Below are 144179 nucleotides of genomic sequence, written 5' to 3'. Positions count from 1 at the left end.
GCGAGGGGAGGGAGAGAGAGCGCGAGGGGGAGGGAGAGAGAGCGCGCGAGGGGGAGGGAGAGAGAGCGCGCGAGGGGGAGGGAGAGAGAGCGCGCGAGGGGGAGGGAGAGAGAGCGCGCGAGGGGGAGGGAGAGAGAGCGCGCGAGGGGGAGGGAGAGAGAGCGCGCGAGGGGGAGGGAGAGAGAGCGCGCGAGGGGGAGGGAGAGAGAGCGCGCGAGGGGGAGGGAGAGAGAGCGCGCGAGGGGGAGGGAGAGAGAGCGCGCGAGGGGGAGGGAGAGAGAGCGCGCGAGGGGGAGGGAGAGAGAGCGCGCGAGGGGGAGGGAGAGAGAGCGCGCGAGGGGGAGGGAGAGAGAGCGCGCGAGGGGGAGGGAGAGAGAGCGCGCGAGGGGGAGGGAGAGAGAGCGCGCGAGGGGGAGGGAGAGAGAGCGCGCGAGGGGGAGGGAGAGAGAGCGCGCGAGGGGGAGGGAGAGAGAGCGCGCGAGGGGGAGGGAGAGAGAGCGCGCGAGGGGGAAGGAGAGAGAGAGCGCGAGGGGGAAGGAGAGAGAGCGCGCGAGGGGGAGGGAGAGAGAGCGCGCGAGGGGGAGGGAGAGAGAGCGCGCGAGGGGGAGGAGAGAGAGCGCGCGAGGGGGAGGGAGAGAGAGCGTGCGAGGGGGAAGGAGAGAGAGAGCGCGAGGGGGAAGGAGAGAGAGAGCGCGAGGGGGAGAGAGAGCGCGAGGGGGAGAGAGAGAGAGAGCGCGAGGGAGGGAGAGAGAGCGAGCGCGCGGGGGAGAGAGCGCGAGAGATTCCAGCTTATTTCCACATTAAATAGGAGACCCTTACTCTTAAATGGGGCCCCCAGCTCTAGATTGTCCCATGAAAGGTAACAGTCTCCCAACATCTACCCTGTTAAATCTCCTTGGAATCTTCTCGTTCTTCTAAACTCTGATAAAGACTTGCCCACTTGCTCAAACATTCTCCACCAAACCCTTTGTAGTAATTGGGACCAGGTGGGTGTTGTTGACTGAGATTCTTGACTGTGGTTGTTAAGCCGGGCCAATCAGTAAGCCCTGGCTGGCCAATACAAACAGGGGATTCTGAATCTCCTCAGTTCAGGAACTGACTTCGAGCTGGCTGGTCACAGCTAGTGTACTGTGCATGCATAAATCAAGGATGACTTGGCGATGGGAATCCAGCCTTTGTGCAATTGTTTCACCCTCCATCCCAGGGTTTTGCATGGCTTATTAGATTTAGAATTTACTCACCAGTGAGATACCAATACCACCAGACTCTCATGATCCATACTAGGTGATTAGACAAATGAGAAACATAGACTCAAATCAGATCAAGCCATTTATGTTTCAAGGACTAGAACGTCAGGGCTCCAGTATTGCACAGCGAATTGGGTTGGAGGTTGAAAACTGCTAATCTAGATGGACTGAAGGCCTTCTCCTGTCTGAAAACTTCCTAACAGCAGGAGGAAAAAATGACTGAGTTAAGCTGCAATTCCCCCCATGTTCAAACAGTCACGTCAGGATTTGTGTAGAACTAGTGGAGCCTTGTCACTAAACTCTACAAAATACGTATGCTTTCAAAAAGGCAAAGTTACCTGATGTATCAATCTGCTTCCCCCACCCAGCCACATGACTCCCCTGGTTTTAACAAAAAAAATCAAAGACAAGTCTCACCTCCTAACTTAGCATTCACCATCACATATAAGTGTTCCTGTGGATAGACAGTCACATCTCTAGACACAGCATGTAAGCTAATGGTTGGATATTCCAAAGAAAATCCCATTCCAGACCCATCAAACCAAGACAGTCGGCTGAAAAATCAAAACAAAACAGGATTTTAAACAAGGGCAGATGTGTTAATACAACAGATTGACAGCTAAATTGCACAGAAAATGACAGCAAGCAAATGTTTCTGCGAAGAAAATCTAACTGTTCAAAGTTAGTGCCCAGTTTTACAGTGATTCGATAAGTTAACAAGTTTATAGCCAGCGGTTTTAGAAATAACTAAGACCATGAGAATGGAATCATCACAGAATCCCTACAGGGTCGAAACAGGCCTGTTGGCTCAACATGTCCACACCAACCCTCAGAGCATCCTACCCAAACGCATCCCCTATAACGCACCTAATAAACACTACAGGGTAATTTAGCATGGCCAATCCACCTAGCTTGCACATCTTTGGACCATGGGAGGAAACTCTCAGACACAGTGAGAATGTGCAAACTCCCAAGGGTGGAATTGAACCCAGGTCCCTGTTGCTGTGGGGCAACAGTGGTAAACACTGAGCTACCTTGCCACCCCAAAATACTGTTATTATTTTCCTAAAAGTAAAAACTATTCCCTCCAAGCTAATACATGCTACGGAAATGAATGTTTAATGCTATTAATCTTGGAGATCAGGTAATGTTCTGGGATGTGGGGGTGAATCCTGCCATAGCTCAGTTGATAACATTCTTGCCTATAAGCCAGAAGGTTCAGAATTCAAAATTCCACTCCAGGGCTTGAGCATAAAATCTAGCTTGATATTCCAGTACAATGCTGAAGGAGTGCTGCACTATCAGAGGTGTCACCTGCTAAAGGAGGTGTTAAAATTGAGACAAGCCTGTTCTCTCAGGTGGACATTATTTTGAAGAGGAGCAGGGACTGAATCCCAATGCCCTGGTCTCAATAACACAATAAATAAAAGTAAACAAAAATAAAATTATACAGAAAAATAGACTGCAGTGTGAAAACTGGCTGCTGTTTTCCACATTAACATATTTTCTATATTTTGCAAGACCACAGAAGGTGTTAAATAAGTACAAGTCCTTTCCATTAGTGATGCTCATTCTGTAACCCGCAATGTCTCATGTACCATTCCAAAAAGAAATGACAATACCTTACCAGAGGCGCAACAAAAACATAAAACTATGGCCACGGAGAAGGGCTTCACAACCAATGCCCCTCAAAGCACAGCATGAGAGAAAAGTTTTATCACTACTGAGATAGTAATATTCCCTTGCTAAGATCGTGGAACGGACACCTATGCCCCAAACCAGTTAATACTCATTGCACTGGGTCCTATTCCAAGTCATTCTTTAGTTCCTGAAACTGTGGATGCTTCATTAAACCTCTAATGGTTTAACAAGCTGTGGTCTTTAAAAACCCAAAGTGGAACATGTACCCTCCTTTTTTACTCAGTTGTCACCCCCAACTTTTCAATCCTGTTGGGTGCCCTGCAGGATAGCGGGCTAGCTGCTCCAAAGATAATGATAATGACCCTTTGACAGCAGTCCCTGGTGGCTCATTCAGTGTTCACGTTTTGTCATGAATGCTGGCACTTCAAGGACTTCACTTTCACACAAATAAAACTATTGATTCCGAGCCATTGATGCTAGGTTGCAGACACCATGGCTCCATCAGCAATGCAAAACCCCCAATCCCTGTAGTCGTCCGAAGTCTTTCTAGTTGAGGCATGAAAAGTTCAGAAAGGTTATGGAAGAGTTTTACCACACTGACGTCAAAACAGGATTATAATTACATACTTAGAATGGTTGAGAGGAGATTTGATAGCAATGTTTAAAACCATGGATTTGAATTAGGTTGAATAGGATCATAGAATAGAATCCCTACGGTGCAGAAATAGGCCATTCAGCACATTGATTCTGCACCAACACTCCAAACAGCATGTCACCCAAATTCTGCCTCCTATCTATGCCCATATTTACCATTATCCATCTGGATGACACATCCCTGAACACCATGGACAACTTAACATAGCCAATTCTTTGGCTTGGGGGGGACACTGGAGCATGCAGCAGTAACCCATGCAATCTCCACACAATCAGTTAGCCAAACTGAATAAAGCAAACTGTTTCCACCAGCTTAATAACCATAGGGCTCAGATCACTGGCAAACAGAAGAACCAGATGACAAGTGGAAAGGCTATTTCACGTGAGGAGTGGTTAGGATTTGGAACGTAGTGCTGAAGTGGGTAGTGGATATGACAGACTTCAAATACATTGGATAAATACCTGAAAGAGCGCTAATACTAGGAGCATGGGAAAAGAACAATGACACTAGCACGACTGCTTTTCAGAAGTGCAGGTGCAGTCATGATGAAGCCATATGACCTCCTTCTGTGTCGCACTGCTGTGACTGTACATCATTTTTGTGATTGTACAGAATTTTTTCTGTCCAGAATCACCAATGGAAAATTACAATCAGATTGCAGACAACTGTGGCCAGATAGATCCACCATCATCTTATGTGTAGCATGAAGCCATAAGCAGTGGGAACAGGAAGACGCCACTCAACCCCTAAAACCATTCAGTAGGATCCGAGGGACTTTGCTAAGGCTATGCTGACTGAACCGTTTCGATTGCTCGTGGTAAGCTTGTGAGTTACACAGAACAAGACAGCCCCGGTTTTAGCTCAAGTTTGGTAGATGAGGTAGCAACTGGACTAAATATCAAAGCAAAGTTCAGTCTAGGTTCCTGCACACTGCTATCCAGTTTGCCATAAAGTATAAATTTAATTTGCTAAAAAATGCCGTGCAATTCCAATTACAGAGGAAAATAAACATAACTGAAAACAATGGAGCACAAGTCAAAAGCAAGTTTTACACAAACAGCAACACACTGTCCAACCCTTTGCTTTTGGTCCCTCACTATTAAAAATCAATGTTTCACATCAGAACATTAGGTAGACAAGGGAATAGAGAAATTTTAAGCAAGGTGTTGAAACTAGTCAAAGGCAGGTTCAAACTAATAAAATGTTTTTGTTGAGCATTGAATGTGGTCCCCAAAATCCTGGATTAACAAAAAACAACTGAGCCGTGGAGCCATGGGTACATTCTTCTCTATCTTGTAAGTCATCAGCTAGGGCTCATTGGTAATGCATGCTCCAGTCAGACTGCTGTACGTTCAGACACACTTTAGAGATCAGAGCTCAAAAATCTCAGCTGACAGTCTCGTGGACTACTGAGAGTGCTGCATTGTCAGAGGTAGTACCTCCTGAATAAGACAGCACACTGAGGCCCCATCTGACCTCTCAAACAGTTTTCGGGAGCACAGCAGTACACCCCAGTATCCTGGCCAATTTATCCCTCTGTCAATATCAGTTAAAGCAAATTACCTGGGCTACAATCACATCAATACTTGAACACAAACTGGTTGTTGTATTTCCTACACAGTCCACCAAAGTAATCATGCTTCAAAAATACTTCATTAGCTACTAGGTCATTTCAGGAGATTATGAAAGGCAATGACATAAAGGTCGAATTTTCTTCTATTTTGACATAGGTCCCAGTTAAAGTCATTTTCTCTGAACACCTTAGAAGATCTGTTTGTGGAGTTTGATTCAAACCGGCATTTTGGCTGTTGTGTACATTCAGAGTAATCTCAAATTCCCATTGGAGAACTACCCAAAAGAAGCAAACAGCCCACTCAATTCAAAACTGATGGGAAGAAACTAGAGATAATGGGAACTGCAGATGCTGGAGATTCCAAGATAATAAAATGTGAGGCTGGATGAACACAGCAGGCCAAGCAGCATCTCAGGAGCACAAAAGCTGACGTTTCGGGCCTAGACCCTTCATCAGAGAGGAAGAAACTAGAGGGTGTTTTTGTTGGGAGAAGTAGGGATATTAAGCATTCGGGTGCTCAACTTACAGAAGGAGTTTATCTTACACATCACACTCTTTATAATTTATGGCAGAAGCAGGTAGCTATTAAGATACAAAGATAGACTGCTCGCCTCAATGGCATTTAACTTCACTTGTCCTTCTATATTTACCTATGGGTGCATGGGCCAATACAAGTTGGCTAAGAGGTCGAGATATTTTTGGCACAGTGGTCCTTCACAGACTTTGACATTAAGTAAGGCTGACAGCCAAACTGGCAGATTTGCAAATGACACATTTGTTGCTTCTGTATGATTCCCTGCCATTCAACACCAAATCAGGCATAATCAGCACAATGGGAACCAGAACAAACACTGAACTGACTCAGGAATATAAAGGGCTTACACATGTCTGCACATAACCTGCGTTTGATGGTGGTAATAGTTGTCTTGAATAAAATGTCTTTCATTCTTCAGTGTGAATATCCTTCACCTTAAGGAAGAGAAAAAATATACCAAAGCAAAAAGAGGAGCTTTTAGGTAGCAATTGCTTATTTAAAAGCAAAGCTAGCATTCACGTGCCACTAACTACATGCAACACAAAAGTTAAGAAATATTCCCACACATTCTGAGATAAAAGGCAAAGCTGTGGCTATGGGGTAGGTCCTGAGTATTGAGAAGTGAGGAAACAAAGGACAATGATGTTCACCAAAACTCAGTGATTTTAAACAGAATGGAATATGGTCAGTTACCAAATACCAGCTGAAAGATTAGAGATTAGGGTTACTGGAGAAGGAGCAAGGGCGTCAGACATACCTCCCTAAAGTGACACATGAGGGGCATCAACACTAACTCACTTCATGAAGCATAAAGTCTTGAACTCTGACAGATCCTGGCACGGATAGATTGAAGGGCCTTCTTCAGTGCTGCAAGCCTCTATATACATTGGTTTTTGGGCTCCATTTGTGGCCAATGCCACTAATAGGTGGAGAACTGTGCAAAGTTGCATAAAACTGGAGTGACATGGTACAATGTGGAATTGAGAGAGGTTAAGGTAATGGTGAAATATGGTGAAATTGCCTGTTAATTTGGATCTATACAACAGAGTAAGGGCCATGCCGTAATCTGCTACTCATTTGGAGACAAACTAGGCAGGGAGAGGAGTAACCAGACTGTAGGAAACTCGTGCAGATTACACTGCATCCTTGAACGACATTAGCATTCAAAGGAGCATCTTAACTTAAGTTCCATCAGCTGAGAACAGCATGAACCTCTGAACAGCAAAATGTAAACCGAGTTTCCAGGCCAAACAATAATCCATTTACCCTTTTACACAAGAGCTATTGTGAACAAACTGTACAGTCTGGACGGATTCCAAGAACAGGGCAGCCTCCCACTGCCCGGATTCTGTTTGAAAATAGGTCCAAAGGCCTTCGCCTCAGGCAAGAAACCACACTTATGCGTGCAGTGCATGTGCTGGGAGCTGGGATACAGGAGAACAGAGACTGTCTTCACAAGTTATTCATATAGAAACTCCCATTCAGATGACCCTGATCAAGCAGTAGGTTGCAACCCCTACACAAACTGAGCACAGTCGAGTGCCTTATCCATTAAGTAAAGAAACAGAGGATAAAAATGTATAGATAGCAGTTGTGCACAGGGTGTGAATATCAAGAGCAAGTTTTCAATTGGAATAATTGAAGCAGAGGACAGACGGGAAAATGTCTAGATTTTAAGGCCTGTCTTATTTCTAAAAAAAAGTCTTCGATTAAAATTGTCATTTGCATTTAAATTCCAAGCCAAATAAGAAAGCAGAGCTCACCAGAATATCACAAAAGTTAACAGGATTAAACAGAGGACAGATTGTAAAATATTACTTTTGTATTCTAGAATATGGAAATAAGGAGTGACCTGATGACAGATGGATACATTTCATGTAGCAAGGGAGTCTAGAACAAGGGGATATAATGTTCAAATTAGAACTGGACCATTCAAAGTAGTGTCAGGAATCACTTCTTCACAGGGGAGTGGAAATCTGGAACTGTGTCCCCTGTAAAACTGCTGAATCCAGGAGTCAGTTGAAAATTTCAAAACTGAAGAATTTGATCAGGCAATACAGTTAAGATTAAGTACAGCCATTTGTCAGACTAAATGGCCTCCCCCTGTTCTCATATATTAAAGCTGGCTGGAACAGAGTTTCTCCATGCAAAAGGCCATGGAGCTGAGGCACTAAAAATTGGGGTATCATGTCAGTACTGTAGGAAGGCAACAACTTCTTAATCTTTGCAATAATCTGGAAATAAAAACTGAATAATATATTGCATGAGGCACCTCTGACAATCACCCCAACATCTCCTTCTCTCTTCCTTCAGCAACCAACACTACTCACACCATTGCTACTGAACGTCTTCTATCCCACTTTGAATCACCGGTTGTAAACCCACCTACTACCCCTGTATTTTTTTTCCCCCACTCTCGGGTAATTTCCCCAGTTGCTACAAGGACGCCATTTTAACACCCTTTCCCAGAGGGCCACGTTTGAATTCCTTTGCCCAATGCAGTAAGAAATTTATCAAAGTCACAAATGACAACCTGTGTGACAATGACAAAGGTAAACCTTCCCTACTCATGCCGACTGCAGTCTTTGACGTGCTTAACCATAACTTCCCTCCTTTATTGCTTCTCTGGGTGGGACTGTTACCGGAGTCATTTTCTAACTATCAAAATGAGGCCTGCAAATCGCTTGCTGCTCTCATTTCTCTTCCTGCTCCCACATCTTTACACTCTGGTGACCCCAAGAATTACCTTTAGCCCCCTACCCCATTTATTTTCTACATGTTGCTCCTCAGAGATGTTGCCCAACGGCACAATGTTTGGATATCTGCAGGTAAACTTGCAACATCCCACTCATTCACCTCCTGATCTACTGTTAAAATTTTTGGACGGTTTATCTGACATTCAGATGAAATTTCTAATTAATATTGGGATGTTTGTTGTTTGTGTTCTCCACTCCAAACTCTGTTCCCTAGCTACTGTCCCCACTCTTCCCTCTCTTGGCAAAGGTCAGATATTGAACCAGTCTATTTCCAACTAAAATCTCTCATATATCCAAGGTGAACTTTCAATCTCAAATTCATGCTGTTTTTAATGATCACCACCTTTCATCTCTGTACCACTGCCTGACTTCATCCCTGTCTTAGTTCGTCAACCGTTGAAACTAATCTGTACCCATGTTACCTGAAGACTCAACTTTTCCACCCATTCCTGCAAGACAACTACATTCTGCCTTATTTACTAAGGTCACTCAAAACTCTGGTACTAGTGTAAACCTGTAGCAAATGCTGCTCATCTATCATCCACACTCATTGATTTCCAGTGGCTCCTGATCAAACAACATTTTCACTTCAGTCCCTCCACTCACTGGTCTCTCCCTTCCTCTCATCTCCAGCCCCAAAATCCACAGATTTCTGCATGCCTCTAATTCTGTACTTTTGTGCATTCCTAACTATGAGTACTACACCACTAGCAGCTGCCTGCAGCCATTCAGACCCCAAGTTCTGGAATTCACTCCCTACAAATTTTCAATGCACCACCATCCTTTAACACACTTCAAAGCTCTCTGACTCAGTTATTGGGAAGCTGACCAACTTCTTCACATTTTTGATAATGTTTTTGTGAAGTACCGCTCCCCCCTCAACCCCTAACCCTTTTCTTGTCTCTCTCGGTCTTTCTTCATAGGTGGTCCCTTAGGATCAAGGATGACTTCCTTGTTTGATGTTGTAGGTCCTGAGATAACTAAACAGTCCAATGTAAGATCTGCACATTCTGTTGCAGGCAGTACTTGAGGGAGAAGAGGCAGTGGGACGCTAAAATTTTCACACGCTCCTATTGCTGTTTGCATTTGGCTCCACCTGGAGAAGTTTAAGATTACTGGACCTTTGCAAGTTTTTCTTCTCCAGCCTTAGGCAAAAGATTCCTGAGAGTCAGTACTGATATTGCTTCAAGAATGTCCTTGAAGCATTTACTCCGTCTTTCTGGTAATAGCTTGACATCACAAAGCTGGGGGTAAAGGGGCCATTTCAGAAGTCTTGTGTCTCCTCTGTTCCTAATTGCAACCTCTTCTATCTTTCCCCTTTTCCCTCCCTCTCTCAAGTTCCTTTTCTTCTGCTTACTCCCACTTGGAAAACTTGCACACTCGCTCTCCTCAACAGCCCAATTCCCCATCTCTCTCCCACTCAGTCCACTCAAAAGTGCTTTGCGATCAATTTGATCCCAGTTTCCATCCATTATCCTTTACTCCCTCTGCTTTCTCCACCTTCTTCCCCAAGGCCCTTTAACTTTCCACTATTGCTTCAACATCCCATTTAAAATTTGTGCCCCTTCATCACTTTACTCCCATTCCCATACCCCATCTCCCACATTCCCCTCTACTTATCCTCACACCCCTTCCCACAATTGATCTTCCCTCCTTCCTCATTCCCTTTCCCACACCCTTCCCCTCCTCACACCTCCACTCCCCTCCAGCTCATAGCCTTGCCCCTCCATCCTAATTCCCCATTCCACTCCCCCTCACTTTCCCCTCTCCACGCTCCCACTTTCCATTCATTCTTTTCCCATACCCTTACTCTCCACCCCACATACCCAAATAAGCTCCCCCTGCTGCTCACACCCCCCTCTACCCCACATTCCCTCATCTCAACCTCCTCTCCCCTCTCCAGCACCCCCACAGCCCTTTCACCCCTCCTCCCATCTCCCCTCATAGTCCCGCCGTAGTATTTCGGGCCCCGGCTCCCGCTCTTACCTCTCGGCAATGTACAAGGTGCCTGTGCCCAGGCCCTTGCCGTCCAGCACCGCTGCGATCTCGGGCTGCTGCAGCCGCACCCCCTCAGCCGGGGGCGGGAAACACCTGAGGAAAACCATTAGGGCCAGCAGGCGGCGGAAACACGTTGAGCTGCGGGCGGGGGGCGAGGGGGTGCTGCCCAGCGCTCGGACTCTGCCTCTGCCGCTCACCCTGAACTCTCCATGCGGCTCCCGCTCACTCAGCCCCAGGCTCAGGCCCAAACCAGCCACCGGATGCCGTCACCCAGCAACCGGCACCTACTTCCGGCAGCTCACAGCGCCTCCCGCGGCCGGAAGGGGTAATACCACACATCACTCGATGCAGTATGAGATAACAAAGTGTGTAGCTGGATGAACACAGCAGGACCAGCAGCATCTCAGGAGCACAAAAGCTGATGTTTCGGGCCTAGACCCTTCATCAGAGAGGGGGATGGGGTGAGGGTTCTGGAATAAATAGGGAGAGAGGGGGAGGCGGACCGAAGATGGAGAGAAAAGAAGATAGGTGGAGAGGAGAGTATAGGTGGGGAGGTAGGGAGGGGATAGGTCAGTCCAGGGAAGACGGACAGGTCAAGGAGGTGGGATGAGGTTAGTAGGTAGCTGGGGGTGCGGCTTGAGGTGGGAGGAAGGGATGGGTGAGAGGAAGAACCGGTTAGGGAGGCAGAGACAGGTTGGACTGGTTTTGGGATGCAGTGGGTGGGGGGGAAGAGCTGGGCTGGTTGTGTGGTGCAGTGGGGGGAGGAGATGAACTGGGCTGGTTTTGGGATGCGGTGGGGGAAGGGGAGATTTTGAAGCTGGTGAAGTCCACATTGATACCATTGGGCTGCAGGGTTCCCAAGCGGAATATGAGTTGCTGTTCCTGCAACCTTCGGGTGGCATCATTGTGGCACTGCAGGAGGCCCATGATGGACATGTCATCTAAAGAATGGGAGGGGGAGTGGAAATGGTTTGCGACTGGGAGGTTCAGTTGTTTATTGCGAACCGAGCGGAGGTGTTCACCCTCACATCTGCCAATGTGGTATACTGCATCCACTGTACCCAGTGTGGCTACCTCTACATTGGGGAAACCAAGCGAAGGCTTGGGGACCGCTTTGCAGAACAACTCCACTCAATTCGCAATAAACAACTGCACCTCCCAGTCGTGAACCATTTCAACTCCCCCTCCCATTCTTTAGATGACATGTCCATCATGGACCTCCTGCAGTGCCACAAGGATGCCACCCGAAGGTTGCAGGAACAGCAACTCATATTCCGCCTGGGAACCCTGCAGACCAATGGTATCAATGTGCACTTCACCAGCTTCAAAATCTCCCCTTCCCCCACCGCATCCCAAAAACAGCCCAGTTCTTCCCCTCCCCCCACTGCACCACACAACCAGCCCAGCTCTTCCCCTCCCCCCACTGCATCCCAAAACCAGCCCAGCCTGTCTCTGCCTCCCTAACCTGTTCTTCCTCTCTCCCACCTCAAGCCGCACCTCCATCTCCTACCTACTAACCTCATCCCACCTCCTTGACCTGTCCGTCTTCCCTGGACTGACCTATCCCCTCCCTACCTCCCCACCTATACGCTCCTCTCCACCTATCTTCTTTACTCTCCATCTTCGATCCGCCTCCCCCTCGCTCCCTATTTATTCCAGAACCCTCACCCCATCCCCCTCTTGGATGAAGGGTCTAGGCCCGAAACGTCAGCTTTTGTGCTCCTGAGATGCTGCTTGGCCTGCTGTGTTCATCCAGACTCACATTTTATTATCTCGGATTCTCCAGCATCTGCAGCTCCCATTATCTCTGATACTATTGATGCAGTGACGTGTTACAGCGCCGCAAGCGGCCTGAGGCATCATTACAACACAGCACCATTGGTGCCGTGACCATCATACAACGCCGCCTATGGCTTGGAGGCATCATTACATCATATCCCCGTTGGCCCTCATAGGAACAGGATACTCAGGATCAGTTCTGGATTACTTGTGAGTTTAGTTCGCTCCTCAGCGTGCGATGCTTGTACCTATCATGTTATGCTAACCATTTCATTTGTCACCAGCACCACCTTATTTTTAATGTTTTTGCAATTATCACTCTGCCTTAATTAATTGGGATATACATCATCCCCTCCACTCTATTCAGCTGTTCACACTTTACTCACACCATCTGACACTTCTGATCACTTACAGAGACCAATGACACGCCACTCACACCATTTGTATGATCTTATGATCTCTCTGCCCATTGATGTCTCTGCTTATAAATTTTGTGTCTGTATATTGCCACGGAGTGCAGTGGAGGCCGGGACGTTAAATGTCTTCAAGGCAGAGATCGTTAAATTCTTGATCTCACAAGGAATCAAGGGCTACGGGGAGAGTGCAGGGAAGTGGAGTTGAAATGCCCAACAGCCATGATTACAATGGCGGAGTGGACTTAATGGGCCGAATGGCCTTACTTCCAATCCTATGTCTTATGGTCTTATACTTTTCATTCACTTCATCTGAAGAAGGGGCAGTGCTTCGAAAGCTTGTGATTTCAAATAATCCAGTTGGACTACAACTTGATGTTGTGTAACACTGACCTTATTGACTCAGTCCAACACCGGCACCTCCACACCCTTGGTGCAGTAACTGTCATACAGTACCACCGATAGCCACGGAGAGATCATTACATTACATCACCACTGACGCCATGACCATCATACAGCGCCTCCCATGCCCTGGATGGATCATTACAGGTCTTAAATCAATGTGGAACATATTGGAGAAACTCAGAGGTCACACCATCAATGAAAGAGAAACATAACAGCATAAGAAATAGGAGCAAGAGTAGGCCACCTGACTCCTCTAGACTACTCCACCATTCATGGTTGACTTTTTGGAGGACTCAGCTCCATTTTCCCACCTGCTCACCATAACCCTTAATTCCTTTACTGTTCAAAAATCTATCCTTGCCTTAAAAACATTCAACAAGGTTGGCATAATGGGTCGGTGGTTAGCACTGCTGCCTTACAGTGCCAGGGACTGGGTTTGATTCCAACCTCAGGTGACCGTCTGTATGGAGTTCACATTCTCCCTGTGTCTGTGTGGGTTTTCTCCAGAGGCTTTGGTTTCCTCCCACAGTTCAGCAATGTGCAAGTTAGGTGGATTGGCCATGCTAAGTTGCCCCATCGTGTCCAGGGGTGGCTAGGTTAGATGTGTTAGTAATGGGAAATAGGATAGGGGTTGGGTCAGTGCTCTTTAGAGTGTTGGTGTGGACTTAGTGAACCAAATACATTCTATGAGGTAGCTTCAACTATTTCATTGGGCAGAGAATTCCACAGATTCACAACCATTTGCGGGAAGAAGTTCGTCCTCAACTAAGTCCTGAACCTGCTCCCCCTTACTTTGAGGCTATGCCCACGGTTCTAGTATCACCTGCAGTGAAAACAACCTCGCTGCTTCTATCTTATCGATTCCCTTCATAATTTTATATCTTTCTATAAGATTCCCCTCATTCTTCTAAATTCCAATGAGTATTGTCTTAGCGTACTCAATCTCTTCTTATAAGCTGAAACTCTCAACTCTGGAACCAACCTCTGTACCCCCTCCAGTGCTAGTACATCCTCTCTCATGTAAGGAAACCAAAACTAGTCATAATACTCCCAGAGTGGTCTCACCAGCACCCTATACAGCTACAGCATAACCTCGCTCTTTTAAAATTCCTTCCCTCTAGCAGTAAAGGACAATATTCCATTTGCTGCCTTAATTAGCTGCTTCACCTGCAAACCAACCTTCTCTGATTCATGCACAAGGATGCCCATGTTCCTCTGCACAGCAAAGGCTGTACTTTTTCACCATTTAAATGATAGCCCCTTTTAACTGTTATTCCTACCAAAATAGATGACCTGACATTTACCAACATTGTACTCCATCTGCCAGACCCTTGCCCACTTACTTAACCTGTCTATATCCCTCTGCAGACGTTCACTGTCCTCTGCACACTTTGCTGTCCCACTCATCTAAGTGTCATCTGCGAACTTTGACACACCACACTTAATCCCCAACTCCAAATCATCTCTGAAAATTGTGAATGATTTTGGTCCCAACACTGATCCCTGAGGCACACCACTAGCCACTGATTGCCAACCAAAACTTCATGTTTTGAGTTGAATATGATTTTATTTTGATAGCAAATATGGCTGGAAAGTGGTAGATTTTATTGGCATTGACAAAATGGAAGGAGGAATGAATGAAATGGTGCAGATTTTCTGAGCATAATAGAATAGAACAAAATAGTAATTTATTGTTGCTTGTATTTCTACAAAAAAAATACAGTGAAATGTGTCTATGTCACCATTCTCTTCCAGTGAAGTTATATGGGTGGAACTCAGAAATAACAAGGGGATGGTCACCTTTGGGATTGAACAATAGGCCCCCCAATAGTTATAGAGTCATAGAAACATACAGCAGGGAAATAGACCCTTCGGTCTACGCAGACAAGTTTCCCAAACTAAACTAGTCCCACTTGCCTGCATTTGGCCCATATCCCTTCAAACCTTTTCTATTGATCAACTCATCCAAATGTCTTTTAAGTGTTGTAACTGTACCTCCCTCCACCACAATCTCTGGCAGTTCATTCCACACATGAACTATTCTCTGTGTAAAAAGCATTGTCCCTCATGTGCTTATAAACAGTAGTGAAGGAGATTTAAAGATGCAGAATAGGTGCTGTTACTAGTGTGATTAGTAGAATATAGATTACAAAAACAGGAATTGCTGGAGAAACTCAACAGGTCCAGCAGCATCTGTGGAGAGGAGGCAGAATTAACATTTCGGGTCCAGTGATCATTCTTCACAGCTCATTCTAGGGAGGAAAAGATTGGTTTTGTTATGAAAATCGTTTGGTTTGCTGAGAGCAAGCCCATTCAAATAGGTGGTGGTGAAAACAGAAGACAGCGGTCAATGAAGTTAATGTTAAATCCTCAAAACTATACAGCGCCTGAGTGGAAAACAAAGTGCTGTTCCTCCAGTTTACACCAAATTTAACTGAAGATCGCCACATGCGTAGAGATGGAAATATCAGAGCAAGCTGTTGTACCTCAATGAGAAGAAACTGAGAGGTCGGGGCTATTCTCACACACAGAGCAGAGATGTTCTGCAGACGGTCACCCAGTGTGCACTCGGCGCCTTTCAATGCAGAGGGGCCCACATTGTGAGCAGTGCATCCTGTGTTTGAAAGCTGTGCAAGTTCATCAATGTGTCCAATTTTGGGCCCCACACCTCAGGAAGGACAGACTAGCCCTGGAGCATGTCCAGCGGAGATTCACACAGATGATCCCCGGAATAGTAGGTTTAACATATGATGAACGGCTAAGGATCCTGGGATTGTACTCATTAGAGGTTAGAAGGTTGAGGGGAGATCTAATAGAAACTTACAAGATAATGTATGGTTTAGAATGGGTGGACGCTGGGAAGTTGTTCCCGTTAGGCGGGGAGACTAGGACCCGTGGGCACAGCCTTAGAATTAGAGGGGGTAAATTTAAAATGGAAATGAGACGACATTTCTTCAGCCAGAGAGTGGTGGGCTTGTGGAATTCATTGCCACAGAGTGCAGTGGAGGCCGGGACGTTGGATGCCTTCAAGGCCAAGATTGACAAATTCTTGATCTCACAAGGAATCAAGGGCTACGGGGAGAGTGCAGGAAGTGGTGTTGAAATGCCCATCAGCCATGATTTAAATGGCAGAGTGGACTTGATGGGCCGAATGGCCTTATTTCCACTCCTATGTCTTATGGTCTAATGCTTTACCTGGAAGGTGTTGTTCGAGCCTTGGACAATCAGGTGGGAAGAGGTGAAAGATCCGAGTATATCACAGCAGAATTAAACCATTCTGCCCATCAAGTAGCATACAAGAAGAAGAAGAGGAGCGTTTACAGTCGCGTGCACTCAGAAGAGTGCAGTGAAAAGTTTGTAATGTCACGTCTCGGCACCATCTTAAGTACCAGGTACCTAGGTACGGATACTTTAAATGTTTCACAGAATTGAAATAGTAAAAAAGAATTAGCATGGGAATACACAGTTTAAAAGTCCAGAATGAGAATAAGAAGTGTATATGAAGTATCATGTTATAGTCCTTTTGCAACACGAATCCGTGACTGTGGGGCTCCAGAACATGAGGCCATTCTGCCTTCATGCAATGGCCTCTGTCCGCGACTCACCCCGCAACCCACTTCCCGCTCCCTGCTCCAGGACCCGGCCTGCGCTCGCTCTGCTCCCCGCTCTGGGACTCGGCCCTGTACTCGCTCTGCTCCCTGCTCTGGGACTCAGTCCTGTACTCGCTCTGCTCCCCGCTCTGGGACTCAGTCCTGTACTCGCTCTGCTCCCCGCTCTGGGACTCGGCCCTGTACTCACTCTGCTCCCCGCTCTGGGACTCAGTCCTGTACTCGCTCTGCTCCCCGCTCTGGGACTCGGCCCTGTACTCACTCTGCTCCCCGCTCTGGGACTCGGCCCTGTACTCGCTCTGCTCCCCGCTCTGGGACTCAGTCCTGTACTCGCTCTGCTCCCTGCTCCAGGACCCGGCCTGTACTTGCTCTGCTCCCCGCTCTGGGACTCGGCCCTGTACTCACTCTGCTCCCCGCTCTGGGACTCAGTCCTGTACTCACTCTGCTCCCCGCTCTGGGACTCGGCCCTGTACTCGCTCTGCTCCCCGCTCTGGGACTCGGCCCTGTACTCACTCTGCTCCCCGCTCTGGGACTCAGTCCTGTACTCACTCTGCTCCCCGCTCTGTGTCTCGGCCCTGTACTCGCTCTGCTCCCCGCTCTGGGACTCAGTCCTGTACTCGCTCTGCTCCCCGCTCTGGGACTCAGTCCTGTACTCGCTCTGCTCCCTGCTCTGGGACTCGGCCCTGTACTCGCTCTGCTCCCCGCTCTGGGACTCGGCCCTGTACTCGCTCTGCTCCCCGCTCTGGGACTCGGCCCTGTACTCGCTCTGCTCCCTGCTCTGGGACTCGGCCCTGTACTCGCTCTGCTCCCTGCTCTGGGACTCAGCCCTGTACTCACTCTGCTCCCCGCTCTGGGACTCGGCCCTGTACTCGCTCTGCTCCCCGCTCTGGGACTCGGCCCTGTACTCGCTCTGCTCCCCGCTCTGGGACTCGGCCCTGTACTCGCTCTGCTCCCTGCTCTGGGACTCGGCCCTGTACTCGCTCTGCTCCCTGCTCTGGGACTCAGCCCTGTACTCACTCTGCTCCCCGCTCTGGGACTCGGCCCTGTACTCGCTCTGCTCCCTGCTCTGGGACTCGGCCCTGTACTCGCTCTGCTCCCTGCTCTGGGACTCGGCCCTGTACTCGCTCTGCTCCCTGCTCTGGGACTCGGCCCTGTACTCGCTCTGCTCCCTGCTCTGGGACTCGGCCCTGTACTCGCTCTGCTCCCCGCTCTGGGACCCGGCCTGTACTCGCTCTGCTCCCCGCTCTGTGTCTCGGCCCTGTACTCGCTCTGCTCCCCGCTCTGGGACCCGGCCTGTACTCGCTCTGCTCCCCGCTCTGTGTCTCGGCCCTGTACTCGCTCTGCTCCCCGCTCTGGGACTCGGCCCTGTACTCGCTCTGCTCCCCGCTCAGGAACTGACCCTGCACCCTACTCTGTGTCTCGGCCCTGTGCTCACTCTGCTCCCTGCTCTGGGACTCGATCCCTGTGCTCGCTCTAGTCCCTGCTGCGGGACTTGCTCTGCTCCCCGCTCTGGGACACGGCCCGCGCTCGCTCTGCTCCCCACTGTGGGAGTCGGCCCACACTTGCTGTGTTCCCCGCTCCGGGATTCAGCCCCCTGCTCACACCACGACCCCTCCGGGACTTACCCCGCACCCCACTCCGTGACCTGGCCTGCACTCGCTCTGCTCCCTGCTCCGGGACTCAGGCTCGTGTTCACCCTGCCACCCCGCTCCGGGACTCACTCTGCTCCCCACTCCGGGGCTCGGCCCCCTGCTCACACCACCATCCCCTCCGGGACTCGCTCTCCTCCGCGCTCCAGCCCCCCCATTCCGCGCACACTCTACTTCATGCTCCGGCCTGCGCTCGCTTAACTCCCTGGTCCGGGACTCAGCTCCATGTCCCCCTCCGGGACTCACTCTGCTCTCCGCTCCAGGACCCAGCCTGCGCTCGATCTGCTGCCTGCTCCAGGATCCGGCCTGGGCTCGCTCTGCTCCACTATCTGGGACCCGGCCTGCGCTCGCCCCATTCCCTGCTCCAGTCTCTAGTCATGACTTGCTCTGCTCCCTGCTCTGGGCTGACAATATGAATATGCTCAGTCAGTCAATCATGGCTGATATGTTTCTCAGCTCAATTCTCCTCCCTTCTCCCTGTAACCCATGATCCCTTTGCTGATCGTGAACACACAGTGACTGGAGGAAACATAAACTCTGCATCTACTCTATCCAGGCCTATGTAACTTTCAATGAGATTTCCAAAGAGATGAGGCCTGGGTGGGACTGGATCAACGGATGTGCCCTACAATAAGTGGGGTGGCACAGTGACTCCGTGGTTAGCACTACTTCCTCACAACGCCAGGTTCGATTCCAGTCTCGGGTGACTGCCTGTGAGAAGTTTGAACATCCTTCCCATCTCTGCATGGGTTTCCTCACACAGTGCAAAGATGTGCAGGTTAGGTGGATTATCCACAGGAAATGCAGGGTTACAGCGATAGGGCGGGGGTGGTTCTGGGTGGAATGCTCTTTGAAGAGGTTGTTTGGACTTGATGGGCTGAATGGCCTGCTTGCACACTGTAGGGATTCTATGATTCCATGAGTAGGAGATCTCCAGAGACGGCCCTGGAAACAATAATGATAGAGTCATGGTTCAGAGAGAGAGAGAGTAGAAGGAAGCATCTAAGAGCTGGCGTTGAGCTTCTGCAAGTTGGAGGTCTGCATGCTAAACACCAACAATACCATCCTTATCATAAAGTTTGATAACAAAGTGGGGCGTTAGACCTGAGAGGACAGAGTGCAGCAAATTCAGAGGGAAACAGGTTTGAGGGGTGCAGATACATTAAGGTGCTGATTTCACATCAACAGTGCTCTGAGGTAGGGTCACCACACCCGAAACGTTGACTCTGATTTTTTTTTCTGCACAAATGCTGCCAGACCTGCTGAGCTTTTCCAGCAACTTCTGGTTTCGAGCAGTTCTTGAAGCAGAGATCAAGTGAAGGTAAGAGTTGGTGGCAGAGTGGCAGGGCTGTGTGTGGGCTCTTGCGCTCCCTCTGCCTTTTTCTTTTCTTTCTTTTTTACTTCCGCGCTCTGTCTTTCACTTTTTCCTCTTCCGTTTTTCTTTCCTTGGGAGCCTTTTGCGTTGGGCTGCGTTGGGTTCGTCGGCGAAATCAGGACGGCGGCTCCTCCCAGTGGTCGGAGGTGGAAATGGACGAGGAGATGGCAGCAGCAGCTGGGACGCCCTCCTGCCTTTTGGGGCCGGCGTGGTCAAAGCAGCTCCTCCAGTGGTCAGAGGCAGCAACTGCGGCGGACGTTTCGAAATGGTGGCGCCGGCAAGATGGCAAGTCTCGGAGGAGGGTGGGCCGGAGCAGAACTCTTGGCGAGGAGGCAGGGACCTGGCCTGGCAGTGGAGCCGGTGGGGGCAGGGTGCATGGGGGTGGTGCGGGTGCAGTTTGCAGCAGACCCACGATGGGGGGAACTCCTGGCGTTGGCGAGATCGTAGCTGTGTGGTATGCCTGGAGCTGGGGAATCCTGGCATCATTGAGGTGGCGGGGGACCTGGGGAATCCTGGTTGTGGGGCAAGTGTGCGTTTAGCACGGAACCCAGCATCGGTGGCATTGGTGACATGAGCCCAGCAGCGAAGAGATGGTGATTGAAGTGTGCCAACTCCTAGATTGGAGGTGCCAGCACAGGCAGTGGAGGAGGGCTGGTGGCGCTGGTGAGCTAGCTCAGGCCTCAGAACTCTCTTTCATTTATATCTTCTACCGATTTTATTCTTAAATGGTGCCACATTGTGGATGGGAGGTATCGTAGTCTTCATTTGTTGGCGTCACCTTCATTGGATGAGTGTTCTGCCTTAAAAAGAAACAAAGATTGGCTTATCATCTCGTTTGATGTCATCTCTTATGTGACAGTAGATCAATGTATACATAATACGTTATCAATTGCAGAAGTACTGAAGATGAGATTGATGTTAGAGGGATGGATGGCAGCGTTGGTTTTGCATTGCACTCACTTGTCCTGAAGGTGACATTTTTCTTCGTCAATGCTGCCATTTCTTGGCGATAGGCTCTTTTCCACCTTTTTATGTTCGAGGCTATTTTCTTCATATGTGCTGGGATGCAGCTTGGAAGCTCGGAGACAGGTTTGGGATGTACTGTGAGTTCCCACACTCAGACTGCAGTGTGATGTTTTTGGTATCCAGGAAAACTTCATGTGAATCATACAGCTTCGATGGCCACACTGTCCTTGCCAGGTGTGTAGCGTCTTGCAAAAACCTTGGTGTTGGAGATTTTGTCTTGCTACTTGAAGTTGCAAATAAATCTCAGAGTGCAAAGATAGTATGAGTTTAAAACATAGTCTCCATTATCATCTATCTAGCTTCTCTTCTTCCCTGGCCTACTGTCAATAATCCCTGTTTCTGCCTAACATAGTGTGGAGCTGGATGAACACAGCAGACCAAGCAGCATCTCAGGAGCACAAAAGCTGATGTTTCAGGCCTAGACTGTTTCTGATGAAGGGTCTACGCCCAAAATGTCAGCTTTTGTGCTCCTGAGATGCTGCTTGGTCTGCTGTGTTCATCCAGGTCCACACTTTGTTATCTTGGATTCTCCAGCATCTGCTGTTCCCATTACTTTTGATCCCTATTTCTGCCTATCCTTCCTTTCCTCTCTGAGTTTCCTCTCTTCTTATCTACTTGCTCCTTTGCCCCTCGCCCTCCCATCAACAGCACAAATATCATCTTTGCTTGCCTCTTCTTGTGCAGAAGAAGACTCATGGTGTGTGAACTGACGCTGCCAGACCTGAGTTTCTCCAGCAATTTCTGTTTTTGTTTGTTTCAGATTTAATGCATCTGCAGTTCTTCGTTTTATTTTATCATGGAATGCTTCCAATTGCTTTATGCTGATAGATTCTTCAAATCTTGCACCCATAAGGAAATGATGAAAGAGCCGCTGTCTTTGATCTTCTTCTGAGACTAAGCGACCAGATATACTTTCCTATTCAGACTTTAAACTGGAATAGAAATTGAATACTGCGAGACAGCAAAACTGCCAGGAGAATTTTCCAATTGAAAATCGAGTAGTATGCATTTTTAGCTGTTAAAAAGAAAATGGTGCTTTGGAACAGTGAGGTTGTTATATTATTGAGACACAACTACAGCAAGAATTTTTGAGTTAAGGGAAAACTGCCGGATGACAGCCCTTGGATTGGTTCAGTTAGAGTTTGCTATAGACCTGTGAGTGCAAAGCAGCCAGAAACATCCAGTGCTAGCAAACAGACACATCTCTCTCTGTCTGAGTGAAAATATGGAAACATCCATAGACTTAACAAAATACAATTCCAATATAAGAAATTGCGAGATCTACCCGATCAGCTTTTGAATCCAAGAATGATGTCCACAAAATTCACCAAGGATCCTCAGGCATCATCTTCCAAGTCCTCAACCACTTTCATCTAGAAGGAAAAGTGCAGCAGATACATGGGAGTTCCCCTCCAAGCCACTCACCATCCTGACTTGAAAATATATCTCCGTTCCTTCACTATCGCTGGGTCAAAATCCTGGATTTCCCTGCCTAATTGTATTGTGGATAAACCCACAGCAGGAAAGCTGTAGCGGCTCAAGAAGACAGCTCACCCTCACCTTCTCAAGGGCAACTAGGGATGGGCAAGAAATGCTGGACCAGCCAGCGACAGCCACATCCCACAAATGAATAAATAAATTTTAAAAATGGCCATGACTTTGCATACAACAGTGAGTCATTATTGCTAGACAACTTAACCCACTCTTCTAGTATAGACATAGTATGTCCCTACAGCAAGTGATTAAGAAGGTTTATGGAATGTTGGACTTTTACGGCAAGGAGTTTGAAATGTAAAATTGTAGGTTTAACTGCACCCATGCAGGGTGTTTGTGAGACAACATCTGGAATACAGTGTGCAATTTGATTTTCTCATTTGAAACAAAAGTGCGAGATTTTTTTAACAGGTCAGTGAAGGTTTACTTGACTCAGTCCTGGATTGAGGGCCTGTGTTATGAAGAAAGGTTGAACAGGCTACACCTACATCTAGTTTAGAAGAACGAGTGGTGATCTTATTGAAACATACAGGTCACTCAATAGGATTGATGCTGGGAGCATCTTTGATCTCTGGGAGTAAAGAAGAGCACATATTTAAGAATGAAGTTTTCCTTTTAAGATAGAGGTGGAGAATATCTCCAGTTGCAAACAGCCTTTATCCTCCGGCCTTCTCTTTCCCAGAAAGTGATGAAGACCATACCATCGTATGGATTCAAGGCAGAGTCAAATAGATTTTTCTTGAAAAAGACTCATCTTGAAGTTGAAACTCCTAACACTGTTTTTCTTTCCAAAGATGCCTCCAGAACTGCTGAGTTTCTCCAGTGCTTTCTGTTTTTATTTTAGATAGCTTTTGTAGTCAAAGATTCAAGCTTTATGGGGGTGGTGGGTGAGTGGAGGCGGGGGGGGGGGGGTGCGGGTGGAGTGTTAGACAGAAAATGGAGTTAAGACCATAACTGAATTGGCCATCATCTAATTAACTGCGAAGCAGGCTTGAGGACTGATGGCCTGCTCCTGCTTCCAAGTCAAATGTTCCTCTGCTGTATATTTCTTTTTTTCCTGGTGTAACTGTATAGAATGCAATTACACCATTAAACATTTTAGAGGATAGGGAAATACATTGGAATGTTATCCTATAGGATCTCCTGTTGTCTGCAATGTTAATATTTAGTCAGGACACAGCACCTCCTGCAGGCAGGGATGTGTAATTGTTGAGACATGGCGTTCTCCGCACCACCCCCACCCCCCCCCCCCCCTCACCCCACCCACTGTTGGCTTGGCTGTGTAATTTTTGGGACTTTGCACCCTTTATCCAATGGCTCTGCTGAGCCCATGAACTGGTGAAAATAAAATGAAGGTGAGCAGGAGGCTACACTCCTCACAGCTAGAGCAGGCAAGTCTCTGTGATGGTGGGGCAGCTTCCATCACCATCTGACCTTTGGGTGATGTGGTGCCTCAGTGGTTAGCACTGCTGCCTCATTGGCACCAGGGACCCAGGTGCAGTTTCACCCTCGGGCGACTGTCTGTGTGGCGTTTGCACTTTCTCCCTGTGAATGCGTGGGTTTCTCACAGGTGCTCCAGTTTCATTCCACAGACCGAAGATGTACAGGTTAGGTGGATTAGCCATAGGAAACGCAGGGTTACAGGGATAGAATAGAGTGGAATTGATGGACTGAATGGTCTGCTTCTATGGACTCATAAAGTCATAGAGATGTACGGCATGTAAACAGACCCTTCAGTCCAACTCGTCCATGCCAACCAGATATCCCTGGTAAATCTAGTCCCATTTGGCCCAAATCCCTCTTATACTCTTCCTAATCATAGACCCATCCAGATGTCTTTTAAATGTTGTAATTGTACCAGCCTCCACCACTTCCTCTGCCATCTCAATCTGTATATACACTACCCTCTGTGTGAAAACATTGTCCCTTCAGTCCCTTTTAAATCTTTCCCCTCTCACCTTAAACCCACACTCTCCAGTTTTTGATCCACCACCCCAGGGAAAAGACCTTGTCTATTCACCCTATCCATGCCCCTCATGATTTTGTAAACTAAGAAGGTCACCCCTCAGCCTTCAACACTCCAGGGAAAATAGCCCCAGCCTATTCAGCCTCTCCCTATAGCTCAAACCCTCCAACCCTGGCAACATCCCTGTAAATCTTTTCTGCACCCTTTCAAATTTCACAGCATCCTTCCTCTAGCAGAGAGACCAGAATTGCACACAGTATTCCAAACATGGTCTACCCAATGTACTCTACAGCCGCAACATGTCCTCCCGACTCCTGAACTCAATGCATTGTCCATTAGAGGCAAGCATCCAAAACACCTTCCTCAAAATCTGTTCGACCTGCATCTCCACTTTCAAGGAACTATGAACCTGCACTCCAAGGTCTCTTTGTTCAGCAACACTCCTTACCATTAAGTGTAAAAGTCCTCTCCTGATTTGCCTTTCCAAAATGCAGCACCTCACATTTATCCAAATTAAACTCCACCTGCCACCCCATGGTCCGCTGGCCCACCTGATCAAAATCCTGTTGGACTCTGAGGTAACCTTCTTCACTGTCCACTACAGCTCCAATTTGGGTGTCATAAGCAAACATACCAACTATACCTCCTACATTCACATCCCAATCATTTATATAAATGACTAAAAGTAGTGGGATTTTTAAAATTCATTCACAGGATGAGGGTATCGCGTTATTACCCAAGGGCACTTAAGATTCAACCACATTACCAGACCAGGTAAGGAGGGCAGTTTCCTTCACTAAAGGACATGAGTGAACCAGATGGGTTTTTCCTGACAATTGACTTATAGTCATCAATTGGCTCTTAATTTCAGGTTTTTTAAAGTTAAATTCAAATTTCACTATCTGCCCAGATGGGATTTGAACCCAAACTCCCCAGAATATTTGGGATAACAAGGTGGTGAGGTGGATGAACACAGCAGGCAAAGCAGCATCTTAGGAGCAGGAAAGCTGATGTTTCGGGCCTAGACCCTTCATCAGAAATGGGGGAGAGGTGATTGAAGATGGATAGAGGAGAAGATAGGTGGAGAGGAGACAGACAGGTCAAAGAGGTGGGGATGGAGCCAGTAAAGGTGAGTGGGGGGGAGAGGTCAGTTCAGGGAGGACGGACAGGTCAAGAAGGCGGGATGAGGTTAGTAGGTAGGAAATGGGGGTGCAGCTTGAGGTGGGAGGAAGGGATAGGTGAGAGGAAGAACAGGTTAGGGAGGCGGGGACTGGTTGGGCTGGTTTTGGGATGCGGTCGGGGAAGGGGAGATTTTGAAACTGGTGAAGTCCACGTTGATACCATTGGGCTGCAGGGTTCCCAAGCGGAATATGAGTTGCAGTTCCTGCAACCTTCGGGTGGCATCATTGGGCACTGCAGTTCATCAGGAGGGCCACAATGATGCCACCCGAAGGTTGCAGGAACAGCAACTCATATTCCGCCTGGGAACCCTGCAGCCCAATGGTATCAATGTGGACTTCACCAGTTTCAAAATCTCCCCTTCCCCTACTGCATCCCTAAACCAGCCCAGTTCATCCCCTCCCCCCACTGCACCACACAACCAGCCCAGCTCTTCCCCCCCACCCACTGCATCCCAAAACCAGTCCAACCTGTCTCTGCCTCCCTAACCGGTTCTTCCTCTCACCCATCCCTTCCTCCCACCCCAAGCCACACCCCCAGCTACCTACTAACCTCATCCCACCTCCTTGACCTGTCCGTCTTCCCTGGACTGACCTATCCCCTCCCTACCTCCCCACCTATACTCTCTCCACCTATCTTCTTTACTCTCCATCTTCGGTCCGCCTCCCCCTCTCTCCCTATTTATTCCAGTTCCCTCCCCCCATCCCCCTCTTGGATGAAGGTTCTAGGCCCGAAACGTCAGCTTTTGTCCTCCTGAGATGCTGCTTGGCCTGCTGTGTTCATCCAGCCTCACATTTTATTATCTTGGAATCTCCAGCATCTGCAGTTCCCATTATCTCTCCCAGAGTATTACCTGAGTCTCTAGATTAACAATCCAGTAAACCTCCGGGATTACACCGCACAGACTACAGGGGGACCAATTAGGTTCGGCTGGAATCTGGCGTCCGGTCCTGACCAAGAAGTGCAATTGTCAATACACAGCGCCCCCTGGGGTATAGGAGGTGTAATTACTGGGACACAGTGTCCCCTGGGGTATAGGAGGTGTAATTACAAGGACACCGCTCACTGCAGTCTCGGAGGTGTAATTATTGGGACACACCGCCCCCTGCAGTGTGGGAAGTGTAATTATTTGGACACAGCACCCCCTGCAGTGTGGGAGGTGTAATTATTGGGACACACCGCCCCCTGCAGTGTGGGAAGTGTAATTATTTGGACACAGCACCCCCTGCAGTGTGGGAGGTGTAATTACTGGGACACAGCGCCCCCTGCAGTGTGGGAGGTGTAATTACTGGGACACAGCGCCCCCTGCAGTGTGGGAGGTGTAATTACTCGGACACAGCGCCCCCTGCAGTGTGGGAGGTATAATTACTGGGACACAGCGCCCCCTGCAGTGTGGGAGGTGTAATTACTGGGACACAGCGCCCCCTGCAGGGTGGGAGGTGTAATTACTGGGACACAGCGCCCCCTGCAGTGTGGGAGGTATAATTACTCGGACACAGCGCCCCCTGCAGTGTGGGAGGTATAATTACTGGGACACAGCGCCCCCTGCAGTGTGGGAGGTGTAATTACTGGGACACAGCGCCCCCTGCAGTGTGGGAGGTGTAATTACTGGGACACAGCGCCCCCTGCAGTGTGGGAGGTGTAATTACTGGGACACAGCGCCCCCTGCAGTGTGGGAGGTGTAATTACTGGGACACAGCGCCCCCTGCAGTGTGGGAGGTATAATTACTGGGACACAGCGCCCCCTGCAGTGTGGGAGGTGTAATTACTGGGACACAGCGCCCCCTGCAGTGTGGGAGGTGTAATTACTGGGACACAGCGCCCCCTGCAGTGTGGGAGGTGTAATTACTGGGACACAGCGCCCCCTGCAGTGTGGGAGGTGTAATTACTGGGACACAGCGCCCCCTGCAGTGTGGGAGGTGTGATATTTTGTCGGAGGGAGTTCGAGCGCGGTTTCTGAGAGGCGGCTGCGGTAGGAGCTGGTTCCTCAGTCAGAGACAGGACTGTTCCCCACCTCTATCAGTGTGTGTCGTACGGGCTGCCCGGGCCCGAGGTTGGTAACGGCGGCCTGCGATTTCCGGGGGCGGGTGCGGGGACTGTCTGACCGCCCCTACCTTCTCCCAGCACTGAACCGCCCGTCACTCTGTGATAAACTACCCCGTGGCCCACACCCGGTAAGTGACACGGCCTTCCACCGAGATTTACATTGATGTAGCGCCTCCTATGACTGTCATGACCCTTCAGCAACACTTGCATTGACATAGCGCCTCCCGCGACACCACCAGAACATTGCAGCAGGCTTTGTATTGATGTAGCGCCTTCACAGCGTTTCAGCAACACCCGTACAGATCTGGAGCCTTGCAGGCAGTAAACGCAGCTTGAGTCAATAAATGTGGAGCTGGAGAAGCACAGCAGGTGAGACAGTATCCGAGCAGCAGGAAAGTGGGCAAAGGGTTTCACACCGAAACATTAACTGTCCTGCTCCTCGGATACTGCCTGACCGGCTGTGTACTTTCCCAGCTTCACGTTTACTGACTTGCACTGCAGTGCCACAATGATGCCACCCGAAGGTTGCAGGAACAGCAACTGGGAACCCTGCAGCCCAATGGTATCAATGTGGACTTCACCAGCTTCAAAATCTGCCCTTCCCCCACCGCATCCCAAAACCAGCCCAGCACATCCCCCCCACCCACTGCATCCCAAAACCAGGCCAACCTGTCTCTGCCTCCCTAACCGGTTCTTCCTCTCACCCATCCCTTCCTCCCACCCCAAGCTGCACCCCCCGCTACCTACTAACCTCATCCCACCTCCTTGACCTGTCCGTCTTCCCTGGACTGACCTATCCCCTCCCTACCTCCCCACCTACACTCTCTCCACCTATCTTCTTTACTCTCCATCTTCGGTCCGCCTCCCCCTCTCTCCCTATTTATTCCAGTTCCCTCTCCCCATCCCCCTCTCTGATGAAGGGTCTAGTCCCGAAACGTCAGCTTTTGTGCTCCTGAGATGCTGCTTGGCCTGCTGTGTTCATCCAGCCTCACATTTTATTATCTTGCACTGAAATAGAGTTGTGTTTTGCAGTGATACTGGAGTAGGAAATGAACACATAATCTTCTGCTTCAGGTAAGAGCGCTGTGCTCTGGGCAATAGATAAGATTCCCGACAGTGTGGAAACAGGCCCTTCGGCCCAACAAGTCCACACCACCCTTTGAAGCAACCCATCCAGGCCCATCCCCCCATAACCCTGAACACTACGGGCAATGTAGCATGGCCAATCCACCCAACCCACACCTTTGGACTGTGGGAGGAAACCGGAGCACCCAGAGGAAACCCACGCAGACACAGGGAGAATGTGCAAACTCCACACAGACAGTCGCCTGAGGCGGGAATAGTTGTTCAAATCAACGGCAATTGACCATTTAACTATTTGATTTGCCGCAAGGGGCTGTCCTGGTACAACGGTAGTGTCCCTGCCTCTGAGCCAGGAAGCCCGGATTCAGGTCCCACTGGCTCCAGAAGTGCGTAATAACATCCCGGATCAGGCTGATTAGAAAGTAATGTTGATATGTCTCCATCACTCCAAAGTCTGTGGTAACAAAGTGTGGAGCTGGATGAGCACAGCGTGCCAAGCAGCATCTTCTGTGTCACTTTCATGGGGGATCTGGGGTGGAGGATGTTGCAGACAGCAGTCCCTCACAATCATCGGTCAAGATGGATCACAGGCTCCCAACCTGACGGGTCTAGGCCCGAAACGTCAGCTTTTGTGCTCCTGAGATGCTGCCTGGCCTGCTGTGTTCATCCAGCTCTACACCTTGTTATCTCGGATTCTCCAGCATCTGCAGCTCTGACTATCTCGATTTAACCCTTCCCTTGTTTTCTCCTGTCTTTTTATATTTTACTGGTGTTGTACAGGCCCTGGTCGACAGTGTTTATTAATTGCCATCATTTGGTAATTTATTTGAGTGTTTTCCTGGTAGGTTTCTTGAAAAACAAATTAATGCACTGAGATAACAATACAGAAATGGCTGGAAATACTCAACAAATCTGGCAGCATCTGTGGAGAGAAATCTTTCGGGTTGAGTGAACCTTCCTCAGAACTGATGCACTGAGATTTTTGTTATCTGATGCACTAAGGTTCTGTAATTTGGGAACTATTCTTGTAGCACACCTTCGAATGTTTTCTGAATCCCTCGTGACACCCATGTAAGTTGCAGACATTACTTTGGCTGTGACAGGGACAAAATGATGTACTTTGTTTCGCATAGATATACTTTGTGCTGTATTAAGCAGTCTTGTCAAAAGAACATGATCATCTCTTAGGCCTGGCTGCAAGTCTTTGAATAAGGTGTTAAGTCTCTGTCAGGAACAAAAACAGAAGTTGCTGGAAAAGCCCAGCAGGTCTAGCAGCTTCTGTGAAGAGAAAATCAGAGTTAACGTTTTGGGTCCAGTGACCCTTCCTCAAAACTGTTTTTGTTAAGTCTCTGTCACGTACAAGTGGATGTTAGAGATTCTCTGTCACAATGTGAAGAAGAATGAAGGACCAAGTGTTATGGGCCATCGCAAACCTCAATTGTAAACAGCCCCTTGTGATTGATGATAGCATGGTGTGAAGCTGGCTGAACACAGCAGGCCAAGCAGCATCATAGGAGCAGGAGAGCTGACGTTTTGGGCATAGACCCCAAAATGTCAGCTTTCCTGCTCCTCTGATGCTGCTTGGCCTGCTGTGTTCATCCAGCCCTACACCTTGCTATCTCAGATTCTCCAGCATCTGCAGATCCTACTATACCTTGTGATTGATTCCTTGTTGCAGGAGCTTATTACAAGCAATCTGTGGCCATTGTTACTGCTTTACAACAGTGACTTCACTTCTAAAGTGCTTCATTGGCAATGAGATGCTTTGGTACATCCTGAAGTCCCATGCTTCTCAACATGGCTCATGATACTTCAGAGAATGATGAAGTGTAACGCTAGTATCTTTCACAAGCTGCTGATTTCAGATCTGTTCCCTGTAAAGTGTGAGTATGTTTAGTCTTGGATCGCCCTTGTGGTTCTCTGGGTTAAGTATCATTTGCAAAGCCTTGGCTCATTTTTGCAGCACTGTTAAATCTTGCAGCTAAATCTTCTATTGTCCTCAAGTACGTATATATATTCATTAAAGCTTTAATCGATTCTGCTGTTTCACATAGTTTCCTGTAATTAATATTTTGTATCTTGTCATTTAACAGGTTGTTTGAAAAAGTAACAATGCTGGGCTGAGTAAAGGCAGGCATGGAGTACAAAAGAGAGAGAATTCTTGCCAGATCTTTACAAATCACTGGTATGTTCCAGCGTCCAATAGTTGGTGCCACACCACAGCTTTGGAAAGATGTCAAGGCCTTGGAGATAACATAGAGGAGGTTGTCCTGGCTCCTACTGGGGTGGGGCACTTCGGTTATGCAGAGGGGCCTGAAAATTTGGGATTGTTGTCCTTGGAACCCGGATAATTCTGATTCATTTTATCGAGAAGCCTCTAATAGATCAAGGTTCGATGATATGTCGGGAGAAACTGTTTCCACTTATAAAGGTCACTAATCACAGGAGTCATAGAGATGTACAGGACGGAAACAGACCCTTCGCTCCATTCGCCCACACCGACCAGATATCCAACGTTAATCTGGGCCCGTTTTCCAGCATTTACCCATATCCTTCTAAACCCTTCCTCTTCATATACCCATCCAGGAGCCTTTTAAATGTTGTAATTGTACCAGCCTCCACCTTTTCCTCTGGCAGCTCATTCCATACATGCACCACCCTCTGCGTGAAAAAGTTGCCCCTTTGGTCCCTTTTAAATCTTTCCCGTCTCACCTTAAACCTATGTCCTCTAGTTTTGGACTCCCCTGACCTTGGAAAAACACTAATCCATGCCCCTCATGATTTTATAAATCTGTGTAAGGTCACCGCTCCAGGGAATACGGCTCCAGCCCGACTCAGCCTCTCCCTATAGGTCAAACCCTCCAACCCTGGCAACATTCTTGTAAATCTTTACTGAACCCTTTCAAGTTTAACAACATCTTTCCAATGACAGTGGGACCAGAATTGAATGTGTTTTAGATAATTCGTAAAATAACGGGGTGGGGAGGCGATGAGAGTTTTATTTCCACACTCCTGAGTAAATGAGAAGAGCTAATTAATTAATGAACTGTCCCTTGGACGGGAGTGTCGCTAAAACAAAAGCTTCGCCATAAGTCACAGTGTCGTTTTTCAGGGTTAATGTTGCACTGCAGCTCCTGTGGCACTCACTGGTCGCTCGTGATTCCTCCCCACGGACATCCAGGCCGTGATGTTGCTGTAAGAAGAGAAACAGGTTGTGGCAACTAACAGCCTTTTCAACCATCCACTGACTGGATCTGTTTATGGCCACCTTATCTACAGGGAATTCATTTTTATGTGCGTTGTTATCATCCAATGCTTGACATTAGCAGTGGGCACATAGTCAATGACAGATTTCAGCAGGAAAACGAAAATATCCCAGAAAGGAATAAATTGCAGTGCTATGGGGGAAAGAGCAGGGGAGGGCAACTAATGTGTGATAGGCTGAATGGTCATCTTCGGTGATTCAAGGTTCTATGAACTTCCACAGCGTTGTTGAACCTGCACTTGCTAATGGTTCTAGCTGATACGGGTTCTTGGTGCAAAGTTACAGATTCAGTGCTCGGGTCCTCCTGATGTTGAGATTACCAGCTTTCACTGAGAAAAACAGCATTGGAAGGGCCAGCAGAGAGGTCACCAGCCCGTGTTGTATTACACAGTTAGTCTCATCAGTACCAGGAGTTGTTTCCTGGTAACAAATAAGAGAATGAGCTGGAGAAACTCAGCAGGTCTGGCAGCATCTGTGAAGAGAAAGCAGAGTTAGCCTTTCGTATCCGGTGACCCTTCCTTCGCAGTGTCTCTGCTTTCTCTCCACCGACCTGCTGAGTTTCTCCAGCTCTTTCTGTTTCTCGCTCCAGGTTTCCAGCACCCGCAGTTGTTTAACAGCAGCTAGCTGCAGGAGCGTGGCCGAGGGGAACTGGGGAGAGCCTGCTGCTTCCTCGTTTAATTTTATCTTTTTCTTTCTTTCCATTAATGCAGTTAAATATGTGTCCCCTGAACCTGACTTTTAGTGCCTGTGGATTTTTGGGGATTTACCACTTGGGGGCAGCAGTTGCTCTTCACAAACACGGGAACACGTTACTCAGTAAAATACAGAACTATGCTGGAGCCTCTGGTGGAGCGTTAGTTGCGGCTGTTCTGCTTTCACAACCTGAAAAACTGGAGGTAAGTAAGAAAGGAATTCCAATTAATGCTGTGCTGTGGATTGGGATTTTCATTAGGTAGCATTTTTGCGTGCAATTCAGAACTTCTACGCAATATTGCAGAGCACGCACATTGAATGCTTTTTAATCTCACTTCCCAGCCCTGTCCTCCTGCATGTTCACATTTTTCTTTTCCTCCTCAAGTATTACTTTGATGCCCGATGGAGTTACAACCCCACTAATATAACAAAACAAAATTACTGCAGATGCTGGAACTCTGAAATTAGAGCAGAAAGTGCTGGAGAAACTCAAGCAGGTCTGGAAGCATCTGTGGAAAGAGAAACATCATCAAACGTTGTCAACACAGCGTGGAGCTAGAGGGACACACGACAGGTCAGGCAGCATCAGAGGAGCAGGAAAGTCAACGTTTTGGGTCAGGAACCTTTCATCAGAACCAGTTCTGGGTGCCACAGCTAAAGGTCTTGGAGATAATGTAGAGGAGGCTGACCTGGCTCCTACTGGGGTGGAGTACTTCGCTTATGCGGAGAGGCCAGAAAATTTGGGATTGTTGCCCTTGGAACCCAGATAATTCCGAGTCAATTTATCGAGAAGCCTCAAATAGATCAAGGTTCGATGATATGTCGGGAGAAACTGTTTCTGCTTACAGAGGTCACTAATCACAGGAGCTATAGAGATGTACAGGACGGAAACAGACCCTTCGGTCCAACTCACCCACACCGACCAGATATCCAAAATTAATCTGGTCCCGTTTTCCAGCATTTAGCCCATATCCTTCTAAACCCTTCTTCTTCATGTACCCATCCAGGAGCCTTTTAAATGATGCAGTTGCACCAGCCTGCACCACTTCCTCTGGCAGCTCATTCCACACACGTACCACCCTCTGCGTGAAAAAATTGCCCCTTGGGTCGCTTTTTAAATCTTTTTCCCCTCTCACCTTAAACCTATCCTGTCCAGTTTTGGACTCCCCTAGCCTGGGAAAAAGGCCTTGCTATTTACCCTATCCCTGCCCTTCATGATATTATAAATATGTATAAGGTCACGGCTCAGCTTCCAACATTCCAGGGAATACGGCTCCAGCCCGACTCAGCCTCTCCCTATAGGTCAAACCCTCCAACCCTGGCAACATTCTTGTAACTCTTTACTGAACCCTTTCAAGTTCAACAACATCTTTCCAATGGCAGCGGGACCAGAATTGATTGGGTTTCAGATAACTGGCAAAATAACAGGAGGTGGGAGATGATGAGAGCCTTTTTTTTCACACTCTTGAGTATATGAGAAGAGCTAATTAGTAAATGAACTGTCCCTTGGAAGAGAGTGTCGCGAAAACAAAAGCTTTGCCGTGAGTCACAGCGTCGTTTTTCAGGGCTAATGTTGCACCGCAGCTCCTGTGGCACCCACTGGTCACTCGTGATTCCCATGGACATCCAGGCCATGGTGTTGCTGTAAGAAGAGAAACAGGTTGTGGCAACTAACAGCCTTTTCAACCAGTCCTGAAGAAGGGTCCTGACCCAAAACTTTGACCTTCCTGTTCCTCTGATCCTGCCTGTGTTCTGTGTTCCTCCAGCTCCACTGTGTGTTGGTTATGACTCCAGCATCTGCAGTTCCTACCATCTCAACATAATTAACATCTCGAGTCCAAAAGGAACTCACAACCTTCAGAACTGGAAGGGGCTGGTAAATGGTGGTTTTCATCCTGCAGGCAGAGGGGGAAGGAGGAGTGTGTGCCGCAAATGGTGAGGATGCCTGGAGTAAAACAAAAACGGAGTGCCAGTCATGTTAGAGGAGTCATAGAGAGGTAAAATAGGTGTAAATGGCACAGGTGAGGAGGAGAAAATGGGTCAGCTCGACTGAAAGCAAAGTTGACAAGAGACAAGGGGCACGGTTGAGTGAGAGTGGGGGTTTCAAAATAAGAAAGGAGGAGGACAGAGGCCATCGTTTTAAGTTGTGGAACTCAGTATTGAGTCTTAGAGGCCATAAGATGCCCAAGTGAAGAATAAGGTTATTAAAATAATTTTAGTTTGTGTGTTGAGTTTCACTGGAGTACAATAACTGGCCTAGGATGGAAGTAACTACTAGCATGCCATCTTGCCTGGCCTCCTGTTCTATGACATTGAGGTCAGCCAAAGGTCTATGGTCCATGTTTTAACTTACAGCAATTGCTGTTCACTCATCAGCCTCCACGCACACTGACCTACTTCGTACCACGTTGGTCAAATAATGGCTTTACTTTTAAAATTTTCACCCTTGTTTCGAAATCCCTCCAACCCTCATCCCTCCCTACAATCTCTGAAATCTCCCCTACTCCCACAACCCTAGGATACAAATGTCCTCCTCTACTTCTAGCTTGTCGAGCATCCTTAATTTTTGACATTCCACTACTCATGATCAAGTCTTCGACTTAAGCTTTGGAATTCTATAATTACACCTTTCTTCTCTCTGCATTGATTCCCCCCTCCACTGGATGCCCCTTTTAAATCCTACCTCTTTTTGACCAATTGACCTAATATCTGTTGACCTGGCTCAGTGTCATGGTTTCATACAGAATACTCCTATGGAACATTTTGGAATGCTTTATAATATGAAACACACTACATAGATATAAATTTGTGTTGATTCTCTCTTTGGTTCTATCATCTGTAAAAATCCACACATGGCAAGGCTTTGCATTTTTAATAACAGCCTGTGTGAAACAGCGGCCCTGAATTTTGTGGCAGTAATGACAGAAAAACTGTCAATGTTCCACCATCTCCTTTGATATTGATTTCTGGAGTCTGCACATATGCAATTATTAAAAGATGCAGAAATCCAGTTGTTGCTGTTTCTGAGTTTCCCTGTTGAGTGTGCTGTTGACATTCCAGTAGTCTGTATTAACCAGAAATCCTGGAATTGACGGGAATGTGCACTTTGATCTTCTGTGTAAATTATTCTTGAAAAGTTGCAGGTTGTTTGTAGAATCCCTGCAGTGTGGAAACAGGCCATTCGGCTCATCAAGTCCACACTGACCCTCCAAAGAGCATCTCATTCAAACCCACCCCCTACCCTATCCCTGCATTTCCCATCTCAGAAACTATGGGCAATTTAGCGTGGCCAATCCACCTAACTTGCACATCTTTGTGACTGTGGGAGGACACTGGAGGAAACCAATGCAGACATGAGAATGTACAAACTCCACACACTCCCTCCAACCTGGATCCCTGGCTTATTCAACTTCATTGTTGAATGAGGCATTATTGGATTTTCAACAATGAAATAACTTCCTAATTTTAAATAACATCTCTTAACAATGAATAAACTAATTTGATATGTGTGAATATAGAATTTTTCTGAAGTAGAGTCATTGAGTTGTACAGCATGGAGACAGACTCTTTGGTCCAATTTGTCCATGCTGACCAGACACCCCAAATTAATCTTGTCCCATATCACTCGAAACCCTTCCCATTCATATACCCGTCCAGATGCTTTTTAAATGTTGTTATTGTACCGGCCTCCACCACTTCCTCTGGCAGCTTATTCCATACACACACCACCCTCTGTGTGAAGAAGTTGCCTCTTGGGTCCCTTTTAAAATTTTCTGCTCTCACCTTAAACATATGCCCTCTAGTGTTGGACTCCCCTGCCCTGGGGAAAAGACCTGATAAGAAAAATGATATTTAATTTTTTTGTTTTAAAAATAGTTTGCTGACATTAGTTTGACCTGGGTCCCATGCTTATGTCCCAATCTTTATTTTATTCTTTACAAAACTGTGCATTAAAAGGAATGTGTGTACTTTTAAATTCCTAGTTTGCTGTCTGGAAAATACTTCGGCAAGACAGGATGCTTATTCTTACCAGGTACCTGGAAGTATATTACTGGTTTGATTCTTGTAATCTTGGAAAATGTGGTGGTTGTACTTAGTAAGCCTCCAATGGTGTAGCAATCATAGAACATAGAACATAGAACAATACAGCGTAGAACAGGCCCTTCGGCCCTCAATGTTGCGCCGACCTGTGAACTAATCTAAACTCATCCCCCTACACTATCCCATCATCCATATGCTTATCCAAGGACTGTTTAAATGCCCCTAATGTGGCTGAATTAACTACATTGGAAGGCAGGGCGTTCCATGCCCTTATTACTCTCTGACATCTGTCTTAAATCTATCACCCCTTAATTTGTAGCTCTGCCCCCTTGTACAAGCTGACAGCATCATCCTCGGAAAAAGACTCTCACTGTCCACCCTATCTGTATAAACTCCTTGAGTGATTCGATGACACTTGGAAGCTAGACCTGAGTCCGAAGATGGATAGAGGAGAAGATAGGTGGAGAGGAGAGTACAGGTGGGGAGGTAGAGAGGGGATAGGCCAGTCAGGGGAGGACGGACAGGTCAAGGAGGCGGGATGAGGTTGGTCGGTGGGAAATGGAGGTGCGGCTTGAGGTGGGAGGAGGGGATAGGTGAGCGGAAGAACAGGTTAGGGAGGTGGGGACGAGCTGGGCTGGTTTTGTGATGCAGTAGGGTTGGGGCAGATTCTTTGCTGGTGGGTCGGATCGCAGACGGCGGAAATGTCGGAGGATGACAAAAAAAATAGTTCTTTGAGAAGGTGACCAAACAGGTAGATGAGAGTAAACCGGTTGATGTGGTGTGTATGGATTTCAGCAAGGCGTTCGATAAGGTTCCCCACAATAGGCTATTGTACAAAATGCGGAGGAATGGAATTGTTGGAGATTAGCAGTTTGGATCAGAAATTGGCTTGCTGAAAGGTGATAGTTGATGGGAAATGTTTATCCTGGAGAGCAGTTACTAGTGGTGTACCGCAAGGGTCGGTGTTGGGTGCACTGCTGTTTGTCATTTTTATAGATGACTTGGATGAGGGCGTAGAATGATGGGTTAGTAAATTTGCAGACGACACTAAGGTTGGTGGAGTTGTGGATAGTGACGAAGGATGCTGTAGGTTGCAGAGAGACATAGATAAGCTGCAGAGCTGGGCTGAGAGGTGGCAAATGGAGTTTAATGCAGACAAGTGTGAGGTGATGCACTTCGGTAGGAGTAACCGGAAGGCAAAGTACAGGGCTAATGGTAAGATTCTTAGCAGTGTAGATGAGCAGAGAGATCTCGGTGTCCATGTACACAGATCCTTGAAAGTTGCCACCCAGGTTGACAGGGCTGTTAAGAAGGCATACAGTGTTTTAGCTTTTATTAATAGAGGGATCAAGTTCCGGAACCAAGAGGTTATGGTGAAGCTGTACAAAACTCTGGTGCGGCCGCACTTGGAGTATTGCGTACAGTTCTGGTCACCGCATTATAAGAAGGATGTGGAAGCTTTGGAAAGGGTGCAGAGGAGATTTACTAGGATGTTGCCTGACATGGAGGGAAGGTCTTATGAGGAAAGGCTGAGGTACTTGAGGCTGTTTTCATTAGAGTGAAGAAGGTTGAGAGGTGACTTAATTGAGACATATAAAATAATTAGAGGGTTAGATAGGGTGGATAGGGAGAGCCTTTTTCCTAGGATGGTGACGGCGAGCGCGAGGGGGCATAGCTTTAAATTGAGGGGTGAAAGATATAGGACAGATGCCAGAGGTAGTTCCTTTACTCCGAGAGTTGTAAGGGAATGGAATGCTTTGCCTGCAACAGTAGTAGATTTGCCAACTTTAAGTACATTTAAGTCGTCATTGGATAAGCATATGAATGTACATGGAATAGTGTAGGTTAGATGGGCTTGAGATCGGTATGACAGGTCGGTACAACATCGAGGGCCGAAGGGCCTGTACTGTGCTGTAATGTTCAATGTTCTAGACTGTGTTTGCACCGGTCTGTTAAATATCTTAGATAACATTCATCACTAGACAGTGAAGACAGATTTGTCGCTATTTTAACCACCTGAAAGGTGAGAACATAGAACAGAGAAGCCTGCAGCACAGGAGCAGTTCTTTCAGCCCATCATGTCTGCACTGACCATGATGCTATTCTGAAGTAATCCTATCTGCCTGCATATGGTCTGTTTCCCTCTATTCCCTGTCTGTCTACATGGCTCCGAAACATTGCTATTGTATCTGTTTCTACCACTTCCCCTCCCAGTACCTTCCAGGCACCTACCACCCCTACCTAAAAAACACTTGCCTCGCATATCTTCTTTAAACTGTTACCCCTCTCACCTTAAAACTATGTCTCCTCGTATTTGACATTTCCACCTTTTGGAAAAAGAGTGACGATCCGCCCTATCCTCGCCTCTTATAATTTTGTACACTTCTGTCAGATCGCCATCAGTTCGACTGAAAACAATCCAGATGTGTTCAACCTGTCCTAATAGCTGGAAATCCAGGCAACATCCTGGTAAACCTCTTTGACCCCACCCACTCACTCCACACACTCCCACCAACACACCGCACGCCTCACTCTATCCCATGCACCCCCGCTCACCCTCTTCCCCGACATTCACCCCAACAAACCTCCACTCGTTCCACCATTAGCTCACCCCGCACCCCTACTCTCCTTACTCTCACTCCTGCCTACTCACCCCTCCAAACCCTCAAACTCACCCCACCCACTCACTCACCCCACTCTCCGGCTGCACCCACTCAGCCCCACGCCCCATTCATCCCCAACGGCCTTCTGCTCTCAGGCATCCTTGGTCTCCTCTACTGTCAGACTGAGGCCAAAAATAAACTGGAGGAACAACTGGAGGGAGAGGTGATGGCCTAGTGGTATTATTGCTGGACTGTTACTCCAGAGAACCAGATAACATTCTGGAGAGCCAGTTTCAAATCCCATCATGGCAGGTGGTGGAATTTAAATTCAGAAAAGTATCTGGAATTAAGGATGACCATGAATCCATTGTCAAAATTGGGAAGAACCCAACTGGTTCACTGATGTCCTTCAGGGAAGGAAACTGCCATCCTGACCTGGCCTGGCCTAGCCTATGTGTGACTCCAGACCCACAGCAATGTGGTTGACTCTCAATTGCGCACTGGGCAATTAGGGATGGCAATAAATGCTGCCTAGCCAACGAACCCCTCATCCCGTGAATGAATAAAGAAAAAAATCCCTCATATTTTGCCTTGGGAGCTTACAGCCCAATGGCCTGAATATTGATGTCGCCAGCTTCAAGCTCTCCCCACCCCTAACTTGTCCATCTTGTGGGTTTAGAGGATCTTGCGGGAAGTAAAATCTAATACCTCCTCGTATACTTTTAAATGCTTCCAGGTGTTAGACTGGTCCGTTTGGGGTGCTCTGTTTTCTGGTCGCCAGCCCTGGACCTCGCGACTAATGCTGTCTCAAAGATGCCTTGCCCATTTCCTTCTACATGCTATAAGCCCTCATAGTGATTGTCATCTTTGATATCTTTGCAGAACAGAAAAAAAAGACGGCGTGCGAATGGAAAGTTTATAACCCACCTGAACTTGTCTATTCCTGTTTGAATTTAAACACAGGAATATTAGGGGCACTTTAGGCACAGCGGTAATGTCCCTAGCTCTGAGCTAGGTGGCCTGGATTCAAATCCCATCTGTGTGACACATCTCTGGACTGGTTGATTAGAAATACCTCTTTAAATGCAAGCATAGAGAGACTGTTGTGGTGTAGTGGTCGTGTCTGTCCTTGTGAGCCAGAGGGTTTAAGAGTCGTGTAAAACACCTCTCCACAGGTTGATTTAGGACTTTTTAAAATGAGTACAAATGTGCAAAAATGACCACAAGAGTGTGCTGCTACGTTGGCTAGCTGTCATCATGTTGTGGTACCACATCTGAACCTTTTTCTCTCTTAATGTCTATGTGCCTGCTTTTGAAATACAGAATGAGTACCTGGCTTTCTAAACAGAGACACAGAACCTGATTTTGCCACTGAGGCAGGTAATTCAGATGAGATGCAATTGGGTACACTCACTCCAGAAGGAGAACTTTGCCAGTCAGGGGAAAAGCCTGTGACAATAAATGGCACAGCTCCCTGGGACATCATCCCAGTGTTTCATAAGTTGTAGGCCCTTTAGCACTCTCACTCACCCAAACCCCATGGACTGTCATTCCTTCCGTGCCACCCCAATGCCAAATCATGCCCGGACCAATCCCCTTGACTCCTCATACCTCCATGCCAACTTGTGCTCCAACACCCACTACTTTTAGACCCTCAATGCCAGCTCACCTAGTACCTACAATGCAGAGACTGCAGGAACAAATATGAAGTTGGAAAAAAAATGTCTAACTCATCCAATGTATCTGTCACTCCTTACACTTGATAGTGAAATAAAATAATTAAAGAAACCTATTCAAAGCTTTTAAATTTCCTCACATTTAGCACGCTTGCTTTCATTGCTCAGATCTTTGAGTATTGGAGTTGAGAAGTCATCTTGAGGTTGTGGAGGACATTGTTGAGGCACCTTCTGGAATTACTGTGTCCAGTTCTGGTCTCCCTGTTATAGAAAAGAAATTAGTTAGCTATGGAGGGTTCGAAAGAGATGTACCAGGATGTTGCTGGGAATGGAAGGCTTGGGTTATAAAGAAAAACTGGATAGGCTAGAACCTTTGTTCACTGGAGTGTAGGAGGTTGAGAGGTGATCTTATAGATGTTTATAAAATCATGACGTTTATAGAAAGGATTAAAGGTAGGTGTCTCTTCTGGAGGATGGGGCACATTTTTAAGGTGCGAGGAGATAGATTAAAAATACAGATGTTTTACACAGAAGATTGTTCGCGTGTGGAATGAACTTTCTGAGGAAGTGATGGATGTGGCCACAATTACAATGTTTGAGGCATTTGGAGAAGTACTTGAATAGAAAAGGTTTGCAGGCATATAAGCCAGGAGCACGCAAGTGAGACAAGTTTAGTTTGGATTATGTTCAGTTTGGACTGGATGAACCGAAGGGTCTGTTTCAGTGCTGTAAGACTCTATGACCCTAACAACTTTATTAAAACCGAGCAAATTGCTACTTTTTTTAAACGAAGGCAAAATACTATAGATGCTGGAAAATTGAAAAACATAAAATGCTGGAGGAATCCAGTTCTGAAGAAGAGCCTTTGAGGTTAATTTTGTTAACTCTGTTTCTCTCTCCTTAGATGATTGACAGACCTGCTTTTTTCCTCTAACACTTTGTGTTTTAATTGCTAATGCCTTGGCATTTTGTATAGTTTAATTAACCCCCCAACCATGAATAGATTATGGTAAAGCCTTTTTAATTTTTCATTTCTCTTTATCTTCCTCCTCAGCAATGCAAGGAATTTACTTATGGATTTGCAGCTGATGTCCGGAAACACAAACTTGGAGCCTTAACACCAGGTTATGACTTCATGAATCAGTTGAGGTAAGAGAAGAGTTTAGTACAAGAGGAAGCCATTCAGTATCTCAAGCTTGCCCCAGCCAACAGCTCATAGTTGATTTATGCTTCAACTCTCTGTATCCAGTTTGATGCCCTTACCACAGCCAAATCTGGCAAATCTCCATCCTCAACAACTTTGGGAATACTGCATTTGATTCTGGCCTACCTACTTTGGGAAAGATGCTGTGAAACTTGAAAGGTGCAAAGAAGATTGACAAGAATGTTGCTGGGGCTGGAGGGTTTGAGCTGTTGGGACAGGCTGAATAGGCTGGGGATATTTTCCCAGGAGTGTTGAAGGCTGAGGGGTGACCTTTATAGAGGTTTATAAAATCATGAAGGGCATAGATAGGGTGAATGGCCAAGGTCTTTTTCACAGGCTAGAGGAGTCCAAAGCTAATGGTTTTAGAGGGATATGGGCCAAATGCTGGCAAATGGGACTAGATTAGTTTGGTACATTTGGTCAGTAAGGACAAATTGTACCAGAGGGTCCTTTTCTGTGCTGTACATCTCTGTGACTCTATGAACCTTTCTCACGGCTGAGACTTCCAGATGTCCTTCTGGTGAAAAAGTGCTTCCTGAAAATACAATCAAAAGACCCAACTCCAATTTGAACATTGTAACCAGTACTTTCTTCTGGGCTTCTTTTTGTTGCAAAATTACTTTCAATTTGGGTTTGAATTTGACAGAACTCCCCGCGTGGAGTTTGCACATTCTCCCCATGTCTGTGTGGGTTTCCTCCAGGTGCTTCAGTTTCCTCCCACAGTCCAAGATGTGCAGGTTGGGGTGGATTGGCCATGGGACAGTTGCAGGGTTAGGACTGGGGGAGGGACGAGGCAGGAGTAGGGGTTGCTCTGGGTGGGATGCTCTTCAGAGGGTTGGTGTGGACTTGATAGGCTGAATGGCCTGCTCCCACGCTGTGGGGATTCTATGATTCTTCCTGATCAATTGGCAGGCCACCAGCTCAACCTGGCAATTACAGGTCTGGCCGGTTGCCTCTTGATATTTGATTGTTCTGCACTGTCCAAGGAGTCGTGATAAACCAAGGCTTTGGTCAGTTCACATGTACCTAAAAGCTTGTCACTGCCAAACCATTTTCCATGCTATAGGCAGAGAGAAAAATGTTGTCCAGGTTTACATTCCCGCTTCCAGCAACACAAGCAAATAAAAACCCACGCGTATTCCACCCACTCCTGGGTACATGTGGTAGATGCTTTTCTTAAATTCATTCATGGGATGACGGTGTTGCTGGCTAGGCCAGCACGAGGTGCCCATCCCTAATTGCCTACACCACTGTGGGTCCGGAATCACAGATAAGCCAGCCCAGGTAAGGGTGGCAGTTTCCTTCCCTAAATGACATCACTGGGCCATCGCTTCAACAATCAAAGCTAAGAATACTGTGGCGAGTAACTCACCTCCTAACCCCTCAAAGCCTGTCCACGATCTACAAGGCTCAAGTCAGGAGTGTGTTGGAATACTCCCCACTTGCCTGGATGAGTGCAGCCCCAACAACACTCAAGAAGCTTGGCACCATCCAGGACAAAGCTGCCCACTTGATTGGTGCCACATCCACTCTCTCCACCACCGATGCTCAGTAGCAGCAGTGTGTACCATAAGATGCACTGCAGAAATTCACCAAAGATCCTCAGACAGCACCTTCCAATCCCACGACCACTTCCGTCTAGAACGACATGGGCAGCAGATACATGGGAACGCTGCTACTTCCAAGTCCCCCCCCCCCCCCAAGTCACTCACCATCCTGACTTAGAAATGTATCGCCATACCTTCACTGTTGCTGGGTCAAAATCCTGGAATTCTCTCCCTGATAGCATTGTGTGTCAACCAACAGCAGGAGGACTGCAGCAGTTCAAGAAGGCAGCTCACCACCACCTTCTCAAGGGGCAACTAGGGATGGGCAAGAAATGCTGGCCCAGCCAATGACATCCACATACCAAAAAATGAATAAGAAAGTCAACAGTGGATTCACGGTCATCATTAGACTCTTAATTCCAGATTTTTATTGAATTTGATTTTCACCATTTGCCGCGGCAGGATTCGAACCTGGGTCCCCAGGACGTATGAGGTTTAAGATGTTCTGAGGATGTAATTAGTGGCAGTTCAGGCACTGAGGGAACCAAGGTTTAGGAATGTAGACAGGGAAGTTGAGGTAGAGGAGCAGCCTTGATTTTATTAGAGATAACAAGGTGTGGAGCTGGATGAACCCAGCAGGCCAAGCAGCATCGTAGGAACAGGAAGGCTGACGTTTCGGGCCTTGACCCTTCTTCAGAAATGGGGGAGGGGAAGGAGGTTCTGAAATAAATAGGGAGAGAGGGGGAGGCGGATAGAAGATGGATAGAGATCCACTGAGGTTTTTCCGGATGGAGGAGGGTAACGTCTTCAGGGAAGGCATCCTTAGAAGAGGCTTCGCAGTGGGGTTAAAACTGTTTCAGAGATATAAGGAACAGCAGGTGCAGGAGTATCTGGTGCAGCAGGCTTGAGGGATAGTTGGTGTGCGCCTGTTTTTCATTCTAACACAAATTCTTACTATTTTCTTCATTGTTATATGTTAATAACATTGTAATATGATGGAAAGATTTTCTTTTAAATATTTCTAGCAGAATATTATAGTCAATGTATTTTAAGATTTCGAAAGTAATGACCATTGGAAAACTCGCTGTCTGTAGTTGAGTGTCAGTGGTGACTGGCCTGTCATTTATGAGGATTAACCATCTCCAAGAAGCATTTAAATGTAAAATTCCAAATGTGACACACACTGATGTTCATGTATTTTATCCAGCAGTTCTCACAGTTTTCTATTTTTTTTAGGAGAAATTTCACAGGCTATTAAACCCATTAGTGTCTCTGTTTAATTGTAGTTGCTCTATCTGCATTTCTCTAATCTCTTGGTTTTCTCCCTGGTACTGTTCTATAACCGAATAAAAGAATTTTAACTAGTAAAAAGGTTGATTGGTTTAATTATTTTATATACCCTACATCTTATGCTAACAGCCAAATTATATCAGCTTAGTGACAACAGTGCTAGTGTTAAAGATGATGCTAAAGAGGAGCCATTTGATAAACTGGATAATCTGAAAATTAGTAAAATTGTCACGTCTGGATTAGAAGTGTCCGAAAATACTGAGAGAAGTAGGGAAGGACGTTGTGAAGTGGGCCATAATTTTCTGATCCTCCTGAGATACAGTAGTGGTGCTAGAGGACAGGAGAATTGCAAATGTTACACGACTATTCAAAAACTGGGAATAGGGATAAACGCAGCAGCTACAGCCCAGTGTGGAGGGAAAGGTTTCATAGGTGATAATCCAGGACAAAGTTAGCAGTGTCTCGCATTGGTGTGCCAGATTTAAAATCCAGCATGACTCTGTTAAAGGTTAATCATGTTGAAGTAAATCTTTTAATGAAGTAACACGAGCTGGTTGATGTGGTAGACATGGACTTCCAGAAGGCGATTCTGCTTCTAATTTGTTCGACGTATTGGAGTTTTCAGCAAAGCTGCAGGATGTGGAAAAGCATGTTGAAAATGCAAAGTTGAATGAGCGATAGGACATAGAGAGTAATAGTGAAGGCTTCTTTGGTCTGGCAGCATCTGTGAAGAAAATGTCAGCGTTAACGTTCTGGGTCCGGTGACCCGTCCTCGGAACTGACCCAAAACATTAACTCTGATTTTTTTTCCTTCACAAATAAGCTCCTGACCTCATTACAGCCTTGGTTCAAACATGGTCAAAAGAACTGAATTCGGGAAGTGAGGTGAGAATGACAGCCCTTGATATCAAGGCATATTTGACAAAATGTGGCATCAAGGAGCTCTAGCAAAACTGGAATCAATGGGTGAGATAGTAAGAACTGCTGATGCTGGAGTCTGAGATAACACAGAGTGGAGCTGAAGGAGCACAGCAGGTCAGGCAGAATCAGAGGAGCAGGAACGCTGATGTTTCGGGTCGGGACCTTCTGAAAGAGGATCCCCACTCTAAACGTCAGCTTTCCTCCTCCTCTGATGCTGCCTGACCTGTCTGGAATCAAAGAGTATTGGGAGCAAACTCTCCGGTGGTTGGAGTCATACCTGACACATGGGAAGACGATTGTGGTTGTTGGAGGTCAATCATCTCTGCTCCAGGACATCTCTGCAGGAGTTTCCCAGGGTAATGACCTCAACCCAAACATCTTAGCTGCTTATCAATGATTTTCCCTCCATCATAAGGTCAGAAGTGGGGATGTTCACAGACAATTGCACAATATTCGGCACCATTAGTGACTCCTCACATACTGAAGCAGTTCGTGTTCAAATGCAACAAGATCTGGACAATATCCAGTCTTGGGCTGACAAGTGGGCAAGTGACATTTATGCCACACAAATGCCAGACTATGACCATCACCAATAAGAGACAATCTAACCACCACCCCTTGCCATTCAATGGTATTACCATCACTGAATCTCCCACTATCAACATCCTGGGGGTTACCATTGACCAGAAACTCAGGACTCACCACATAAACACAGTGGCTGCAGGTCAGAAGCTGGGAATACTATTGCGAATGACTCACCTTCTGACTCCTCAAAGCCTGTCCACCATCTACAAAGCACAAGTCAAGAGTGTGATGGAAAACTCCCCACTTGCCTGGATGAGTGCAGCCCCAACAACGCTCAAGAAGTTTGACACCATCCAGGACAAAGCAGCCCGCTGGATTGGCCCCACATCCACAAAACATTCACTCCCTCCGGCACTGAAGCTCAGCAGCAGCAGTGTGTACTATCTACAAGATGTGCTGCAGGAATTCACCAATGATCCTCAGCACCTTCCAAACCCACAATTACTCCTATCTGGAAGGGCAAGGGCAGCAGATATATGGGAACGCTACCACCTCCAAGCCACTCACCACCCTGCCTTGGAAATATATCACCATTCCTTCATTGTGGCTAGGTCAAAATTGGGGAATTCCCTCCCTAATGGCATTGTGGGTCAACCCACAGCTGGTGGACTGCAGTGGTTCAAGAAGGCAGCTCACCCCCCCCCACCTTCTCAAGGGGCAACTAGGATTGGGCAATAAATGCTGGCCCAGCCAGTGACGCCCACATCCTACAAAGTAGAAATAAAAGGGAATGGAATAAACAGCTGAAGTATAAACAATGCAGGGCTGGGGAGAAGGCAGTTAAGTGGGACTGGCTGAGCTTCTCTCGTAAAGATCTGTCTCAAACATAATGGACTGATGGCCTCCTCCTGTGGTGTAACCATTCCCTCATTCTGTGCTATTTCTCTTCCTGTGTTCCCATTTTTGATGCAGTGTTTGGGATTGCAGAATGTGAACATGACTGAGGCAGAGTTTGCTTTAATGATGTTGCAACAAGCTTGCATCAATTTTGCTTTTCCTTTTCTATGATAGTGGTGCTCCTGCCAGGTTGGGGGTGCTGAACAGTTGAAAGCAAGTAATGTGGTTTGTGTTCTTCCTCCTAAGGGAAGGGATAGAGACTATACTTTCTGCTGATGCCCATAAGAAAGCTCATGAACGACTCCACGTGTCAATCACAAATGTTAAGACGCTGAAAAATTGTTTGATCTCCTCGTTTCCGACCAGGGAGGACCTCATAACGGTAACTCATTTCAGATTTTGCAGCAATACACTTTAGGATTTACTTCCCAAATGTTAACTGAGAAATAAAATAAAGCCATGCATTTATACAGCACCATTCATGATGAAGGGCGCCTTGAAGCATTTTATAGCCAATAAAGGTGGTGGGAATCTCTAACACGGTGTCAGTTAGGGTGGTAGAAACTGGAGTCCTTGTAACATGTAAGAAATATTTAGATGTGCAGTTGTGATGGCAAGACTATGGGAAGTACAGTCACTGTTGGAACTTGTCCTATATCACGTCAGTTCTAACTTTGTGGGCCATTCCACTGCCTCAACCCACTCCACAAAAATAAATCAACCTCCCATTCTCTGTCTTTAATCTGTTATTTTCACTATTATCTCTGACACCTTGCTGTTGGCCACTTCCATAGAAATCCCTACAGAGTGGAAGCAGGCCATTTGGGCCCATCGAGTCCACACTGACCGTCTGAAGAATATCCCATCCAGACCTATCCCTGCACCTCTGCATTTCCCATGGCTAATCCACCTAGCCCGTATTTCCCTGGACACTATGGGCAATTTAGCATAGCCAATCCACCTAACCTGCACACCTTTGGACTGTTGAAGGAAACCCACGCTGACATGGGGACAATGTGCAAACTGCGCACAGTCGCCTGAGGGTGGAATCAAACCCAGGTCTCTGGCGCTGTGAAGCAGCAGTGCTAACCACTGCGACACTGTGGTGTCCCATGGGTACAAATTCATCCTATCTACTTTTCTGAATTCTTCACCATTTTTACATCTACCATACCACTGGTAATCTATTCTAGTAAATGGAGATACAATTTTCTAACTTTGCCTTTCTTTTAATTATTTATAGGAATCTTCACTTTGATGAATCCGCGCTGTTATTTTTGTTTAGCTTTGATATCCTGCTTGTACTGTAGAGATATAAGCTGCTCACTGTGATCTTACTGAGGTTTTATACACATTCAGCATTATATACATCAATTTTACATTCTGTATCACTAACCCTGGAAGTGAAAGCCACTACCTCTAAGTTCTAATTCAGTGCCTCTCTCATCCTTTCTTCCTTTCCTTCAGTCCCTGAGGAATTCCTTTAGAAGTTAATTAGAGATCCAAAAGCCAGGAAGAAACTCCAGTGGACTGTCACTGTGTGCGCTTAGGGAATAGGTACAAATGATCAGGAAGTGACTCCCATCTGTTCATTTAGTTAGCAACAAGCCTATGAATTAGGAGTTAGTGTAGGCCACTAGCCTTCTGAATTTGTTGCACCATTCATTAAGATCATACCTGATTTGATTATTCCATATTTCCACCTAACCCGATGACCTTTTACCTCTCACCCTTGCTTGCCCAGAATCTATTTACCTCTGCCTTAACAATGGTCAAATATTGTGCTTCCTTCTTTTATTTTTGAGGAGGAGAGTTCCAAAGACTGTCAACTCTGTGAGAAAACAATTCTCCTAAATTCTATTCTAAATGGGTGATCCCTTACTTGTAAACAAGCATCCCTACTTTAGATTCTTCCGTTAGAGAAATATCCTCTCCACATCCACGCTCTGGCTCTTATGTTTCAATCAATTTTCCCCTTACTCTTCTAAACTCCAGTAGATACATGATTATCCTGTCCACCCATTCCAAGGGTAAATCTTGCCTGAACTGCTTCCAAATCATTGACATCTTTCCTTAAATAAGGCAATCAACACATTTCCCAGTGCTAAAAATGTTGTCTCAACTGCATAACTGATTTGTAACTTCTTTACTTTTGTATCCAGTTTATCTGGCAATTAATGGTAGCGTTTTGATAGATTCCCTAATTACTTGCTATAGGTGGATTCTAACCTTTGGCAATTCATGCAGTTCGACACACTGCATCTCTACATCTCAGAGCTCTGCAGTTCTCTCACTGAATAGTTGCTGTAGCTATTAAGAATGGCAGTACTGGAGAATGCAGAAGGACAAACCTGTTGTTTTTGGGATGGTGATGACAGTGTACGTGAGATGTGCAAGTGTGTTTCTTAATTGGGTGATGAGGTGTATGGGATACCCAGAGTCCCAGCAAGATGCTCCCCACTGCTTGTAGAAGAGAGAAAAACGATATTTTTGGGATACGTGTTGGGACAAAACTTTTGACGTGGATGTGGAGAAATGGCATGACATTGATGCTGATCAGTAAGTATGCTAAGATGATGCCAAAATTGGTGGTACAGTGGACAGTGAAGAAGGTTATCTAAGATTACAGAGAGATCTTGATCAATTGGGTCAATGAGCTGAGGAGTTGCAGATGGAATTTAATTTGGATACGTGAGGAATTTCATTTTGGTTAAAACAAAGAAGGGCAAGACTTATACAGTTAAAAATAGAGCCTTGGGTAGAGCTATCGAGCAAAGACGCCAAGAGGTTCAAGTAAGTAATTCTTTGAAGTTTGCATCTTACATGAACAGGGTGGTTAAGAAGGCATTTAGCACACTTGCCTTCATTGTTCAGACCTTTGCCTGCGGGAGTTGGGACAGCATGTTACAGTTCTACTGGAGATTGGTGGGGCTTCTTCTGGAGTACTTTATCTAGTTTTGGTTGGCCTGTTACAGAAAGGAGTTATTAAACTGGAGAGCATTCAGAAAAGATTTACCAGGATGTTGCCAGGAATGGAGGGTTTGAGTTTTAAGGAGAGGCTGAATGGTCTGGGACTTTTTTTTTCACTGGAGTGTTGAGGGTTTGAAGGGTTTTAGAGATTTGTAAAATAAAGAGAGGTATAGATAAGGTGAATGGCAGGTGTCATTTCCCTGGGGTGGGATATTTCAAGACTAGGGGCATATTTTTAAAGTGAGAGGAGAAAAGGATTGTAAAAAAAGACTTGGGGGCAACTATTTTACACAGAGTAGTTCATGTGTGGAATGAACTTCAGAGGAAATAGTGGATGTGAGTACAGTTACACTGTTTAAAAGACTTTTGGGTAAATACGTGAATAAGAAGGGTTTGGAGGGATATGGACCAAGAAGGGGCAGTTGGGAGTAGTTTAGTTTGGGATTATGGTCGGCATAGACTGTTTGGACCGAAGGGTCTTTTTCCATGCTTAGACTCTACGACTCTATGACTGACAGTGGAAATTATATAATAAAGCTGACTGTAATCCTATCATAGCTTATTAGTGTTTTATTACTGCACTGCATTGCGATTTATTACCAGTGTTTTTTCTTAATACTGACAAATTCTTATTAATGTCGTATTTTGTTCTCGCAAAGTGTTTTAATTTAGATTTACTTGAAACATTGCAGATTAGATCTTGAGTCTCCAATATGTAAACTGTACTCCTTTATTTTCCTCACCTTTTGGAAATAAGCAAGCTATAAAATTCCGGCTGTTGAAAGATTGCAATTATACTTAGTATATTTAGTATACTAAGTATACTTAGCCTGTTTCTGTTTTTTTTCAATAAAAATATTTTACACCTGTTTGGTCACCTGAAGGCATTCATACCTTGATGAGTTATGATTCCATGGGGTGATAAAGCTGTAGGTATAATATTCTTACATGATCCTTCTCCATTTATGTTGGTGAATGGCATATGGTGGCAGAGTGATAATGTAAATCGTCTAGTAACGTGGACATAGGTTCATGTCCTACCATGGCATCGTACGTTCAATTAATAAATCTGGAATTGAACATTGGAACCAACAGTGGGCTCGGTCTTGATGTAACTGAATCATAGAATGCCTGCAGTGCAGATAGAAGCCATTTGGTCCGTTGAGTCAACGCCGACCCTCTGAAAATCAGCTCACCCAGACCCAAACCCCTTATCCCCTTTACCCCACATTTGCCATGGATAACACCTGCACATCCCTGGATACAGTGGGTCAATTTCCCATGGCCAGTCCACCTAACCTGCACATCCTTGGACTGTGGGAAGAAACTGAAGCACCCAGAGGAAACTCTCGCCGACGCAGGGAGAAGGTGTAGACACCACACAGTCACCCAAGGCTGGATACAAACCTGGTTCCCTGATGCCGTGAGGCAGCAGTGCTGACTGCTAAACGACCGTGCCGCCCAACCACTCAATGTCATTCGCTCCCAAAGGAATCCAATGATTTTTCACCCTTTGAGTTAAGAAAGTTCTCTTCATTTCACTCTTAAATGGCCTCCTTACCCCAAGATTATGGCTCCTTGCTAACCAGGAAAAAAGCTACATTCACACCATTACATCTTGCGAGATTTTGACAAGTTACAATAAGGCCACCTGTCAATCCTTGGAACTCTAGAGACCAGTGAATCAGCCTTCTCAATCCCTCCATCCCGTGGATTAAGCCCACGAACCTTTCAAATCCCTCTGTGGCAAACATATCTCTCCTTTGTTAAGTGGAGGTCAAATCAAGGTTCTATAAAACTGCAACAAGACATCGTTACTCCTGTCATCAAATCTCATTTGAGTTTCAGTTGTGGCGATCGTTAAACTATCATCGTTTGTTGTAAAAAAAAATTCCATCTGATTTACTACTGTACTTTAAGGAGCTGGGCTAGCCTATATGTGACTCCAGGTCTGGCAGCCTCTGTGAAGAAAAAAATCAAAGTTAATGTTTTGGGTCCAGTGACCCTTCCTCAGAACTGATGGTGGCTGGGAAAATGTCGGTTTATATGCAGAAAATGGGGAGGTGGGTGGGGTAGGGAGTAAACAGTAGGAGAGAGCCTGAAGAGGGAGAAGAGCAGTTGGATAGACAAAGGAGTTGATGATGATCTGTGTAGAAGGGTGAACACTTGTTAGTGGGAACCGTTAGTGACTAGAAATAGGTAGTGAGTGATGGTAGTCTGTGATAACAAGGCCTGGTGTTTGGGATAGGGGGCTAGTACATGGCAGAGATTAGGCCCTAAAATTAATGAACTTGATATTGAGACTGAAGGGCTACTGGGTCCCCAAGTGGAAAATGAGGTGTTGCTCTTCCAGCTTATGCTGAGCACCACTACAACACTGCAACAAGCCGGAGACAGAGATGTTGGCCGGGGACAGTGTGGGGTGTTATAGTGGCAGGCAACAGGTACTCAGGGTTTTTATTGTGAGCAGAACATAGATGGTCTGCAAAGCAGTCACCCAGTCTATGCTTCATTTCCCCAAGGTAGAGGGGACCACATTGTGAGCAGCGAATGCAGTAGACTAGATTCTGAGAAGTGCAAGTGAAGTGTTGCTTCACTTGAAAGGTATGTTTGGGCCCTTGGATGGTGGGGAGTGAGGAGGTAAATGGGCAGGTGTTGCACCTTCGCTGGTCACAGGGGAAGGTGCCGTGGGGCTGTGAGGGGTGTTGGGGGTGAGGGAAGAGTGGACTGGGGTATCCCAGAGGGAATGGTTCGTGCCGAAGGCGGACAGGGGAGGGGAATATGGTTGCTTTTTTGTTAATCAACATGTTCAGAAATGGTCTGGATCAGGTAGACTTGAACCCAGGCCTTCTGGCTCAGAGTAGAGACATGTGGCTTCTCTTAACTGCCCTTTGAAATGACGTAGCAAGCCGTTCAGTTCAGAGACAATTAGAGATAGGCAAGACATTCTGATCTTGCCAGCACTGACCATATCCCATAAAAGGATAGAGAGAAGTCATTTACTCCCACTGAGCTGCAAACTTGACTTCCTGACACTTTACTGGAGAAGCTGCACACTGTAAGTGGCAACACTTTGCCGATTTCCTTCAATTGCCTTGGACCATTTTAGACTTGATTGATTGCTTGGCCTGATGTTGGAGAACTATTGCAACCCGCAGAACCAAGAGCTTGGATTTTGAGCTTACAGCAAGGCAGGAGAACCAGCACCGAGAATTGGCTGTCCACTGCGGAAGTCACACAGTCAAGGAGAAACAAGCCAGGCAGCCATTGACACAGCCTAGTAGGGTTCTCTGCATCCTAGACCTGTGATTGTCCTGTTTAGGCTGGGTCAGGTAGCAGATCCATATCACTTAACCCTTTTGACAATACTGCTCTGGAATCCCTGGGAGCCAAAGTGCTCTGATTGCCGTGGCGTAATGGTGAGCACGCGGGTTTCTGACCGCTGCGATCTGAGTTCAAGTTTGGGGGCGGCACTATGGCTCAGTGGTTAGCACTGCAGCCTCACAGCACCAGGGACCCGGGTTCTATTCCAGCCTCAGGTAACTGTCTGTGTGGAGTTTGCACATTCTCCCTGTGTCTGCATGGGTTTCCCCCGGGTGCTCCGGTTTCCTCCCACAGTCCAAAGATGTGCGGGCAAGGTGGGTTGGCCATGCTAAATTGCCTGTAGTGTTTAGGGGTGTGTGGGTTATAGGGAGATGGGTCTGAGTGGGATACTGCAACGGGCAGTGTGGACTCGTTGGGCTGAAGGGTCTGTTTCCACACTGTAGGGAATCTAATCTAATCTAAAGATTAACTTTCAGGGCAACCCAGAGGTTACAAATAGTGCAGGTACATTTGAAAAAGAAAGAGTGCCTTTTGACACCTTGATGCCCCAAAAGCAGGTCACAGCTGAAGCACTTGTCAAAATGTATTCGATATTTGTAATATCAGAAATACAGCAGCCAATTTGCTCACAGCAAGCCTCTCCAACTGGCTGGACTCAAACGGGAATATGCTTTGTCGTTGACACTATCACATGGGATGTACATTAAGCCATCTATAAACAGCAAAATTGTTATTTTTGCAGATTTATGTTTGAAAGCTAACAATTGCTATTTCTTAACAGGTTCTTCTTGCCAGTAGCTTTGTGCCATTCTATGCTGGGATTAAGGCTGTGGAATATAGAGGGGAAGTGAGTATGCATTGGTTTCTCTGTAACAGCTGAGCTTTATTCTGTGCATTTTCTGTTCCAACTTCATCCAGAAATATAATGTATAATTTGCACGTGAGCGCCTGTGTGTGCTGCAAAACAGACAGCAGTCACTATGGAAGTGAACACTTGAGGGCAGACGCACAGCAGTTTAGAGCAGGAGTTGAGTAAATGGAAGCAAAAAGCAGGGCGAAGCCTTGCAGAGGTTGCCAAAACGTAACCTGGGGAAGCTGTCAGAAGATTGGCTCCACTGGGTGGCAGGAATAAATTTCAGGCCAGAATCATACGGTGTAATTAATTAATAACAAAACTGTTGCTTGTACTGAGGAAATTCCTTTATCTGCAGTTTGATGGAGGTCTTAACCTGCTCGCTGTCATAGCACAGGTTAACTTGCACTGTGTCTCACTTCAGTCTGTTGGTGGTCAGGCAAACTGCTCTTCTCTTGCTCGGCCCTTCATTCTCCATTGAATTGAATGATTTATTGTCACTTGTATTTAAGGGAAAATACATTTGTATTTCATTTGTTAAAATGCAGTTGGATTTTATTTGATAAATATTTTATGAATATTTATTTTACGAATATTTTATTTGATCACAGTGTTGTTATATCCCTCAGCACAAGAGGAGACCTGCCAGCCCATTGAGTCAAGGCTGGCTGCTTTGTACAAGCCTATTTAGTCCCACTCCCAGCTCCTTTCTCATAGTTACGCAAGTTTTATTTGCTTTTGAGTATTTACCTAATCCTACTTTGAAGATTTCCATTGAATCTGTACATGACCTGGTCCCAGGTTTTATTTTAGGCCTAGATCTGAACTTAGTTTTGCAGTCCTAGATAGAAGCACCCACTAGGGATGCCTTCTGCTTCCTTAGTTCCCCGGACAAATTAAATTGCTGGCCTTAAGGCTAAGATTGGAATTGATGTGAGGACAGAGCGTAGGCTACCATGGCATTGCGTTGGTGCTGCATTGTTGCAGCAGTGTGCTAGGCCACCTTGACCAAGGTGATTACAGATTTGATTTGATTTGTTGTAGTCACATGTACCTAAGTACAGCGAAAAGTTTTGTTTTGCGAGCAATACAGGCAGATCATAGCAAACAAGGGCACACAGATCATAAGGTGTTTAGACAGAGTGAGACATACAAGGTAACGGCTGCACAGGCAGTGAACAAAGCAAGATCAATATTATTTGAAAAGTAATCCAAGCGGAGATCTTCAAATTCTTTGCCTTATATTTTATAATGTTCTCCCTTTCCCTTCCTTAAATGTTCTAACTTCTTCCTTTCTGATCCTCCGCTCCTGGAAATCTTGCAATGATGTTTGAATTGAAGACTGTACATTGCCCCGCCCAGCAAACGGTTCATGTTAGAATGTACAGGTTTTTTTCCAGCCAGGATATAGCCAGCTCCCATGCTGTTAATTGCACAGGCAGATTGTTCCTCAAAACACAGACAACATCATTGACAGTGCAGTACCACCTCAGTGTGTTGTTTCAGATCATTAATTTTCAACACAGAGTCATTGTAAATTTTCAGCACAGGAAGAGGCCACAGTCCATTGTCTTTGCACTGTCTTAAAAACAAGCCTGCTGGCCTGATTCCTTTTTCTGGCATTTGATCTGTAACCCTGCTGGTTACTGCATTTGAAGCACGCTTCAAGATGCCTCTTTTAAATGAGTCAAAGATTTCTGCCTTTTCTACCCTTTCAGGCCTGACTCCAAGACCTGTACCACTGTGTGGGTGAAAAAACTTTCCTTTTCCACCCTCTCAGCTTTTTATCAGTTCCTTGAGATCAGTGCTTTCTGGTTGCTGACAGCTCTGTCAGGGTAAATAGATACTTTACACCCGCTCTGTCTGGTCTTCTCTCAATTTTGGACACATCAATCGAATCGGTTCTCAGCCTCCTGTGTTCTGGGCAGAACATCCCCAGCTAATCCAATCATTTCTTATTAGCTGCACTTTACCAGTCCTGGTAAATCTCCCCTGAAGCTTCTCTACCACAATTACATCCTTTCCGTAATGAGGTAATCAGACCGTGCACATAACCCAAATTAACTGATAATTTGTGCAGACCCACTATAACTTCCCTGCTCTAATGTCCAGTTCCACGGCCAATAAAGAAAAGGATTCCTATTTATGTTCTTAGCCACCTTACAAACCTGTCCTGATCTGCGCTGGGCCACTGCTCGCAGGCGTCCCTGTTTCAAGCTGTCTGCCCCCGCTTCAGAGGTCAGGGCTGAGAGAACGGAGGAGAAGAGGGAGGGAAAAAAAATGGAAAAAGAGTAGGTGGAGCCGACGAGATCTGGCTGGAGCAGTCAGCCCTGCTGCCATCTCACTGGTGACAATAAAGCTAATGCAGTTCGATTCAATTTAGGAATAGGTGCACATTCATTCCAAGGTTCCTCACTTCCTGTAAACCTCTCCGCATTCTCCCATTAATTGTGCATTCTTTTGCCTTGTTTGACTTTTCAAGTGCATCACCTTGCAGTTCTCTAGGTTGAATTCCAGTTGCCGCTGTTCTTTATTCATTTATGGGATGAGGGCATCGCTGACCAGGCAGCATTTATTGCCCCAATCCTAATTGCCCAGAGGCCAGTTAAGAGTCAACCACATTGCTGTGGGTCTGGAGTCACATGTAGGCCAGACCAGGTAAGGATGGCAGTTTTCTTCCCGAAAGGGCATTAGTGAACCAGATGGGTTTTTCCAACAATTAAACAATGGATTCATGGTCAACATTAGACTCTCAAATCGAGATATTTCTTTGAATTCAAATTCCATCATCTGCCACGGTGGGATTTTCTGCCACCTGTCAGTCCATTGATATGATGCTCGTTGCCTACAGCTATCTCTCTCATGGCCAACTGCTTTGTCAATTTTTCTGTTGTCTGCAGACTCTGTGATCACACCCAGTTATATTTACATCCAGTTTATGAATATACACACACAATGCAGGGCATCTAATATCGAGCCTTCAGCACACCAATGGAAACAAACAGCCTTCTAAGCTGCAAAATCACCTGGCAAAAATTAACCCTATGTTTCCTGCCATTGAGCAGAATCTAATTCCTGGAGTCAACACAGTGTGGAGCTGGAGGAACACAGTAGGCCAGGCAGCATCAGAGGAACAGAAACAATTGCCAAGAACTGAGAAGGCGCCACCCAGTTCTGAAGAAGGGTCTCAACCTGAAATGTCAACTTTCCTGGAAAGTTTTCAGGATAAGCCCAGCAATTACTGGCCAGTGAGTTTAATTTCAGTGGTGGGGAAGCTCATGGAGACAGTTTGGGGAACGGAGTTGGTAGTTACGTAGAAAAGGCAGGTTGATTAGGAAGCTTCAGCTTGGATTTCTAATGTGGAAATCATGTTTAAGTAACTTGTTGGAGTTTGTTGAAGAGGTAATGAGTTCTGTGATACTCTTGATATGGTGTCCATGGATTTTCGAAATGTGTTTGATACAGTGCCACACAACAGACTTGTGAGGAAGGTTATAGATGGTGGTTAAAAGGGACATTAACAACAAGGATACAAAATTACCTGAGTGATGAGAAACAGAGTAATGGTTAATGGATATTGTTCAGACTTGAGGATAGTTTGTAGTGGAATCCCCAGGGGACAGTACTGGGGTCCTTACTTTTCCTGATTTATATGAATGACTTAGATCTTGGCATTCAAGGAGGTTGTTCGAAATTTGCAGATAACACAAAACTTGGAAGAATTGCAAACTGTGAGGACAGTTGTGAATTCCAGAAGGATATAGATATGTTGGAGGAGAGGGCAGATAGGTGGCATATAGGGGTTTCATGCATGTGAAGTGATGCACTTTGGTTGGAAGAACATTGAGAGACAATATAAAATATGGAGTACAATTCTAATAGGGGTGCTGGAGCAGGGCGACCTGGGTGTACATGTACACAGATCATTGAAGGCAGGATGGGTATAGAGCAGTATATAAAGCATGCAGTGTTCTTCACTTTATCAGTAGAGTTTAAAGCATAGAGTACAAGAGCAGGAAGGTGACGTTAAACTTGTGTAAGACATTTGTTAGACATTACCTGGAGGATTGCACACAGTCATTATAGCAAATATGTGAATATGCTAGAGAGAGTACAGAAGCGATTTACAAGAATGGTTTAAGAGATGAGGAACTTCAGTTTTGAGGATAGTTTGAAGAAGTTGGAATTGTTCCCCTTGGAGAGAAGAAGGAGAAGAAAAGATCAGGTAGAGGTTTTTAAAATTATGAGTGTGTTGAACAGAATGGAGAAACTTTCCCGCTCATAAAGTGAACAAGAACAAGAGGGCAGAAATTTAAAGCAATCTGCAGATGAAGCAAGAGTAAAGCGAGTAAAAGTGTTTTCACACAAGTTGTTACAATGTGGAATGTACTAACTTGAAGTGTGGTCGAGGCAGGTTAAAGTAAAGAAATCAAGAGCACTCTGGGTGATTATTTATGTGCTGGGGTATGGGGAGAAGCAGGAGATTGGCAACAGGCCATGATACTTATTTAATGAGCAGTCCAGGCACAATGGGCAGAATGGCTTTCTTTTACACCTTAGCACATCTTTGATTCTGTGATCAGCAACCTGTCCCATCACCTTCAATGTTCAGTCTCTCTACCGTCAGTGCACAGTAGCAGTAAATGTATTGTCTACAAGATGCACCGCAGCACATTCACCAAGGCCCATTAGACAGCACCACCCAAACTCAGGCCTGCTACCATCTAGAAGCCAAGGGGAGCAGAGGTCATCATCTAACTCCCTCCCTTAACGGCATTGTGGGCCTACCTACACCAAATGGACTGCAGTGGTTCAAGAAGGCAGCTCACAACCACCTTCTCAAGCTGAGCTAAGGATAGGCAATAAATGTTGTGACAACTGCAGGATCATTTCCAGCAAATTCATAGAAATAAATAAAGAAGTGCACTCACATGCTTCGCCTTGAACTACTCATTACAGCAGTGAGATAAACACTGTACAATTCAGGATTGAATTCATCCAGTAGTTGACACTGGAGTCCGTGACTGTACTTAAGTTATTGAAGAGCATCTCAACAAGGGATAAGAGAAGCTTTGGCAAGTCCTGATTCAATTCTATCTGAAGTGAATGAACTTCTTTCGATTTAGCGCAATATTAGGCACATAAATGGCTTCAAACACATAGCTATACGCAATGGATTACTCTGTTTCTCGGAACTTAAAAATGCTTTCTGTTGAGATCTGCACAATCATACAGCACAGGTTGACACCCGTCGACTTATTGTATCATCAGAAGGTCGGGGATTTGTAACGTGGGGCTTGCTGAGTTTTATCGCAGCAATGACTCAGCTGGAAGCCTCTTGCCTTTGAGTCTGAAGGCTCCTCTGATTCAAACCTTCCTCCAACGCTTGTGCACAAACAAACGGCAGGGCTGCCTGTCTGATGCTGCATTGTCAGAAGCACAGTTGTTTTCATGACTTGTCAACCCAAGGCCCTGACTGCTCTTACAAGTGGGTTCTGAGGAAGGGTCACCAGACCTGAAACGCTAACTCTGTTTTCTCCTTCACAGATGCTGCCAGACCCGCTGAGCTTTTCTAGCAACTTTGTTTTTGTTCTTCGCCTTGTAAATTTTCCCCTTTCAAATACTTATTGAATTCTCTTTTGAATGTTGCTAACAATTCTTCTTCCAGGCAGCCAGGATCTTATTGAATGATGGAACAGTCTGAAGAGGCCAGATTGCTTACTCTGGCTTCTAAATTCTAACTTGCTGTATAAAAATATTCTCTTCATTTCACCTCTAGGACTTTTACTAATGATCTGAAATCTTATCCTCTGGTTACTGACACCACAGCCAGTGACAGTTTCTCCTTATTTGTGCTTTCAAATCCCAAATAATGGGGAAGGGTGAGAGCCATAGAGCACAGAAACAGCCCCTTCAGTCCGAACAGTCCACACCAACCTTAATCCCAAACTAAATTAGTCCCACTTGCCTGCGCTTGACCCATATCCCTCCAAACATGTCCTATTCATGTATTTATCAATTTACTCATGTTTGTCATCACTTCTGGTCATGAACTTGTGAATTGGGCTGTACACACACATTTTCTGTGTTATCTTCCCCAGTCATTATTTCACTGTTTGCATTCATGGTACTCCTCTGAGCCTGCATTAACTAACAGAGCAGCACATCGACCAACAACACTACCCTCCGTCTCACTAAAAGCCTATATCCAAATATATTGTTACAGCAAACTTTGTTTTAACTGACATCTTATGAACTGGCACTCTTGATAAACCGGTAAAAATTATATGCCTCAAATACCAAGTAGCCAGTTGAGGGGGTGAATGAGAAAGCTTTCTGCTGGAAACCTTAATTTATAGCAAAGTGACAGTATTATTCAAGTGATTTATGCTGTAAAGTATATTAATGATGCGTACACCCCCAGCATTACATTTCTGTTACTTAGTTTTTACCTTGTTTATATGGACCTCTTGATCAACTGGCACCCTTCTGGTCCTATTGGTGTTGGTTAATAAAAAGTTTGCTAGACAAAATTTCCATCGCCCTAGTTTACAAAAAGAAGTGCATGACATGAACAATGTGCCATGCAGGTCGCAGTAGATGGTTAATGTGCCGTCACTGTTCAGTTCTGCAATTGTGATTTGTTGTGATGGGAACCTAGTCAAAACTACTGTGCCACCATCAGATATTTGTTGCCTCTGACAACGATTGAGCAGATGGAGACACACCAGGCTTCTGTACCATCAGCTGGGGTGCTGGAAGTATACATGCAACACATTTGAAATGTTGCAGACTACTTTTGAACTTGCAGTTATGCAGCTTATTTGAAACCGACACTCTAATGGGAAAACAATTCCAAAGTACCTGCTCAACTTGCATTGAAATATCCCCTCTGTTGTCCCAAGTTGCCTTGCAGGAGGGTAATCAGGTAAATTTGACAAGTGGCTGGATTTATTCACAGCTTAGGTGAGGGTGTAAAGATGAGGAGAAGGATCTTGTACATATGTTGTAGAGAGACAAGGAACTGATGGCACTTGGCAGGAGGGTGCCGGGAGCTGTGATCTGAGCTGAAAACTCTGAAAAGCTGAGCCAATGAGGCAATTAAAAAAAAATATTTGTGAATTCTGTCCTGGGGAGTGATGAAAGAATGACGAAATGCGGTGAGATGTGGTCATAACAGGCAGCGTTCAGGAGCTGGAGTGATATGGTATTGTTAACTCATTGGAGCTGTTGGCGTGGAACTACGTTGAATCTGACAAATCGTTGATGCAGATTACACAAGTTTTGTAACGGAAAAAAATAAATTGGCTGAGTGAAGAGAATGATGAAAGCCTGGAACCAATAACTGCCCCCAAGTCATGGAACATGCCTCAGGTTGTAGATTAGTAATCACCAACTGCAGTTCTGAGGCCAAAAATAGCTATTTACTGTCTACGTTCAGTATACAAAGTTTATTCACAATGATATCAAGCCTCTTTAGTGGAAAGTAAACTGTCGTGCAGGAATGAGTATACAGTGGAATATTATTAAAATACATTAGCAAGCATTAGACAGATAACTGAAGCCCAATAAAAACACGAGTAGAAATGTCTTTAGGAAACTTTGTGAGTTGCTGCCTCCAGCTCTTGCTACCGTACAATTGCGTTAATGTAAAGTTTCAGATAATTAACTGTTTCAGATTCATGTTTAGTTCTTTTTTTCTTTTTTACTTCCAATATTATTACAGAATTATAGAATTTTTGTAGCTCAGATTGTGTTACAGTTGTTCACTGAATTTATGGTGAGGTTAGACAGTCAGGATCTGGTAATTAATTGGCAACACAGAGCAGCATGATCCTGCAATGAGCAGTTTGCAACAGGAGCAGTCTGACAAAGGCTGATATACGTTTGCACCCTTTCCTAGCCATGGAGTACTCTGTGTGTGAGGTTATCCACTTTGGTGGCAGAAACAAGAAGGCAGATTATTATCTGAATGGTAGCTGTTTAGGAAAAGGTGAGGTGCAACAAGACTTGGGTATCATGGTAGAGTAGTTGCTGAAGGTTGGCATGCTGGTGCAGTAGGCGGTGAGGAAAGCGAATGGCATGCTGGCCTTCATAGCGAGGGGATTTGAGTACCGGAGTAAGGATGTCTTGCTGACAACATACCTTGGAGAATTGTGTGCAGGTTTGAACTCCTTGTCTGAGGAAGGACATTCTTGCTGTTGAGGGAGTCCTGTGAGGGTACACCAGATTGCTTTTTGGGATAGTAGAACCAACATGTGAAGAAAGACTGGATTGAATGGACTTGTACTAATTTAGAAGAATGAGGAGGGATCTCAGAGAAACATATAAAATCCTGATGGGATTGGACAGGCTAAATGTGGGAACAATGTTGCTGATATTGTAGGAATCCAGAATTAGATTCACAGTCTGGGAATAATGGGTAAGCTCTTCAGAACTGAAATGAGAAAGAATTTCTTCATGCAGAGTGTTGTCAACCTGTGGGATTTTCTCCCCTTAGATATATTCAAGAGGGAGCTGGGCGTGGCCCTTGTGGCAAAAGGGATTAACGGGTATGGAGACAAAGCGAGAATAACATACTGAAATTGCTTATCAGCTATGATCATGTGGAATGGTGACGAAGAATCGAAGGGCTGAATGGCCTATACCTACATCTATTTTCTGTTTCTCAATTGGCAGCAGTGAATTGAGGGATTGCAATGAGAATGGAAAAGGAAATTGTGAAAATGCTGTGAAAAGGATTATCATAAATCAGTCCTTGAACACTCATTCATCCCTCCGTAATCAGGGAAACCCTGGTTTGGGACTGACAACTATAGGGAAAGGCTTATCCAAAAAAAGGTAGCAAACGCATTGAGAAACATAGTGATAAACTTGCAGAGGCAAAGTTGATACATCAGAGGGAGTGCACAAATCTCACAAACAAGCCTTCTGTCCAATCATCAACCAGTACCAGCCCCACATATGGCCAAGTCTGCAGGAAACGCCCCACCAATTCCCCACCTATTAGACTCATAATTCCCAATCATGAGACACTGGCTAAGCTGAAGAAGAAATTTGGGGGTGGTTGAGAGCTGTGTTCTGTTGATAGATAGGTGTATAATATTGGCTGAAATTAATTACGTAATGGATTTGGGTGTTGTACTGGCTCAGTGATGGAGCTCAGTATTGTACTGGCTCAGTGACAGAGCTTGGTATTGTACTGGTTCAGTGATGGAGCTCGGTATTGTACTGGTTCAGTGATGGAGCTTGATATTGTACTGGCTCAGCGATGGAGCTCAGTACTGTACTGACTCAGTAACGGAGCTTGGTGTTGTACTGGTTCAGTGACGGAGCTTGGTGTTGTACTGGTTCAGTGACAGAGCTTAGTATTGTACTGGTTCAGTGATGGAGCTCGTTATTGTACTGGCTCAGTGATGAAGCCCTCAGTGACGGAGCTCGGTATTGTACTGGTTCAGTGACGGAGCTCGGTATTGTACTGGTTCAGCGACGGAGCTCGGTATTGTACTGGCTCTGCGACGGAGCTCGGTATTGTACTGGTTCAGCGACGGAGCTCGGTATTGTACTGGCTCAGCGACGGAGCTCGGTATTGTACTGGCTCAGCGACGGAGCTCGGTATTGTACTGGCTCAGCGACGGAGCTCGGTATTGTACTGGCTCAGCGACGGAGCTCGGTATTGTACTGGCTCAGCGACGAAGCTCGGTATTGTACTGGCTCAGCGACGGAGCTCGGTATTGTACTGGCTCAGTGATGGAGCTCGGTATTGTACTGGCTCAGTGACGGAGCTTGGTATTGTACTGCCTCAGTGATGGAGCTCACTTTAATAATATCTCATTGATAGAACTCGGCCTGGTTACGTTCTGTCATGTCGGAGATGGCCATTGCCTGGAACTTCTGTGGCTTGAGATGCCACATTGTTTACCACTTACCAGTGCAATTCTGGAACTAGTCCTGGATCTGCTGTATTTGAACATGGACTGCTTTGGTGTTTGAGGAATTGTGGATGGTGCTGAGTGCTGTGCAATCGATGGTGAACAACCCCACCTCTGACTTTATGATGGAGGGGAAGTAATTGGTAAAACAGCTGTAGACAGCTGAGCTTCCCCCGAGGAACTCTTGCAGAGATGTCCTGAGGCTGAGATAACTGATCCCCAGCAACCATCACCCTCTTTGTCTATCCTGAGTGTGACTTTGGATTCAAGAAGTCAAATAGCCTATTTCTGCGCATAATTTGACGTTTGTTTGACCTGCACTGGCAAACCAATGTTTGGTTTTTCAATCCAATTCTCTCATCCCCTGCCTGACCTGTATTTTCTGTTGCTGTTGGGAATCAGTGGGTGCATCCTGTTTCAGAATCAGAGAGTCCTATATTGTCCTGCAGAAAATGGAACAGTATGCATGGGCTAACACTCCAGTGGAGCATTGTCAGATGTGCTGCCTTTTCAAAGGAAATCTAAGTTGAGGCGTGGTTTTCCCTCTTCAGTGCATTCAAAAGATTGCATAATGCTGTATCATAGAAGTGGTGATGTCTTGACCAATACATATTTCCCATGTTATCGTAAAAACAAGTTACCCGGTTATTGACCGATACAAAATCAAAATACTGTGGATGCTGGAAATTTGGAATTATAACAAAGAGAGCCGGAGAATCTCAGAAGATCAGACAGCATCTGGAGATGGCCTTTCATTAGACCATGGACCGGAAACATTAACTCTGTATCTCTCCACACATCCCGCCTGATTTGCCAGGTTTTTCCTTTGTTCTTTATCTGGTTAATATCTCACCGCTGAAGGTGGAGCCTTGCTGTACTCAAATGGTTTGAGGTAAGAGGGGAAAGCTCTAAGAGGGACCTACACTGCAAATTTATTATGCGGAGGATGGCGTGTGTATGCCATTTAAAAGGATCTGGGTGAGTATACGACTAGGAAGGGTTCAGAGGGATATGGGCCAAATGCCCGCAATTGGGACAGGATTAAGTTAGAAAATCTGGTAGGCATGGATAAGTTGGACTGAAGAGTCTGTTTCCTGTGTTGTGGTTTTGCTGTGTTTTCCACATCGCAGTGTTCAATGAAATCGTATTATTGTTGTTACAGTTTAAAAGGTACTTCAGTGATGGTAAAGCGCATTCGGATGTCCAGTATTCGTGAATGCTGATGAATAAATGAACACCGTGGTAAAGTAACACTCTGGTTCTAAATGTTGATGTCATAAATAAGATGGGGAGAATTTCAGTATGGTGACGGGAACAGGATAAGTGGTTCTTGAATGAAAAACCCAGTGTGTTAACAGTTTTATTACTGTGTCGACTGAAGGATTTATTGGTGATGCCTTATTCACTCTGACCTCCTGAACAGGTATCTCAATCTAAAACCTTGCTGTTTTTTGTTGTTAGACGTGGATTGATGGTGGATTAACAAATAGACTTCCGATCCTACCCACTGGACGGACCATGACTGTTTCACCTTTCAGTGGGAAGTTGGATATTTGCCCTGAAGACAAGTCCCAAAGCGATCTGTACGTCACGATTGCTAAGCAGGAGTTTATAGTAAGTGCTTTTCAAAATGAGTTTGCTGGTCAATTTCCTTATTTCAAACACGCTGATTTTAAATATTTTCCATGGTTTGAATGCCTGCACCAGTGTGGTTTTGCAAAGGTCGTTGACACCGGAATGTGTTTTTGCGTTGATGATGCATTTATTGACCTTTTTTTGTATTTACTCACAGGATGTGGGCGTCTCTGTCTAGGTGAGCATTTATTGCCCAGAGGGCAATTAAGAGTTAACCACATAACTGTGGGTCTGGAGTCACGTGTAGCCCAGACCAAGCAAGGATGGCAGTATCCTTCCCTGAAGGGTATTAGGTAATCAGATGGGTTTGTCCAACAGTGGATTCATGGCCATCATTAGACCCTTAATTCCATATTCTTTATTGAATTCAGATCCCCAGAATATTAGCTGAGTTTTTGGATTAGTAGACTAGTGATAATACCACTAGGCCATTGCTGTTCAGTATGACACTGTATCAAAGCAAAGTGATCAATGTGGAGGATGAAGCTTTGTAGTTCGAGTATAGAAAAGGTTGAGAGTAGGGTGGTCCGAAATAAAGTTTCAGGGATGCAAGATGGCACCGGCAAGCAAGACGTTGGTTTGAAGTGTGTCTACTTCAACGCCAGGAGCATCCGGAATAAGGTGGGTGAACTTGCAGCATGGGTTAGTACCTGGGACTTCGATGTTGTAGCCATTTCGGAGACATGGATAGAGCAGGGACAGGAATGGTTGTTGCAGGTTCCGAGATTTAGATGTTTCAGTAAGAACAGAGAAGATGGTAAAAGAGGGGGAGGTGTGGCATTGTTGGTCAAGGACAGTATTACAGTTGCAGAAAGGATGTTTGGGGACTCGTCGGCTGAGGTTAGAAACAGGAAAGGAGAGGTCACCCTGTTGGGAGTTTTCTACAGGCCTCCGAATAGTTCCAGAGATGTAGAGGAAAGGATAGCAAAGATGATTCTCGATAGGAGTGAGAGAGACGGGGTAGTTGTCATGGGGGACTTCAACTTTCCAAATATTGACTGGGAACACTATAGTTTGAGTACTATAGATGGGTCAGTTTTTGTCCAGTGTGTGCAGGAGGGCTTCCTGACACAGTATGTAGATAGGCCAACAAGGGGCGAAGCCACATTAGATTTGGTATTGGGTAATGAGCCTGGCCAGGTGTTAGATTTGGAAGTAGGTGAGCACTTTGGTGATAGCGATCACAATTCTGTTATGTTTACTTTAGTGATGGAAAGGGATAGGTGTATACCACTGGGCAAGAGTTATAGCTGGGGGAAAGGCAATTACGATGAGATTAGGCAAGATTTAGGGAGCATAGGATGGGGAAGGAAACTGCAGGGAATGGGCACATTAGAAATGTGGAGCTTATTCAAGGAAAAGCTCCTGTGTGTCCTAGATAAGTATGTACCTGTCAGGCAGGGAGGAAGCTGTAGAGTGCGAGAGCCGTGGCTTACAAAGGAGGTGGAATCTCTGGTCAAGAGGAAAAAGGTGGCTTATGTTAGGATGAGATGTGAAGGCTCAGTTAGGGCGCTTGAGGGCTACGAGGTAGCCAGGAAAGACCTAAAGAGAGAGCTCAGAAGAGCCAGGAGGAGACATGAGAAGTTGTTTATGGATAGGATCAGGGTATACCCTAAGGCTTTCTATAGGTATTTAAGGAATAAAAGAATGACAAAAGTAAGATTAGGGCCAATCAAGGATAGTAGTGGTAAGTTGTGTGTGGAGTCAGATGAGATAGGGGAAGCGCTAAATGAATATTTTTCAACAGTATTCAATCTAGAAAACGACAGTGTTGTCGAGGAGAATACTGAGATACAAGCTACTAGACTAGGTGGGATTGAGGTTCACAAGGAAGAGGTATTAGAAATCCGAAAGAGGGTGAAGATAGATAAGTCCCCTGGGCCCGATGGGATTTATCCTAGGATCCTCTGGGAAACCAGGGAGGAGATTGCCGAGCCTTTGGCATTGATCTTTAACTCGTCATTGTCTACAGGAATAGTGCCAGACGACTGGAGGATAGCAAATGTGGTTCCCCTGTTCAATAAGGGGAGTAGAGACAACCCTGGTAATTATAGACCAGTGAGCCTTACCTCAGTTGTTGGTAAAGTGTTGGAAAAGGTTAGAAGGGATAGGATTTATAATCATCTTGAAAAGAATAAATTGATTAGGGATAGTCAGCACGGTTTTGTGAAGGGAAGGCCGTGCCTGACAAACCTTACTGAGTTCTTTGAGAAGGTGACCAAACAGGTCGATGAGAGTAAACTGGTTGATGTGGTATATATGGATTTCAGCAAGGCGTTTGATAAGGTTCCCCAAAATAGGCTATTGCACAAAATGCGGAGGAATGGAATTGTGGGAGATATAGCAGTTTGGATCGGAAATTGGCTTGTTGAAAGAAGACAGAGGGCGGTAGTTGATGGGAAATGTTCATCCTGGAGACCAGTTACTAGTGGTGTACCGCAAGGGTCGGTGTTGGGTCCACTGCTGTTTGTCATTTTTATAAATGACATGGATGAGGGCGTAGAATGATGGGTTAGTAAATTTGCAGACGACACTAAGGTCGGTGGAGTTGTGGATAGTGACGAAGGATGCTGTAGGTTGCAGAGAGACATAGCTAAGCTGCAGAGCTGGGCTGAGAGGTGGCAAATGGAGTTTAATGCAGACAAGTGTGAGGTGATGCACTTTGGTAGGAGTAACTGGAATGCAAAGTACTGGGCTAATGGTAAGATTCTTAGCAGTGTAGATGAGCAGAGAGATCTCAGTGTCCATGTACACAGATCCTTGAAAGTTTCCACCCAGGTTGACAGGGCTGTTAAGAAGGCATACAGTGTTTTAGCTTTTAATAATAGAGGGATCGAGTTCCAGAACCAAGAGGTTATGGTGAAGCTGTACAAAACTCTGGTGCGGCCGCACTTGGGAGTATTGTGTACAGTTCTGATCACCGCATTATAAGAAGGATGTGGAAGCTTTGGAAAGGGTGCAGAGGAGATTTACTAGGATGTTGCCTGGCGTGGAGGGAAGGTCTTATGAGGAAAGGCTGAGGGACTTGAGGTTGTTTTTGTTAGAGAGAAGAAGGTTGAGTGGTGACTTAATTGAAACATATAAAATAATCAGAGGGTTAGATAGCGTGGATAGGGAGAGCCTTTTTCCTAGGATGGTGACGGCGAGCACGAGGGGGCATAGCTTTAAATTGAGGGGTGAAAGATATAGGACAGATGTCAGAGGTAGTTTCTTTACTGAGAGAGTAGTAAGGGAATGGAACGCTTTGCCTGCAATAGTAGTAGATTTGCCAACTTTAAGTACATTTAAGTCGTCATTGGATAAGCATATGAATGTACATGGAATAGTGTAGGTTAGATGGGCTTGAGATCGGTATGATAGGTCGGCACAACATTGAGGGCCGAATGGCCTGTACTGTGCTGTCATGTTCTATGTTCTATGTTCTTTCCTCCAAATCTGGATTGATGTTGTTAACTCAGTTTATTCTCACATCCCTGGGCAAGTTTGGAATATAAATTGATCTGAAGACAGGCATGTGTAGTGATTGTCATGAGGTCAGCCAGCTGGACTTGTTGAAAATGAGTTCGCTGATTCGGACTGTTAATCTGGCCCAATCAGGGATGCCTGGCTGGCATAAAACGGTGAATGTTAGGTATATTGAATGCCTGGAATGCGTGACTCGATGAGATGCAGTGCCATTGTCAAAGCCTGGGTATTTGTAAATAAAGGATGTTTGGTGATGGGGTGCTGGCCTCCAAAAAGTTATTTCAGCATGACGGGGTTAATTCCAGGACCTCAGTGACTGGTTCCTAGAGGAAGCCTGAAAGATGTCCAACTGCCTAAATCAAACTATAAGGACTACATATTGGGTCTAAGGCTGATTATTGGCACCTTTATTAAATGGTTGACTGGATGATGAAGAAGGCATTGGGCACGCATGCCTTCATCATTCAGAGCATTGAGCACAGGAGTTGGGAGGTCCTGTACAGCTGTAAAAAATATTGGGTAAGGCCCCATTTGGAGTACTGTGGCACGGTAGCTCAATGGTTAGCGCTGCTGCCTCTCAGGCCAGGAACCCGGATTCATTTCCATCCTCGGGCGACTGTCTGTGTGGAGTTTGCACATTCTCCCTGTGTCTGCGTGGGTTTCCTCCCACGGTCCAAAGATGTGCAGGTTAGGTGGATTGGCCATGGGAAATTGACTGCACTATCCAGGGGTGTGTAGGCCATGTGCATTAGCCATGGGAAAAGGCGAATTGAGGCTGTTACTAAGTTTTACCATCCCTGCATGTATGGTGGATGCAGGGTAACAGGAATAGAGTGGGGTGGGTTGGGTCTGGCTGGGACGTTCTTTGGTGGGTCAGTGCAGACTTGATGGGCCAAATGGGCAGCTTCCACACTGCAGGGATTCTGTGATATTCTTCTATGAATTCTGTTTTCCCTGTTTTATAGGAAGGATGTTAATAAACTGGAAAGGGTCTTTCTGAGACTGGAAGGTTTGAGTTATGAGGAAAGGCTGGGACTTTTCTGCCTGTAGTTTGAGAGGCTGGGGTTGGGTGGGGGTGGATGGTGGGGGCTGGGGGCCGTGAGCTGGGGTGACCAGATAGGGGTTTATAAAATCATAAGGAGCATAGATAGGGTAAATAGCCAAGGACTTTTCCCCAGGCTAGGTGAGTCCAAAACTAGAGGGCATAGCTTTAAGGTGAGAGGGGAAAGGTTTAAAAAGGAGCTGAGGGGCAAATTGTTTTACACAGAGGGTGGTGTGCAAATGGAACAAGTTGTCAGAGGATGTGCTCAAGGTAGGTTCAGTTAAAAGACATTGGGACAGGTACATGGATAGGAGAGATTTACAGGAATATGGACCAAATACAGGCAAATGGGACTCGTTCAGTTTAGGAAATCTGGTCAGCATAAACGAGTTGGGCCAAAGGGCTTTGTTTCTGTGCTGTGTGATGCTATGATTGTAATTGGAGTCAGTCATTGTTAACTTAGATGAGGAGACATTTCTTCTCTCAAGGTTATGCATCTTTGAGGCTGTCCACTCCCACAGAACTGTAGGTTATTAGATACTAATGGATGTGGAGATTTGAGGTAGATCAGCTAAGGTCTATTTGGCTCAACAGACTTGAGGGACCATACGGCCTAGTCCTGTTCCCGTTATGGACCAAGCAAGTATGAAAAGTTGAAACTTCTGGAGTTCTTGACTGCATTTGGTTTTCCTGATTACTCAGTCTAGAAACCACTCAATTTAAACCTCTGGCCTAGGCCGCACCATCAGAAGTAATTCATTAAGGCTGTTTTGACAGCAACTTCCAAACCCACAAACTCTATCTCAAGGAACATCAAGTGCTCAGATGTACAAGAACAGATGTTCCACTGTCTGTAAATTCCCATCCAAGTCACATACCATTCTGATTGGGAACTGTATTGCTGCTCCTTCTGTGTTCCTGAGTCAAGATCCTGAAACTCCCTTCCCAATAGTGCTATGTGTGGGACCTATCGCCCGTGGACTGCAATGGTTCAAGAAGAAAGCTCACTTATCACCTTCTCAAGGACAGTTAGTGATGGGCAATAAATTGCTTGACTAGACAGTGACACCCACATGCTGGAGAATCAATGGCCTAATGGTATTCTGGTAGACAATTAATTCAGAGACCCAGGTAATGTTCCGGGGTCCTGGCTCTAAATCCTGCCATGGCACATGCAGGAATTCCATAACCGCAGCAATATGGTTGACTCTTAACTGCCCTCTGGGGCAATTAGGGATGTGCTGTAAATGTTGGCCTAGCCCAGCCAGCGATGCCCACATTCCATGAATGGATAGAAACCCCTACCCCCTGCTCCAACTCTAATATTTTTATCATCAAAGGAAAGGTAAAATTCTGAGGAGGGTGCAGGAAGGTGTCTGTGTTAAAGGTGTCAGGCCCGTTTTGAGGGAGTAGTTAATAAGGCATGTAGCATCTGAGACGTTAATAATGGGGCACAGTGTTCAGTACCAAGGGGTCTTGGATCAAGCTTGTTTAAGCCATTTGTTCAGCCTCAGCTGGAGCATTTCATCCAGTTCTGGGAAGGATGTCAATTACAGGCATTCCAGAGGGATCAGAAAAGATTCCTGAGAATTGTTCCAGGGATGAGGAATTTCAGAGATAATGGGAACTGCAGATGCTGGAGAATCCAAGATAACAAAGTGTGAAGCTGGATGAACACAGCAGGCCAAGCAGCGTCTCAGGAGCGCAATGTGGCAGAGGCATTTAAAACCATATAGGGTGCAAACAGAGTTGATATTATAGGAGGATTGAGAACCAGCGGGCAAAGATATAAGGGATTGACTGAAAAAAAAACAAAGGCAAAATGAAGAAAATCTTTTGCAAGTGGTTAGGACCTGGACTGTCCTGTGTGAGAGTGTAGTGAGGATAGGCTCACTCAAGGCTTTCAGAACAGAGTTGGATCCTTCTCTGAAAGGGAAAAATATACAGTGCTGGAGGTCAAGGGCAGGGCAGAGGCTCCAGGTGAACTGCATCTTCAGAGGGCCAGCATGCTCACAACAGACCAAAGGCCTCCTTTGGTGCTGTAACTGATTTACAGTCTGTGATTTTCTTTCCATGATCATTTGCTGACTGCAAATATTCTATCTATTGCCGGTAACCCTTTGATTGCTTCGGGGCTGTTTATTTTAATATGCAGGTCATCGATTCACTGGAACAATACTGCATTTGACAGCGTGTACTGTCTTAATAATTTTTTTGTTTCTTCCTTTCTTTCACACTGCCCTCCCTAATTCCAACAATAGCTGTCCATTGCGAATTTTGTGAGACTCAGTCAGGCACTGTTTCCACCAGGCCAAGCCACAATGGAATCTCTGTATCACAAAGGATTCAGCGACGCTTTGAGGTTTCTACAGAGTAAAAACAATTTTCAGCCATTGTCTTAGTGTTGCCTGTCTGATTACTGTGTGATAAATGGATAAAAGTAGGATATTAAGACTGATTGGATGCAGCTTTGAGGACTTGTTCTGAGTTTTGGAGACCGTATTTTTCTTATAAATGTCTTCAAGGCAGAGATTGATAAATTCTTGATCTCACAAGGAATCAAGGGCTACGAGGAGAGTGCAGGGAAGTGGAGTTGAAATACCCATCAGCCATGATTAAATGGCGGAGTGGACTTGATGGGCCGAATGGCCTTACTCCCACTCCTATGTCTTATAGTCTTATGGTCTTATTATTAACTCTTCCATTGTTTGTAGGTATCGCTGGCAAGGCCAGCGTTTTGTTGCCCATCCCTAATTGCCCCTAAGCTGAGTGGCTTGTTCTGCCAGTTCGGGGAGCAGTTAAGAGTCAGCCACATTGCTGTGTGTGTGGAGTCACATGGAGGCCTGACCTGGAGGCATTGTCACCTGTGCCACTGAAGTGCCCTCAATACGTTTCCATCTTCTTCTCTCTCGTGTATGTTCCCTGATTCTGTAGCTGAGGAGGAGGGAACCTGCTCAGCACTGGAGTTGAGTGCCCTGGAAGTTTGGACAGGCAACCCCTGGGTGTTTGTTCTGCATGGCCCACTCACGCCAGGGGATCTTCTTGCCAGGTACAGAAGGGTCGTGCAAGAGCAGAGATGACAGGCCCAGCTACCTCAGGAGTGTCCTGATGATAACCTCTGAGAAGCTTAGGTGTGGCTCCTCCTCTGGCTATGAGCACGCCCCCCCCCCCCCCCCCCCCCCCCCCCGCCACCACCACCACCAGCACTGCCCTGTCTCCTTGTGAGGAGAGGCTGCCTGCACTGCTCACCAGCCTCCCCATCATCCTGTCACCATGCCTTGGGTGCTGAGGGCCACTGGCTGGGCCAATGGAGTGCAGGTGTGTGTGCCTCTCTAGCAGAGTGACAGCCACCAACGTGCTCATGGTGGGGGTACTGGACAGTTCAGTGGCTTGCTGCCATGCTGCAGCCTGTGGGCAAGGGGGGCTGTTGCCTCCCACTTGCCAGTCTGCTGCTCGTGATCCTCTCTGTGCATCTGTATAGAGTCCCTGCTTGTCCATAGCACAGGGTCCTGTCCTGCCCAGGGATGAGCAGCAGATGGTTTTTGGCAGTCCTCAGGGTTGGGGTGTTTCTTCCACAACAGGCTGCAGAGGCATCTTTACCAGTGCTTCCTCTGAGGCCTTGGCCCACAGCGATCAAGGAGCTGGCTGTTTCACAATGGAGGCAGTAGAGATGCTGGCTGCATGTGCAGGATGAAAGAGATGGAGGGCATTGTGACCAGTGGTTGGAAGTGAACAACACCGAGAGTGACGTTCCTGTGAGAGTTGAGTGAATGAGGAGTGATAGTCACTGAGCTAGTAGGATGTGGATATTTCCTTTCCTCACAGGAGCTTCTCCTGTAAGGTCCTGGACTCTCTCCTTTTCAGAGGGTGAGAAACCTAATGTCTGGCTCTCCTCCAGCCTCCCTGACCTGCTCTGGACTTTGTTTCTCCTCTGAGGGGAGGGAGGGACGGATTGAGTGAATGGAAAGTGGGTGGCACCACTGTTAGTGCTAGCGCAGGAGTGTGAAAGGTGTTTTGAGGGAATGAGGAGGCGGCACGTCAGCTTGGGGAATACAGGAGATTTGCGGGGGTGGGGTGGTGGGTGTTGAGAGTGACTGAGACAAGAGACAAGAGGCCTGTCATCTCTGCTCTTGCACGACCCTTCTGCTCGAGTGAGTGTGGTAGCCCTTAGTGGGAAGTGGGGCAGTTGCAGAGACAGAGTGAGTGCGAGGTGGCAGAGAGAAGACACTGGCAGGGAGTCAGCGTGGTGCAGCAGAGAGGGCTGAGCTATTGGTCTTGACTACGGAGATGGCGCTGACTGTAGAACAGGATGCTGGGCTCTGGTGTTGTGGCCTCCTCTGCAGGCCCTCTAGGAAGAGGACTCCACTGCCTTGTACCACCCCCTCGAATAGAACCAGCAGGCCCCTGTCAGAGATGGCAATGCCAGCTTCCCCTTCTTTGACACCTTCTGGAAATATCCTAGACTGAGCAGGGCAGCTTCATAATGCCAGCGTTGATCTGGGTGCACAGTATCCATTTAAAATGTTGCAGACCTGAGGGATGCTGGTCTTCCATGGATATTTGCTGATTGATGAGTTCGGGCAACAGAGGGTTGAATGTTAGAGATAGAATCCAACCTGACATACACCCTAGGGGTAAAGTAGGTAGTTAGGAGATAAGATACAGCAAGAAAAATCTTTCAGCCCCGTGGCAAGAAAACCCTCCAAAGATCTTGATGCATCTTGCATTTAGCCAAAAAATCCCGGAAGATTCAACCCATAAGAGCTGTTTGAATGTATTTTTTCTAAAATGCTCCTGACTAGCATTGTGCACATATTTTAAAATTAACAAAGGAAAACAGAGACATTTAGAGATATCAGCAGTCTTACTGAGTTCCAACCATGAATGAAAATGCAGATATTCAAATGCTGCTGCACATTTCAGTGTCAGATTTTAAGCTGATCTAGTCATGTTCTACTTTAGAGCAATGTACTTTTATCTCTGGGATCTGTGCTGCGATTTAGCCAGACACACAGATGAAAGAGTCCAGTTTGGATACAAGGATTAAACATTTGAACACAATCGATGAATGTTAACCCAGTTCATAGTGGGCATAAGGCCAAGCACATAAAAAGGGCCATTAGAAATGGCCCAGAGGAAATGGGAAATATCATGCTTTTCTGAGGTTAAATTCATTGTATATTGTTGGGATTGGAGCACAGAGGAAACTGACCTGAGGTAGATTTTCAGCTTGCAGGCTGGTTGTAAAACTGGAGTAGTGGATTGTCCTTTTGTCACCTGTATTTATTTGTGGGGTGTGGTCCTCACTGGCATGGATAGCATTTATTGCCCACACCTAATCCACTGAATATCCTGCTGAATATCTTGCTCAGCCATTTCAGAATGCCCTAAAGAGTTCAAGGTCAGAAATCACATGATGCCAGGTTATAGTCCAACAGGTTTATTTGAAATCACATGCTTTTGGAATGCTGCTCCTTCGTCAGGTGAAGAGTCAGTGCATTGCTGTAGCTCTGGATTCTCATGAAGAACAGACCAGGTAGATTTCCTTCTCTAAAGGCCATTGATGAACCAGATAGGTATTTATAGCAACAGACAATGTTTCAGTGTTGACATCCACTCGCTTTTCATTCCAGGTTTTTTAAAATCTTATGGAATTCACATTATACTTCAATTTGAACCCATGTTCCCAGAACATTAGACTGGAGTTCTGAATTGCTCGTCCCATGTCATTATGCAACTGTGTCTTATCTCCATTCATTATAGAAACATCCCACAGGAATCTTCCAAAATACCATGTGCTTGATGGGTGAGAAATGGGTTAGTTTTCATATTAAATAAGGAAGTTGGTGTTATTGTTGGGTGAGATGGGCCTGTTCGATAACACCTGCTCTAAACCTGGGCAGCAAGTTGAAAATATAAGATCATCGACTCTAACCTGTGCTGTAACGTGTACGTGATGTTAATCGTGGCTCAGCTCTCGGGCACCGACGGTCCCTGTTGACTCCCCAATAAAATATTCAATAGCAATAGAACTGGCATTAAAGTTGTTTTGATCATTGATAAATCATTGAATTCAGTGTTAGTCTCTAATTACAAAGTCATTAATGGCTGCAAACTCAAAAGATGAGCAAGACAAGCTACAACTATAAGGTTTTGGATGTGTTTGGAAATTGGGCAGACAGGTGGAAGGGAATATTTTGCTCCTGAGATGCTGCTGGGCCTGCTGTGTTCATCCAGCCTCACATTTTATTATCTTGGAAGGGAATATTGGTGGTTTTGCTTGTGTTCCGTACCTGACTACAGCACAATGGCCTCCACCACGGTTCGTGCAAGGAGGCAGATCCTAAATTCCCCTTGGTCATCACAAAGGCCAGGGTAGTTGCTGTTTTCACAGATCCAAGTGACATTGGCCATCCATGTAAACTGATACCCACACCCTACAAAGCACCTGAGGTGCTGTAGTAACATTCCCTTTGCATGTACATCGTTGAATAGATCTGTGAATGGTGATAGTAGAGGCTCCAGTCTTCTTTCCGTCAGTGGGTTAAGTACAGTACTCCAAATGTGGTCTAACTAAAATTTTACACAACTGCAATATGACTTACCAACTTTTGTACTTAAAGCCCCAGTCATTGAAGGCAAACATGCCATATGCCATTTTTTTTACTAACTTGTCCACTTGTGTTGAACACAGCAGGCCAAGCAGCATCAGAGGAGCAGGAAAGTTTGACATTTCTGAAGAAGTGCCTCGACCCGAAACGTCAAACTTTCCTGCTCCTCTGATGTTGCTTGACCTGCTGTGTTCATCCAGCTTCACACCGTGTTATCCCAGATTCTCCAGCATTGGCAGCTCCTACTATCTCTGCCCACTTGTGTTTGCCACTTTCAGGGAGCTATGAACTTGCACCCCAATATTCCTCTGTATGTCTGTGCTCCTAAGGATCCTGCCTTTCCTGTATATTTTCATCTTGCATTTGACCTCTCAAAATGCATTGTTTCACATTTTTCTGGAATAAACTTCATCTGCCATTTCTCCACCTAAATTTGTCCACCAGGTCGGCATGGTGGCTCAGTGGTCAGCACTGCTTCCTCACAGCGCTAAGAACCCAGATTTGATTCCAGCTTTGGGCGAGTGTGTGGAGTTTGCACATTCTCACTGTGTCTGTGCGGGTTTCCTCCCACAATCCAAAGATGTGCAGTCTAGTTAGATCGGCCATGCTAAACGTGGCTTTAAAGGAATAGGATGGTGTTTGGGTCTACGTGGGATGTTCTTCAGAGGTTGGTGCAGTCTTGATGGGCTGAATGGCCTTTTCCTGCAGTTTTGGATTCTGTGCTTTTAACTTTCCAACTGATCTCTCTACTGCTGTATCCATTGACAACCTTCCTCACTGTTCACAGTTCCATTAATTTTTATGTTATCTGCAAACATATTGATCCTACTGGCCTTTTTAAACAGTGGAACAGCATTGGCTATTCTCCAATCTTCTGGAACCTTACCTGTAGCCAAAGAGGATACAAAGATCTCTGTCAAGCCCCCGGAAATCTCCTTTGTCTCCCTCAGTATCCTGGGATAGATCCCATTAGGCCTTGTGGTCTTATCTACCCAGCCTTGGATGGCTGTATGATGTTTGCACATTCTCCCCATCTCTGCATGGACATCTGGCAGGTGCTCCAGAGATGTGCGGGTTAGGGTGGATTTGACATGCTAAATTGCCTAGAGTGTCCAGGAATTTGCAGGCTAGGTGGATTAGCTATGGGAAATGCACGGTTATAGGATAGGGTAAAGGTTTAGATGCAATGCTCTTTGGAGTGTTGGTGCAGATTGGATGGGCAAAATTGTCTCTTTCTGCACTGTAATGATTCTATGATTAATGTTTTTCAAGACACTCAACACCATCTCCTTAATACTGGCATACCTAGAAATCAAAATACCTCTTTCTAATCTTACCATCATCCAAGGCCCTCTCCCTGGTGAATACTGATGTAAGTATGATTTAAGAACCTCACCCACTTAGAATCAGAGAGCGTTCGTCCCCTCCCCCCACTGCACCACACAACCAGCCCAGCTCTTCCCCCCCACCCACTGCATCCCAAAACCAGTCCAACCTGTCTCTGCCTCCCTAACCGGTTCTTCCTCTCACCCATCCCTTCCTCCCACCCCAAGCCGCACCCCCAGCTACCTACTAACCTCATCCCACCTCCTTGACCTGTCCGTCTTCCCTGGACTGACCTATCCCCTCCCTACCTCCCCACCTATACTCTCTCCACCTATCTTCTTTACTCTCCATCTTCGGTCCGCCTCCCCCTCTCTCCCTATTTATTCCAGCTCCCTCTCCCCATCCCCCTCTCTGATGAAGGGTCTAGGCCCGAAACGTCAGCTTTTGTGCTCCTGAGATGCTGCTTGGCCTGCTGTGTTCATCCAGCCTCACATTTTATTATCTTAGAATCAGAGAGCGTTTGGCCGATATCGCTCTAAACCTTTCCTGTCTATGTAGCTGTCTCCTCTGGATTCATACATACATTTCTTTATTTGTCCATGAGTGGACTTGAACTTTCCCTAGCTACTGTCTAACATATGTATAAAATAGCTTGGGATTCTAGTCCCACTTGCCAAGGATTCATGGATCCTTTTACCCTCCTCATTCCTTGTTTAAGTTCTTTCCTGATTCCTTTATTTTCCTCAAGGATTTTGTATGATTTCAGTTTCCTAAAGCTTAACATACACTTGCTTTTTATTTTTGACTGAACTTTCAACATCTCTTGTCATCCAAGGTTCCCGAATTTTGTCATCCTTGTATTTCATTCTTACAGGAACATGCTGGCCCTGAATTCTGAGCAACTGGCCTTTAAAAGAACCCTAGGTGAGAGATGTGGATTTTCCCTCAATTTAATTTCTCCAGTTTCTGCCTAATACTGTTGTAGTTCGCTCTCATTTAATTTAACACTTTCATTTGAGGCCCAGACTTATTCTAACCCATAACTATCTTAAAGCTTACCAAATTATGATCACTGTTACCAAAATATCCCCCATTGCAACTTTGATCACCTGGCCAGGGTCATTCCCCAATGTAAGGTATGGTCTTTTTCCAAGTTGGTGATCTATATATTGTTTAATTTATCCTCCTTGTTGTGTTTAACAAATGCTGCCCCATTTAAGCCCAGGAATAATGGAGATTCAGTCAAAATTGGGGAAGTGAAAGTTACACTGTAACAACCCTGTTCTTTTAATACCTTTCCAAGATCTGATTACATATCTGTTCCTCTATCTCCTGCTGGCCATCCCTTTCTCCCTCACTTGAAACATCTAAAATCCTGGAGTGTTAAGCTGTCGGTCCTGTCTTTCTGTCAACCAAGTTTCTGTAATGGTTATGACATCACAGTTCCATGTACGAATGTGGACCCTTAAGATTGTTTACTGTACCTGTTTTACTACTTGCATTAAAGGAAATACACTTCAGACAAGATAATAAAACGTGAGGCTGGATGAACACAGCAGGCCAAGCAGCATCTCAGGAGCACAAAAGCTGATGTTTCGGGCCTAGACCCTTCATCAGAGAGGGGGATGGGGAGAGGGTTCTGGAATAAATAGGGAGAGACGGGGAGGCGGACCGAAGATGGAGAGTAAAGAAGATAGGTGGAGAGGAGAGTATAGGTGGGGATGTAGGGAGGGGATAGGTCAGTCCAGGGAAGACGGACAGGTCAAGGAGGTGGGATGAGGTTAGTAGGTAGGAGATGGAGGTGCGGCTTGAGGTGGGAGGAAGGGATGGGTGAGGAAAAACCGGTTAGGGAGGCAGAGACAGGTTGGACTGGTTTTGGGATGCAGTGGGTGGAGGGGAAGAGCTGGGCTGGTTTTGGGATGCAGTGGGGGAAGGGGAGATTTTGAAGCTTGTGAAGTCCACATTGATACCATTGGGCTGCTGGGTTCCCAAGCGGAATATGAGTTGCTGTTCCTGCAACCTTCGGGTGGCATCGTTGTGGCACTTCAGGAGGCCAATGATAGACATGTCGTCTAAAGAATGGGAGGGGGAGTTAAAATGGTTTGCAACGGGGAGGTGCAGTTGTTTATTGCGAACCGAGCGGAGGTGTTCTGCAAAGCGGTCCCCAAGCCTCCGCTTGGTTTCCCCAATGTAGAGGAAGCCACACCGGGTACAGTGGATACAGTATACCACGTTGGCAGATGTGCAGGTGAACATCTGCTTAATATGGAAAGTCACACCCCCCCCCCCGCCACAACCACCCCAAGAGGATCCCCCTCGTTCTCACATACCACCCCACCAACCTCCAGATACAACGCATCATCCTCCGACACTTCCGCCATCTACAATCCGACCCCATCACCCAAGACATTTTCCATCCCCACCCTTGTCTGCCTTCCGGAGAGACCACTCTCTCCGTGACTCCCTTGTTCGCTCCACACTGCCCTCCAACCCCACCACACTTGGCACCTTCCCCTGCAACCGCAAGAAATGCTACACTTGCCCCCACACCTCCTCCCTCACCCCCATCCCAGGCCCCAAGATGACTTTCCATATCAAGCAGAGGTTCACCTGCACATCTGCCAGATATGAGAGGAATTATTCAGTTTGCCATTATTAGCACAAAGTGCTTACACACTTCCCTCCTGTTTTCAAATAAAGGGACTGAATTATTCAGTCGCCCTGTCAAGTACCTACTGATACTTGGCTGAAATTGTCATTGTTTGTACATATATTAGACGTTAAGCATTGGCAGTATACATGGATCAGCTTTGTATTGCTTTTGAGCCTAATATGACTGTTTAAATTTAATTACAAAAAGACCTGGGCTTGAGATTCTAATGATGACTGCGAAACCTTTGTCGAGTTTTTTTGGAAAAACCCATCTGGTTCACTGATGTCCTTTAGGGAAGGAAATTGCCATCCTAACCTGGTCTGGCCCTCATGTGACTCCAGATCCACAGCAATGTCATTGACACTTACCTCTCCTCTGGGCAATTAGCGATGGGCAGCGAGTCCCTCATCCCCGTGAATGAATGAATGAGAAAAGACTGCTCACCGTCACCTTCGAAAGGGGAACTGAGGATGAGCAATTAATGCTAACCCAGCCAATGGCAGCCACATCTTGTGAATGAATAAAAACAGCGATATTCATATCGCCTTCTGCGTATAGGGCAGCTGGTTTTGCAGTCAGAGAGCTCCTGAATAATTTAGGGGGAGGGGAGGGAGTGGGAGATGTGGCACCCGGTGTAGTCTAGCCCGAGGAAGTTTGCCAGCTCCCCTGAAGTGGAATTATTGAGGCTAAAAATCTGTCTGGCTGACTCCTGCAAACCAACACAGGTGATTACATGTCAGGAAGGACGTGAGGATGCAGGAATGAGTGAGATTTTGCTTTGAGTTTGGTTGGAGAAGCTGGGGTTTGTTCACCTTGGAGAGAAGCAAACTGAGAGAGGACATGGTTGAGATTTTCAAAATCATGAGTGGGCTTGGAGGGACAGAGTTGACAGGGAGAAGCTGTTCCTGCTTTTAAAAGTAGATAAATGAGAGGGTGTGGATTGAAACTGATGAGCACAGGCAGCCAGGGTGATTTGAGAGAAAGAAAACAAGCACAGACCCGTTGTGCCTGCACTAGTTTTATATCCCAGTGCCAATCCACTGCCTTTTCTGAGAATTCTTAAAGTGTTGGTAGAGGTCATTTGGCCCATTGAGTCTCTGCTATCCCCTTGAAGGGCATTCCACCCAGTCCCATTTCATCCCTATAGTCGTGCAATTCCCGTGGCTAATCAACATAACTTGCACATCTTTGGACTGTTGGAAGAAACCCACGTAGGCGCGGAGAGACTGTGCAAACTCCATACAGACAGTTGCCTGAGGGTGAAATCAGACCCCGGTCCCTGGCAGCAGTGCTAACCACTGAGCCACTCCTATAAGCAAGAAAACAGTTTTATCCCCATATCCCTGTGCTTCTTTTCTGAGACAATAGACAATAAACAATGGGTGCAGGAGTAGGCCATTCGGCTGTTGGGGCCAGCACCACCACCATCATCCATAATCAGTATCCTGTTCCTGCCTTATCCCCATAACCCTTGATTCCACTATCTTTAAGAGCTCTATCCATCTCTTTCTTGAAAGTATCCAGAGAGTTGGCCTCCACTGCCTTCTGGGCCAGAGCATTCCATATATCCACCACTCTCTGGGTGAAGAAGTTTTTCCTGAACTCTGTTCTAAATGGCCTCCCCCTTATTTTTAAACTGTGTTTCAATGTAAAATTTTTCACGTAGTGAGTTGTCAGGGTATGGAGTTCACTGACTGGAAATGTGGATGGTGGGGGGCGCTGGGGGTGCATGTACAGCTGAGACATTTATTGTGTGATAATTTGGACAGAAGTAGCCATTGCTAAATGCTTACAGTGCAACAGGTGGAAACAAGCCAAATCCAAGCACTGAGATCACCTGAAGGTACAGTGCTTTCTGTGTTGAATTGTGTTGATCAACATTGCTGTGAAGTTGCCTTTGGTCTTTCAAAGGTGCTACGCAAGTGCACGTTTTTGTCATATTCTGTTTTCTATGACACAGGTGGATAGAGACTTACTGAGAAGGTAGCTCTTGCCTGACTTACTGAGGGAGAAAGGAATAGGCTCTGAAGATCCCCATACATCTTAAGAAGTTGGAGAAATCCACTCCCTGCTAGTCTGTTGATCTGAGTGGTGAGGGTTTCACTCGCTGTTGAGCTACTTCTGACAGTGACAAATTGCAGCAGCTACCAAGCGCACTCGAGGGTAACCTTTGAATAAACGATTACCACTGCTAAGGCATTTCAGTGGTAGAACCTTCCAGTAATGTGACAGCCCGTATGATTTAGCTGGCTACTTTTGCGATAATGCAAAATTAAAGTCTGCAATAAGACGGACGGCCTATTTCCCTGGTGGGAGATCCCACAACGTGGGGACATAATCGGAACAGAAGAGCTGGGGCTATGAGGAACAGCTTTTTCACGCACAGAGAGTGCTTTGGAAATTTGGAATTCTGTTGTACAAAAGGCGATTGATATAACCGAGGATCAACTCCGTAAACGAGGGAGATGGATTGGCGTTCTGGGGAAGGGTCACCGGACCTGAAATGTTAACTCTGTGACTTTTTCCTCACAGGTCCTGCCAGATCTGTTGAGCTTTTCCAGCAACTTCTGTTTTTGTTTTGCATTAATGTTCTGGCTGGGAACAATGGTGAGGTAAATGGAGCTGAGGTACAGGTCAGCCAGGACCAGGTGGGAAAAAAAATCTTGTAGTGCTCCCTCCACAACTACATGACATCCCAAAGCATTTTACAGCCAGCAATGTGTGTTTGAAATGCAACTTCTGGTCTAATGGAGGAATCACGGCAGCTAATTTGCACCTCGCAAGATCCCAGCAACATGTTGGTGAACGTGTAAAGCATCTTAGAGATATTGGTTAAATGCATAAACTTGTAAAAGAAAAAGGAATGAGAGGACACAAATTTAAGGGCATAGGTTTAAGGTGAGAGGGGAAAGATTTAAAAGGGACCTAAGAGGCAACTTTTTCACTAATATGGTGGTGCGTGTGTGGAATGAGCTGCTGGAGGAAGTGGTGGAAGCTGGTACAGTTACAACATTTAAATGGCAATCTGGATGGGTATATGAATAGAAAGGGTTTAGGGGGAGACAGGCCAAATGCTGCCAAACGGAACTGTGTCAGTTTGGGATGTTTGGTCAGCATGGACAAGTTGAACTAAAAGATCTGTACCTGTGCTGTACAACTCTGACTCTGTGGGTAGTTTGGGGTCTGGAATGTGCTGCCTGGAAATGTGGTGGAGGCAGGATCAATTGGGGCATTGGATATTTCGGTAGAAGTGGTGTGCAGGGATATTTGGAAATGGAAGGAGATTAGTACCGTATAACAGAACCGGTGCAGCACGATGGGCCAAATGGCCACCAATCACGCCTAAAAATGCTGAAATTGTGCGAGATAAATACTGTCCTTGACATCAGGGAGGACGTCCCAGTATTCTTTGTATTATTGCTGTGGGAAAGCAGGGTTCCTGGTTTAAGATCACATTCTAAATGTGATGCCTCCAGCAGTGACTCCCTCAGTATTGCACTGGATCAACAGAATGAAGTTACTCAAGTCCCAGGGAGTGGGATTATAAACCCACTAGCTGTGGCTGTGAATTAGGAGTACTGGCCCCTTCAGGCAGGGCCAACTCCAAATGGAATCGAGTGACGGTGCTGGCATGACTGGCTAAAAGGCCGTGACCCCGAATGGTGGGCTGGATTGGCCTGTATTGCTGATAACACCAGGATAGGTGGGACCCAGCGGAGCTGGGAAGTCTGCTGAGGAGTTTAGGCAGGTTAGGTGAGTGGTAGAAAACTGAGTACAATGTAGGTAAACGTGAACTTGCATTTGCACTTTGGAAAAAAGAATGGACTATTTTCTAAATGGTGAGAAAATTCGCAAAACAGAAGTACAAAGGGATCTGGGAGTGTTGGTCCAGGATTCTCTAAAGGTTAACTTGCAGGTAGAATCCGTAATTAAGAAAGCGAATGTAATGTTGTCGTTTATCTCAAGAGGGTCGAATATAAAAGCAGCGATGTGCTTCGGAGGCTTTATAAAACTCTAGTTAGGCCCCACTTAGAATATTGTGTCCAATTTTGGGCCCCACACCTCAGGAAGGACATACTAACCCTGGAGCATGTCCAGCGGAGATTCACACGGATGATCCCTGGAATGGTAGGTTTAACATATGATGAACGGCTAAGGATCCTGGGATTGTACTCATTAGAGTTTAGAAGGTTGAGGGGAGATCTAATAGAAACTTACAAGATAATGTATGGTTTAGAACGGGTGGACGCTAGGAAGTTGTTTCCATTAGGTGGGGAGACTAGGACCCGTGGGCACAGTCTTAAAATTTTAGGGGGTAAATTTAAAACGGAAATGAGACATTTCTTCAGCCAGAGAGTGGTGGGCTTGTGGAATTCATTGCCACTGAGTGCAGTGGAGGCTGGGACATTGGACGCCTTCAAGGCAGAGATCAACAAATTCTTGATCTCAGAAGGAATCAAGGGCTACAAGGAGAGTGCAGGGAAGTGGAGTTGAAATGCCCATCAGCGATGATTTAAATGGCAGAGTGGATTCGCTGGGCCAAATGGCCTTATTTCCACTCCTATGTCTTATGGTCTAAGTAACTTGTCCTTATTAGCAGGAGGATGGGAGAGCAGCATATTATTGAACGATGTGTTCGCTGATGCCAAGGATAATGCTGACTTTGCAAATGTGCACCGTTTTAAAAATTGAAAACCCTGTTTTGTTTAACTCTTTATTTCTCTTACTTGATATTCTACGTCATTAAAATGGTAGTAATTGATATTTGTCAGTACGGGCAGTCTCCAGATTCTGAAAGGATTTGGAGTCTGTTCATGAGACAATTTGTATTCAAATTGGAATGCAATTTAGGACAATATAAAGTAGCTGTTTGTAAAGACAGGAAACTTGCGTGTATTGGATTTTTAAATCACACACCTGTGTGGGATTGCATTTGTACTTATGAGCCTTTGTAAATCAGATGTTCATTAATTGGGGAGCCCCTGTGTATTTGCTGCTGTTAATGTACATAATTCCTGTGACAGCAAACCCAACTATTGTTTAAACAATGGACCATGATCATATAGAAAGGTCGTCTTACAGCCATAGAGTCATATATCACAGAAACAGGCCCTTCAGCCTCGCCCACTCAAGCCAACCACGTTTCTGAAACTGAACTAGCCACATTTTTCACCATTTGGCCCACATCGCTCTTAACCTTTTCTATCCAGGTACCTGTCCAAATGTGTCTTAAATGTTGTAATTGTAGCCACCTCTACACTTCCTCTGGCAGCTCATTCGACACGCACCAAAGTGAAAAAGTTGGCCCTCAAGTCCCTTTTAAATTTTTTCACTCTTGCTTTAAACGTATGCCCTCTAGTTCTGGAGTCCCCTTTCCTGGGGAAAATACCTTGGCTATTCACTTTATCCATGCCCTTCATGATTTTACAAGCCTCTATAAGGTCACCCCTCAGTCTCCAACTCTCCAATGAAAAAAGTTCCAGCAGCCTGTCCAGCCTCTCTTTATGATTCAAAACTTTCAGTCTCAGTAACATCCTTGGAAACCTTTCTTACATCCTTTCCAATTGGATAATATCTTTCCTGTAGCAGAATGATCAGAATTGTACACAGCACTCCAAATGTGGCCTTATCAGTATCTTGTACAGCTGTAACATGACATCCCAGCTCCTATACTCAATGCGCTGACCAATGAAGGCAAGCGTGCCAAACGCCTTCCTCACCACCCTGTCTACCATTTAACAAGGTTAACCGAAACAAGTCCTAGACCCCATGTAGGGCTATGGGTAGCACACTTATGGGTAGAAATCTTTCGTTCATTAAACCTTGTGTCTCTCCTATGGTAACTCTTGTGTTCTTGTTCTGCCTTTCTATTGTGTAGAAGATTCCAGAGGGGCTGCTTTTCTTCCTGAATGCTCCTACTGCTTTTCCTTCTCTAACCCTTCCTGACTGGACAATCCAAATGCTGATCCCTCTTCGATCAAAATAAAATCTTCCTTGCCCTGACTGTAACTTTATGAGCCCTCCCAATAGGTTTATTGGTTAGCATTGTTGGGGATCATAGGTTGTAGTGCCCTGTCTGTCCCGAATGCCTCTCTTTCCTTGCCTAACCTGTCTGCTATTTTTCGGGGAGGGTGGTTGGCAGGTGGTGGGGGCAGGTGAAATGATGGTGGTTCACCCACCCTTCAGCTGTGTCCCATCCATAATTGCTCTTGAACTGGCTGCTATTGAGGGCAGTTAAGAGTGAGCTGCATGTCATCCAGACCAGGTAAGGATGGCAAATTCCCTTTCTAAACACATCAGGGTTTTAATAACCAATAAGAAAAGGAAAGGGTACGGTATGAGGAAGGGGTTAAATTAAAATAGAGTTATAAGGGGAAATAATGCACCTTAGCCCCCCCCCGTGGTGCCCACTGGTTTCATAATAACTCAAAGGCTGGTGGAAACTGGTTTTCAAAAGAGCAGTGGATCATTATCCAGCTAGCACTAAATAAATTGCTCTTTCAAAATGCTATATTTATGAGATCACTGATATACTGTAGCGCACAAGGCTACAGGCCGAGTGCTAAACAAAAGCAGAAAAGAAAAACTGTGGATGTTGGAAATCTGAAGCAACAACAGGAGTTGGAGAAACCCAGTAGGTCTGGCAGCATCCATGGAGCGAGAAACAGAGCTAGCATTTCAGGTACAGTGACCCTATTTCAGAACAGTTCTGAGGAAATGTTAACTTGGCTTTCTCTCCCTGTAGATGCTGCAGGATCTGCTGAGTTTCTCCAACAATTTCTGTTTGTGACCTAGAAAGTGGGATTTGAGGAGATTGGTGCTTGATAACCAGCACAGACACGATGGGCTGAAGGGCCCTTTTCCATTCTGGACCTATTTTGTGATTCTGTAGTAAAAGCCAAGTCATAGGGTCATTAAGACGTACAGCATGGAATCAGACCTTTTGGTACAACTTGTCCATGCTGACCGGATATCCTAAATAAATTTAGTCTCCAATCCTGGCAACTTCCTTGTAAATCTTTTCTAAGGAGGAATTGGATTAATTAAGCAGTTCTTTCAAGCAGCTTCTAGTGCTGTCTGATGCCAGTTCTTTGCTAATCTAGCCTTTTCCTGGTGATTTCCTGGTTTGAGCATAGTATATTTCCAAATTAGGACAGTTCACATTAATATTCACCAACCCATACTAAATAAAGACTAATGCAGTGCAGCTGAAATTCTACAGAGGGAATTTAGTTCTTCAAATATATGTGGAATAGCCAACCGGATAGCTTAGGACTGCACACTATAGAATTTGCATTGTTAACTTGCATTATCTTGGTGTCTGACTGATGGTTCTGATGAGTGCCATGTCTTCATACTCCTGATTCTGTGCCTCTCTGGCCCGGTCTGTACTCAAAGTTAACGCACATTCTCTGAAAGAAGCCAGGTTGGATTCCTCTTGACCTTTGAGAGCTTCTTTATAATTCGGCTTGCCCTTAGGATGCTTATGAACGCACACGAAGACCTAGAATTAATTTCAGTTGCAGTATCAGTGCATTATTAATATCATACTTTTCACTTCTCACTGTCTCAAAGAATATCCCACTGAAGTTTTCAAGAATGGGGTTCAATCACATAGAAGTTACTGAGGGGACTTTGTAGAATCCATACAGTGCTGGAAGGAGCCATTTGGCCCATCAAGTCTACACCAGCCCTCTGAAAAGCATCCCACCCAGACCCTCATCCGATCCCCATAACACCACATTTATCATGGCCAATCCACCTAACCTGCACATGTTCAGGCTGTGGGAGGAAACCGGAGCACCTGGAGGAAACCCACGCAGACACAAGGAAAACCTGCAAACTCCATACAGTCACCTGTGGCCTGAATGGAACCCGGGTCCTTAGCGCTATGAGGCAGCAGTGCTAACCACTGAGAGCCACTGCACCAACCTGACAAATAGGTGGCTGAAAGGACATTTCCTTCATTTTTAGGAGAGGTGGGAATTGGAGATGCAGTTTTAATTTAGGAGGGTTTCCTATTCAAAAATGTTTCCTCACCTCCTCTCTAAATCTACCGCTCCTTACCAAGCTCTCAGTTTTGAATTTTTGGAATTCTGTAATAAATTGGTACTACTCTGTCACTGAGTGTGTTTAAGGCTGAGACAACAGTAGTCTGATCTCGGAAGGAATTAAGGGATATGGGGAGTGGATGGCCAAGAATGGTCATGATCATATTGACTGGTGGAACAGACTTGATAAGCTGTGAACTGTGCGTGTGATCCAGAGACCCAGGTAACGTTCTGGGGACTGGGTTCGAATCCCACCAGGGCAGATGGTGGAATTTGAGTTCAGTTTAAAAAAATGTGGAATTAAGCGTCTAACCATGACTGTGAATCCATTGTCAATTGTTGGAAAAACCCATTGGGTTCACTAATGCCCTTTGGGGAAAGAAACCACCATTCTACATGTGACTCCAGACCCACAGAAATGTGGTTGACTCTTAACTGCCCTGTGGGCAATTAGGGATAGACCTAGCTCGTGATACCTTCATCACATGAATGGATAGCAAAAAAGGCACAGATGTGTTGATGGAACTTGGGATCAGTCAGCTCAGTTGGCTGGATGGCTTGTTTGCAATGCAGAGTGATGCCAATGGTGTGGGCTTCAATTCCAGCACCATCTGGGATTACCATGAAGGACTTTCCTTCCCAACCTCCTCCCCTCACCTGAGGCGTGGTGACCCTCAGGTTAAACCATGACCAGTTGCCTCTTTAATGAGAGAGTACCCTATGTTAACTTTACATTTATGTTAAAAAATGTTGGATAAGCATGTGATGGACAAGGGAATGGAGGGCGATGTTAATCGGGTGTGATGAAATAACATGGAAAATAAGAATGGGAAGAGGCCATTCAGCCCTTCGTACCTGCTCCACCATTCACTATGACCATGTCTGATCACCCAACTCAGTGCCCTGTTCCTGCTTTCTCCCATACTTTTGATCCCTTTGGCCCTAAGAACTAGATCTAACTCCTTCTTGGAAGTGTTCAATGTTTCAGTCTCAGCCACTTGTCAATAAGGTAGGAAGGACTCTACGTAGAGTACAAACATGAGCCAAACCAAATAAGTAATAAAAAGCTCGGATTTATACAATGCCTTTCACAGCAGCCAGATATATCATGAAGCACTTTATAAACAATGTACAGGTAGCTCTCTTATAATGCAATAGTTATGTTCTTGTGTGACTATTGAAAATTGGTTTATAGGGAAATCGCTACAGAAAATTGCTATACTGTACAGTAGAAAGTTCGCATTATACAAACAGAGTCCATTATTCATCAATAATCTTGCAGCCAATTTGCATTAATGAAGCATGCATTATCGCAGCTCTACCTATAGTGCTTCTTCTGAAGCCGTTTGTATAGGAAACACAGCAATGATCCATGATTAACATGGATTGAGGGATAAACCAAGATGTTGGGAATAATTTGGAACTGTGCCATAGAATGACTTTTGGCACGCAGTTGGGAGCTTGGTTCAGTGTCTCATGCAAAAGATGTCATCGTCAGTACTGCAGGACTTCCTTGCTTACTTGTCAGCTTTGACTTTGGTGTCCAAGCCTCAAATTGGAGGATTATGAACCTAGAAACTTGTGATTTAGAGGCAAGTGTGCTGCTAACTCTGTCACAGGTAATTGGACATAAAGGAATTGTCACTGTGCTGTAGATTCTACATAATTCTATTATGGGCAATGATTCATGTTGACTATATCCCCTGGTAACAGCACATGGATGCTTGAGAACACCATCAACAATTGTGATAATTTGATTTAAATTACTTACACCAAGTAACACTGTCGTGATAGTGATAGCTAGGCTGTAAGCCAAAATGGCTAGAAAAATTGTATGTTGCCACATCTCTTGCGGGGCCTTCGATGTCTGACATGAATTTGACTCTGAAAATAAATTGTAAGAGACTTTAGCAACAGAAAGAGACATTAGGCCCAATGAATCTGCCCACCTCGTGGACAACCCTTCCAAACATGTGACTTCTAATCGAGGAGAACGACATGGAAATAGTTGGAATTTCCTAGGTGTGCAATTGTATTCATTGACTGACTGTCAACAATTATGCTAGGAGATAGGACAACACGTACAACAGGAACTCCACTACCTGTAAATTTCTCTTGCAACTGTGGAAAGTTCTGGTCATGCTACCGAAGGAAGGATATTATTAAATTGGAGAGGGTTCAGAAAAGATTTACCAGGATGTTGCTGGGAATGGAGGGTTTGAGTTGTAAGGAGAGACCGGATAGGCTGGGACTTCTCTCACTGGATTATAGGAGGGGCTGTGGGATGACTTTATGGAAAATCATATAAAATTATGAGGGGCATAGAATAACCAAGGTCTTTTCCTTCGGGTGGGGGAGTTCAAAACTAGGGTGCATATTTTTAAGGTGAGAGGGGAAAGATTTAACAGGGTCCTGAGGGGGAACTTTTTCACACAGAGGGTGGTTCGTCTATGGAATGAACCACCAGAGGAAGTAGTGGATGCAGGTACAGTTACAACATTTAAAAGCCATTTGGATAAGTACATGAATAGGAGAGGTTTAGAGGGATATGGGCCTAATGCAGACAAATGGGACGAGTTTAGTTTGGGAAACCTGGTCATTTCGGACAAGTTGAATCGAAGGGCCTGTTTCCATGCTCTTTCCTGATTTGGAAATACATTACCATTCCTTCAGTATTGATGGGTCAAAATGGTGGAATTCCCTGTCTAACAGCATTGTGGGTCAACGTACAGCGCATGGACTGAATTAGGTCCTGAAGGCAGCTCACCACCACCTTCTCCAGAGAAATTTAAAGATGGCCAACAGACTCTGGCCCAGCCAATGATGCCTACACTAGAACCACAACAATAAAACTTAAATCTAAACCTAAATCTACATCCGTTGAACGAGTTAAAAACACACATCCTCATTGCCGCTATTACCCTCAATTGTTCTCAACCAAAGAATGATCAGTTCTCTTTTGAACTGCTGAAATGTTAACCCCTTTCTCCCTCCACAGGTGCTGCTTGCCTACAGAGAATTCCTAGTATTTTCCATGTTAATTGCAGACTTCTGGTACCTGCAGGTTGACCTTGACATATTCACTTTAATAACCTTCCTCAGTAAATCGTTCTGCTGATTTACTGATTTTTCACTTGTTGAATTGTTAGGTTTTACAGACCCTATTATCTTTTATGCGCTCACATGAGCCCTATCTTTGTAGATTCTGATAACCCAGCAAACTCCTATTTACTCTGCATTTCTCTGTCTCTGGCCTTTTGCTCAGTTCCTCTCTGTCACTATCATTGACCTAGGCCCCTTATCAAATTCCCTCTTTAAACTCCAAAGCTTCTTTAATCCTCCTGCCGCCTATCTTTTAGACCTCCTCAATTGTTGATAGAAGAAACATTTAGTGGCAACTCAATGTTTTCTTCCCTCATTTATGCCCTCATTACCAATGGATCGAACTATTCCAAGGCAGTCCTGCCTCACTTCCCATATACTACCTTTGTTAATTTGAGGTCACCCAAAATTCAGTTGTGTGTGCCTTCACTTTGAACCAGATCCTGTTTGCCTATCGTCCCCATGTTCATTGACCTAAATTGCTCTCTAGACTTGAGGTTAAAATTTCTATCTTTGTTTCCAAATTCCTCCATGTTTTCACTTCTCATCACAGCATAAGAACCGGGAAGAGGCCATTCAGCCCCTCAAGCCTGTTCTGCCATTTATTATGATCGTGGGCAATCTCATCTCGGCCTCAACTGCACTGTCCTGCCCGCTCCCCATAACCCTTCAACCAATTACTAATTAAAAATCTGGCTATCTCCTCCTTAACCTTATTGTGTATCATTGTCCAATGCACTCTGGGACAGTGAGTTTCAGATTCATGACTGTGAGAAGTAATTCCTCCCTATCTCTGCTTTAAATCCATCTCCCTTTAGCCTAAAACTATGACTTCTCATTCTTTATACCTCTTACCTCTATTATTGCCTCCAGTCCCATTGGTATCTGAGATCTGTGCTCTCCTCTAAGTCTGGCATCTTGACCATTTCCAAATTTCATCGCCCCACCTCTTCTGTTGCCGAGATCCCATTGTTTGGAGTACCCTCTTCACCACCTCACATTCTTCCTCTGAGGTGGTACCCAGAATCTTTCTTCTTTGACCAAGCTATTGGTCATCTGATTTAATGTGTTCCTTATGTGGCTTGGCATCATATTTTACTTCATGATCCCTTTGAAGCACTGCATTGATCGTTCTATCATGTTGTAAGCACTGCCAAAACATACACTGTTGTTATGGCCTGATAGAACCTTGGCTAACTAGTTGACAGCTGAGCTGCTATATCAATCTAATTTCACTTGTACTCTTTACAACATCACGCTGTAGTTCTTCACCTTTTACTTGGGTTCTCGACAAAAATAGAGCTAAAGATTTATCAAGGATGAAGCGTGCTCTGTATAAACACAGGAAGAAGTCATTACACTCTCTGTTTTACTCACCGTGCACTGTTAATCTGGTTCCCTGTCCATATCCATTCACATGAGGTGGAGGTAGAGAGACTGATACCTCACAAACGTAAACCCCAGAGTCATTCAGTGTCAGATTGTCAATGACCAGGATGCTATAAACTTTGGAGAGATTGCCACGCACATACAGGTGGTTGTCTTGACTGGACAGGGACTTGGAGTCCTTTGAAAAGGCCAGGATTGGCTGATTCCACCTGTCACCTTTGTACCAGTACATGTCTGTGTGTTCAGGAGTTCCTCTGTGGTAGTTGGCCTCACAGGCAATCACTGCTGCCATTCCAACCGACGCGTTGATTTCGCTGGGATGCTGTGACACCGAAACCTCGTCTTTGTCGCCTGAGAAGGCAAGCAGTGAAGAGAGGGAAGGAACGTTAACAAGGCTTTGAGATAGCAAGAACTTCAGATGCTGGAGTCAGAGACAACAGAGTGTGGTGCTGGAGGAACACAGCAGGCCAGGCAGCATTAGAGGAGCAGGAAAGTTGATGTTTGGCCTTTTCTGAAAAAGGGCCCCGACCCAAAACGTCAGCTTTCCCGTTCATCTGATGCTGCCTGGCCTGGTGTGTTCCTCCGGCTAAACACCATGTTATCTTTGAGTAGCTCGTCCTTTTTCACTTACGCACATGCACACACTTACAAACATTCTCTCTCTCACACACATTCTCACACACACATTCGCAAACACGCACACTCGCTCACACACACAAACTCACACCACAAACACGCACACTCATATGCACACATAATCTCACACACACAACTACACGCACAGACACATAAACATACACAACATAACACAAACACACACATTCCCACACACACACAACACGTACAAAGACAAATATGCACACAGACACACACATGCACATGACAGATATACACGTACACAACACATGCACATACAACACATACACATATGCGCAGCACACATACAGACACACACCCTGAATGGCTTTTTCTACCATCAAATCACCCATGTGACCATAAGAAACAGGACCAAGCCCAGGCCATTTGGCCCTTTGACCCTGCTCCAATGTTCTTTTTGTCCACTTTCCTGCATCTTCTCCATAACCCTTGATTTTCCGTGGTATTTTTCTTCTATAAATCACCCATGTTTCCAATTGTTCCATTTACGTGCAGAAATCATTAAGGGCTTGAACCAGTGTTTCCAATCAAACATTGACAGCTAATGGGCAGATGCCCAGTGCCTGCTGAGTTCTGATGAAGGATCACTAAACATAGAACATAGAACATAGAACATTACAGCGCAATACAGGCCATTCGGCCTTCAATGTTGTGCCGACCTGTCATACCGATCTCAAGCCCATCTAACCTACACTATTCCATGTACGTCCATATGCTTATCCAATGACGACTTAAATGTACCTAAAGTTGGCGAATCTACTACTGTTGCAGGCAAAGCGTTCCATTCCCTTACTACTCTCTGAGTAAAGAAACTACCTCTGACATCTGTCCTATATCTTTCACCCCTCAATTTAAAGCTATGCCCCCTCGTGCTCGCCGTCACCACCCTAGGAAAAAGGCTCTCCCTATCCACCCTATCTAACCCTCTGATTATTTTATATGTTTCAATTAAGTCACCTCTCAACCTTCTTCTCTCTAATGAAAACAGCCTCAAGTCCCTCATCCTTTCCTCATAAGACCTTCCCTCCATACCAGGCAACATCCTAGTAAATCTCCTCTGCACCCTTTCCAAAGCTTCCACATCCTTCTTATAATGCGGTGACCAGAACTGGACGCAATACTCCTGGTGCGGCCACACCAGAGTTTTGTACAGCTTCACCATAACCTCATGGTTCTGGAACTTGATCCCTCTATTAATAAAAGCTAAAACACTGTATGCCTTCTTAACAGCCCTGTCAACCTGGGTGGAAACTTTCAAGGATCTGTGTGCATGGACACCAAGATCTCTCTGCTCATCTACACTACTAAGAATCTTACCATTAGCCCAGTACTTTTCCTTCTGGTTACTCCTACCAAAGTGCATCACCTCACACTTGTCTGCATTAAAATCCATTTGCCACCTCAGCCCAGCTCTGCAGCTTATCTATGTCTCTCTGCAACCTACAGCATCCTTTGTCACTATCCACAACTCCACCGACCTTAGTGTCGTCTGCAACTTTACTAACCCGTCATTCTACGCCCTCATCCAGGTCAGTTATAAAAATGACAAACAGCAGTGGACCCAACACCGACCATTGCGGTACACCACTAGTAACTGATCTCCAGGATGAACATTTTCCATCAACTACCACCCTCTGTCTTCTTTCAGCAAGCCAATTTCCAATCCAAACTGCTATATCTCCCTCAATTCCATTCCTCCGCATTTTGTAAGCTTGAGAAGTCATCTCTGTTCGTCTCTCCACAGATGCTGCCAAACTTGCTGAGTTTCTCCAGGATTTGCCGTTTCTGACTACAACCTGTCTTTTTATTTACAATCACAGCCTGAAAGAAGAAAGGAAGGACTTGCCTTCATGTAGCACCTTTCATCACCTCGGGAGCCTAGAGGTATAATAAATCATGAGTGACATGGATAGGGTGAATAGTCAAAGTCTTTTTCCCAGGGTAGGGGTGTCCAAAACTGGAGGGCATAGGTTGAAGGTGAGTGGGATAAGATTTAAAAGGGACCTAAGGGGTAACTTTTTCATGCAGAGGGTGGAATGAGCTGCCAGAAGAAGTGGTGAAGGTGGGTACAATTACAACATTTAAATGGCATCTGGATGTGTACCTCAATAGGAATGTTTTAGACGTATATGTGCCAAATGCTGGCAAATAGGACTAGATTAATGTAGGATATCTGGTTGGCATGGACGTGTTGGACCGGAGGGTCTGATTCCATACTGTGCAACTCTATGATTTTATAACTGTGTGAAGTTTGCATGTTCTCCCTGTGTCTGTGTGGGTTTCCTCCGGGTGCTCCAGTTTCCTCCCACAGTCCAAAGATGTGCAGGTTAGGATGGATTGGCCATGGCAAATGCAGAGTTGTGGAGATAGGGTCTAGATGTGAGTGGAATGCTGATCAAAGGGTCGGTGCTGATCTGATGGGCAAAATGGCCTCGTTCCGCAGTTCTGTTCTGCATTCTAAATCTTCTGTCCTACAAGTGACTGCAAATCAACAGCAATGTGGTTGACTTTTATTTTAGTTGGACAATAAGTGCTGGTCTAGTTGGTGCTGCCCACATCCCACAAACTGAGGGTGTCAGCCTAGATGATACATTTGAGTAAAAGTGCACAATCAGCTGACAATGAGAACTGAAGCAAAGGGTTTCATTTTGTAAGGAGAAAGAGCATCAAAGGGTCATTCTCAAATAGATACATTTGAATGAATGACAGCATTTTTTTTAGTCACCGTTAGACATTTTCACCAGATCACCATAACATACATTACAAATGAGCCTTTCACTTCTATGTAGGGCATTTATTAAAAAGAATTGTTACATTTCAGAAAGCTCCTTAACTAGCATTGTCATTAGTGAAAGTATTTGTTCTCGTGGCTTCCGGGTTAAGTAATAAGAATCTTACTAAGAGATCATGGTTCGATATTCTAGCTTTTGAATAAGCCAACCCATTAGCCCGAATTCTGCTGAGGAACCCCGTATCTACTTCAGATATTCATTCAATTCCGCTTTGAAAGCCATTCTTGAGTCTGCACTCATTGTCCTTTCAGCAGTGCATTCCAGATCATCACTCACTGCTTTAAAAATAAATTGTGTTTTCTTTAAAAGAAACACTGCTGCGTAAACCTCTCACTTTGATAGGAAGCTGAAGTAGCCATCCAGCCTGTTAAAGACTGCTCTGCCATTCAGAACAAAGAACAAAGAAAATTACAGCACAGGAACAGGCCCTTCGGCCCTCCAAGCCTGCGCCGATGAAGATCCTCTGTCTAACCTGTCATCTATTTTCTAACGGTCTGTGTCCATTTGCTCCCTGCCCATCCATGTACCTGTCCAAATATATCTTTAAAGATGCTAACGTGTCTGCATCCACCACCTCCGCTGGCAACGCGTTCCAGGCACCCACCACCCTCTGTGTAAAGAACTTTCCACGCATATCTCCCTTAAACTTTCCTCCTCTCACTTTGAACTCATGACCCCTAGTAATTGAGTCCCCCACTCTGGGAAAAAGCTTCTTGCTATCCACCCTGTCTATACCCCTCATGATTTTGTAGACCTCAATCAGGTCCCCCCTCAATCTCCGTCTTTCTAATGAAAATAATCCTAATCTATTCAACCACTCTGCATAGCTAGCACCCTCCATACCAGGCAACATCCTGGTGAACCTCCTCTGCACTGTCTCCGAAGCATCCACATCCTTTTGGTAATGTGGCGATCAGAACTGTACACAGTACTCCAAATGTGGCCGAAACAAAGTCCGATACAACTGCAACATGACCTGCCAACTCTTGTACTCAATACCCCGTCCAATGAAGGAAAGCATGCCATATGCCTTCTTGACCACCCTATTGACCTGCATTGTCACCTTCAGGGAACAATGGACCAGAACACCCAGATCCCTCTGTTCATCAATTTTCCCCAGGACTTTTCCATTTACTGTATAGTTCGCCCTTGAATTTGATCTTCCAAAATGCATCACTTCGCATTTGCCTGGATTGAACTCCATCTGCCATTTATCTGTCCAACTCTCCAGTCTATCTATATTCTGCTGTAATCTCTGACAGTCCCCTTCACTATCTGCTACTCCACCAATCTTCGTGTCATCTGCAAACTTGCTGATCAGACCACCTACACCTTCCTCCAAATCATTTACATTTATCACAAACAACAGTGGTCCCAGCACAGATCCCTGGGGAACACCACTGGTCACAGGTCTCCAATTTGAGAAACTCCCTTCTACTACTACTCTCTGTCTCCTGTTGCCCAGCCAGTTTTTTTATCCATCTAGCTAGCACACCCTGGACCCCATGTGACTTCACTTTCTCCATCAGTAGGATCATGGCAGATGCCAGCTCTACTTTCTTGACTCTCTTAGCTATCAAAAATCTATCTGTTGTAATATGATGTGATTCCTAGCATTGCCACTATGTTATACTCTGGGCCCTCCCGGTATCTTAGAACACTGTCACCAATGTTTAACGGAAGGGGCAGAAGTTTAGATGGGATGTGAGGAGAATTGTTTTGGGAATCTAGACCTCACTGCTTGTAAGGGTGGTAGGGGCAGAAACCCTCATAACATTTAAGGAAGTATTTGAAAGTGCACTTGCAATGCCAAAGAATACAGGGCTATGGGCCAAGTACTGGAAAATGGGACTAGAATAGTTAAATGGTTGTTTTGAAGAAGGTGTTTGGCTCATGTAGTGATTATGAGATCAGCTGGGTGGACCTCATAGAATATGAGTCCCCCCCGGATTATGATTGGGGCTGTTAGTCTGGTCCAATCAGGGAGCCCTGGCTGACAGATATAAACAGGAGTGTCAGACGTTCTGTTCACTCTGAGAGCTGGCTCTAGGGAGCTGGATTGGTGTCAGGCACTCTCCACGTGGAAATAAAGGGGTGACAGGTGATGGGATACTGGCCTGTTTGGAGTTATTTCAGTGGTAACGGGAGAATAGCATGCTCCTGAAGAAATTCTCTCACAACAGTTGACTTTGAGTTGTGGTAAACATTTCTGGCATGATGCCATTATTTGGTAAGATTGACTCATTTAATTCTGCTGTTGAAGACTGGGCCCAGTATGTGGAAAGAATGTGATTTTTTTTCCAGGCGCGTAACACTGGGGCAGATGAAAAACAATGACTAATTCTCCTGACAGCTTCTGGACCTGTAGCTTTTTCAGTTATTAGGGGCCTAACTTTCCCTGAGAGACCAGATATTAAAACATTTCAAAAGTTGATGGATTTAGTTAAGGAACGTTACAACCCAAGACTCCTCTAATACTGAGATGCCATCGGTTTTACTCAGCAATTCAAGAATCAGGCAAATTTGCATTGGCATTTTTGACTAGGTTAAGCCAACAGGTAGAGGCATTTTACTGTAGTTTAACCCTTAATGAGATGCTGAGAGGCCGTTTGGTATGTGGGATTAATGATGTAACCATACAAAGCCCAACTGGATTTCAAAAAGGCACTACAGCTGGCTTTATCATTGGAAAATGCAGCAAGTGGAGCTTATGAGTTGCAGGGCATTTTGATGGAAGTGGACACCCTCGCCAGGCTGTCTGAGCTTGGGGAACACCACTTGAGTGAAAGCAATTGCATAGCCTTACTCAGGACATCACCTACACAGAGGGGCTCTTGGTCAGCTCACTGCAAAAGTCCGAAACAAAGCTAAGCCTTGGCCAAGTGGTTAAAATTTTCTGAAGGATTCGAACCAACAGGCTATTGTATTTGTGGAACTCAGAACTGTAAAAGAGTCAAAATAGACCTGATTTGAGTAGAAGATCTCATAGGCCGGTATCCAAGAAAGTGCACATCCTGGAAAGTCTACCTACATCTGGTATGGAACAATTAAATTGCTTAGCAACATCCACATCAGAACCAATTAAAATAAATGCCAGACATGGGCTGAGAGGAGGATGAAGCAGCATCAGTAACACCAGTGCTGGACACAAGACTCCACTAAGTGAGAGAGACAGTTTACTTCAGAGGATGAAGTTTGATATAGGAACTGTGGGAATGGGTCCGCCTGGGCAAGAAGCATGATTGACGTGAGGTCAGGTCCAGAGATGTACAAAGTTCAGGTAGGTACGATGGACCTGAACAAGGTCGTGGACCATATGAGAGCTGCAAAATTGCAGATGGCATGGGATCAACATGTGCCCAGCTCCTCGACAGCCTGTCCCACTGTTCAAGAACCTGTGGGATCTCCCAGTCCATCGAGTGTTGAAGATGCCTCAGAATCTGAGATGGACGTTGTGAATGTCACAGCCTTGATGCCTTTGCCACCTGAAGAAGAGAATGAATTTCTACTAAGATGGTTCGGGCACAAAAGGCGTGCTGCTGTGTGTTAAATGCTGTCTGTATCAGAGGCAGGATTGGACGAACCTGACCCAGCACCAACCATTCACTACTTTTCAGTCTCAGTCACTGCTGAAACTGATCAATTGCAGAAGCTGCACTTTGTTCAATTCATTCAGGTTATGACCATTGCAGGGAGTGCCAGCCCATTCTATTACCCAGTGCACCACAAGGCCTCCGTTTTCACACTATCACCAAGTCAAAATCATCCCCATAGAATCAATATAGTTAAACTGACAACTGTGGTCACCTTATCTGAGAAGGGAATGCAACAAAGGTTTACCAGACTGATTCTCAGGATGGTAGGACTGATGCACAAAGACAGAGTGGATCAGTTAGACTGAGGGTTGTCTCTGTAAAATCTATAAAGTTTTAACAAGACTAGACAGGGTAAATGCAGGAGGGATGTTGCTGATGACTGGGGAGTCTAGAACCAGGGGTGACAGTCTAAGGATATAAGATAACAAAGCGTGGGGATGGATGAACACAGCAGGCCAAGCATCAAAGTCCTCCTGCTGTGCGTTGACACACAATGCTGTTAGGGAGGGAATTCCAGGATGGGTCAGCCATTTAGGATTGAGATCAGCCTGTGGAATTCACTGCCACAGAAAGCTGTTGATGGAGTCAAGAAGTTAGACATAGTCCTTAAGGGATCAAAGGTTATGAGAAGAAAGCAGGAACAGGGTACGGAGTTGGATGATCCACCATTATCGTATTGAATGGCAGAGTAGGCTTTAAGAGCAGAATGGCCTATTCCTGCTCCTATTTTCAATATATCTATGTCTGTTTCTACAGGTATTCCTCTAATTTACAAGGAGGTCCTGCTTGTGGAACCGAATTCCAAATTGTCCTCATGATTTTCATGCCAAGTCAACTGATGGACAATAGATTATTTCCCTAAACTCTGCCTTGTCTCTCTCTCTCTTTCTCCCTCCTTCCTCAGAGCATTACAGAGGCTCAGTTGCTTACTCTCTTGTTTTCTAGTCAGACAGTTGTGGGTTTAATTCGCGCTCTAAGGATTGGCACTCTAATAGAGGGCCGACAGAGCGGTGAACTGTCAGAGGGACCATCTTTCGGGTGTAAGTTTGAGCTGAGGCTCTGACTGTCCTCCCAGACTCACGTTGAAAGATCTGATTGCTCCAGCTAATACTGATCCTTCAGTCAACACCTTGATAATACCATATTGCTGCTTGGCAGAGCTTGTTGTGCACAAATTGGTTGCTACTTTCGCTACAGTAAACAGAATTATTTCATAGGTTGGGGAGTGTTTTTGAAGGTCCTGGGGTGTTGTATGGCTGGGTAGAAGTACAAAGCTTCACTTTTTTGTTGACACACCTCTTTGCTGGGACTTTCATTCACCTGCAAATCCCACCTTCGGCAGCTTGGCATCCAGTTTTGTTTGATAGCGTCGCTGTGAGGCACTTTGGGATGTTTCATTTCATGCAAGATGCTTTTGTCGTTAAGAGCTCAGGTGATAATTCTTTACTGACTTCACCTGGGGAAATGAATCTTTTCTGGATCTTTAACTGAGCACAGAATGATTATGATTCTGAAGGAGGCCATTCAGCCCCATTGTGCCTCTACCAGCTCCATTACCTACTGCCATCTTTACCCCCAAAACAAAACACCCAGTGCCCTTTTGAATGCCCCACTTGAACCTGCCACCAGGATGTGCATTCCAGATCCTCGCTACATGACATGTGGGAAAAACTTTTTCCGTCATTACCCTTTGTTTGCACATCACTTTAACTGTATGTTGTTTTGTTCTTGCACCTTTTACAAGCAGAAACAGTTTCATCCTGTTCACTCTGCCCAGCCCACTCCATGATTTTGAAAACCTCTATCAGATCTCTTCGCCTTCTCCCCTCCAGGGAGGACAATCCCAACATCTTCACACGATCTTCATAACTGAAGTTTAGAGTCACAGACATCTACAGCACAGAGACAGTCCCTTCAGCCCATCGGGTCTGCACTAGCCACCTAACTATTCTAATCCCATTTTCCAGCACTTGGCCCTTGACATCGCAAGTACTTTTTCAGTGCTATCAGGGTTCCTACCTCTACCAGCCCTGAAAGGCAGCAGGTTCCAGATACTCATTGCTCTCTAGAGGACAAGGGTTCCTCACATCCCCTCTAAACCTCTTGCCCCTAGCCTTAAATTTATGCCCCTTGGTTATTGATCCCTCTGCCAAGGGGTAAGTTTCCTCCTGTCTGCCCTATCTATGCCCCTCATCAATTTAAAAATCTCAGTCGTGCCTCCTCTCTGCTCCAGGGCAATCAAACTCAATCTGTTCAATATCTCCTTGTAACTTAAACTCTCCAGTCCAGGCAATATCCTGGCAAATGCCCCGATTGAGTGCTACCTCATCTCTGCAATAATTTGATCTCGAGGATTACACGCAATACTTCAGCTGTGGTCTAACTAACCTTGCACACAGTTCCAGCATAACCTCCTTGCTCTTAAACTCGGTGCCTTTGTTAATATTGGCAAGAATCCCATGTACCATCTTAGCCACTTTATTGACCTATGCTGCTACATCAAAGGATCAGTGTCTATGCACACGGAGGTCCCTGTACTCATTGGGACTTCCCATTGGCCCTGCAGTTCATCATATATTCCCTTACATCATTTCAGACTTATCCAGATTTAAAATAGTATCAGAGATAATGGGAACTGCAGATGCTGGAGAATCCAAGATAATAAAATGTGAGGCTGGATGTGTTCATCCAGCCTCACATTTTATTATCCAGATTTAATTCCATTTGCTACTGATCAGCCAATTCGACCAGCCTGTCTATTTTCCTCCTGTAATCTAAGGCTATGCTGCTGACTGTTTACCATCTCACCGATTTGTGTGCCATGTGTGAACTTACTGATCAACTTTGCTACATTGAAGTCTAAATCGTTTTTATGAACCACAAGCAGCAAGGACCCCCAATACTGATCCCTGGAGAATCTCACTGGACACTGTAGTTTATCTTCACTACAAGTCTGCCATGTGGGACCTTATCAAAAGTCTTGCTGAAGTCCAAATAGACTACATCAAAAGCATTATGCTCATCTATACGCCTAGTCATAGAGCCATAGAGGTCTACAGCATGGAAGTAGGCCCTTCAGCCCAACTTGTCTAGACGACCCACTTTTCACAACTAAACTAGTCTCATTTGCCTGTGTTTGGTCCATGTCCCTCCATACCTATCCCATCCATGAGTCTGTCTAAATGTTTCTTAAATGACAAAATTGTACTCGTTTCTACCACCACCTCTGGCAGCCTGTTCCAGAAACTCACCACCCTCTGTGTGAAACAATTGCCCCTCTAGATCCTTTCGTATCTCTCCCCCTCACCCTAAACCTAAGACCTTGAGTTTTAGACTCACCAAAGTCTTCTACAACTGCAACAAGATGTCCCAACTTCTCTACTCAATGGTGACGACTAAAACCAAGCATACTGAAAGCCTTCTTCACTGCCATGTTTACCTGTGACTCTACTTTCAAGGAGCTATGAACCTGTGTCCCTAGGTCTTTTTGTTCGGTAACATACCTCAGAGCCCTACCATTGACTGTAAGTCCTGTCCTGGTGTGACCCACCAAAATGCAACAAATTTCATTTATCTAAGTTATTCTCCTTTAAATTATACACCAAGCACCTCTTCAAAAATATTCGGTCAGGTTGCTGTGACATGACCTCCCTTTAACAAAACCATACTGACCCTGATGAACCCCTGCCTCTGCATCGACAGGTTAATCATGTCCCTCAGAATTGCGTCCAACAGTTTCCCCAACACTGAGGTTAGACCGGACAGCCTGGTTTATGCCAAACTCCCTTCTTAAATAACGATACAACATTGGCTGTCCTCTGGTCCTCTGGCACCTCTCCTGCAGCCAGAGAGGAATTAAAAATTTTCACCAGCATCCCAGCTATTTCCTCCCTGGCCTCACTCAGCAACTTGGATACATTTTGTCTAGCCCTGGAGATTTTAAAGCCTACCAGACCACTCAGAACCTCTTCATTGTCTACGCTAATTTCTGTAATTATACCACAGCCCTACTGTCTGATTTCCATACCCAAAACAACCGTTTCACTAGTGACACAAACTATTCATTTAGAATCCTACCTATATCCTCACCCTCAAATGCAAATTACCACTGTAGTCCCTACTCTTTCCCTAGTTATCCTGTTACCCTTAATGTACTTGGAAAATAGCTTAGGGTTCCCTTTACTTTACCTACCACTATCCTTTCATGTCCTCTTTTCCCTCTCCTAATTTCCTTTTTAGTAATCCTTGCACTTTCTGTAGTCTTCAAGGGTTTCCTTGGACTGTGCCATAAGCCTCCCTTTTTCTCATTATCCATTCCCATACATCTCTCGATATCTAGAGTCCACAGGTTTTTTTTGGCCTCACTCTCTATTTTTATTGGAGAAGGTTGGCACTGTACTCCCCCTATTTCCTTCATGAATGCATCCCACTGCTATGACAGAGATGTACCTGAAAGTATCTGCTCCTGGTCCACTTCCTATCTGATCTTATCAAACTTGTTTAGAACTTTGATTTCAAGCCTTGCTTACCCTTTTACTTAACAACGCTGAATCTAACGAAGTTATGATCGCTGTCCGCAAATTGCTCCCCAGCTGATACTTCAAAACCACTTACCCGGCTCCGTCACCTGCGATTAAGTCCAGGACTGTCCCCTTTCTTGTAGGCCTTCTACAGACTGGCTTAAAAAGCTCTCTGGAATGCAGTTTAAGAATTCCGCTCCCTCTACGCCTTTCACACAATGACTACCCCCGTTAACATTGGGAGAAGTTGAAATCCTCCACCATCATTATCCTATTACTCGTAGCCGAAACTGTTCTAAAAAAAATTGCTCCCACACCCTCTTCAATGCAGTCTCATCTATCCTATAATGTGGCACCAACAACTGAACACGTACACCAACTGAGGCCTAACAAGTGGCGTGTACCAAGCTCACCATCACCTTCTGGCTGGGTGTATTGATGGGTACATTTTAGACCTGCTTGTGGAGAATCATAATGCTGGGGCGGATGGGATGGAAGTTGGTGAGGGAAAGGAAACCAATAAGTTGTTTCCTAATAGGGCCATGACGTTGTACAGCATGGAAACAGACCCTTCAGTCCAACTAGCCCATGCTGACCAGATAGTCTAAATTGACCTAGATAATAAAATGTGAGGCTGGATGAACACAGCAGGCCAAGCAGCATCTCAGGAGCTTTTGTGCTCCTGAGATGCTGCTTGGCCTGCTGTGTTCATCCAGCCTCACATTTTATTATCTTGGAATTCTCCAGCATCTGCAGTTCCCATTATCACAGTCTAAATTGACCTAGTTTTGTTTGCCAGCATTTGGCCCATATCCCTCTAAACCCTTCCTAATCATATACCCATCCAGATGCCTCTTAAATGTTGTCATTGTACCAGCCTCCACCACTTTCTCTGGCAGCTCATTCCATACACGCACCATCGTCTGCATGAAAAAGTTGCCCCTTATGTCCCCTTTCAAATCTTTCTGCTCTCACCTTAAACTTCACCCTGGCGAAAAGACCTTTGCTATTCACTCTATCCATGCCGCTCATGATTTTATAAACCTCTATAAGGTCACCCCTCAGCCCCTGACGCTCCAGGGAAAGTAGTCCCGAGCCGATTCAGCCTCAATCTATAGCTCAAACCCTCCAACCCTGGCAATGCCCTTTAAAATCTTCTCTGAATCCTTTCAAGTTTAACAACATCTTTCCTATAGGGAGGAGACCAGAAATGAAGGCAAGATTCCAGAAGTGGCCTAACCCATGTCCTGCCCAATATGCAATCTTTGTTTGCGAACTGGAAGCACTCAAATTGGAAATAATAAAGATCCTGTTAAGCGAGATGGTGCAGGAAAGATTTTCGAGAATTCTTTCAGGTATTTTGTAGACTCCAGTTTTTCAGTTTGAGAAGAGTAAACTTATTTGGATGGTTATTTAAATAAAAATGACGTGCAAGTGTGCGAGGTAAAGGCACGAGATAATAATGCTCATTTGGACAGTCACTGCAGGCACGAAGGGCTGAATGATCTCCATTTGCACCGTAACACTTCTGTGATTCTGCGACCACGAGGCAGGGAGTCCAACTAGAGGAAAAGGGGAGAAATCGATCCCAGTTGCACACGGATCAAGAACATTGATTCAGCAACATTTTCAGGTAAAGGGATCAGTGCAATTTAACAGAGATAATGGGAACTGCAGATGCTGGAGAATTCCAAGATAATAAAATGTGAGGCTGGATGAACACAGCAGGCCCAGCAGCATCTCAGGAGCACAAAAGCTGACGTTTCGGGCCTAGACCCTTCATCAGAGAGGACTTTAGCATTTGTTGGTTGGCATAAACCCAGTGGGCCAAAGGGCCTGTTTCTATGCCATGTGATTCTGACAATGATGTGTGGGGAAAAAAACCTTTTGATGTCACAAATGGTTAGGATCTGGAATGCATACCTGAGAATGAGGCAGAGGCAGACTCAGTTAATAATTTGAACATTAACTAATGGAAAAGAATTTGCAGGGCTACAAGGGAAAAAAACGAGGGAGTGGGTCTCTCTGAATTGCTGTTGCAGAGACGTGGCACTGACTTTATTCTGTGTTTCACTAACACTGGATTGAGACAGAGTAGATTAGCATGCAAATTTGTGAAACTTTCCCTATTTTATTGGCTGTGTTTTAAGAATTTTAACCATTTATCGGTGGCAAAATTCAATGTGCCACTTATTACAAAGATTATTTCGTGAATCGCTGTTAATATTTACAAACAAAATTAAGCATTAATCTGAGTGTGTTGGTCATTCCTCTAACGTCATCTTGATTTATTATGCGTAACGCTGCCCAGACTGGCACCTTCAACCGCTAACTATTCACCCTTATCTTGTACGGCTCTCTCCTTCCAGGCACTCAGAGTTTCTTTCTACCCAAGCACTCTAGAAATCACTCAATTCTGGATATCTGTCATCCTGTAAGCAAACTGACTTGAGTTAAAATGTTACCCCACCTACTCATTGAAAGTCTAGCAAGTTTCAATTATTTCCTGTTCTCCAGCAGTAGTAAATACAGGACGTTGGGTAAATCTTGGCAGTACTTAACATTTCTAGCCATTCTGATTTTTGTTCGCGTTGGTAGAGTTGAAAATAAGATGAGATATAAAAATGGGCTAGAGGTCGATTGCTATCCATTTTACACAACTGTATGAATGAAAAATCTTGCCCAGTGTTTTACAAGCTGCAATCTCTACATGGATCAGATATTCTGAAACATTCCTTCATACTTAAAAAATACTTTACCTATTATACTGCTGGTCTTTTTGTTTTCTTCTCAAATTTATGAGATTTGTTATAACACCCATATTATTTCAATTCAAATTCAGAAATTGCTCCTGCCAATTAAAATTTTGCCTCATCCGCACATTTAAGTTATGAATTTAATTCAATCTGAATTTAAATTTGCTCAGTTCAAACGCAATACAATTTTAAATTCACTGTGAATTTAAATTGTATGATTTGAAAATAATTGTGTGTAACAAATTTTAATTGACTTGAATTTCAATTTTCTGTGAACTTAATTTGTGTGATTTTTATTGTGTGAATTGAAATTTGCTTGGTGGAGTTACAGGTAGATAGGATAATGAAGAAGGTATTTGGTATGCTCACCTCTATTGGTCAGTACATTCAGTATAGGACGCCACGTTGCAGCCTTACAGGATATTAGTTAGGCCACTTTAGGAATACTGCGTGCAATTTTGGCCTCCCTCTTATAGGAAGGATGTTGTGAAACTCGAAAGGGCCGGGAAAAGATTTACGAGGATGTGGCCACGGCTGTAGGGTTTGAGCTATGAGCTGACGCTGCGTGGGCTGGGGTTATTTTCCCTGGAGCATTGGAGGCTGACGGGTGACCTTAGAGCATTACAAAATCATGAGGGTTACGGATTCGGTAGATAGGCAAGGTCTTGTCTCTGGGGTTGGGGAATCTAAAGCTAGAGGGCATAGGTTTAAGATGAGAGGGGAAAGATTTAAAAAGGAACTTACAGGGCAACTTTTTCACGCAGAGGGTGGTGCGTGTGTGGAATGAGCTGCCAGAGAAAGTGGTGGAGGTGGGTACAATTACAACATTTAAGAGGCATCTGGATGGATATATGAATAGGAAGGGTTTAGAGGGATATGGGCCAAATGCTGGCAAATAGGCTAGATTTATGTAGGATGTCTGGTCAGCGTGGAGGACTGGACGAAGGGTCTTTTTCCGTGCTGTACAGCTCTACGACTCTATGACTTAAATTTCAATTTTCTGCAAATTTAAGTTGTTAGAAATTAAGAGCATAAGATATAAGAGCAGAATGAGGCTATTCGGCCCACTGAGCGTGCTCCACCATTTGATCATGTCTGATATGCTTCTCAGCCCCATTCTCCTGCCTTCTCAAGGAGATTAGATTGCTGTATATTAAGCATGCTCATCAAAAATCTGTTTCAATAAAGTTATTTTTTGAAGTGGTTTTGTAAAGCTATGAATGGCATAAAATGTTCCATGAACTTATAGTTTGAGATTAACCGTGTTTTGTGGAAGCGTTTGGATGCCTTTCCTTCTGAATGTTTTAAAAATCTTGTTAGACAGTCGAGAGAAGTTGAACTAGGTCACTGGGTTTTACTGTGCTTTCTTGCTGTTTGGGCTAATTCTCAATAAACATATTTCAACTCAACCACCGTGACTTGCAACCTACAATTTTTCCAAGTGTTCCAAGCTTCAAGTGTTTTAAACATTTTTTAAATCATCCCACATTGCCTTGTCCTATTTATCTTTGGAGCATCCCGCACTCCTAAACCCTGTAAAGCCCTTCATTACTCCAGCTCCAATCTCCTACATGGCCTCCTTTCTCCTTTTACACAGCTAATTGTGGAACTAGAGATAATGGGAACTGCAGATGCTGGAGAATTCCAAGATAATAAAATGTGAGGCTGGATGAACACAGCAGACCAAGCAGCATCTCAGGAGCACAAAAAGGGTCTAGGCCCGAAACGTCAGCTTTTGTGCTCCTGAGATGCTGCTTGGCCTGCCGTGTTCATCCAGCCTCACATTTTATTAATTGTGGAACTAGCAAGTTTCCAAACTTTGGAAGTCCTTCCCTGAAGTGCACTGTCTGTCCAGCTCCCTCTCCACTACAAGACCCTCCTTAAAAATGCTCCTTGATCAAGAATTTTACCACTGTTTCTTCTAGAATGTATCCCTCTGTGCCTGACCATCTATTGTTCTCACAGCTCTGTTAAAATTCACCATAGTCCCAAAGAACCATAGGGCTGCTGTCTCATTACAGAGAGACAATAGGTGTTAGGTTTAACTGGAGGTGCAGAGTTGAGAAGACCAGACCTTCGTGATAACCTGAGCTGGTGTGGGAAGCTCTGTAAGCTGTTTCGGGAAAATTTTGACACCAAATGTGCTCTGTAGCTGCAAACTGTTACTCAAATAAACAGAATCAGAGGATTTGAAATTGAAAATTGAATGTGGTTAATAAATCTGGAATTCACAGCTAGTCTCGCTGATGGTGCTTATAAATCATAGCTTGTTTAATGTCTTTTAGTGAATCTGCTATCCTTACGTGGTCTGACCTACATATGATACCAATGTGATTCATAATGAATGTGCCTCTTAAATGGTCCATGCCATACACTCAGTTCAGGGGCAACTGAATCTGCATAACAAATGCTGATCTTTCCAGCAACACCCACATCTCATGAAACAGTAAAGAAAAGTGGCCCTCATTTTTTGACCTGAAGAGCTGATTTTGATTGTAACTCTTCAAATAACATTAAAAGGGAAACAGTAAAGATTTAGTTGTGTCAATAATTTTCAGGATGTTGTATCACTTCAAATGACTTATTAACTTATTGAAATAATACGTTAACAAGGTAGCAGAAAATATAACATGGCATTGTACTGCCCCCTCTCAGTGCAGTTAGAGACCCGAACAACTCTATTGCGGTTGCATAGCGACGCAAAAAAGTAGGAATTTCCTTTTACCTGCCCAGCAACTAAGTGCAGCCATCAGCGGAAGTGACCACTTTAAGGGATGCATGGCCAGCAGAAGGTGTACCTTTTCTCCAGAGCAATTTGTCGAGTTCAGAGTTGCTTGTCTTCAGACACCGAGACACTGAGAGTGATCAGTTTTGGTGTTCGCAAAAGATGCCTTTGTGGTCAGTCATTTCCTTTCAAGGAGAAAAAAGAATCCGTTGAAAACTAAAAAAAATTAAATTGTACTGTACATTAAATTCGTTGAGAGTAATTATCTGAATTAGTTTGAACAGGGTCGTAGTGAAAAGATGCATTGCCTATGTACACAAACATATAATTATCGACCTACAGAATGATTATTCTTTCTTGGGCCAGAACATGTCGATACAGAGAGGTTTTTTCCCCTTTAGGGAGAATCTAGGACCACGGGGCTTGGAATAAGGGATCGTCCATTGAAGACAGAGATGAGGAGGAATTTCTCCTCTCAAAAGGTAGTGAATTTGTGGAATTGTTTACAGCAGAGGGCTGTTGAGGTTGGTTCATTGACTCTATTCAAGGCCGCGATAGATTTTTAATCAGGAAGGGAATTGAGGGATATGGGGGTAAAGGCAAGAAAATGGAGTTGAAGATTATCATATCAACCATGATCTCATTGAATGACAGCACACTATTGATGGGCTGAGTGGCTGACTTCTGTTCCTGTGTCTTCTAAGCTTATTATGAGGGAGGGGAGTGGGTGACTCCGAACTGCTTCAATGGGTGATTTATTAGGAATAATTTGTGTTCCATCACATTCAGAGATAGTTAGAATGTGTAACAATAATTAGCTTATTTCCATCTGGGTTATCCTGATAGATCAGTCTAATGGGTACATCTGTTGGTGGAACAAAAACTGAAGCTGCTGGAAAAACTCAGCAGTTCTGGCAACATGTGTGAAAAGAATCATCAGAGTTATCAGGTCTGGTGACCCTTCCCCACAACTCAACAGTTCTGAGGAAGGGCCACCGGACCCGAAACGTTAACTCTGATTTTTTTCTTCACTGATGCTGCCAGACCTGCTGAGATTTTCCAGCAACTTCTGTTTTTGTTCCTGACTTATAGCATCTGCAGTTCTTTGGGTTTTTACATCTGTTGGTGGGTTTCTTTAGTGGGGCCACAGGCTTTCATTCAGGGAATGCCTGGAAGAGTGGTATGCCCATGCTGCTTCCATTGGTTGGTGGGGGTGAGGTTGGAAGCAAGTGGTGGTGGGGTGCAAGTTGGGCTTTTACTTGAGATCAGGAGCCGGGGTAGGTCATGAACCCAAACAGCAAGGCCAACCTGGGCTGAGCATTCCTAATCCCTGAATGATGCTGCCGATGGCAGGTTGGTTGGGAAAACAGGGAGAGATCAGAAAAATGAGAAGAAGTCCAATTTTGAAACTAGGGTTTGAGCGGCAAGTTGAGGGACCTATTTGCCTGAATTAACAAGTGATTAGTCCCTAATCTCACCTCACTGGTGTGAAGCTGCATGCTGGAAGGAAAGAAGGCCTATTCCCAACAGGAAATTCTGAGTGAGTGGATGGCTGTACCAGCCCACCCATGAAGGTTGGTATCAGACTTGCACCAGCCTTACCCCCTCAACATGGCATAGCTACAACTCAACAAGTGGACAATACCATTGCCCACTTTCAGTGCTGCACTTTGTATTGTGCAAGTGTCTATAATTGCCCTGTTGCTGCCAGGACACTGTGCCAAGCCACTTTGCCGAGGAGAAATCCATCCCATAGATTGGACTAGGCTGCATCTCAGAGCTCCTCACTTGTTCTCTTAGTGCTCACTCAGGCTATGGATGCTCAGAGCATTTCTGCCTTGCCTTCTTTTTGTTCTTTGCTGTCTTCGCAAACATCTACTCCCTCCACCATCGACGCTCAGTAGCAGCAGTGTGCACTATCTACGAGATGAACTGCAGAAATTCACCAGAGATCCTCAGACAGCACCTTCCAAATCCATGACCACTTCGATCTAGAAGGAAAAGGGCAGCAGACATACAGGAACACCACCCCCTGCAAGTTCCCCTCCAAGCCACTCACCACCCTGACTTGGAAATATATCGCCATTCCTTCACTGTTGCTGGGTCAAAATCCTGGGATTTTCTCCCTAATGGCATTGTGAGTCAACCCACAGCAGGTGGACTGCAGTGGCTCAAGAAGGCAGCTCACCCCCACCTTCTCAAGGGGCAACTAGGGATTGGAAAGAAATGCTGGCCTCACCAGTGATGTCCATATTCCATGCATGAACAGATAATTTTTTTAATTCATTCACAGGATGAGGGTATCACTGTCTTGACCAACATTTATTTCCCATCTCTGATTGCCCAGAGGGCAGTTAGGTGTCAACCACATTGCTATGAATCTGCAATCGCATGTGGGCCAGACCAGGTAAGGATGGCAGTTTCCTTCCATAAAGGACATTACTGAACCAGATGGGTTTTTTTCAACAATCGATAATGGATTCATGGTCACCATTAGACTTTTTGCAGATTTTTAAAGAAAAATTGAATTCAAATTCCACCAACCCTGCCATAAAGGGAGGAAATGGTCTAGTGATATTATGACTAGACTATTAATCAAGTGGTTTAGGTAATGATCTGGGGCCTTGGTCTAAATCCTGTCATGGCGGATAGTGGAATGTTTATTCAGTAAAAATTCTGGAATTGAAAGTCTCATGATGGCCAAGAAACTATTACTGATTCCTGGGGGATATTCTATCTGGTTCACTAATGACCTTTGGGAAAGAATCTGCTCTCTTGAGCTGGTGTGGCTTACCTTTGTCTCCAGGCTCGCAGCAACATAGCTAACTCTTAACTGTCCTCAGGGCTACTGCCCGATTTGGGACAGACCTAGCCAGGACTGCCTACATACTGTCAATGAATAAAACAGGGTGAAAGTTGGCAGACAGCTGGTAATGCAAAGTAGCAATGAGTCTATGAATATGAGCTTGTATTTGCAATGAAGTGTCAGCTGTACTACCTGTGTGCCCTCCCGGAGGCTTTTATTTTCATTACTTTTAACATTGTGGAGGGCAGCCCCTCGTTGGCTGGACTTGACCTGTGCATGCTGGGTTTGGAAAATGGCATCTGTGTCAGCAATCCTGGGAAGGACTGGCAGTGGCTAGTATTTCTGCGTTGTGAGCACACGATGGCAGGCATAGGGTGCCATTGAGGTGCAGAATGAGGCGAGGGTCGGAGGATTGAGTGGGATAAGTCACTCGTGCCCGCAGAGAGAAAGCCTTCCCTGAGCTCCCCGAAATGGACCCTTATCCAATGTTTAGTAAATGTCAGCCAAGTGTTTCCATGAGGGATGGATGGGAGTGTTTGGGATGGTAAAAGCAGGATGGAGATGGGGTTGGGGTGGTGAGGGAGGGGTGGAAGGAATTGGACGGCAGGGACGGAGAGGAATGTCATGGGAAGGATGGAATGGCGTGAGAGGGATGGCAGAGACTATGGAATTAGTTAAGTGCTGCAAAAATGTCAGGGAAAGCTACTTAAAAAACTTGATTTAATCTATTTTTCTCGTAAACTTATTCAATAATGTTAGTACACACCTCTGGAGCAAGTGGGACTTGAACCTGAGTCTCCTGGCCCAGGGGCTGGGGCACTACCACATATTTTATACAATTGGTCATTCTAAAATTGTTCTTAGCACTGATTGTGAGAAGTCATTAGATTTGAATGGAAATGTTTGCAAAAAGCAGGCAGATCAATACATTAAAAGAATAATTTATCGTTTATTTTTCAGATGAATGAGATGATAAAAATGTACACTGGCGGTTTTCAATCTTTTTTCTGGTTAAAGAACCCTCAGTGTAGTGTGAAATTCAGAGAAACCTCAACTTTTTCTTCCTTCTGCCCTCATACTTGATAGAAATGAAAACAAAGAACAAAACACGATTGAACCAACATGAAATTCTGCCATGATTATTTCTCATAAAATGAAATTTAATTTTTGTTAAATTTTCATTATTTTTCACATCTAACCTAAAATGTCACCTCCTCTTGACAGTGATAAAACCTTTAGTTCTCTCAGGACAGTGACTTAGAAAAGAATTAGGGTATTTTCAGATACATACTAATCAGTTAAAACCTTCTAACAGATTAAAGATTGAACAGCATCTTAAGTTTGTGTATTACGTCCTCATCAATGGTGTGACCCTTTGACCTTTTACTTATAAATTCTGAGTCTGATACTACCCCTCTCGCTAACACCGAAAGAAATAGAGAGGCTCCGAAAGCTTGAGATTTCAATAAATCTGTTAGACTGCGGCCTGGTGTCGTGTGATTTCTGACCTGTCCACCCCATTCTGAGATTTGCACCTCCACGTCATCATTAGGTGTAAGAACAATATATCTCAAAGTTAAGGCATTTGCTGCTGTTTTCAAATGATCTGAAAATTGTGGGGAACTTGCTCGCAGAAGGGAAAACTGATGGGAGCTGTATCTTTCAGACCTTTTACATAACGTAGAACTTTGATGTTCCAGGCTGAAATAGCAGGTAGATTTCATAAATATTATGTACATTCCTCAAGTAGTATTGAACTTTAAAGCTGTCATTTAAACTCAGGGGAAAACATGTCTCAATATGACTTTCGCACTCCATGGCTAGAAACCAGAACCATTAAGTTCTTGACAAAATTTATGTTTGCGTATCTGAGCCAGTGTTTTTTTTAATGATGTATACAACATTTTAGAGTCCTTTCCAAGGCAAGAGGTTTTGACAGCATGGAAATCTTTGGTGATGGAATATTCTAAATATTCTTTATTTAAAGCAGTAAAGATATTAATTTGTTTGCAAATTGTTTGTGGGTTTCTCTTACAATGTGAAAAAACAAGTTTGCCCATTTGCAATCTTGCTGAGCTGCAACCCTGGTGATAAACAAACTTTTTCACCTTTTCCCCACAAAGGACTTGCTAAAACGTGACAAAAAGGTTGGCTGCAGCTAAGTCGCTGACCATGCAATCAAGCAGCACTTGCTCTGCAACAAGCTGCTCAATTTGGTTTAGACAGGGCCACTCAGCTCCTGACCTCATTACAACCTCGAATTCCAGAGGTGAGTTGAGAGTGACAGCCCTTAACATCGAAGCCACATTCAACTGAGTGTGGCATCAAGGAACCGCAGCAAAACAATGAGTGAGAATCAATGAGGGGGGAAACTTCCATACTGGTGGCACAAAGGAAAATGGTTATGACTCTTGGAGACCATTCATCTCATCCCTAGGACATCTCCACAGATGTTCCTCAGAGCAGATATTTTCTGATCCACCTGTTATGACACACTTCTGAAGTCAGTGGTATTTGAACCCAGGATTCCTAGCTATTTAAGGAGAACATTTCATAGAATGCCTGTAGTGTGGATAGAGGCTATTTGGCCATTCGGTCCACACCAACCCGCTGAACACCACTCCACCTGGACTCACCCCCCTACCCTATTCCTATAACCCTGCATTTCCCATGGCCATTCTTCCTAACCTGCGCATCTTTGTTCTGAGGAAGGGTCACCGGACCCGAAACGTCAACTCTGTTTTCTCCTCCACAGATGCTGCCAGACCTGCTGAGCTTTTCCAGCAACTTTGCTTTTGTTCCTGATTTACAGCATCCGCAGTTCTTTTGGCTTTTACTGGGCACCTTTGGATTGTGGGAGGAAACTGGAGCACCTGGAGGAAGGCCACGCAGACGTGGGGAGAATTTGCAAACTCCACACAGTTGCTTGACGGTGGAATTGAACGTGGATCCCTGGTGCTATGAGGTGGCAGTGCTAACAACTGAGCTACCGTGTCTCATCTCTGTTTTAAAAAGGCAACCTCTGATTTTTAAATAGTTACTCCTTGTTCCTCTCCCATTAGAGGAGCCATCTTCTCCACATCTAATCTTCAGCACCCCTCAGAAACTTATACATAAAAGTCACATATTTCTTTCTAAACTCCAGTGGATAGAAGCCTAGTCTGTTGAACCACTGTCAGAACATTGCAGGCATCATCCATGCCAGGTAATGTCTAATAAACCTCCTCCAAAGCATTTCCACCTTTGCTTATGTAAGGAAGTTGACACAGTGGTGGTCTAATAACCCACTCACTTCAAGGGCAATTAGGGATGAGGAACAGACGATTCCATGTTTGAATAAATTAATAAGGGGAGGCAGTTTCCAAGTGGTATTATTGCTGACTATTAATCAAGAGATTCAGGTAATGATCTGGAGACCTGGGTTCATATCAGATAGTGGAATGTGTTAAAAATAATGTACAACAGTATTTGTAATTTATACTTTAAGAATTGGGAGACATGGTACAGTTTAATTTTAGATTTGTTTTGCAAATGGTACCGGGAAGTCTGTGGATCTATTTTGTTTGCATTTTATTGAGGCTTTACAACCATCACTTGAAGAGGTGAGGACGTTGTACAGTTCAGTGTATTAAGAAAAATTGTCCTGTCACTAAACAACAGGGATCCAGGTCTGCAGAGAAACAGAACAATCCAGAAGTTTAGAGATAGTAGGAACTGCCGATGCTGGACAATCTGAGATAACAAGGTGTAGGGCTGGATGAACACAGCAGGCCAAGCTGCATCAGAGGAGCAGGGAAGCTGACGTTTCGGGCTGAGACCCTTCTTCAGAAAATCTCGTGAGGATGTTTAGCTAAGCGAATGAGGGTGTCAGAGGAGGGGAACTGGTTGGGTCTGTGGGACAGCAAGAAGTGGAGGGCCTTTAAGCCATCTACATGGAGAATGCAGGTTTGTAGGCACTGGACGTCCACGATAAATGTGAGGTGTTGGGGACCAGGGAATTGGAAGTTTTGGAGGAGGTGGAGGGTGTGGGTAGTGTGTGGACACAGGTAGGAGTTCCTGGACCAAGGGGAAGAAAATGGAGTCAAGATAGGTGGAGATGAGTTTGGTGGGGCAGGAGCAGGTGGACACAATGTGTCGACCAGGGCACTCAGGCTTATGGATTTTCACCTGCACATCTGCTAATGTGGTATACTGCATCCGCTGTTCCCATTGTGGCCTCCTCTATGTTGGGGAAATCGAGTGGAAGCTTTGCAGAACACCTGTACTTGGTTCACACTGAACAACTGCACCTCCCAGTCGCGAACTATTTCAACTCTCCCTCCCATTCCTCAAATGACATGTCCATCCTGGACCTATTGCAGTGCCACAACGATGCCACCTGAAGGTTGCAGGAACAGCAACACATATTCCGCTTGGGAACCCTGTAGCCCAATGGTATCAATGTGGACTTCAAAATCCCTTGCCCCTACTACATCCCAAAACCAGCCCAGCTTGTCCACACTTCCCTAACCTGTCGTTCCTCCCACCTATCCCCTCCTCCCACCTCAAGCCTGACCTCCACCTCCTACCTACTAGCCTCATCCCACCACCTTAAGACTTGTCCATCCTCCCCGGACTGACCTATCTCCTCCCTACCTCCCCATCTACACTCACCTCTACAGGCACCATCCCTGCCTCCTTAACTTGTCTGACTCCTCTCCACCTATCTTCTCCCCTATCCATCTTCTATCCACCTCCCCCTCTCTCCCTATTTATTTCATAAACCCCTTCCCCTCCCCCATTTCTGAAGAAGGGCCTAGGCCTGAAACGTCAGCTTTCCTGTTCCTTTGATGCTGCTTGGCTTGATGTATTCATCCAGCTCCACGCCTTGTTAACAAAGTGTGGAGCTGGATGAACGCAGCAGGCCAAGCAGCATCTTAGGAGCACAAAAACTGACGTTTTGGGCCTAGAGCCTTCATCCTATTTCTTTGTTTGCCATAGCTCATTTTTGATTTTCTTGTTCATGAAAATGTTACTGGTTAGGCCAACATATATTAACATAGAATCCCCACAGTGTGGAAACAGGGCATTCGGCCCAACAAGTTCATACTGACAATCCGAAGAGCATCCCACCCAGATCCATTTTCCTACCCCTGATTTCCCCATGTCTAACCCAAACATCCCTGGGCAGTACAGCATGGCCAATCCACACTGCCTGCATGTCTTTGAACTGTGGGAGGAAACTGGAGCACCTGGAGGAAACCCATACATAAGACCATAAGACCATAGGACATAGGAGTGGAAGTAAGGCCATTCGGCCCAGCGGGTCCACTCTGCCATTTAAATCATGGCTGATGGGCATTTCAACTCCACTTTCTGCACTCTCCCCGTAGCCCTTGATTCCTTGTGAGATCAAGAATTTATCGATCTCTGCCTTGAAGGCATCCAACGTCCCGGCCACCACTGCACTCCGTGGCAATGAATTCCACAAGCCCACCACTCTCTGGCTGAAGAAATGTCTCCTCATTTCAGTTTTAAATTTACCCCCTCTAATTTTAAGACTGTGCCCATGGGTCCTAGTCTCCCCGCCTAACGGAAACAACTTCCTTGCGTCCACCCTTCCGAAGTGGCACAATGGCTCAGTGTTTAGCACTGCAGCCTCACAGCACCAGGGACCCAGGTTCGATTCCCACCTCGGGCAACTGTCTGTGTGGAGTTTGCACATTCTCCCCGTGTCTGCGTGGGTTTCCTCCAGGTGCTCCGGTTTCCTCCCACAGTCCAAAGATATGCAGGTTAGGTGGATTAGCCATGCTAAATTGCTCGTAGTGTTCAGGGGTGTGTGGGTTATAGGGGGATGGGTCTGGGTGGGATGCTTCAAGGGGCGGTGTGGACTTGTTGGGCCGAAGGGCCTGTTTCCATACTGTAAGAAATCTAATCTAAGCCATACATTATCTTGTAAGTTTCTATTAGATCTCCTCTCAACCTTCTAAACTCTAATGAGTACAATCCCAGGATCCTTAGCCATTCATCATACGTTAAACCTACCATTCCAGGATCATCTGTATGAATCTCCGCTGGACACCCTCCAGGGCTACTATGTCCTTCCTGAGGTGTGGGGCCCAAAATTGGACACAGATGCAGGGAGAATGTGCAAACTCAACACAGATAGTCGCCCGAGGCTGGAATCACACCCAGGTAGGACCCTGGTGCTGTGAGGCAGCAGTGCTAACCACTAAGCCACTGCGCCACCCCGTTTGGACCAGCCATGATCCTTTCGAATGGTGGAGCAGGCTCAAGGGGCCAAACAGTCCACGCCTATTTCTCATGGTTATCACTAAACACATGAAACAGGTAATCTGAAAGCAGGGGTTACGGCTTTAAGGACACCTCTCTGCATCAAGGCTGGCCAACAGTGTCTCCCCCACACCCTGCAGACTTGGTGAAAACATTTGGAGATTGATTATTAGTCACCCGGCCACAATATGAATGGGATTTGAGCACAGTGCATCAAAGGTAGAGACAGTGGCTGTTAGTTTCTAGGCTTGTTCTTTTGACAATCTCAGAGCGAGTATGCTCTGAAAAGGCTTCAACATATATACCCCAGATACTGTTATCTTTTGTTCTATCGGTGTCACATCAAAGGTTGTTGGAAGGAACGTGCGATGAATATTGCAAACCAAAACAGTCAAAGTAATCGACCCGCACTGAAACGAAATGACTGGTCGGATAATTTACCCACATTTGCCAAGTCCAATACAGCATCCAGCTGTTTGTTTGCTTTGATATATTTTGTTGGAATATTTCCAAACACCCTCCAGCAAACACAGCACTTGTTATTGGAATAATGGCTTTCTTGCAGAATGCTCAGAGTTCGATTTGCAGACTGTAAGATAAACAAGGAGTAATTAAAACAACAAGAATATAAAGGAATACCCAAGAAAATAAATGTTGGTCCTTTGGCCACTTGTCAGAGCTAAAAAACCAGAGAGCTGTCTTCTAGACGGTAGAGTGGAGGTTGACCTCGATATAGTTGGACAATGGATGTCAGAGTGGTCACAGATGAACTGCAGTAGATGAGTGAGGATGGCAGAAGACGGTTGGAAATGGCATAACATGACAGAAAATACCCAGGCAGGGATAGTTACAAACAACAGAATCAGAGGAGAATAATCTGTGTTGTAAGTAACATTTGTGTCAAACACATTCCAGGCAAAGACTATCACCAACAAGAGACAATCTAACCATTGCCCCTTGCAGTTACTAATATTACAATCACTGAATCCCGCACTATCAATATCCCAGGGGTTACCATTGTCCAGAATCAACTGGGCTTACCACATAATAACAGTAGCTACAAGAGCAAATGAGAGGCTAGGAATACTGTCAGAGATAATGGGAACTGCAGATGCTGGAGATTCCAAGATAATAAAATGTGAGGCTGGATGAACACAGCAGGCCAAGCAGCATCTCAGGAGCACAAAAGCTGACGTTTCGGGCCTAGACCCTTCATCAGAGAGGGGGATGGGGGGAGGGAACTGGAATAAATAGGGAGAGAGGGGGAGGCGGACCGAAGATGGAGAGTAAAGAAGATAGGTGGAGAAGGTGTGGGTGGGGAGGTAGGGAGGGGATAGGTCAGTCCAGGGAAGACGGACAGGTCAAGGAGGTGGGATGAGGTTAGCAGGTAGCTGGGGGTGCGGCTTGGGGTGGGAGGAAGGGATGGGTGAGAGGAAGAACCGGTTAGGGAGGCAGAGACAGGTTGGACTGGTTTTGGGATGCAGTGGGTGGGGGGGAAGAGCTGGGCTGGTTGTGTGGTGCAGTGGGGGGAGGGGATGAACTGGGCTGGTTTAGGGATGCAGTGGGGGAAGGGGAGATTTTGAAACTGGTGAAGTCCACATTGATACCATATGGCTGCAGGGTTCCCAGGCGGAATATGAGTTGCTGTTCCTGCAACCTTCGGGTGGCATCATTGTGGCAGTGCAGGAGGCCCATGATGGACATGTCATCAAGAGAATGGGAGGGGGAGTGGAAATGGTTTGCGACTGGGAGGTGCAGTTGTGTGTTGCGAACTGAGCGGAGGTGTTCTGCAAAGCGGTCCCCAAGCCTCCGCTTGGTTTCCCCAATGTAGAGAAAGCCGCACCGGGTACAGTGGATGCAGTATACCACATTGGCAGATGTGCAGGTGAACCTCTGCTTAATGTGGAATGTCATCTTGGGGCCTGGGATGGGGGTGAGGGAGGAGGTGTGGGGACAAGTGTAGCATTTCCTGCGGTTGCAGGGGAAGGTGCCGGGTGTGGTGGGGTTGGAGGGCAGTGTGGAGCGAACAAGGGAGTCACGGAGAGAGTGGTCTCTCCGGAAAGCAGACAGGGGTGGGGATGGAAAAATGTCTTGGGTGGTGGGGTCGGATTGTAAATGGCGGAAGTGTCGGAGGATAATGCGTTGTATCCGGAGGTTGGTAGGGTGGTGTGTGAGAACGAGGGGGATCCTCTTGGGGCGGTTGTGGCGGGGGCGGGGTGTGAGGGATGTGTCGCGGGAAATGCGGGAGACGCGGTCAAGGGCGTTCTCAATCACCGTGGGGGGGAAGTTGCGGTCCTTAAAGAACTTGGACATCTGGGATGTGCGGGAGTGGAATGTCTTATCGTGGGAGCAGATGCGGCGGAGGCGGAGGAATTGGGAATAGGGTCGCAAACCATTTCCACTCCCCCTCCCATTCTCTTGATGACATGTCCATCATGGGCCTCCTGCACTGCCACAATGATGCCACCCGAAGGTTGCAGGAACAGCAACTCATATTCCGCCTGGGAACCCTGCAGCCATATGGTATCAATGTGGACTTCACCAGTTTCAAAATCTCCCCTTCCCCCACTGCATCCCTAAACCAGCCCAGTTCATCCCCTCCCCCCACTGCACCACACAACCAGCCCAGCTCTTCCCCCCCACCCACTGCATCCCAAAACCAGTCCAACCTGTCTCTGCCTCCCTAACCGGTTCTTCCTCTCACCCATCCCTTCCTCCCACCCCAAGCCGCACCCCCAGCTACCTACTAACCTCATCCCACCTCCTTGACCTGTCCGTCTTCCCTGGACTGACCTATCCCCTCCCTACCTCCCCACCCACACCTTCTCCACCTATCTTCTTTACTCTCCATCTTCGGTCCGCCTCCCCCTCTCTCCCTATTTATTCCAGTTCCCTCCCCCCATCCCCCTCTCTGATGAAGGGTCTAGGCCCGAAACGTCAGCTTTTGTGCTCCTGAGATGCTGCTTGGCCTGCTGTGTTCATCCAGCCTCACATTTTATTAGCTAGGAATACTGTGATGAGTAACTCACCTCCTGACTCTCCAAAGCCTGGCCACCATCTGCAAGGCACAAGTCAGGAGTGTGATGGTAGTCTCCCCACTTACCTGAATGGGGTCAGCTCCAAAAACACTCAAAAAGTTGACGCCATCCAGGGCAAAGCAGCCACTTGATTGGCACCGCATTCACAAACATTCACTCCCTCCACCGCCGATGCTCAGTAGCAGCAGTGTGTACTATCTACGAGATGCACTGCAGAAATTCACCAAAGGTACTCAGACAGCACCTTCCAAACCCATGACCACTTCTATTTAGAAAGACGAGGGCAGCAGATACATGGGAACACCATCACCTTCAAGTTTCCCCTCCAAACTACTGACTATTCTGACTTGGAAAAATATCACCATTCCTTCACTGCCACTGGGTCAAAATCTTGCAATTCAACCCCTAATGGAATTGTCATCATGTTCCAGGAATAAATGGAGATCTTTTTCTTTTATTGATTCATGGGCATCACTCACTGGGCCAGCATTTATTGCCCTTGAGAAGGTCACACAGAGGCGACCACTTGAATTGCTACAGTCCATGTGCTGGAGGTAGACCTACAATTCTGTTAGGGAGGGAAGTCCAGGATTTTGACCCAGTGACAGTGAAGGAACGGCGATACATTTCCAAGTCAGGAAGGTGAGTGCCTTGGAAGGGGACTAGCGTGTGGTGGTGTAACCATATAACTGCTGCCCTTGTCTTTCAAGGATTGCAGGTTTGACAGCGGCTGTTGATAGAGTTTTGATGAGTTTTTGCCCTATTGTTTATAGATGTTATACTCAGCTAACTCCATGTGTAGGCGGTAGGGTAGGGAATGGGTATAGTGATGGAGGGTGAGATGGAAGGAAAAGGGGAAGAGGGCCATCTGGTAAGAGGAGGTGGGAGGAGGGTCTGTTGAATGGGAGGAGGAGGTGAGCAGGGAAAGTAGCGGTGGGGGAAAGAGTGAGGGAAAGGGATGAAGATGGAGTAGAGGGAGAGGAGGGGTTGGTGATGGAGAGAAGGTGGATTGAATACAGAAGAGGAAGGATAGTGTATACGGGGAGAGTGTTTAAGGGAGATGGGACGGTGGGTGTGTTTGAGAGAGCAAGAGGTCGGTGCGTTTGGGAGAGGGGACGGTCGATGTGTTTGGGAGAGGGGACGATGGTGTGTTTGGGAGAGGGGACGATGGGTGTGTTTGCGAAAGGTGATGGTGGATGTGTTTGGGAGAGGGGACAATGGATGTGTTTGGGAGAGGGGACGGTGGGTGTGTTTGGGAGAGGGGATGGTGGGTGTGTTGGGAGAGGGGACGATGGATGTGTTTGGGAGAGGGGACGGTGGGTGTGTTTGGGAGAGGGGACGGTGGGTGTGTTTGGGAGAGGGGACGGTGGGTGTGTTTGGGAGAGGGGACAGTGGGTGCGTTGGGAGAGGGGACGATGGATGTGTTTGGGAGAGGGGACAGTGGGTGTGTTTGGGAGAGGGGACGGTGGGTGTGTTTGGGAGAGGGGACGATGGATGTGTTTGGGAGAGGGGACGGTGGGTGTGTTTGGGAGAGGGGACGGTGGGTGTGTTTGGGAGAGGGGATGGTGGGTGTGTTGGGAGAGGGGACGATGGATGTGTTTGGGAGAGGGGACGGTGGGTGTGTTTGGGAGAGGGGACGGTGGGTGTGTTTGGGAGAGGGGATGGTGGGTGTGTTGGGAGAGGGGATGGTGGGTGTGTTTGGGAGAGGGCACGGTGGGTGTGTTTGGGAGAGGGGACGGTGGGTGTGTTTGGGAGAGGGGATGGTGGGTGTGTTGGGAGAGGGGATGGTGGGTGTGTTTGGGAGAGGGCACGGTGGGTGTTTTTGGGAGAGGGGATGGTGGGACGGTGAGTTGAGGGCCAGGAAAGCCGAGAGCATTTTGAGGTACCTGATCCAAAGCCAACTTCAATGTTGTGATTACGAGACCAGAACCAAAATTCTGCACAGACTGTCAGCGAACAGTTAGATAACAAACCCAATTCCTTTCCATATGTGGCCAGCATTCAGAGATGGGCATTGAGTCTAGCCTAATGTTAACTACGGAAAACAGTGCATAAGGAAATCAGATTAGGAGGTGCACTTCCTGTCATTACACAGGTGTTAGTTACAAGATAGAGAAACCTAGTTACAAAAAAACCTTGATAACTGCCATCTCAAAAAACATTCAGAATCTTTCTTATTCATTTTTTCCCCAATCTCCTGTTCGTTTCCTTTCATTTTTCTAATGTGGGGGGTTGCTAGACTATTGGAAGGTTTTGCTGCTTCGTTGTCCCAGCGTTCCCAAAACAATACAGCTCTGATCTACCACCTTTAGTTTTCAAGAAGGATTTAGAAATAATTCTTGGGGCTAAAGGGAGCGAAGTGTATGGGGAGAAAGCAGGATCAGGGGACTGAGTCGGATGATCAGCTGTAATCATATTGAATGGTGGAATAGGCTTGAAGGGCCGAATGGCCTGCTCCTATTTTCTACGTTGCCCTATTTTGAAACACAGATAGTAGTTGCTGCATGACAAAGGGGCCAACAGATTTTCAACTCTCACCTACTTCCGTCTTCTGCCTTTTGTTCAACAGCCCTCCCTACTTCCTCTTACAACCTCAACATTGCCCTGGCAAAGCTCACACTAACAAAATAACTCACACAATATGAAGCAAAGTATTATGAACGTGAAAATAGAAAGCAGTAGAGAAACTCAGCAAGCCTCGCAACATCTGTGGAGAAGGAAACAGAGTTAACATTTCATGGTCAGTGTGACATGAAATCACAATGCGATTTGGGCCACTTTGGCCAACTCCCGTTTCCTTCCCCTCAGATGCTGCCAGACCCAATGAGTTTCTTCAACATTTTCTCTTTTAATTATCAATGATTTTGGTTAACACAGTGACTCGGTGGTTAAACTGCTGCCTCACAGTGCTGGGAACATGGGTTTGATTTCAACCTTTGGGCAACTGTGTGGAGTTAACACGTTCTCCCCGTGTCTGCATGCGTTTCCTCCAGGTGCTCTGTTTTCTTCCCACAGTCCAAAGATGTGCAGGTTAGGGTGGATTGGCCGTGGGAAATTGCCCATAGTGTGCAGGGATGTACGGGCTAAGTGTGTTAGCAGTGGAGATTGTGGGGTTACAGGGGTGGTTACAGGGGTGGGATGCTCTTTGGAGCGTCAGTGCAGCCTTGATGGCCTGAATTATCTCTATCTTTTATGACTGATTTACTTGATATGATAGTGTTGACGCAGGGGACTGGGGAATGCTGGCCACTACATCAGTGGGACTTTGCAGGCCAGTTCTGAGGGAGGGCCTGAAATGATAACTCTGATTCTTTTCTTCACACATGCTGCCAGACCTGCTGAACATTTCCAGCATCTTCTGTTTTTGTTCCTGGTTTACAGCATCCGCAGTTCTTTTGGTTTTTAATGATTTACGTCCTCCATAAAATGGAAGCTCACCCCTCATGGGCAAATTGTTGGCAGCTTCAATAACTGGTCCTTTACAGGAGTCTTTTATTCTGCCAATCAGCTGCCTGTTGCTATGGACAGACACAGCCAGATCAGCCATGACCTCATTGGATGGTAGACCGGGCTTGAGGGGCCGAATGTTCTTCTTTGCTTTGTTACAGTTCCCTCTCTCCATCCATCCCACCCCTTCACAGTGCACCCATTGCATGTCTGTACACCTCCATCCCTCCTTAACCATATCCTCATAACATCCCCATCACTCACAAACTATCATCCACCACCCACTAATAATGTCTCCCCTGATTTTATACCTAGTTAGGAAAGGTACTCAAAGAAAATGGGGGAAGACACAATTATTAATAAATAACTATGAATTAATTGCAATGATTAATTAATAGTCCAGACCGCTGGATTTTATGGGACATTGAGTAAATTTAAGAAGGAGATAGGCATATTTTTAATCAGTAATGGGTTGAAAGGTTGTGGTGAGTGAGCAGGAAAGTCAAATTGAGGCCAAGGTGAGATCAGCTATGATCATATTAAATGGCTCGAGGGGCTGAATGGCTTATTCCTGCTCCTAGCTCTTATGTTCAATGATTTTTCAGTCAGTCCCAATTCTCCAGTCTCACTCATTAAGTGACCAATGCTCAGTTTAGCTATTCTTTTCCTTTATGTATAGCTCCTCAAGCTCTTACAGTCAGCTTTGATATTTCTTGCTTGTTTCCCAATTTCTTCCCTTTTTCTTTTAGTCATCAGCTGCTGGTGTTTGAACACAAATAATTCACTACTTTAGAAATCCCGGAAGCTCTAGGACAACCCTACAGGCTCGCCAAGTCTATTTCCAAGAGCTAGTGAGTTGCGTATTTTCATTACTCCTTTCACCTCCGTCCAATGTGAAAACACGCTGTTTATGGGGAGGCGATTGCCTAGTGGTATTATCGCTGGACTGTTCATCCGGATACCCAGGTAATGTTCTGGGGACCTGGGTTCGTAATCCCATCATGACAGATGGTGGAATTTGAATTCAGTAAATATCTGGAATTAAGAATCTAGCGATGACCGTGAATCTATTGTCGATTGTTGGAAAAACCCATCAGGTTCACTGATGTCCTTTAGGAAAGGAAACAGCCATCCTTGCTTGGCTTACATGTGACTCCAGACCACAGGTTTGTTCTTAACTGCCCTCTGGGCAATTAGGGATGGGAAATAAATGCTACTTAGCCAGTCATGCCCTCATCCTATGAATGAATAAAGGATCCAGATACTGGGCTGTTCTCCCACCCTCTTGTAGTTTTCATTTCAACCAAAGTAACCTTTTATCCTTCACATCCTGACCTGAAACATAAACCCAGCTTTTCTGCTTCTACAAATGCTGACAGGCTTCATGTATTTGCTGCGTCCTCCTTTCTTTTAACTGTAAAAGAGGGAGAAAAATGAAGGAACACCTACCTCAGGCTACTGCATCTCAAGGCTGACAAAAGTCCCCACCATTGTGAGGTGTACCGTCACCACATAGACAGTTGTTCAAGGACAGACAACTCAGCATCCAAGAGGTCACGCAGGATCTTCAATCCATGTGGCTTTGCCAGTGTCAACCAAATCTCATAAAAAATTTTAAATGAGCCGTCACTCTCGAGATGTCAATTGTATCTGCAAGTTACTGTTGCTACTCAGTTCTTAAACGTATGTTAAAAAAAAGAACCTCAGAATGAATAACATGTTAGGGAAAACCTGATAGGGTTTATTTTTCAAGGGCATGATGGCATTTGCTGAGATCTGAAACTGATTTTATCAGGCTTGTCCTTCCCTTGAACTATGGTGGGTGGGTAATGAAACTCGACTGGTGGTATTAAGCAATGAGTGATGTTCCGGAGGCTACTCAAACAGATGTGGCTAGGAAACTAGTGTGGTGAGCAGAAAAGATAATACAGGAATCTGTTCTGCATTGTGGTGGATTACTTCTGTTCAGAAACCAGCAACAGATGACTGGAAATAAAAAGGGTAGAAATTGAAAAACTGGCACGTTTTATCAAAGCTGACTGCAAGAGCTTGAACAGATATTTAAAAAGGAAAAGAGTAACTAAAGTGAGCATTGGCCACTTAGCGGGTAAGACTAGCTGAAAAACACTGAACATAAGAGCTGGGAACAGGAGTAGGCCATTCAGCCCCTTGAGACTGTTCTGCCATTCAATGTAATTGTAAAGAAATACAGAAATGGCAGAGGCTTGAGACAAATATTTTGCGTCTATCTTCATAGTAGCAGACATAAGTGATCTTCCAAGTGTAAAATCAAGGGACAGAAGAGCTGCAGATATTTAAAACAATTACAATCATTGAGGAGATAGTCCTGGCACAAGGTGAATATCTGGAATAACAAAGTGTGGGACTGGATGAACACAGCAGGCCAAGCAGCATCTTAGGAGCACCAAAGCTGACGTTTCGGGCCTAGACCCTTTTTCTGATGAAGGGCCTAGGCCCAAAATATCAGCCTTTGTGCTCTTAAGATGCTGCTTGGCCTGCTGTGTTCATCCAATCGCACACTTTGTTATCTCGGATTCTCCAGCATCTGCAGTTCCTACTATCTCTAAATATCTGGAATGACTGGATTATCTTGTGAGGAAAGGATGGACAGTCTAGATTTATATCTGCTGTCATCTAGAGGAGTAAGAAAAAACTTGATTGAATTATATAAGATCCAGAGATAAAGGGTGAACGTGGAGAGGATTTTTCCTCTTGTGGGAGAATGCAATGATGGGTTACAGTTTCAAAATGAGGGGTCGACCATTTAAGCGAGAAGTTGGTTGAATTTTATTTCTTTGAGGATCATGAGAGTTTGGAACTCCTGGCCTTATTAAGCAGTGGAAGCAGAATCATTGATTATTTTGAAGCAGAGATAGATAGACTCAGTGCAGAGTGAATGGTTATCGGAGTAGGTGAGAATTTGGTACTGAGGCTACTGTTGAGTCCACCATGATGTTTTTGAATGGCAGAGCAGTCTCAAGGGGCTGAGTGGTCTACTCCTGCTCTTCACGCATTGTTTGTACATAAAATTAATGGGACTGAAGGCTAATTAGTTTCCAAGACCTGATAGCCTGTTCCGAGCATCTTAAAAGAAGTGGCAGCAGAGAGGCTGATGTTTCAGGCCGAGACCCTTCTTCAGAAAGAGGCAGGGATGGAGCCAGTAAAGGTGAGTGTAGGTGGGGAGATAAGGAGGAGATAGATCAGTTCAGGGAGGACGGACAGGTCAGGGGGCCAGGATGCGATTCGTAGAAAGGAGATGTGGGTGGGGCTTGAGGTGGGAAGAGGGGATAGGCGGGAGGAAGGACAGTTTGGGGAGGCAGGGATGAGCTGGGCTGTTTTTGAGATGCGGTAGTGGGAGCCTTCCACCTCAACCTTATGTTCACCTGGACCATCTCTAAAATCTCTCTCTCCTTCCTGGACCTCTCTGTCTCCATCTCTGGTAACCGCCTAGAAACCGATATCCATTTCAAGCCTTCGTGCTCCTATGATGCTGCTTGGCCTGCTGTGTTCATCCAGCCCTACACCTTGTTGTACCAGTAAATATATGTTTTGGTGAAGTGTGTCATGTATACTATATTATACATAGTATGTCATACGTACTATACGAGACTGAGTCACAGAGTCATGCAACGTGGAAGAAAACCCTTCGGTCCAACCGGTCTGTGCCAAACATAATCCCAAACTAAACAAATCCCACCTGCCTGTGCTTGGCCCATATCCCTCCAAACCCTGCTTATCCATCTACTTATCCAAATGTCTTTGAAACATTGTAACTGTACCTGCGTCTATTACTTTCTCTGGCAGTTCACACTAATCCCTCTCTGTGTAAAAACATTTCCCCTCACATCCTTTTTAAATCTTTCTCCTCTCACCTTAAAAATTAGTCTTCTGGTTTTGAAATCCTCCACCCTAAGGAAAAGACCCTTGCTATTCATCTCATCTATGCCACTCATGATTTTATAAATCTCTGTAAGGTCACCCCTCAACTTCCTATGCTCCAATGAAAAAAGTCCCAGGCTTTCCAGTCTATGTCTATACCTCAAACCTTCAATTCCCAGCAACATCCTTGTAAATCCTTTCTGAACCCTCTCCAGTTTGATAACATCCTTCCTATAACAGGGCAACCAGAACTAGGCAGTTCTCCAGGAGAGGCCTCGCCAACACCCTATACATCTGCAACATGATGGCCCAGCTCCTATACTCAAAGTTCTGAACAACGAAGAAATATGTGCTAAATGCCTTCTCAATTCCACTGTCTACCTGTGATGCAACTTTCAAAGAATTATGTACCTGAACCCTTAGGTCTCTCTGTTCTCCAATAATACCCAGGGCCCTATTGTTAATTGTGTAATTCCTGAACAAAAACTGAAGTTGCTGGAAAAGCTCAGCAGGTCTGGCAGCATCTGTGAAAAGAAAATCAGAGTTAACATTTCAGGTCTGGTGACCCTTCCTCAGAACAGTCCTACCCTTGTTTATTTCACCAAACTGCAATACCTTGCACCTATCCAAATTAAACTCCATCTGCCAGTCCTCAGCCCATTGACTCGGGTAATCAAGATCTCTTAGTATTCTTAGATAACCCAGAAGATGAGTATAAGATGAGATGATTATAAGGTGACTGTACTATATAGGATATGAGCATGTAGTGTTGGGGATGTAACAGTAAAAGTTTGTAAAGGGTTATTTACAGGTTAGTTGAGTTGGCAAATGTCTGGCAGGTTATAATGGGGCAAAATGTGAACTTGCTGAGTTTCACAGAAATCATTGTAAAGCCAAATATGGTTTAAACGGCAAGAGTGTTGAATTTTGCAGGAGAGAGTGAATTGTTGAGAGAGTGAGTTGTTGAAAATGAATCACAAAATGTTGGCATGCAGATACAACACCTTTGGAGGTAAATTGAATATGTTGGCTTTACTTGAGTATTAAGTCGGGAAGTCTCGCTACAACTGTGCAGGACATTGGTGGTACTGCACTGGAGGATTGCATACACTTTTTCAGCAGGAACATTTTACATGGGAAGCAATTCAGAGAAGGTCCTCACAGCTGTTCCTGGGATGATGGAGTTGTCCTGTAAGGAAAAGTTGAGCAGATTGGGTTGAAACTCGTTGAAGTTTAGAAAAATGAGAGAGGATCTCATTGAACCATGTAAGATTGTGTCAGGGCTTGACAGGGTAGATACTGAGAGGATGTTTCTTATTGTAGAGGAATCTGGAAGCAGGAGGCACTGCTTAAGAACAAGGACTGTGTCAGTTAAGTTGGAGATGACGAACAATTTCTTCTCACAGAGGCTTGTTCATGGTTGAAATTCTCTTCCCATGTGAGAGGGAAGCCAGGTTAATAAAACAATTCTAGGCTGAATTAGATAGGTTTCTCGTTGGAAATAGAGTCAAAGTTTATTGGGAGTAGATGGGAAACAGGAGCTAGGGCCACTTTTGGACCTGGCCCTTGGAAATGAGGTGTGCCAACTGGATGAAGTGTCTGTGGGCAAACATGCAGAAGACTGACCCTTTCATCACAAGGTTCAGGTTGGTGATGGGGAGTGACACGCAACAATGCAGGGTGAGAAAAATCAATTGACAGAGAGCTGACTTCAGTGGGGTCCAGACAGAATTCAGCAGAGTTGACTGGAACTAAAGGTTGTTGGGAAGATCAATAACTGAACAATGGGCCACTTCTAAAGAGCTGATGAATTGGGTACAGTCAACGTATATTATCTTGAATGGGAAAAGTGGGATAAACAAATTCAGCCTTTCCTGGATGGTAAATGAGGTAGAAACTAACATTGGAAAGAAAAAGTCTGCTTGTGACAGAAGTAGGATGTATTGAATCATAGAGTCATACAATAATACAACATGGAAACAGGGCCTTTGACCCAAACTGGTCCATGCAGACCATAGTGCCCACTCAGCTAGTTCCAGTTGCCAGCATTTGGTCCATATCCCTTTAAACCCTTCCTATCCATGTACCTATCCAGATGTTTTTTAAATGTTGCTCTTTTATCCGCATCAACCACTTTCTCCAGCAACCCATTCCTTACACGCACCGCTGTCTGTGTGAAGAAGTTACCTCTCAGGTCCTTCTTAAATCTACCCCTCTCACCTTAAACCTATGTCCTTTAGGTTGCAATTCCCCATCCCTGGGAAAAAGACTATAAGCATTCATCCTATCTGTCCCACTCATGATTTTATACACTTCAATAATGTCACCCCTCATTCTCCTGTGTTCCAAGGAATAAAGTCCAATGTTGGCCAAACTCTTCTTATAACTCAGGCCTGCTGCTCCTGAAAACACCCTCGTAAATCTTCTTTGCACACTTTCCAGTTTAACTATGTATTTCCTACAACAGGATGCCCAAAACTGCACACAATACTCCAAGTGCGGCCTCACCAACAACTTATACAATTGTAATATAATGTCCCAACTCCTATATTCAATGCCTCGCCCGATGAAGGCCAGCATGCTAAATGCCTTCTTCACCACCCTATCTACCTGTGACACCTCATTCAATGAACTATGTACTTGTACTCCTAGGTCCCTCTGTTCCACAACACTCTTCAGGACCTTACCATTTACTGTATAAGTCCAACCTTGATTTGTTTTTCCAAAGTGCAAAACTCACACTTATTTGTATTGAATTGTATTCAGCTCACTTCCCCATCAGATCAAGATCTCTCTGCGATTTTTGATAACCTTCCTCACCATCAACGATACCTCCTAATTTTGTATCATCTGCAAACTTACTAATTATGCCTTGTACATTCACATCAGGTCATTTATGTAAATCACAAATAATAAAGGTACCAACATCGACCCCTGTAGCACGCCACTGGTCACAGGCCTCCAGTCCGAGAAACTGCTATTGTCGAGCCAATTTTGAAACCAATTAGCTACCTCTGCCTGGATCCCATGTGACCTAACCTCTGTGACTAGCCTGTCAAGTGAGACCTTGTCAAAGGCCACACTAAAATCCATTTAGACAATATCCACTACCCTACCCTCACCCATCCTCTTGGTTACCTCTTTGAAAGACTCTAAAAGATTTGTCAGACAAGACTTCCCATGCACAAATCCAGTTGACTATCCCTAAACAGACCTTGACTATCCAAATGTTGCTTAATCCTGTCCCTCAGTGTCCTCTCCAATAACTTTCCCACCACTGATGTCAGGCTCACTGGCCTGTAGTTCCTGGCTTGTCTTTGCTTCCTTTCTTAAAGGTGATTGCAGGCAGGCAGTGGTGGGGATTGGTCAGTGAGTTGGGAGGAGCGGATAGGTGGGACAGAATATGAACAGTTTGTGTCAGATCAAGGAGGCAAGGATGAGGGGGAGGGTTGGTCATGGGATGAGGCTGGGGGCCTGGGGAGTTTTTAAAATTGGTGAATTCCATGTTTAGGCCTTTGGGCCGTGGGTCCCAAGGCGGAATATGAGGTGCTGCTCCTCCAGTTTCCGGGTGGCGTCATTGTGACACCGGAGGAGGGCCAGGATGGACATGTCACCCAGGGAATAGGAGGGGGAGGTGAAGTGGTTTGCAACCGGAAGGTGTTGTTGTTTTTTGCTATCAAAGTGCAGGTATTCTACAAAGTGGATTCCAAGCCTCTGCTTGGTCTCACCGATGTAGAGGAGGCCACAGCAGGAGCAAACCTACCTTCCCCGGCCCCTTCCCTTCTCTCTCTATTTATTTCAGAGCTCTGTACCCCCTCCCCCATTCCTGAAAAAGGGTCTCGACCTGAAACTTTAACTTTCCTGCTCCTGTGATGCTGCCTGGCCTGCTGTGTTCCTCCAGCTCCACACTATGTTATCTCTGACTCCAGCATCTACAGTTCTTACTATCTCCTCTCTGGTAATATGGATGCAATCCAAAATATCCCCACTTACTTCCTTTATTTCCTTAGCATCAAAACCAATAGCGTAAAAACAATAAGAATACGGTTAAGGGAGGAATAGAGCTGGTCAGAGACCAAAAATGGGATTTACAGACAGAGGCATAGCAATGCTAATAAACACATACTTTGCATCTGCCTTTACAAAAGAAGAGAACACTGCTCAGATCATGGTGACACAAGAGGAAACTCAAGTCAATAGATTCAAGAACAGCATCTTCCCTGCTGTTATTAGGTTTCTGAATGAACCTGTCAAATTTTAAATATAATTTTAAATATAATCTTTGCGCTCTTTCTCTGCAGTCATAACATTATATTTCTCTCTCTGTTCTATTACCTTAATTCATTTTGTATGGTCTGATCTGCTTGTACTGCATGCAAAACAAAACTTCTTACTGTCCGCAGGTACATATGACAGTAATATATCAAAGTAAAAATCAAAATTAGACCAAAATCAAATCAAATCAACCCTGTCTCAAGAAAAAAGAGGGCAGCATGCTGGATCAGTTGATAGCACTGCTGCCTCACAATGCCAAGGACCAAGGTTCAATTTCACCTACAGGTGACTGTCTGTGTGGAGTTTGCACATTCTCCCCGTGTCTGTGTAGGTTTCCTCCGGGTGGTCCGGTTTCCTCCCACAGCCCAAAGATGTGCAGGTTAGGTAGATTGGCTATGGGAAATGCAGGGTTACAAGAATCAGTGGAGGGGTGGGGCTGGATGGAATGCTGTTTCGAAGGTCAATGTAGATGGACTTGATGGGCCGAGTAGCCTGCTTCCACACTGTAGGGAATCTATGAAATCAAAGGTGTGTCCAAGGATTTTGAAGGAAGTGAGAGTAGAAATTGCAGAGGTACTTACTATACTCTTTCAGTCCTCCCTGAGCCAGGAGGAGGTGCCAGAAGACTGGAGATCGGCAAACATTACAGCTTTGTTCAAGAGAGGTTGTACAGATGACCCCAGCAATTATGGACCAGTTAGTTTAACTCATTCAAGGGCCTGGAAACAATTGTTTGGAACAGAATTAGCAATTGTGTGGATTTACTAAGGAGAGTCAGTACAGATTTCTAAAGGAGAAATTGAGTTTAGCTAATTTAGTGGAATCTTTTGAAGAGGTAACAGAAAGGATTGATGACAGCAATTTAGTTGATGTGATGTACATGGATTTGCAGAAGGTATCTGATACATTGCCACACAACAGAGGAAAGTTGAAGGTCATAGTATAAAAAGGGAGAGTGGTAACATGGATACAAAATTGGTTGAATGATAGAAAAGAAAGAGCGTAATGGTCAATAGACTTTTGCGCCTGAGGATGGTTTATATTGGAAGTCCTCAGGGTTGGGATCGGAGCCCTTGCTTTTCTTGATATAAAATTAATGATATGGATCTTGGTGTGCAGGGGACAATTTCAAAGGCTGCAGATGACATGAAACGTGAAAGAATTGTAAAGTGTGAGGAAGACAGTGTGGAATTTCAAGCAGAAATTGACAATTTGGTGGAGGGGGCAGATAGGAGGCTGATGCTGAAAAGTGTGAGGTGGTGCACTTTGGCTGGAAGAACATTGAAAGACAAATAGGGAGAGCAGTAAATAATGTTTACAGTTTCTTGGTTTCATTAATAGGGGCATGGAGTACAAGAACAAAAGGGTAACGTTGAACTTGGCAAAGACACGTGCTAAGTCTAGCTGGAGCATTGTGTAAAGCTGTAGGTCCCTCATTGTAGGAAAGCTGCAAGTGCATGGGAGAGAGTTGCAGAAAACATTTACTAGAATGATAGCAGGAATGTGTAACTTCAGTTTCATCGTCAGCATCAATAGGAGATTGGCCGACTGGTCAGGGAATTAGTGGCAAACCCACACAGTTCCAAGTGGGAGACCCAAGCAATCACGTCCCTTAAGCCACTTAAGAGACCATTATTGGCCTTTCCTGTAATTGGTGACGCCCTGCAACAGTAGCAATGGGGGTTGGAGACTGTCCATGCCCAAATACGGCAATGATGTGAAGGTGCTGCTGTTGGACTGGGGTGGACAAGGTCAGAAATCACACAGCAGGTTACAGTCCGACAGGTTTATTTTAAAACACAAGCTTTCAGAGCGCTGATGGTTTTCCAAATAAACCCGTTGGTCTATAACCTGGTGTCACGTGATTTCTGACCAAATACAACAAGGCATGGATAATGTTAAAGTTTGGGCTGAAAATTGGCAAGTAACATTCATACCACGCAAACAACAGGCAATGACAATCTCCAGTAAGAGAGAATCCAGCCATCACCTCTTGCCATTCAATGGTGCTACCATCACTGAACCCACCATATAATTTGATTCTGAACGTTATATTTCCCTGTTACTAAAGTCAAGGATACAAACTATCCAAGCCTTATCTTTCATTCCTCCACTTTCATTACATTTTTCTTGTCATTCTGTGCTGAAGAAGTCATATTCAACTTGAAACATTTGTTTCTCTCTGCACATTAACTCTGTTTCTCTCTCCACAGATGAATTATAGAATTCCTACATTGCAGAAGCAGGCCATTTCGCCTATTGAGTCCACACAGATCCTCCGAAGAGCATCCCACCTAGACCGACCTCCCCACCCTATCTCTGTAACCCTGTGTTTCCAACTGCTAATCCACCTAACCTGCACATCTTTGGACTGTGGGAGGAAACAGGAGCACCCGGAGGAACCCCACATAGATGCGGGGAGAATGTGCAAACACCACACAGGTGGTCACCCGAGGCCAGAATTGAACCGGAGTTACCCGGTTACCACTAACCTCTGAGCCAGCATGCCGCCCTCTTCTTACTAGATGAGCTGAATTTCTCTCCAGCACTTACTGTTTTCAGTTCACCGTTGCTGTCTGTTCCTTGTCACTGAGCCAATTTCATATCTGTGCAGCTACAGTCCCTTTTATTCCTTGAACTATAACTTTGTTCACAAATGTACTGTTCAACACTTTGTCAAATGCCTTTTCAAAGTGCTTGAAATTGTCACAGTGAGTTTGAGCACATTACAAAATAAAAAACTGACACATCTCCACTTGCCATGGAATCTTGGTGTTATACCAGTATGTTCCCTATGGCTCAAGAATAGGCTGGTGCTACAATTTATAGTAAGGACCTAATATCAGAATTTCAGTGTTTCATAATTCTTAATCTTATATGGGAGCAAAATCCTACATAAACCTAAGACCCATTGAACCAGGAGGAAAAAGGTCTCCCAAGTGCACCAAGGTACGCAACAGCCTCCTTCTACTCTAGAAAAGAACCCTATTAACTCAGCACTGAAAGGTTGCAGTGCTCTGAGATGCAGAGGCACCCGACTGTCCTAGTCCATGAATTATAAAAGATTGGTACGCAGGTACAGCAAGCAATTGGAGAAACTAATAGAATACTGTTTATGCCTCAGTGTGGACTTCTGGTCTCAAGGTGATTCCTCAAAGTGTGGTCCTATTTCATTCAGTGAATGAATGTAAAAATTTAGTGGAAACAGACTCTTAAGGCAGAGGTAGGCAAATTCTTGGCAAGAAAAGGGATGAAGAGTTATAATGTGGTAGCTGAGAATGTGGACTAATCAGATCAGCCATGAGTTTATTGAGTTATGGAGCAGGTTTGAGGGGCAGAGTGGCCTATTCTTTCTCCTTGTTTATATGTTCCTCCTTCCTTCTGTTACCCAATCAGGTTCACCTCATGTGCAGCAGGACCTGTCCTGGCCTGCCTCTAAACTTCCACTGTCCAAAGCTGTCAGCTACACCAAACTTTAATGGTCATCCCCTTACTCACACCAAGTTCCATTCAACCATTACCCTCACAGACCCAGATTGGTTCATTGCATTTAGAATTCTCACCTGTCTTCAACATTTTTTCGCCATCAGCTTTACTCCATCAGTGTCTCTGTTATTGCCTTTCACTTTGATGTTCAGTACTACATATGACAGGCAATTAGTGAGATAAAATATCTGCCTCACTTCATTGGGCCATGAAGCATTTCCATCCTAATGCCATGTCACCTAATTCATTTTTTTACCTTCAGTGAAGTGTCTGAGGACAGTTTTCTATATGGAGTCATTGAATATATAGCATGGAAACAGATCTACTGGTACAACTTGTCTGCACTGACCAGACACCCCAATCTGACCTAGCCCCATTTGCCAGAATTTGGCCCAATTCCCTCTAAACCCTTCCTACTCATACCCAATCCAGATGGCTTTTAAATGTTGTAATTGTACCAGCCTCCTCCGCTTCCTCTGGCAGCTCGTTCCATACGCGCACCACCCTCTGCTTGAAAAAGTTACCCCTTAGGCTCCTTTTAAATCTTTCCCCTCTCACCTTAAACCTATGCCCCTATAGCTTTTGACTCCCTCACCCTGGGAAAAAGACATCCGCTATTCATCCTATCCACGTCCCTTGTGATTTTATAAACCTCAATAAGGTCTCATCTCAGCCTCCAACACTCCAGGGAGGGCGACTAGGAATAGGTAATAAATGCTGGCCCAGCCAGTGACAATCACGTCCCATGAGTGTAAATAAAAGATGTTGTTATTTTAGACCTTGACCCTTACTTTCAAGGGAGAACCTGTATATGGAAGATCACTGGGCTTTAGCTGAGGTTACGGATAAGGTCCTGGAGTATGACTGGCGACAACCGTTGTCAGGTTCGTTTTCTGAGACCCTCATGGACTTGATGCAATAACAAGACACTGACCTGTTCAGAAAAATACAAATCCTTTTATTACCAAGCAAGTACAAGCTGTGGAGAATCACTGTACTTAACCTGGCACAGAATGCAGAGTCTCGCAAGTAAATCTTCCCGAGCAGTGGACAGTCCCTGCTTTTTATACCTGACTAAGTACATAATACGTAAAACAATTTCACATCTCACAATGACATGATACGTGAAATAATTATTACAACAGACAAAGACAGGATACCAAACAATTATTACATCAAGAACAGAAAAGACCAGGATATAGTATAGATTGTCCGTGAAGTGGCTGCTAATGGCAGGAGGCGATTTCAAGTTGTTATCGGGACAGATTGAGATTTCAAGTTGCCGATGTGTCTGCCTAGAACAAAGTCAGTGCCCTGGCCCCTTTGTCAGTGACAGAAGTTACATACTTCAGAAGTCTCACACCTTTACAAATGTTCCACACTTAACCTTATTTGAGACAGTTTAATTCTAATTTTATTTAGTCAGGAAGCTTAAGGCAGTGTCTGCATACCGATGTGTGGGAAGATAAGGAGTTACAAAGTCTTACACTGAATTCCTAGCTGGGCAGGAAGCTTTAGGGCAATGCCTGCATATCTATGTGTAGGAAGATAAAAGACTTTAATTTATAGAAGTATAGAAATCAATGGGATGTTATCCCAGTAACATCTCACTGTGATTGGGAACCCTGATGACCTATCACCTTTTACAAATTGGAACCAATTGATTCAGTCAAATCCTGCTGTCTATGGAGGGTTTCCGCCTCAAATCCAGATCTCTGTGCAGTGTTGTAGATGCCAACAGGGTTTCAGGATGTGAAGTTCTCACCCCTGAGCTGAAGGACCCACCTATTCAAGAGGTGTGGAATAACACGACTCAGTCAGGCACTGTTTCCACCAGGCCAAGCCACAATGGAATCTCTGTATCACAAAAGATTCAACGACGCTTTGAGGTTTCTACAGAGCAAAAACAATTTTCAGCCATTGTCTTAGTGTTGCCTGTCTGATTACTGTGTGGTCAATGGATAAAAGTAGGATGTTAAGACTGAATAAGTTAAAGTCTTGTTTTGATTGGATGCAGCTTTGAGGACTTGTTCTAAGTTTTGGAGACCATATTTTTCTTATAAATGTCTTCAAGGCAGAGATTGATAAATTCTTGATCTCACAAGGAATCAAGGGCTACGAGGAGAGCGCAGGGAAGTGGAGTTGAAATGCCCATCAGCCATGATTTAAATGGCAGAGTGGACTCGATGGGCCGAATGGCCTTACTTCCACCCCATGTCTTATGGTCTTACTATTAACATATGCAAGTTGATTCAAATCTGTTTTTGCTTTCCGATGTCCCGATTAAATTAACAAAAGTTTTCAAATATTTTCAGCTGGAAGATTATGGGTTAAAATTCAACTCCAGGGGATTTGAGCACAGAATTTAGAATGAAACTCCCAGCGCAGTTCTGCATTGCTCGGGCTGCTGTGAAAGACAGAGTTGATAAGATTGTGCAGCCAATCATTTGAAAAAGATAGTCTGGTCTTTGAAGACATTTCTGTTTTTGGGAGTTTTCTTGTTTCTATGGTCTGCAATGACATTTAGAAAAATGAAGAACAGTTATGCTTAAAAATTTGCCTTTGTAGGAAACAAGACATCCAATTTATTATAATTGAACTTACGAACATAAGGATAAAGTTGGCAGATTTTAAACAGAGATGTTGAAATGACTTCTTTCAAAGGATTGTGAATCTGTAGAAGCTCTACCCCATAGTGCAGTGGATACTGGGACGTTGAATAAATTTAATGAGAATACAGACAGATTTTTAACTAGTTTGAAGAGTTATGGGGAACGGGCAGGAAAGTGGAGTTGCGGCTGAGATGCAATCAGCAATGATTGTATCAAGTGGGGGGGCAGGTTTGAGGGGCTGAATGGCCTACTCTGCTCCTGGTTCTTATGTGTGCAAATTGATTACCTTGTCTCCTGTAGTGCAACAGGGACAGCAAACTGCTTTGGAAAGTTGTGAAAAACACATTATAAAACCAAACTTTTTTTTTGGTTTTGTGAACATCATTGTCAAAAAAAACCCCTGAAACAGGAAAACAGACAGCGACCAAAGCGCATGCTTTCAAAAGTGTGAAAACTGCACAGACTTACAAAGAGACACAGACATCTTAACACAGGCTACACAGCATGATTTGCAAAATCTTCATACAACTTCCATCGATTAGACAGACCAGGTTAAGTTCCAGTCTTCATCATCACAAACCTGCATTGTGATTGGTGAACTTAATAGAATAATAATTAGGATGGTGGAGTGGGTTACATGGAGAGACTGGGATCATTCTGTGTAGAGTAAAAAAGCATAGGGGGCATTTAATAGAGGTTGCAAATTTTGAGGGGACAGTGTTTAATAAGTAGAGTTGGGGGGAATCTACTTTTATGCGTGGGAGGGTCACTGATCAGAGGATACATATGTAAGATCCTCCGTGACCCAGGGTGGGATACTTTTACTCAGTGAGTTGTCAAAATTGGAAAGAGTGGTGGGATTGAAAATGGTAACCTTGAAAAGAGAACAGGAATATTTATGTAAAATGTTGAAATGCTAAAATAAAAGACCTGCAAGCAGTTAGCACATCGAATGTAAATGGGGTGGAAGCATGTTCAATTGAGGCATTCAGGCTGGCACTGGATGGTTGGTGATAATGGGAACTGCAGATGCTGGAGAATCCGAGATAATAAAATGTGGAGCTGGATGAACACAGCAGGCCCAGCAGCATCTCAGGAGCACAAAAGCTGACGTTTCGGGCCTAGACCCTTCATCACAGAGGGGGATGGGGTGAGGGTTCTGGAATAAACAGGGAGAGAGGGGGAGGCGAACCGAAGATGGAGAGAAAAGAAGATAGGTGGAGAGGAGAGTATAGGTGGGGAGGTAGGGAGGGGATAGGTCAGTCCAGGGAAGACGGACAGGTCAAGGAAGTGGGATGAGGTTAGTAGGTAGGAGATGGAGGTGCGGCTTGGGGTGGGAGGAAGGGTTGGGTGAGAGGAAGAACAGGTTAGGGAGGCAGAGACAGGCTGGACTGGTTTTGGGATGCAGTGGGTGGAGGGGAAGAGCTGGGCTGGATGTGTGGTGCAGTGGGGGGAGGGGATGAACTGGGCTGGTTTAGGGATGCGGTGGGGGAAGGGGAGATTTTGAAGCTGGTGAAGTCCACATTGATAGCATTGGGCTGCAGGGTTCCCAAGCGGAATGTGAGTTGCTGTTCCTGCAATCTTCGGGTGGCATCATTGTGGCACTGCAGGGGGTCCATGATGGACATGTCATCTAAAGAATGGGAGGGGGAGTGGAAATGGTTCGCGACTGGGAGATGCAGTTGTTTATTGCGAACCGAGCAGAGGTGTTCTGCAAAGCGGTCCCCAAGCCTCCGCTTGGTTTCCCCAATGTAGAGGAAGCCACACTGGGTACAGTGGATACAGTATACCACATTGGCAGATGTGCAGATGAACCTCTGCTTAATATAGAAAGTCATCTTGGGGCCTGGGATAGGGGTGAGGGAAGAGGTGTGGGGGCAATTGTAGCATTTCCTGCGGTTGCAGGGGAAGGTGCCGGGTGTGGTGAGGTTGGAGGGCAGTGTGGAGCGAACAGGGGAGTCATGGAGAGAGTGGTCTCTCCGGAAAGCAGACAAGGGTGGGGATGGAAAAATGTCTTGGGTGGTGGGGTCGGATTGGAGATGGCAGAAGTGTCGGAGGATGATGTGTTGTGTCCGGAGGTTGGTGGAGTGGTGCGTGAGAATGAGGGGGATCCTCTTAGGGCGGTTGTGGCGGGGGCGGGGTGTGAGGGATGTGTTGCGGGAAATACGGGAGACGCGGTCAAGGGAGTTCTCGACCACTGTGGGGGGAAAGTTGTGGTCCTTGAAGAACTTGGACATCTGGGATGTGTGGGGGTGGAATGCCTCATCGTGGGAGCAGATGCGGCGGAGGCGGAGGAATTGGGAATAGGGGATGGAATTTTTGCAGGAGGGTGGGTGGGAGGAGGTGTATTCTAGGTAGCTGTGGGAGTCGGTGGGCTTGAAATGGACATCATTTACAAGCTGGTTGCCTGAGATGGAGACTGAGAAATCCAGGAAGGTGAGGGATGTGCTGGAGATGGCCCAGGTGAACTGAAGGTTGGGGTGGAAGGTGTTGGTGAAGTGGATGAACTGTTTGAGCCATCTTCCTGTCCCGCAGGCCCGACCAGTCCCCCTCCACCGACACCCTCATCTGCCTAGCCGAACTCGTCCTCACCCTCAACAACTTCTCTTTCGATTCCTCCCACTTCCTACAGACAAAGGGGGTGGCCATGGGCACCCGCATGGGCCCCAGCTATGACTGCCTCTTTGTAGGTCACGTGGAACAGTCCCTCTTCCGTACCTACACAGGCCCCAAACCCCACCTCTTCCTCCGTTACATTGATGACTGTATCGGCGCCGCCTCTTGCTCCCCAGAGGAGCTCAAACAGCTCATCCACTTCACCAATACCTTCCACCCCAACCTTCAGTTCACCTGGGCCATCTCCAGCACATCCCTCACCTTCCTGGACCTCTCAGTCTCCATCTCAGGCAACCAGCTTGTAACTGATGTCCATTTCAAGCCCACCGACTCCCACAGCTACCGAGAATACACCTCCTCCCACCCACCCTCCTGCAAAAATTCCATCCCCTATTCCCAATTCCTCCGCCTCCGCCGCATCTGCTCCCACGATGAGGCATTCGACTCCCGCACATCCCAGATGTCCAAGTTCTTCAAGGGCCACAACTTTCCCCCCACAGTGGTCGAGAATGCCCTTGACCGCGTCTCCCGCATTTCCCGCAACACATCCCTCATACCCCGCCCCCGCCACAACCGCCCAACGAGGATCCCCCTCGTTCTCACACACCACCCCGCCAATCTCCGGATATAACGCATCATCCTCTGACACTTCCGCCATCTACAATCCGACCCCACCACCCTAGACATTTTTCCATCCCCACCCTTGTCTGCTTTCCGGAGAGACCACTCTCTCCGTGACTCCCTTGTTCGCTCCACACTGCCCTCCAACCCCACCACACCTGGCACCTTCCCCTGCAACCGCAGGAAATGCTACACTTGCCCCCACACCTCCTCCCTCACCCCTATCCCAGGCCCCAAGATGACTTTCCATGTTAAGCAGAGGTTCACCTGTACATCTGCCAATGTGGTATACTGTATCCATTGTAACCGGTGTGCCTTCCTCTACATTGGGGAAACCAAGCGGAGGCTTGGGGACGGCTTTGCAGAACACCTCTGCTCGGTTCGCAATAAACAACTGCACCTCCCAGTCACGAACCATTTCCACTCCCCCTCCCATTCTCTAGATGACATCTCCATCATGGGCCTCCTGCAGTTGCACAATGATGCCACTCGAAGGTTGCAGGAACAGGAACTCATATTCCACTTGGGAACCCTGCAGCCCAATGGTATCAATGTGGACTTCACCAGTTTCAAAATCTCCCCTTCCCCCACCGCATCCCTAAACCAGCCCAGTTCG

At 45.6% G+C, this 144179-nt stretch overlaps 3 protein-coding genes across 7 annotated transcripts in view; 1 reads left to right on the top strand and 2 right to left on the bottom strand.

Moving 5' to 3' along the window:
- Positions 1-10750, bottom strand: part of clns1a (chloride channel, nucleotide-sensitive, 1A) — a 37435-nt gene extending 26685 nt beyond the window's left edge. Inside the window, 2 exon segments of the mRNA XM_048532711.2 lie at positions 1665-1801; positions 10394-10750. Of these exon segments, the coding sequence (XP_048388668.2) occupies positions 1665-1801; positions 10394-10512 (256 nt within the window). The 5' untranslated portion in view covers positions 10513-10750.
- A 16476-nt stretch (positions 10751-27226) lies between these two features.
- On the top strand, positions 27227-136978 carry pnpla4 (patatin-like phospholipase domain containing 4). Of its 4 annotated transcripts, XM_059646825.1 has the most exons (10): positions 27227-27473; positions 30522-30613; positions 32404-32589; positions 41761-41855; positions 47337-47472; positions 54166-54231; positions 65631-65783; positions 72573-72684; positions 106205-106363; positions 106487-107875. In XM_059646825.1, the coding sequence occupies exons 3-10, from the start codon at positions 32410-32412 to the stop codon at positions 106507-106509; spliced, it is 924 nt and encodes a 307-aa protein (XP_059502808.1). In that variant the 5' UTR covers positions 27227-27473; positions 30522-30613; positions 32404-32409; the 3' UTR covers positions 106510-107875. The 4 variants fall into 4 exon arrangements, with proteins under 4 accessions (XP_059502808.1, XP_059502810.1, XP_059502809.1 ...); XM_059646827.1 differs by lacking the exons at positions 106205-106363; positions 106487-107875 and adding an exon at positions 136442-136467; XM_059646826.1 differs by lacking the exons at positions 72573-72684; positions 106205-106363; positions 106487-107875 and adding an exon at positions 136442-136978.
- Positions 87643-127766, bottom strand: LOC125453060 (cytotoxic T-lymphocyte protein 4-like). Of its 2 annotated transcripts, none has more exons than XM_048532118.2 (5): positions 127503-127766; positions 110490-110674; positions 93432-93794; positions 90724-90836; positions 87643-88405 (listed from the first exon to the last, which is right to left on the bottom strand). In XM_048532118.2, exons 2-5 carry the CDS (start codon positions 110542-110544, stop codon positions 88211-88213), a joined length of 726 nt encoding a protein of 241 aa, XP_048388075.1. In that variant the 5' UTR covers positions 110545-110674; positions 127503-127766; the 3' UTR covers positions 87643-88210. The 2 variants fall into 2 exon arrangements, with proteins under 2 accessions (XP_048388075.1, XP_059502811.1); XM_059646828.1 differs by lacking the exon at positions 127503-127766 and adding an exon at positions 120014-120053.
- Positions 136979-144179: the final 7201 nt, after the last annotated feature.

The sequence above is a fragment of the Stegostoma tigrinum genome, chromosome 6 (assembly GCF_030684315.1).
Source record: "Stegostoma tigrinum isolate sSteTig4 chromosome 6, sSteTig4.hap1, whole genome shotgun sequence".
In the NCBI taxonomy this organism is placed as follows: Eukaryota; Metazoa; Chordata; class Chondrichthyes; order Orectolobiformes; family Stegostomatidae; genus Stegostoma; species Stegostoma tigrinum.
This window is presented reverse-complemented; position numbering and strand designations above follow the sequence as displayed.

Excerpts from the sequence above, each read along its gene's own strand:
- pnpla4 (XM_059646825.1), top strand. The coding sequence starts at position 32,410 with ATGTGTCCCCTGAACCTGACTTTTAGTGCCTGTGGATTTTTGGGGATT. Across the intron at positions 32,590-41,760 it reads CACAACCTGAAAAACTGGAG|CAATGCAAGGAATTTACTTA; the intron begins GTAAGTAAGAAA and ends CTTCCTCCTCAG. Across the intron at positions 72,685-106,204 it reads CGCTTTGAGGTTTCTACAGA|GGAGGAGACCAGAAATGAAG; the intron begins GTAAAAACAATT and ends TCTTTCCTATAG.
- LOC125453060 (XM_048532118.2), bottom strand. The coding sequence starts at position 110,544 with ATGCATCCCTTAAAGTGGTCACTTCCGCTGATGGCTGCACTTAGTTGC. Across the intron at positions 93,795-110,489 it reads TGCACTTAGTTGCTGGGCAG|GCGACAAAGACGAGGTTTCG; the intron begins GTAAAAGGAAAT and ends TTGCCTTCTCAG. Across the intron at positions 90,837-93,431 it reads AACCAGATTAACAGTGCACG|AGTCAAATTCATGTCAGACA; the intron begins GTGAGTAAAACA and ends ATTTATTTTCAG.